This window comes from Crotalus tigris, unplaced genomic scaffold (assembly GCF_016545835.1).
Source record: "Crotalus tigris isolate CLP2741 ecotype Arizona unplaced genomic scaffold, ASM1654583v1 scf7180000019060.718356, whole genome shotgun sequence".
Taxonomy (NCBI): domain Eukaryota; kingdom Metazoa; phylum Chordata; class Lepidosauria; order Squamata; family Viperidae; genus Crotalus; species Crotalus tigris.
Window position 1 is genome coordinate 134128 of NW_024097351.1, and position 142500 is coordinate 276627.

At 42.2% G+C, this 142500-nt stretch overlaps 6 protein-coding genes across 18 annotated transcripts in view; 1 reads left to right on the forward strand and 5 right to left on the reverse strand.

Moving 5' to 3' along the window:
- The first annotated feature begins 7872 nt into the window (after positions 1-7872).
- IFRD2 (interferon related developmental regulator 2) lies at positions 7873-31273 on the forward strand. Of its 3 annotated transcripts, none has more exons than XM_039358662.1 (12): positions 7881-8132; positions 16891-17007; positions 18109-18193; positions 20835-20959; positions 22094-22251; positions 22390-22440; positions 24734-24915; positions 25183-25288; positions 27077-27214; positions 29017-29145; positions 29436-29531; positions 30198-31273. In XM_039358662.1, exons 1-12 carry the CDS (start codon positions 8087-8089, stop codon positions 30276-30278), a joined length of 1314 nt encoding a protein of 437 aa, XP_039214596.1. In that variant the 5' UTR covers positions 7881-8086; the 3' UTR covers positions 30279-31273. The 3 variants fall into 3 exon arrangements, with proteins under 3 accessions (XP_039214598.1, XP_039214596.1, XP_039214597.1); XM_039358663.1 differs by lacking the exon at positions 7881-8132 and adding an exon at positions 15763-15830; XM_039358664.1 differs by lacking the exon at positions 27077-27214 and having other exon boundaries at positions 7873-8132.
- Positions 31274-34764: 3491 nt separating this feature from the next.
- Positions 34765-43405, reverse strand: LSMEM2 (leucine rich single-pass membrane protein 2). Its single transcript, XM_039358665.1, has 4 exons — positions 43124-43405; positions 37737-37880; positions 37305-37544; positions 34765-35434 (listed from the first exon to the last, which is right to left on the reverse strand). The coding sequence occupies exons 1-4, from the start codon at positions 43143-43145 to the stop codon at positions 35301-35303; spliced, it is 540 nt and encodes a 179-aa protein (XP_039214599.1). The 5' UTR covers positions 43146-43405; the 3' UTR covers positions 34765-35300.
- Positions 43406-48587: 5182 nt separating this feature from the next.
- HYAL3 (hyaluronidase 3) lies at positions 48588-78413 on the reverse strand. 3 transcript variants are annotated; one of them, XM_039358690.1, is made up of 4 exons: positions 77881-78413; positions 51350-52333; positions 49877-49966; positions 48588-49070 (listed from the first exon to the last, which is right to left on the reverse strand). In XM_039358690.1, exons 2-4 carry the CDS (start codon positions 52268-52270, stop codon positions 48645-48647), a joined length of 1437 nt encoding a protein of 478 aa, XP_039214624.1. In that variant the 5' UTR covers positions 52271-52333; positions 77881-78413; the 3' UTR covers positions 48588-48644. The 3 variants fall into 3 exon arrangements, with proteins under 3 accessions (XP_039214624.1, XP_039214625.1, XP_039214627.1); XM_039358691.1 differs by lacking the exon at positions 77881-78413 and adding an exon at positions 73178-74673; XM_039358693.1 differs by lacking the exon at positions 77881-78413 and adding an exon at positions 60224-60729.
- On the reverse strand, positions 67260-73147 carry NAA80 (N-alpha-acetyltransferase 80, NatH catalytic subunit). Its single transcript, XM_039358694.1, has 2 exons — positions 69176-73147; positions 67260-68465 (listed from the first exon to the last, which is right to left on the reverse strand). The coding sequence occupies exon 2, from the start codon at positions 68409-68411 to the stop codon at positions 67401-67403; it is 1011 nt and encodes a 336-aa protein (XP_039214628.1). The 5' UTR covers positions 68412-68465; positions 69176-73147; the 3' UTR covers positions 67260-67400.
- Positions 78414-81125: 2712 nt separating the features above from the next.
- On the reverse strand, positions 81126-97283 carry HYAL1 (hyaluronidase 1). 4 transcript variants are annotated; one of them, XM_039358702.1, is made up of 5 exons: positions 96661-97283; positions 95203-95264; positions 92166-93168; positions 90347-90436; positions 81126-82096 (listed from the first exon to the last, which is right to left on the reverse strand). In XM_039358702.1, the coding sequence occupies exons 3-5, from the start codon at positions 93078-93080 to the stop codon at positions 81746-81748; spliced, it is 1356 nt and encodes a 451-aa protein (XP_039214636.1). In that variant the 5' UTR covers positions 93081-93168; positions 95203-95264; positions 96661-97283; the 3' UTR covers positions 81126-81745. The 4 variants fall into 4 exon arrangements, with proteins under 4 accessions (XP_039214636.1, XP_039214634.1, XP_039214633.1 ...); XM_039358700.1 differs by having other exon boundaries at positions 96620-97283; XM_039358699.1 differs by lacking the exon at positions 95203-95264 and having other exon boundaries at positions 96620-97282.
- Positions 97284-115807: 18524 nt separating this feature from the next.
- HYAL2 (hyaluronidase 2) overlaps positions 115808-142500 on the reverse strand; it is a 26984-nt gene continuing 291 nt past the window's right edge. Inside the window, exons 1-5 of one of the 6 annotated variants that reach the window (XM_039358676.1) lie at positions 126817-126948; positions 126376-126615; positions 123666-124638; positions 117826-117915; positions 115808-117065 (exon numbers count right to left, since the gene is read on the reverse strand). In XM_039358676.1, coding sequence (XP_039214610.1) covers positions 116661-117065; positions 117826-117915; positions 123666-124595 — 1425 coding nt within the window. In that variant the 5' untranslated portion in view covers positions 124596-124638; positions 126376-126615; positions 126817-126948 and the 3' untranslated portion in view covers positions 115808-116660. The other 5 variants (XM_039358680.1, XM_039358678.1, XM_039358679.1 and 2 more) reach the window with 5 other exon arrangements.

Genomic DNA, 142500 nt, shown 5'->3' on the forward strand with positions numbered 1-142500 from the left:
ACTGCAGCCGTGCGCATATACGTCTCGTAAATTCACTGAGACAGAGCGCGGATGGGCCATTTGGGAAAAGGAAGCCTATGCGGTCAAATGGGCTTTAATGACCTGGCGACACCTGCTAGAAGGCTCCCCTCACCCATTCGAGGTGTGGACTGATCACCGAAACCTTGAAGCGCTACAGAAACCACGGCGCTTATCGCCAAAACACGTCCGGTGGGCCCAATATTTTACTCGGTTCCGGTTTACTCTGAAATATGTACCGGGAGGAAAAAATTTTCTTGCGGATGCACTATCCCGCCTTCCCCAGTACCATAGTGATTGAGAGGAGGTTGTACAGGCAATGATCCCTACCTGTACTCACATGGTAGCGGGCATAAAGACATCCCGAACAACTACCGTTACACTACCAGAGTTGCGGGAGGCTGTAATGCATGATGAGTGGTTACAGAACCATCCAGGCCTACTAACCCAAAGGGATGGGCTAGCGTGGAAAGCCGACAAACTCTATGTCCCTGAAAAATTACGCTCAGTTGTCCTTAAGAGATGCCACGACGCCAAGCAAGCGGGACATTTCGGCTTCCTGAAAACCCTCCATCACATTCGACGGCAATTTTGGTGGCCCCGCCTAAAACCTGACGTGGAAACGTATGTCAAAGCCTGTCACGTCTGTGCTACCGCGAAGCCTCGAGTGGGAAAGCCAATGGGCCTACTACAGAAAGTAGCAGATCCACGGCAACCCTGGGAAGAGATCGCAATGGACTTTATTGTAGAGTTACCCCCAAGCCGCAACTACACGGTAATATGGACCGTAATCGACCTCTTCTCGAAACAGGCCCATTTCATCCCATGTAAAGGGTTGCCGTCGGCGCAGCGGCTTGCCAGAATGTTCGTACAGCATGTTTACCGACTACACGGCGTGCCACGACGTATCATTTCGGACAGAGGAGTACAGTTTACAGCTCAATTCTGGCGTACATTCCTAACCTTAATTGGAACATCCCAAGGTCTTAGTTCGGCCTACCACCCGTCCACCAACGGTGCCGCGGAAAGGGCGAATGCTATGGTTGAGCGGTACTTACGTAGTTACGTCACCTTCCAGCAAACTGACTGGGCAGATTTACTGCCATTCGCTGAGGTGGCGTACAACAACACCGTACATAGTAGTACCGGGTTCGCTCCATTCCGGGTGGTGAACGGGGTGGAGTTTTTTTTTTTCTTTTTTTTTTTTTTTATTGAAATTTTTCAAAAGTTTTACAAATAAAAATCCACCCCCCCCTCCCCAACCACCCCACCCCCCCCCCGACTTCCCAGAACTGAATATAGGATTATTTAACAAATATTTTAAAAATAACATTTGCAACTTATAAAATAATTAATAATAATAATAAAAATCACAGTAATAATATATATAATAATAATATACATAACATAAACTTTAAAATAAATAATATATACTAAAAAAGAAAAAAAAAAAAAAAGAAGAGAGAGAGAGAAAGAAGAAAGAAGAAAGTAGACGAAGAATAAAGCATATATATATAAAAAAAAAAGAAAAAAAATATATGAATAATAATACGTAAAAAATGTATATATATAAAAAAGAAAAAGAAGGGGTGGAGTTTGTCCCCTTTCCGGAGTGGTCCGACGGGACGGGTAACATGTACACGCCCCAAGCGTGGATGACGCGACTAACAGGACTTTGGGGAGTAATAAAGGACGCTCTACAAAGAGCAGAGGCAACCACCAAAATTCAGGCTGATAAAAAAAGAACTGACCACCCACCCTTTAAAGTGGGGGATTGGGTCTACCTATCGACAAAATATCTTAGGCTGACGGTACCTAATAAGAAATTAGGCCCAAAATACGTAGGTCCCTTTCAAGTGGTCAAAGTAATCAATCCAGTCACAGTACATCTGAGGCTACTCCCCCTCCTAGGAAAGGTGCACCCAGTGTTCCACAGTAGCTTGTTGAAGTTAGTACAAGGAACCGCTGTGGGGGCTAAGGGGCCAGGACCAGTTATTGGGGAAGAGTATGAGGTACAGGAGATAATCGACTCTCGAATGAGACGTGGCCAATTGCAGTACCTTGTCCAATGCAAGGGATATCCCCTGTCGGAAGCATCCTGGGTGAGGGGGGGGAACGTGCATGCCCCACGACTCATATGGGCTTTCCACAAGCGCTGGCCAGAGAAAACGGACCAGGCACATCACAACCAAGGAAACTCACTCTCTTGTCATTTTCTTGCAGGTGAGGACGTGGTAGGAGGAGCCGCATGTCAAGCCCCAAGGGGCTTGCCATTCGGTGGGGGGGAAAGGAGCGAACCACCCCACCCCCGCCAACACGCCGAGCCGGAGCCAGCCCGCCCTGCCGCAACCGCTCGCCGGGAAGAGGGAAACAACCTACTGCCTCCCGGCCAGTCCTCAATGCTGCGACCATAAGACGTCCCGCCGCTCAGCTGGGAGGCGGGGAGGAGCCGGAAGCAGGGAAGCGGCCGGCCGCCTCCCGGCCAGTCCTCGTCACCGGAAAAGGCACCGCGGCTGCAGGGCGTCCTGCCGCCCAGCTGGGAGGCGGGAAGGAACCGACAGCGGCGGGCGGTGTGGGGCTTCTTCCCGGCGCCGCGGAGGGTGCCGGAACCGGACTACAACACCCCACCGACCAGCTGGGAGTGCAGGAATGGCCGACGGCCTCCCAGCCAATGTTGGATACTACCGGCCAGCAGGGAGACGGGGAGCGGTCGGACATGTCGGGCAGCGTGCGGTCCCTCTCCGGAGTAGTGGGGGGTCCCGCAGCCGACCCAGAGCACCCTCCCCAGCAACAAGCCAACCCCGGCGCGGCCCTAGAAGGGAAGGAGGCGCACAGTACTGTCAGTATGGCTGGAAAGGACTGGCCAACAGCTGAGCACATAAACTTACCGTTGCAACTGAAAACAGCAAACATGCGGCAGCAACAGCAGGCGGGCGGACGCTGGACCATAGGGGGTGGAAATGCATGGGGAGGGGGGTTAGGGCACGGGGGTGGGGTTATAAGAATAATTGACCGGATGGTGGTTTGTGGGTGGAGGGTGGGGATGTGGGCGTGGACACAGTATAAAGGGCTCTGGGGAGAAGTTATCCCCAGTGCTGACTTTGTCAGTTAGTAAATAAAAAATTGCTAACGTGCACCAAGTTCCTGCGTTCCTGACCCTTTTTCTAGACGATCTAGGACTGTGGTTTGTCACTAATCATAATAAACCTAGAAAGAGAAATCACTGTTTTATTTATTGCCTCTGTTCAAACACCAAATATTGGAATTCTGTATTAATTAAGACATTAGATTGGTTTTAAAATCCAGTTCAAGTTTTTGAAGTGTTTGTATTTTGACAGGATCTATAAATATCCAGTCCAGATTTTGTAAGAGGCAGTAGAGTTGTACACAGGATTGTAAGAGAATACATTGGGGTCAACCACAAAGTGGTTGTTCTTTTGTTCTGTATTTTTTTAATTGAACTTAAATGAATACTTCTCATAGCTACAAAGTTAACAGGATATATAATTAACATTTGTGAGGTGCATCATCCAGCTTCATTATTTCCTGGAATCTTAATGACCAGTTTTTCCCAGATCAAGTATTGACCACTGACTATTTCTCAGAGGCAGAAGCAGTGGCAATTGCAGTGTGTGTCAAAATCAAAAAGATGTCAGACAGAGCATTGTGATGTAAACCCCCACCCCATTCCAACATATGTAAACATCACACGCTTAGTTCACAATCCTCCATTCACCAGCTTGCTGATCTTGATTACTCCTTGTGGATATAAATAAGAAAGCAACATATATCCCATTACGTATCAAATATAGTATTTCCAACTAGTGCCAAGTCAAGTAGTGCTGTCTGGTTCTCCTGCTGTGCTTCATGTTATGGTAGGCAAATATCCCACTCCAACTGGTTAATAATGTTTGTGGTGCAGCAACATTCTCTTCCCTCTGATCACTGCCTCCATTGCCCTTTTAATAATAATAATAACAACAATAGTATTATTATTATTATGAAGAACAACAACAACCACATCAATGGAATGTGAGCAGCTTTTTGTTATTTTTGTTTAGAAGTTGGTCCAGTGAGCTATGAAGTGGCAGGCTTCCTTCATTTAAGTACCCTATACATATATATATATAACAATTGTTCATGAGACAAAAATGTTTTCATTTTACTGAAACAGGTTAAAAGAGGCTGGACTGACATTCAATTTACAAAGCTAGATTAGCATAGCATGCACCTAATCAATTCACTAATGTACTTCTACACGAAAGCTTAAACACAAATGTTAATTATGTCAAACAGTTATTACAGTATGCCAATTCTTGGATAGATTAATTTAAGTAAAACAGAGAATAAAGTAATGATTGAGCACTACTCACATCATGATCTTTCTTAGCTCACAGTTCATCAACCACTAGATGCCAGCAAAGAAATAAACACTGCTTTATTTGGTCCTTTCATTGCCAGACACCCTTCCAGCCTCAGTGACCTTAATGATTATATGCATTTAATTCACTAATACTCTCTAATGAGATACTTGGTGTTTCCCTCTCATAACTGGCCTGCAACCATCCACCATTTTATTAAACAAGGTGCTTCTTGTTTAGCAACCACAATTAGGACTGGCAACCGGGCTCTTAACTAAAGCAGTCACTAAGTAAAGCATCACAATTTTACATCAGCTTTCCTTTGCTTTGCAGACCTGCAAACATAGACTAGTCATAGAATTACCTTTTCATCAGTGTCCTGTGAACAGTTGCTATCTGACTCAGTCACTAAATGAGGACTGCATCTCTGTGGTTTATATGGAGTTTATATAGAAAATTGTGAGAGGCAGATTTGCTTGAGGCTGGATCTTTGCTTTGCAGCACACTAGGTTATTTTATTATTTTAGTAAAAAAAATAATATTTTAAAAATAACATTAAGTAAGACAGCCAGCTTGGCTAGGCCTCTCAAATTAGGGTTACAAAAAAGTGGGACAACTACTAGATGGCAGCAAAGACTGGAGTATTCTGTATCTTTTTGCTGCCAATCAATATGGTCTGAATTCTGGCAGGCTCAATATAGTAACTCTGATGCAACATTGTGTGGAAAGTATTTTATTTTAATAATCAGTAATAATCATAAGAAATCCTTTATTCTAAATTAACTTTATTTCTCTGACAGTCTCAGCTATTCCTTAAACTTTAACACAAATCCATGATGCACTGAGACTGGAAACTATGGGAGATACATTGTAACAATAGAGTGCTAAACTGCACCTCCACTGAGCTATTAACAGAACCAAATAACTGAGCCAACACTTCCCCAAACCCACAAATAGGTTGCCCAGACACCATCTACACAACAAAGCCAAGTCAACAGCACCAGAAAGAACCATTAAGATTGACCCTTTTGACAGAGTCACACACTGGAACCAGCATGTACACGCACCTATGCTCCCCAAACTCACACTGAGGACCAGTCCCCCTATAAAACAAAGTATCTGTATTCCATTTTCTCTGCAGCTGCCCCCAAGAACAAATCCCTTTGTTATTGGGAAATAAACAGATCACCTCCTTTCCACAGCAGCATGTCTCATGTCTTATTTGCCTGTGTTTTCTTGGTTCAGAGAAAGGGACCCAGGAACATTCTTTTAACAATCTGGCACCTCAGATGGGAGTTCAAGACTTGGGTAAACTTCCCTTGCCAGCATCAGACCATTTTGTCTGGGGGTAGATCTCCCTGGACTTCAGCTATCCAGGCTGAGGCAGTAAAGGGAGTTTTGGGTTTTGAGCCCAACAATTACTTGGAAAGGAGGTAACTACTACCTCTAAATTTCTGGATTTTGTATCCAGGGAATGTGTGTGTGTATGTGTGTGTGTGTGTGTGTGTGTGTGTGTTTTCCATGCCTTTCTCCATGCTTCCCTTATGCTATTCCTAGCCACCACCACCACCCCCCGTCTCTTGTGAGCCCCAATCAGCTGTGAATGAATCTGTAAAGTGAGGGGTTTGACCAGGGTGTAGGGACTTCTGTAAGGTGTGGTGGCACAACATGTGAAAGAAACACAGAAGAAAGAAACTCATATCTGGGCAGTTACTAGCCTGATCCCTGAACAGTTATTGTTTTCTTTAGAAAGTAGAGGTCTTTAGCAAAAAATAGTGTCTTCCCAGACATTGTTAGTCTGAAAACTGCTGGCGGATTGAGGAAATAAAGATAGAGGGCTGCTTACCCCCATTAGGTCTCCTAGGGTGCACCCCAAACGGACAGGGGTGACCCTGGTCAGATAGAAAATATGGGAAATTCCATCTCATGGGAGACATTAAACAAAAGGCCTGGGGCAGTAGGCCTATCCAGTTGGGGAATAAAGGAAACAGACTGCACAGTGATTTTGTGGGGAATGGACCAAGCTTGGAGACAAGGCTGGTGTTGAAGGAAAAATCTTCATTAGGGTCCAGTTCAAGCTGGGAATAAACAACATGGTGACTGCTTTAGAAAGAAGGTTGTAGTTTATTGAAGAGGAGAGCCAGACAGAAAGATGACTCTGGGAAAGCTGATCATATGTATTAGGGAGTGGTTGGTTTTTATACCTTCTTGAGCTTTTGTTTGGAATTGTTCCTGTGGCATCTACTTTGACCTGAGTCTGAGTGTACCTTTCTGGTATTGATAATGGTGGGTTAAACCTATTATGCCCCAAAGGTCATATCCTGCTTCCCTGGGGCTGTGGCTGATGACTGTTGGATTTTTGATATGAGGGATTGTTGATTCTAGGGATCTTTCTTTCTAACCCCAGCTTCTTGACTCCAATCTTTCTGACAAGATTATCACATCTGCATTTCTGTTTGGAGCAGAGAGACTTGGGGGGTGGTTCTGCCTTTAAAATCCTTTGGGGAAATATATTCTGCCTTTTTAATATTTCCCAAAGTATTTCTTTCTCTGGATTCTTCCCACACTGGTAACCTAATTTAGGCAAAGGTTGTAATTGTGATAAAGGGGGGGGGAGGGGGAAAAACCTTAGAAGAACTATTTCGTTGAAAAAGTCAAACTTCCATTGAGTACATAAAAGTTTCTTCAAGTTTAAATTGAAATAAGATGAAAGATGAGACTCCATCTCGTAAGGGAAAGTATAAGCCACGTTGAATTTAGGCGTGAAAGCAATGGACTGTACCATTCCGACTGCAGGTGAATCATTTTTAATGGACTGATCCTGAAGCGATGCCCCGCCCAAAGGAAAAGAGAATAGTCATGCGTAGGAATGAAGTGCTATTCGTAAAAATTGTAAGCCAAGGACAAAAAGTGAGAGGACGACCCCCATCTCTTAGCGCCCAGATCATTTGCAGTCCTCCCGGAGAGTCGTTTTCCTGCGTAAAACTCAAGCAGAGCGTGGCTGCGTGATGATTTCGTCCCACAAGTCTAAATGATCCGAACGGCATTAAAATGCTGTCTTGATTTGCGTTCGACTTATTCAAAATAACGACATAGAATATTGTTTGATTTTTTTTTCACACCCGGCCAAATATATTTCAGTAATTTTTAATAATATTTCTTTAAGGCCTTTACCCCGCTCTCCAGCTGGGGAAGGCAGATTACCTCTCTGGAATTTCCCATTTCTTCAGCAGAGGGCGCGAGAGATAACCTCTATAAACTCGCGGGAATTGTTAGCACGCGGTACCCGAAGTCCGCGGATTCCCTTTTGGTCAAACGAACCTTCCTTTCGGGAGTCGTAGTTTTTTCCCTCCCGCACAATGTTACCAGCGTGCCTTAATCCCGGAAACTCTATTTCCCAGCAGGTTCCTGAAAGGGAGGCGCGCGAAGCATCATGGGGCTCGTAGTTCACTCCTCCGCTGTCACAAAGCACCTTAGCTGGGCAAGCCTGGCTCGCCAGGACTCCAGCTCCCAGAGGGACCGGCGGCGCCAGCGACAGCAGCACTCGCTTGGCGGGGGAAGAGAGCGAGTGATCAATCAAGGAAAGGAAGATGGTGGTGGAGCGAACGGCGTGGTTCCCCTGTGAGGCAGCGACTGTACCCGTCGACCCACAACGTAGAGGCGCCGCTCGGTCAGAAACCGTCTCCTGATAACCGCTCGATTTAGCCATGCCCCGATCACGCCGGGGAGAAGGATCCCGCCGAGGCGGGCGAGGTAAGCGCGGGCGAGAGTGAGCGGCTTTGGGCGACCGATCGCCTGCATCCTCGCCTCCTTGGGGTGGAAAGCCCGGCGGGAGCTCTCGTTCTCTCTCGGAGGAGGAGGAGGGCGAGCCTTAATCGCTCTACCCGCCGGCTCAGCTCCGGTGTGGCCTTGGAGGACCTATAGCAGCTGCCACGGCGGCAAGCCAGGCTGGAATGCCGCGTGTCAAGAGGGACCGGCGCGGCCGGAAAGCGGATCTTCTTCTCGGCTCCCTTGACTCTTACAGGCGCCCAGGGTGGAGAAGCGTGGGTGGAAAGTCTAGTGGTGGTAAATTTGGAAAAAAAAATATTTAAATGGTATGTCCATCGCTTGGCCGGTAAATTCACCTGAAATATTGTTAATCCCCAAATTCGAGCAAATGTCTTTTGAATGAAAGAAGAAAAGCTCACTTTCTGGTTTTCAAGTTCTCGATCCTGATTGAATATCCCTCCCCTCCCCCCCCCCTCCGCCCCATACCCTTTGATCTAATCTTTGCCTGCTTCTTAGGGGAGACAATGGTTTCCGGAATATAAGACCACATAGAGAGAGATCCTTGTTTGGGAAGATAAATTGAATTTCTACTTTCTAGAATACACATTGGTTTGTATGCATTAAAAAGGTGTGTTATGCGGCGGGCTATGCAGGCCACATTCACATATGGTGTGCTGAGTGAGAATGCCTCTAAGATTTGGAAACAAGAAAAGAAGGGTGGACTCTCTGCCATTATGCTCTGACACAAACTAGCTGGATAATGTGACAGGTGGCATAAAGTCTATTGGTGTTCTAAGCTGTGTGAAATAAAGCAGGCTTGATAGAATAAGAGAAACGGGATCTGTTGCCATTGCATAGTTGCCTATGAACAAGCTCTTGTGCTGTTCATGTGCCCATCTAACTTTGCCTTTCTACCAGAAACACACTGCTGGAATTTGTAGTTACAGGCTTAGTTCTAACTGCTGATATTATCTCTATAATCTCTGCTGTGGGTTGCTGGGAACAAATAATTTTCAGGGTTCACTTTTCATCTCACTGATTTACCACTCTATTTTGTACTTTGATTTTTGTAAGTGAGAAAGTAGCTGTATCCATAGTTGTCAAGAAGTAATGTTTGTATTCTTGTTGTATAAAGAGGATTACATTGAGACATGCTGACTTCATAGTTAAATGTTTAACACTTAATTCTCTGTGGCCTAGATGTCTCGGAGAAAGCAATATTTGCCAGCTCTGTATTGTTTCTGCTATGGTCATCAAATGTTTATGTGACCAAATGACCGTTACATTATTTCAAGTAGTTTCTGTGCATTGCTGTGTTCAAAATTGAACAACTTGTACAAGTACAAGCAGTTTTTGTGCATAGAAACCCAGAGTGACAATATGAGTGATGAAACTTTCACCGTGGGGTGAAAAATGAGTGACTAGTTGGCTTCACATATTGCATGAAACCATAATACTCTTTGGTTTTGATTTAGTGTGACATTTCAACACAACCATGGCTTGTTCTAGAAAATATGGTTAAAACAAACCATGGTTTATTCTAAAATGAAAGCCCTTTGAATCAAATGGACTTTGATTCATAACCATAATTCTTTGACTTATAACCACAATTGAGCCCAAAATTTCTCTTGCTAAGCAAGACAGTTATAAGTGACTTTTGCCCCATTTTACGTCACAATTGTTAAGTGAATCACTGCAATTTTAAAATTACACAGTTTGTTAAGTGAATCTGACTTCTCTATGGACTTTGCTTGTCAGATAGTTGTAAAAGGTGATCACATGACCTCAGAACACTGCAACCATCATAAATACGAGGGCAATTTAGAAATAAACCTCTGTTTGGTTATCAATGACAGACACTCGCAGATACAGAACTTTTATTTTACACATTAGAAAACTACAACATTACATTACTTTTTGACGTAATTGCCATTCAAATTGAGGCACTTGTCATAATGTCTTACAAGGTTTGAAATTCCTTAGTAGTAGTCACTCGGTGCCAAATCTGGGCTATGGGGGTATGTGATCAAAAACATCTCAATGGAACTGCTTCTTGGGTGCGTCTAGCGGTGTGCGGGCAAGCATTATTGTGAACCAACACACTGGAAGTGGTGCCATAGAAAATCCTGCCAAATGTGAAAATGCCAAAGGAGTACTGCTAGTGAAGTTCATGGAGCATGGTTCAACCATCAGTTCAGAAGTCTACTATGAAACGCTACGAAAACTCAGACAAGCCATCCATAATAAGCGTCGGGGCATGCTGACTTTTGGTATGGTGTTGGTTGTAGTTTTCTAATGTGTATAATAAAAGTTCTTTATCTGCGAGTGTCTGTCATTGATAACTAAATGGAGGTTTATTTCCGAATTGCCCTCGTACATGCCAGTTGCCAAGCTCAGAATTTTGATTATGTGACTGTGGGCATGCTGCAAGGGTTGTCACTTTCGGAAAAAGTGCTGATATAACTTCAAATGGTCACTAAACAAATGGTTGTAAGTTGAGGTCTACCTGTACCATTATAGAAGATGGGATGGTAGCCTTCCTATTATTCAACACTTAGATGTAACCTAATTGACTACATCTCATTCATCCTTGCTTTCCTTGTTTACTGTACATAAAGTAATATTACTTGCTTTAATTTAGTCCATTAGCTGGATTCATCCAACATCTACAGTATACCTAGATATGACTAGATGCTGCTGAATTGTTTTTTTTTATAAATGCAGCCACGGTGATTGGCTTATTTTTTAGTATGATTAATTTGGTAAACTATGATTCAGCTGACCATGGGTTAGTCTATGCAAACAGAACAAGGATCTTATACTGAATTACGGAATTGTGAAAAACATTCAAATCTAACATGTGTTGTAATTAAGCAGGCCAGGTTACCTTGCAGAAGGCCAGATTCTTATCTAAGAAGTCTCCCATTGTAGAAAAGTGAAATTCTCCACACACTGCAGGTTTTCTGAGGAAATGAAAGCAATGACACTTGTCATGTGTGTGTCTTTTCATTGTGCTAATTGAAAAAGAAAAGAAATGTGGCATGCTGATCTACTATAGAAATGTCACAAAATCCTCCTGGAATGCATGAAAGTAAACATGACGTAGTCAGCTAAACTACATGAATGGAGCTGGTTCCAAGGCCACCCAGCTGCTGGTGCCCCTAACCCTTTGCATGATTTTCCCTGGGAGAAGAACTGAGCTCCTCCTCTATATGTCATGGAACTCTCCAGCTGGACAGCTGAATACTGGCTAGTCCAGGGATAGGCAACCTTGGCTCTTTTATGACTCGTGGCTGGCTCAGGAATTCTGGGAGTTGAAGCCTAGGAGTCATAAAAGAGCCAAAGTTGCTGATCCTTGGGCTAATCAGTCTCCTCCCTCTGCAGCTGCCAGAAAGGCCAACACAGTGCTAGGCTGCATTAACAGAGGGGTAGAATCAAGATCACGTGAAGTATTAATACCACTTTACAATGCCTTGATAAGGCCACACTTGGAATACTGCATCCAGTTTTGGTCACCACGATGTAAAAAAGATGCTGAGACTCTAGAAAGAGTACAGAGAAGAGCAACAAAGATGATTAGGGGACTGGAGGCTAAAGCATATAAGGAAAGGCTGCTGGAATTGGGTATGTCTAGTTTAATGAAGAGAAGGACGGGGGGGCGGCATGATAGGAGTATTCCAATATCTCAAGGGCTGCCATAAAGAAGAGGGAGTCAAGCTATTTTCCAAGGCACCTGAAGGCAGGACAAGAAGCAACGGATGGAAACTAATCAAGGAAAGAAGCAAACTAGAACTAAGGACAAACTTCCTGACAGTTAGAACAATTAACCAGTGGAACAACCTGCCTCCAGAAGCGGTGAATGCTCCAACACTGGAAGTTTTTAAGAAGAGACTGGACAGCCATTTGTCTGAAATGGTATAAGGTTTCCTGCCTGAGCAGGGGGTTGGACTAGATGATCTCCAAGGTCCCTTCCAACTTTATTAGTATTATTATTATTGTTATTATTATTGTTGTTATTATTATTATTGTTATTTTGTAATGTCCTCCATAAAACCTGCAATGCTCTCTTGGCAAAACTTTGCTGAGGGGTGTTCATGGATGCGTTCTGCAGTTAGAAGAAGTGAAGAAGACATGCAGTCTTTGGACCCAGCAGCCCCAGGAATAAAAACAGGAATCATCTACTACAACATTCAGTGTAATGACTGCCCACCAACTAGCAGTCAGAAGGTATGATGATTTCACAACAAATGGACAGACTTAGGCCTATTTTCAATTTGGAAACTGGGACCATCCTAGACCAAGCCAAATCCAAAAATGCTAGGGAATTTCTAGAAGCCTGGCACTCTGACAAATTAACCATCAATAGACACACCAGCTCCCCACCAGCAATCAACACCCAGATGAGCATAGATTAACTCCAAGATTAACGACCAATAATCAAGTAAACAATACCCCAAAAAAGGAACTGCCAGCAAGCTAATAGTTGATAGCCCAACCAAAGAACCTCCAAGACCATCCCACCAACACTGACAGGGCAAACCAAGACTAGAATATAAACTGAGAGAAAACCCCACTCCTTACTAGCACTGATGATGTTTGGGCAAAGAAAGATCTGCAAAAAAAAAAAAAACCAACCAAGGTCAGAGAGCACCAAGGACCCCTCATTTCAACCCTGAGCTACAAATAATTCTCCTTTATTGGTAGAACTTCTTTTGACAAACTGAGTTTTCAACCAGCTGGTTTATTATTTAAAAAACTCCTAAAAAACACTGGAGACCATAATAATCACAGTTCTCTATGCTCTAGTATCAACTAATAATAGCTCCTAATTTTCATTGGGTATATGGCTGCTTTTGAGGACTTGGTTTGATATACAACAGATAGACTGTAAGTCTAAAACGAAGCACATTTGATTAATTGGTTTCCCGTATATTTCCAGGCACAATTCAACATTATCAATGATTGTGCCAAGGGTGCCGCTCCCCTTCAAACCTGTCAGTTCCTTGAAATTACCTGATACCACCCTTGGTTTGCACACTTGATGGAATCAGGTGCATGGGGACTTCTTCTCTGGTGGAATCCTAATTGGAATATCCTCCTTGGAATGGGTGGCTAGCATTTTTAAGTTGGTCTTTTAGGATTTTAGCCAGATCATTGTACATTACAGGTAGTCCTCAACTTACAACAGTTTGTTTAGTGACCGTTCAAAGTTACAACAGCACTGAAAAATGTGACTTATGACAATTTTTCAAAGTTACAACCCTTTGCAACATCCCTGTGGTCATGTGATCAAAATTCAGTTGCTTGGCAACTAGTTTGTATTTATGACCATTGCTGGCTGTGGAATTCTGGGAGTTGAAGTCCACATGCCTTAAAATTGTCAAGGTTGAGAAACACTGCCCTAAGGTCATGTGCTCCCTTTTTGTGACCTCTCACAAGCAAAATCAATGGGGAAGCCAGATTCATTTAACAACCAGGTTGCTAACTTATTGACTGCAGTGATTCACTTAACAATTACGGCAAGAAAGGATCATAAAATGGGGCAAAATTCACTTAACAAATGTCTCACTTAACCATGGATATTTTGAGCTCAATTGTGGTCATAAGTTGAGGACTACCTGTATAGTCTATTGAATTTTCTTCATAGTTCATTTTATTTTCTGCAATTGCTACTTTTAAAACAATGTGTGCACATTCTTTTCTGAATTGCCAGTCTTTTACACTAGCATTGCCTTAAAAACTCTGTTCTGAATGTTCTCCCACTCTCCATCTGTTGTGACTTTTTTTGCAGGGTGTATTATTTTCAACTTCCCTCTCTAAGCTCTGTGTCCTCCCATATATATATATAATAGGCATTTTTGCAGCTGTGTATTAATCTTTATCTCCCCTGATTTCAGCCTTGAGAATCTTAGCAGAGACCACTACAGCAGTGAAGATGCTGTAATGACAATGAAATGATTCTCAATCAGTAGACAAATTTTTTCAATTCCCTACCTAAAAGGTCTTCATGAAGACACTGGGGGAGAACCAAATACATGCTAAAACCACCGTCTATCGGGGATCCACCTTGAAGTGAAATACTGATGTAGGTTTCAGTGAGGGCCAGTCTAATATGCATTAGAGTTAGACAGCCACTGATCCCCACCCCCAGTGGGACCAAACCTGACTTTCCACCGACTTCAAATTTAGGATGCTGGTTTCTTTTGGCATGTGTTGGCAGACTATTTGCAAGTACTCCATTAAATACAGCTTCAATTGCATATGTGCCTCCATTCTTGCTCTTTGTCTGAGTTAGAAATGCCAGGTCACCTCTTGGTGACTGACAGCCCCCCCCCCCCTATAGCATGATGACTCCAGCTTTCCTTTGTCCCAAGGTGGCACCAAACAGCCCTGTTTGCTTTGGGGCCCACCTATGTGTTCAGTCACATCTGGCTTTTGCCACTGGTCAGCTTTCTGGTGTGTCAGCTGGAAAGCTAGAGACCAGTAACCCTTTAGTAGTACTCCCTTCATGCTGACTTCTATGTATGGAGAGGAGTCATTTCGTGTCCCAGCTACACTGTTGCTAGGGATAGGAGTTAAATTACATTTCCTGTTCCCAGTCCTCTAGTCTTTTGAATGCTTTTGGGGCTTTTCTGCTACTTGATCACACTGAAAAATGGAATTTGTGTTGTTTTATCCTGAACTTGTTTGTAAGCTGTGTTCATCTTTTCTGTTTAGTAGAAAAGCCTCTGTCCCCCAAAAATATAAAAAAGAAACTCCACATTTAAATATTTTAATCAAAAGCTATTGTTACACATGTAGCAATATTCTCAGTTTTGGGAACATTTGATCATTGGTCTTCCTTTCTGTGCTTGCTTATGAAGCAGAATGTTGAACCTAAGTATGCTTGTCCTTCACAGTTCATATCCTTTGTTGTTATGATATAGAGTGATAATATCTTAATTATTGCAGGCTAATCACCACCAGTGTGATGGGCCTTGTGTAGCTTGATTTATCCCGGTCTAGGCACGAGAGTTGACTGCCTCCAGCCTTACTTCTCCATGAGGCTATCTAAGGTGAAGTACTCTTTCAAATACAGTAGCCAAGCAGACTGGAGATGCATCAGAGCACATTTCTTGGAACGTAGATGCTATAGCGGTGATAAAGACAGACAACTAATATTAAAATACCTTTGCCATTTTTTAAAAATGAAATAATGCACCACGAGATTAACTGCCCCTGGCTTGAAGCTAAGTCACACATTCCTGATGCTGCACCTGGTTCAAGTGCCCTGCGTATGCTTCTTCTTAATAACCTGTAATAAGTATGCTATGAGCAGGTGCTGTTATTGTTTTTAGCAGTTATTCATGGTAGTCCACTTAGAAAATATTTACCACATAGCTCAGATTCTGAACAAAATTACGGTATTTGTCATCATAAATTTACCTCATGAGGGCTTTTATAGGTATTGAGCAAAGCCTGGTCCCTTAAAGTCAGAGAGAGGTGATTGGGTTTCTCCCTGTTTCTTCCTTATTTTTGCACTTAATGCTAATTATCTCTTAGTCCAGGCCTTCAGAATTTATCAGTAGAGTCTGCCAAAGCTGATAGGGCTAACTTTATTCAAAGGCCACTAACAGGCTTCTTGCTGTCCACTTTACATTCTGAGAATGTAAAGAGATGGGATGGCTTTTCTTCTGACTTTGGGTGAGTAGAAAAAAAACAATTCTCTTTGCCACCATTGCCTTTTTTAACCTTTTCTGATTATAGTCTTTTACACCAGAATGACTGTAGATTGATTGATCGTTAAATGTTCTGCCTTATGTTAACCTTTGGGACAAATATTTTATAAGGTCAATTATAGCTTGGAAGGAGATATTATGGGATATTATTGAAAGAGATACATTATTTGGGTAAATGTACTTTTAAAAAGTTCAAAGCATAGATTCTGCATCCTGATCTAGATCTTAAGTACTTGTGGTTTCAGAACTAGCCCTGGTAGCCTATATTCTGACTTTTAATTTTGCTTGTAATATCATTGACAGTAGGTTTTATGGTTTATTCTTGTGTGTGTGCGTGAAGCGAGTAGCTGTTTTTATTGTCCCGAGGCTTGGAGTTGTCTAGATTGATAATTTGTCTATGTTGTATTTTTGTGTATTCTAAGGTACAGTAATTGCTATTTCTTGATTTAGTTCTGAAGCATAATGTAACTATTAATGTTATTGACAAAAAGAAGAGATGCATTGTAGATAAGAGTGGTAAGAGTAGAAAGGAAACATAAAGCCTGATAGACCTGAAAGGCTGTATACTTCAACCTTCATCAGTCTCCCTTTCAATATGATGGGCACCTTGAGGAACGCTGCTTTATTAAGAATGTGTGTATCTAAATAGCTGCGTTATTTCTGAATTGAGTTATTCCATCCCAAAAACTCCAAAGGATTTTTCAGGTACAAATATATGTTGCAATAGTAATCTTTTAGTTATCTTTTATCAGGTTAGTGAGTTCTCCTATGAAATAGTGAAAAGAATATTACTACTCTCTTTTTTTAGATTTCTGATCAAGGATAGTAATATTTGTGGTGGCATAGTGACCAACTCATTGTGATTATATGTACATCATGACAAATTATTTCTTGGCAAATTGTCTTTCCCCTGGAGTACAGATAATGCACTTCACACTCTTCAGATACAACATTGGCTAGACAAATTCTAAATCCAATGTAGGTGATCAGGAAGCAATTGTGATCTTCTTTATGTTTTCCTTTAGGTGCTCGTAGCAACCCCAAGATGGAGTCTCCAGCAAGTGATGATGAAGCAGCTAGTGAAGTGCTCAGTCATTACAGCAGTGCCAGTGAAAGTGCCAGTATAGCTGAGGAAGTGACTGGTGAGTGGGGGCAAAAAGTGGTTTTCAAAAACCCGATTGTTCTGTATACTAAAAAAACCATAGAGCAGACTTTTCTAATCTGGTATATAGAGATATACAGTATTGGCTTGCAAAAGCTGAATTCTCAATAAAGTTCCGTAATGAAAAAACTTTGATTATATAAATATCTATTTAATCTACAATCCCAACACAATCTATTTTTGCTATTGGCAGCTTCTGCTTATTTTGTTACTATGTTTTGGGGTTCTCTAGTCCAGACATGTCAAACTCGCGACATCACGTGACGTCGCGCGACGTATCGGGACTGTTTTGCCATTGCCGGCAATGGGGTGGGTGCAGGTTCCACGTGACACATCCGGCCTGTGGGCCGGCAGTTTTGACATCCCTGCTCTAGACAGTGAGTTTTATTAAAAGCTACCACTTTTGAAAAAAACACATTACTAAAATAAACAATTGCTAAATAGTAAATAATTACTAAAATATTATCACAAAACAGAATAATTCAGAAAGATGATAAAAAGAAAACCTAGTATGTGACAGTGATAAAGATAATGTTGGAATTAAAAATCAGGGCTCTAAAAATGCCTTACACTAGCAACAAGCTGATGGCCTGAATGGCTTTCAGCTGAGTGGTTAAAAAATTGTAAGAATTTTTAAGCTAGTATTACAACCTCAGCCATTACTAATTTCATCTGAGCTAATTCTTTTAAAACTAGAGCACTGCTAGAACAATGGGTAGTTCAAGAACTGCCAAAAGCTTATTGAACAAATGTGTGGAACAAAAAGCTTGTTGAACTGCTAGGACAGTGTTTCCCAAACTTGACAATTTTAAGGCATGAGGACTTCAACTCCCAGAATTCCACAGCCAGCAACGCTGGCTGTGGAATTCTGGGAGTTGAAGTCCACATGCCTTAAAATTGTCAAGTTTGGGAAACACTGTGCTAGGATAAAGAATCTTTTGCAGTTCTGCCAGTACCATTCAGACCTGATTTCTAACCCTTGTCCTCCTTATTCTAGGAGTGTAGGAAATCCAGGTCCTGAGTCTAGCTGGTCTGATATAGCTTTGATCTTTTTCTTTTCTTCTCCTGCCGCTTTTCTCAGGAGGGGAAGCAGTAGATGAGCAAGCACAGCAAGAGGAAATGGAAGATAAATTAAAAGAATGCATCGACAATGTGATGGACAAAAGGTGAGATAGATGTACTCTTGGGTGCCCAAAACTAGTATTTAATTTTGAAGCCAAAACTTTATAAACTTTGTCCAAAATGTCCAAGCTATTGTATTTTGAAATGAACTTGCTAACCTTTGATGTAAGTAGACATGCACATTACCAGTGACATGTATTATTTTCCAATAGCCTTTTCATTTTTTTATTTGATGTTGTTGCACCACTATAGCCAATTTAATGATGGTTCCACCTTCTGTTCCATCTTTGAGAATGAGGCAGACCGAGCAGCTGGTGGATTGATAAGGTGACATCTGAATTTGACACATCAGTTCTTCTTCCACAGGTTCCTACACCGTCTGCCTGAAGTTCATAACTGGTGGAAAATAAAATTGGACAGAGCAACATCAACCACACATTTTATCAGAAACAAGTGGGCAACTCTGCCCACGATTTGCTTGTACATTTGGAAATTTGAGCTGTGGCATGGATTTTAACCTTGTTCAGCACAAACTGGTTTGGGGCAGGGTCTAAATTGAGAAGAAGTGTCTTGACTGTGTGGAACTCTGTTTCTTGAAAGTCAGAAGTAACATCAGGCTGCATGCTAAGAACAATTCTCTTTGCAATAAGGTGGATGCATAGAAGAAAGAATAGTGGGAACACTTCTTAAATGCAGAATTGAATATATTTTTCAGCCTGTTTACTTACTCATGGGAGATATTAAATACTGTGCATTTGTTTTTCCTTTAGGAAATTCTATTGTCATTTCCAGCTTTGAGAGATTTTTTTAGTAGTTTCGCCTTTGGCAAATGTTTGAAATTAAGACTTGTTCCAATAGAAAATATATGTAACTCAGGATTAAACTATGGGGTCCTTGGTGATCTCAGAGCTTGGTTGTTTGCTTGCAGATGTTTTATTATCTGATTAGGTGACATCATCAGTGCTAGTAAATGTGGTGTTTGTTCCCTTTTTCTATACAATAGTTTACTCAGTTCTTTTCATAAACATTGACCTATTTTGACATGGAAAACTTATAGAGTTTTCTATAACTTATAGTTGGTTCACGAATTTTGGGAGTTGAAGTCCACGAGTCATAAAAGAGCCAAGGTTACCTACCCTGGGCTAATTTATAAAAGCCTTGGCTCTTTTATGACTCGTGGACTTCAACTCCCAAAATTCGTGAACCAACTATAAGTTATAGAAAACTCTATAGGTCAGTGTTAAGCTTAAATAGGTAGACATACTCAAGTCTTTTTATTCCATACTGCTACATGTGCTGGTTATAGGGAATTGGGGGGGGGGGGAACAGCTACAAACAGCAAAGAGGATTTTTGTAACAATCTTTTTTTTATTAATTTTTTTTCCCATCAACATATGTTAATTTTTCCAATCAAATAAGTTGTCTGGTGTTTGCTAAGCTAATACATGTTCACTTCCTAATCCTTCATTCTTTTCTCTAACCAAGAATAGAATAAATTCAAAATTTTATAATAGTCCGTATCTTCTTTGTCTTTCAGCCTCATAGTTAGTCTGTCCATCTCTGCACATTCCAATATTTTCGTGATTATTTCTTCTTCTGATGGCAATCCTTCATTTTTCCAGTACTGTGCAAAAATTATTCTTGCTGCTGTGGTAATATGTAAAATTAAATATAATTTCTGCTCATTATTCTTTTTAGATATAATGCCTAGTAAAAAAAAGTTCAGGTTTAAAATCCACTTGTTCACCCAATATTTTTTCTAACCACATATGTATGCTTTTCCAATAGGCCTTTGCCTTCCCACATGTCTACCAAATATGGTAATATGTGCCTATATTATGTTTACATTTCCAACATCTATCTGACATATTTTTAAACATTTTTGCTAATCTTGCTGGTGGAAAGTGCCATCTATAAAACATTTTATATAAATTTTCTTTGTATGAAGTTGACATTGTTAATTTATAATTTCTCTCCCATAACATTTGCCATTTTTCTTATTCTATATCATAACCAAAAATTTTTGCCCATCTTATCATTGTTTCTTTCACTTGTTCACTTTCCGTATCTAAAATTAACAAAAAATTATACATTTTCTTAATTAATTTCTCATCCAAGGTTAACAAAATCTTAACAAACACATTTTGATCCTCGTAAAATCCATATATTTTTACATCTTTTTGATATCTACTTTGTATCTGCAAATGTGCCCATCAGGACAAATTTATTCCTAAATTTTCCAATTCTTGTTTAGATTTTAAGCAAAGAGGATTTTGCTGGTTTTTAAATTTAGGGTGTTCTCTATTGTTGACTGCTCATTGTGGTACAACAAATCAAGCTGGGAAACAACACCTAAATCCAGAACTCATCTTGGGAAACTTAAAATGGGCAATCTTCACGGTTGCTGGTCTTGTGTATATAAAAGGAATTCTGACTGTAGCTTGATTGGCAGCGAGCTGTTGGGCAAATGTGTCTGAGCATACCCAGAATTTTTTAAGCTGGCAAATTTTTCCCAGTGGTGCTTTTTGAGAAATTGCGGGTTAAATAATTCATTATATTTGAGTATGATGCATCATTGGCATTCATGGTGATTGAGAGAGAGGACATTTCAGGCATGGTTTTGTGCCGTCTCTCATTTTCTTTCTCTATTTCCCCCCTTTCACTCCACTTTTTTTGCCATTCCAGTGCCAAGACCCGGCAGGTTGCCCTAGAGAGCCTGCGGCTAGCATTCTCCTCCAAGACGCTCTTTGACTTCCTGTTGGAACGCAGGCTTACCGTCACGGATTCCTTAGAGAAGTGCCTGAAGAAAGGTGAGCTTCCCAAGATTTTGGCGTTTGGGACTTGAATCACTGCAGTCAAAAGACTTCAGATGCTTTTGTTTAATGGCAGAATTAAGCATCTGCTTCACTTTCTCCCACCAAAATCATTTGGGCTTGAAATAGTGTTAATTGATGGCTTTGCTAGTTCTTCAGTGTTTTAACTTGTACCTTACTGTAACTGGACACTTTGACTAATAAAATGCTTAGCATATCAAATGTGACCTCACCAATCATTGCAAAGATGTTGGTTTCTGAAGCTGAGAGGGGTGGGAGATGAGGAAGATGAGGCTGACGTGTGCACCAGTGAAATGTTCAGCAAGACCCTCCTGTCTTTTGCACATTCATTCTCTTGAGTGCCCCTGCTTACTCCCAGAACTTGGGAGGTGGTATCCTTTGGGGAAGGCTCAGTTTAGCTTTACAATAGCCATGTAAGCAGACAGATATAATTGCCGTTATCAAACTGAAAACAGAAGTTAATAATAACAGAGCAATGGCAAGTCACGCTTTTAACTGCGGAAGAAATCTCTAAGAGGGGAGTGAGGCATCTTTAGAAACAAAAACTATCTTACAAAAATCATAAAACTGCTTTTCTTCCATCGGTGCTGAATTAGTACAGAGGTGTATAGGATCTCTTGTGTTTGATGACCAAGGAATAAAACACATTTCCCATATTAATGTTTGGATTCATTTACATCAGACATGCATGTATCTGTGGCCTTGGTTTAACTTTTGACATTTGCTTTATGTCCTGCAAGTCACTCATTGTCTTAAAATAAAATATAAAAAAGATTTGATTGTAGGCCTATACAGGGGTAGGCAACCTTGGCTCTTTTATGACTCGTGGACTTCAACTCCCAGAATTCCTGAGCCAGCATAGCTCAGCTTGGAAACCTCTCTCTTTCCCCTCAGCACAGCTGACTCAGGAATTCTGGGAGTTGAAGTCCACGAGTCATAAAAGAGCCAAGGTTGCCTACCCCTGGCCTAAGCAGAAAGGAGACCACATTGTGTGTCCTGTGTCCCCACTACATCCAGTCTCCTTTTGCTCCCAGTGTCTGTGATGTTGTCTGCTTTTTCCTCTTCTGGTGTGGAGCCTCCAGATTGTTCTGTATCTATTCCCCCTGCCAGGTAAAGGGGAGGAGCAGGCCCTTGCTGCTACCGTTCTTACACTACTGTGCCTTCAGATGGGCTCAGGGCCAGAAGGGGAAGAGATCTTCCGCAGCCTGAAGCCACTCCTCATCACCATCCTGACTGACTCCTCGGCCAGCCCCGTTGCTCGGCAGAGTGTGAGTATTGTCTCTTCCTCTGGTTTGCAGCAAAGGGTGATGCATCAAAGGGACTCCGGGTGGGAGATGCATCAGAATCCTTGCTCTGAATGATTTTACCTTTTCCTTCCTTCTCTTGTTTTGTCTCCCCACTGACAGTGCGCAACTGCTCTTGGGATGTGCTGCTATATTGCTGCTGCGGATATTGAGGTATGCCAGGGTTTGGGCTCACTGGCTGGAATTAGCAGAGTGTTCGTCTGATAGCTCTCTTGCGCTGCAGCTGGGGAAGACTGCTTTAACTGGAAAGCTGTAGCACTGACAATCTTACCTAGTCTGGCAAACAACTAAGCTCAGAGAGCACTACAAAGCTATAAGTAGCAGACTTTCCCTTGTGGCTGTCTGCATTTCTCTCCTTGTCAGGTGCATTATATGAACATGACGGAGTTATTCTTCGTCCAAGGGTGTCTCTGAAAAAAAAGAATGTTCTGACTCTTTTCATTAACAGCAGAACTCTAAGGGGGTTCTCAAGAAGGATGCATTTCATTTTCTGTTAACTCCTGTCAAACTTCTGGAATAGAATGGGAAATGGTATTCTGTCCACGCAGTAAGCATCATTTTTACGAAGAATTTTAGTCTGAGCACTAAGAAGAAGGTCTATATTTTTTAAATTTATTTATTAAATTATTATGCTGGCCATCTCCCTATTTGGATGACCTATTATACTATATTAGAAGGTTTGTATATATTCGTTTATTGGTTCCTTTTTTTAATCCTGCCTTTATGGAGCTTGCAGTGACTTAATATATTACAGTACTTTTATCCTCAGAACAACTCTTTAGGATAGATTAGATCAATTACCTGATGAAATTCACAGGGCAATGTGAATCAGCTTTTCCCCATTCTGGTCGAACATGTTGTCTATCTATTCATCGTGTACCTGGAGTTTCAAGATGTAGGAGACCACTGTTTTCACCTCTTTAACCCCAGGGCTGTCTGGAAAAATGAAAGTTGAGGTCCACCACATCCGATAGGCGCTAGATTGAGGAAGTGTATGTGTCCGTTATACCACATGGACTATTTGGAATGGCATAGTGGTTGGGATTTAAAATGAGCTTGTTGAATCCCTGTCCCTAAATTTTTGCCAAGTATAAATTAGCTGTTGGACTATTCTAAAGAAAGGCAGACTTCTGTTGTATCATTGAATCACTGAAGTCCAACGTCTTGCTAAACTCTGGCAAGTAATCCAGAGATCTGCAGTCATCCCCAATCTACCTATAACTCGATTATATCTCAGTTGGAAAACGTTTTCAAAGGATACTCATTGATGGGGGATAAAATGATTAATCTTGGATATGAGTCAGTCTTGCGACATGTCACCGAAAGCCGCATATCTATGTCTGCTATTATCTTTTGTAGCTCACCTTATAAAGGGAAGCAGACTTTACTTGGTTCTCTTGTTCTTTTTTGTTTCCTCTTTTTTTTAACTTCTTGTTTTTATTCTTTCCTGTTTTCCGATAACGCTGCTTAACAATTGCCATGCACACACTAGTTGTGTAAAACTAAATTTTTAAAATGCATATATCCAATTGCCAGGAGGTGCAATAAATCTAGCAAAGGAAAAATATGAAGTACTTATTGTTAGCAATGAAGGAGAACATTTGTAGCTCAGGGCTGAAATGAGGGGATCCTTGGTGCTCTCTGAGCTTGCTTGTTTTCTTGCAGACGTAACATCATCAGTTACCAAAGAAACTGATGGCAAAGAGCACTCCTTACTAGCACTGATAATGTTACCTGGTTAGGGTAATGAAACATCTTCAAGAAAACAAGCCCACAGAGCATCAAGGACCCCTCACTTATTGTTAGAATAAAAGAAAAGCAGAGAGCGAGCTCCCAATCTGCTGAGTTTTAGTGCTACCAGTTTCTGAAATGCAATCAGCTAAACTTCCTTGTACTGAACATGTTCAGCAGTAGGAGTTAGCCTGAGTTAAAACTATTCCTCTACCTAACCTTTCTAGTTGAGGCAAAGAAGCTGCTATGAGAAAATTAGCCGTAGAAGTAAAGGCTGTATTTCCCACCCCTCCATTCCTTCTCATAGTATTCCCCTAGTCCAGGGGTAGGCAATCTTGGCTCTTTTATGACTCGTGGACTTCAGCTCCCAGAATTCCTGAGCCAGCTATGCTGGCTCAGGAATTCTGGGAGTTGAAGTCCACGTGTCATAAAAGAGCCAAGGTTGCCTACCCCTGCCCTAGCCCATAGGGTGCTTTAGTTCAAAAGCAAAAATGGGAAAGGTTCCTATAGGACAGCTTTGACTAAACCTATATGAGTAACTCTAGCAAGTGAGCGGTGCTTGAAGCACAGCAGAATTAGATCTAGAACAGTCAAGGGCCTGCAGGTCAATAGTCGTCAGGATCGGGAAGTCATCACACCCTGACCCCTAAAACAGTAACTAGAACTTGTGTAGCTTATTGCGTGAGAACCTACTGGTTGTTCTTCTCTTTTTCAGGACCTGGTATCCTGTCTGGTCTGCCTGGAAGGTATCTTTGGCACTTCATGCAGCAAGGATGCCAGCTTGGCACCCTCCCACCACAGTCCTCTGGTCCAGATCTTGCATTGCAATGCACTTCAGTCTTGGTCGCTGCTCCTCACCATCTGTCCAGGCACCCAGATTAAGAAGATCCTGGATGAGTGAGTTGATTGATCTTATCAGACAGTATTTCTTCTAAGATGTAAGGAAGCCTTCTTCATTCTAATTGACATACAGGAACCAGGATTTAGTGCTTCACTGTAGAGAATCCACAGTTAGTTTTAGCTAGATCTTTTAGATGCAGAGAACAGGATGGTTGTTGCAAAAAAAAAGATACAGCAGCAACCTCTCTGCAAAATAGCTGGATGATTATGATGATTCTCCCCTTCATTGTTTTGTTAGTTATCCTTAACTATCTTCTTCCACAGACATTTACCTAAACTGCCTCTGATGCTCTCCAGTGATAATGTCAACCTGCGGATTGTGGCAGGTGAAACAATTGCACTTCTATTTGAACTGGCCCGAGACATAGAGGTATGAAATTACTCTTCTGACTCTTTCAGCTCTATATGCACACACGCACAAAGACATATAATACTGCATTGAGCATTTTCCAGTCAAGATGTCTTATAAGTCCATTGTGTTTAGAATAATGAAGTATTAAGTATTAGTGGATAGGGAGCAAGTATGGGAGGGGCCCATTACCTTCTCAAGCACATCTTGTTGCCCATTCTGGACTTCCCAGTTATATGTCTTAACTTCAGCAAGGAGATCAACAGTAGGCAGGCAGGTGTGGTGCATGCAACCATGTGCAAGATTTTGGAATCACTAGGGGCCAAACACATGGAGGGAATGAGTGAAGTAGCAAGAGGGAGGCAAGGAAGGGACACAAGGAGAACTTGATTGCAGGACATTTGAAGGGTGTATTTGTGGGTGAGGCTTGAGGGGGTGTTTATTGCTGGGCCCACACCAGGAGAGTGTTGTTAAGAGTAGCAATGGCAGAGAAACAAGGAAGAGGCACAGTGGAAGCAGATGGGGCATGAAAATAGGAGTGGGATTAGGAAGGGGAAACAAAAGGCGTGTGTGTGCTCAATAGGCTCACCAGGGTCTAAGGAGGAGGTGCAAAGCTAGGTCAAACCACTTGTAATCCAAAATATATAATGTCTTGAAAATGATGAGAGAAAAGCCACAGACTTGGTCAGGAACATGCCAAAGTTGAGAACAGAGGAGACGGGAATGAGGAAGCATGGAACCAGACCATGAGGCTACATGCCAAAGTTGCTTCCAGCAACAAAAGGAAGTTTCTATGCGGCTTAAATCCTCTTCCCATTACGATGCACAGACTAAAGTTTTTCCTGCTCAGCAGTTGCTGACAATGAGACACTTGGCTTGCTTAAAGAGTTGATCGGTTACCACTTACTCATGAGGTGCTTTGATTCTGCAAAGCAGAGGGTCTGCCAACCAAGGGGGTCACATTGCACTCAACTTGGCTGGAAGGCTTTGGTGTTAGTAGAGGAAGAGCTGGCCACTGATGAATCTGCAGGCCCAGCACCCAGCAGGGCCTAATCTACCTACACTTGAAATCTGGCCCTTGGACCATGACCCCCAGGATGGCTAGCAGAATTACTGTGGCCCTTGGGCTCATTCTAGTGGCTTGGATGATGAATGAAGATAACTCATACTGTAACTTTGGAATTAATATCATTGAACTCTAACTTACTTAAGCAGAATGATCCCTGGCCAAAGCTGGAGCTTAAACTGCTCACTATTGAATAAAAAGAACCCTCACTCCATATTTGTAAGTCTATTCCCATTAACAGCCCGGGTCAAATCAATAGATACCATTTCCTTTTTGTAACTAAATGTGGGCCTAATCACTTGGTTTGCATATAAGATCCTAAGAGCCAGAACCGAGGCTGGTAATTCTTTATTTTTACCTGATCTTAGAGCAAGGCCCCATCCCCTCCTGCGTGGCTGAAATCTTATGAACAAGCTAAAAGTCATGAGATTTCAGTTATCTCACTTCAAGAGATATGAGATTTTGTGCAAGATTAATAATCTCCCCAGAGGTTGGATATGTTTAATCACATAGTATTAATACCTATTTTAATTAGGGTTGATATAGATGGTATTTTGGGAAAGCGATAACCAACCCAGCACCCTCTGTAGGCTTCTCATTTTTATAGGGAAGAGTAAAATAATAACATTTGAAAGAGATTGACTTATTCCTTGCTTCCCATGCAAGATGGGCTGCCTTTTGCTTAGACTGTGCCCTCTAGAGTTAATCTTTAGGTTTAAGATCTGTCTTCATTTTGGCCCCAGGAGGACTTCTTTTATGAGGATACTGACCTGCTGTGCACCAAACTAAAAGCCTTGGCCACTGACAGCAACAAGTATCGAGCCAAAACAGACCGACGCAAGCAACGCTCCATCTTCCGCGATGTCCTGCATTATATTGAGGTCCTTCTTCCTATCCTTAATGGGCATTGCAAAAGCTGTGCTAGCTGGAATTTTGGAGATTGGATGGGAAACGTGGCTCGGGAGGCCCCCTTCCGTTAAGCAGGGCTTACGGCTGTTTGTTTTTCAAAAGATCCTCGGGCACTTTTATTTCAGATCCTTAACGCTCTCATAATCCCACATGTCAGAAGCATTCAAGTGGAGGCTAGGCCAGGGCTTTTCGACCTTTTCTCCCATTGTACCACTTTTAGGATATGGCAACATCCGAGTACCACCAGTCGCTTAGCAAAAACTTACGACCAAAAAAGGAAAAAAGTGATAAAGTACAGGTAGTCCTCGAATTACAACAGTTCACTTAGTGATTGTTCGAAGTTACAATGCCACTGAAAAAAGTGCCCCCCAAGCCACAGCCGAGCAAGACCCCTGCCTGCCCGCCCAGCGGCGCTCTTCCTCCTGTCCAAGGTTTTCATTATTGTGAGCATTTCTGTTAAGGATTGGCAGCAGGGGTGGGGTGGGGGGATGTTTGGTTTTTATTCCCCCCATCTGCTGGGTGGTTGCAGCAGGTTTTGGTCACTTCACATGACTCTGGGACACTGTGACTGTCATAAATATGAATTAGTTGCCTAGCATCTGAATGTAAATCACAAGACCCTGGAGATGTTGCAACATTCCAGCTGATTGGTGCTTCTTCTGGGCTCAGTAGAAGCACCAGGATCAGCGCTGAGCTCCGGCTGGAGCTCGGTGCTGATCCAGGCGCTTCTGCTGAGTCCTGACAGCCCTGAAAAAGCGCCGATCAGCTGGAAAGCGGCACTGATCCTGGCGCTTCCGCTGAGCCCTGACAGCCCTGCAGGTCCAGCCATCTCTTGCTCAGGCTTGTGCAGTGCTGCCACCGGTTCAGCTCATTCCCCTCCCCCGCTACCACTTCTCTAGGTGCCAATGTACCACAGGTGCCAGCGTACCACAGGTGGTATCCGTACCACTGGTTGAAAAGCCCTGGGCTAGAGAATCATCTGTTAGGAGGAAAGCCTCCATTTGCAGTGAGAAGGAGACCTAATGACTTCAGTGTCTCTTCCAGCTGTAGTCCAGATGGTGACTGTTCACTTTTAAGGAACATGCTGTTTGTGCACGTTGGGAGAAATTCCCTCCTTTTTCATGTTACCTCAATGTTCCATGGCTGAATTTTAATATAGAAAATAGATTCCAGTGTCTACCTTGAAATCCTATTTGTCCTGGAAAGGAGGGACATCTGTTAGAGATTTTCTCCCTTCCCATCCAGAGCTGAGGAAAGGTGTTGGTGCTTGCACACAGCTCCTTGCAATAAAAGAAGCAAAATACAATCACAAAACAGCTTTTATGATAATACTTATCCCAAGTAGATGGCTGTACTCTACTGTTTATAGCAGTGTTTCTCAACCTTGACAATTTTAAGGCATGTGGACTTCAACTCCCAGAATTCCACAGCCAGCAATGCTGGCTGTGGAATTCTGGGAGTTGAAGTCCACATGCCTTAAAATTGTCAAGGTTGAGAAACACTGGTTTATAGGGTATTATCATAAAGCTGTTTTGTGACTGTTCAGAGCCCTCTGTTGGCAGTGCCTTGGTAAGCTCTTGTGTAGCTTTTTAAAAAAATCCTATAATCTTAAGTGGTTTGTCCCAGCACTCAGCATCTAAGAAGCCTCAGGGCATTTCCAAGCATTTGAGGAGGTAACAGAGTCCGAGGGTCACCCTTCGGTAGTGAGGTTGGGAGGGGGGAGTTAATGAAAGCTCTTATTTTGGAATCCCCAAGAACATTTCTTTTTCTCCAGAATGGGGAGTGCCATGAGGAGACCATCAAGTTTGGACTGGAGTGCATGTATGTGGACAGCTGGGCAAGGAGAAGAACATACAATGCCTTCAAAGAGGCTCTTGGTTCTGGTGTCAGACACCACCTGCAGGTAAGCAGATGTGGAATGTGTGTGCTTTTGCTGAGAGATAGTAGCTTGGGACAGTTTTGAGTAATTATGGGAAGCCAATCAAGATGGTAAGCATTGATCCATACAATCATCAGGAACTAATCTTTACTCAGTGGTATCTAATTATTGCTGCTCAGTTTAAATATGAAGCAAACGTAAGATTTCAGCAGTGGACCACCAGAGTGTGATGCAAAAGTGATCTCCTTATGTTAGCAGCCTCTCCCAGTATATCACCTAATGGCCTTCCTTTCTCTTTGCACTTCTCACCCCAGAACAATGAGCTGTTACGGGACACATTTGAGCTGGGACCGCCACTAGTCCTGGATGCAGCCACTGTTAAAGCCAGTAAGATCTCACGCTTTGAGAAGGTAGGCCATCAATGCTGTTGATATTTCTAGAGGTTTCTCCTTTAATTTGTTCAGGCTCTGTGTGGTTTTCTCTGATATCAGGGAATTAAGAAGCCTCAGAGGGAAAGGTGGTAGTGTAAAATAAAGACTTCTCATTTCAAGCAATGCACAGGCTATATTTAAAAACCAGGCATTGGGAGTAAAATGGAGAAGGAACTGTTGCCTTTGTGCCTTGCTTCTGAACATTCCAGAAGCTTCTAGTCCTTTGGAATCGCTTCACCCCAAGATTTGAATCATTCAGTCCTCTTGCCCTTTTGTAAGATTTGGCAATTCTGATTGTTCCCTTGGGCTTTAGGGCAGAGTTTGTCTTTAGGGCACCTAGTAGTACTTTGATTGGTGTCCTCAGCTGCCAACTAGTTTTGAGTGTCTTGATATGCCTTTTTTTTTAATGATTGTTTTTAATTTGTTTGTAAGCCCCCACCACCATCACTAGGCTTCCTGTTCTTTCTCTGGTTCAGAATTAGGTTAATAATGGGGGATATCCTGCAAGATGTAAAGAGGTTCAGTGTCACTACAACAACAGAAATTATTTTGGGCCTGGTAGACTTAGACCATGATTTGTGACCTCTGAGTGTTGTTTTCTGAGCTAGTTGTGACCTATGTCTCTTCTCCCTCTGGCTGCCCCAGCACCTGTATAATTCTGCTGCCTTCAAAGCCCGAACGAAAGCAAGGAGCCGTGTTCGAGATAAGCGAGCTGACGTCCTCTGAGGGCTTGTTTCCTTCTCCCCTTCCTGCCTTCCATAGAAGCCAATGAACTACGACAGACCTGGACCACTGTGAACTTTGCAAGTGTGGAGAGATCCTGAGGCAGAAGCCCCCACATGGCCTCGACCCATTGAAAAATTGGGCTTGGGCTCTGTCCCCCTCAACAACAACCCCCCCCCCCACTTTCTTTGGGGGCTTTTATATATGTACAGAATAATATTTAAATGTCTTGGATGTTTGAATTATGGTGGGATGACAATGGGCAGGCGCCATTTTTATTTTTTTAACCAAAAATTTAAGCGAGGTTAGGTGGTAGGGAGATTCTTCTCTCACCCCTGCTGCTTTTTTTAAGCCAGTAATTTTTTAACCCCCTTTCCCCCTATCTCCATTACTGAATGTATTAATCAAAGACTGAATCTTCTCCCTTTGCCTCCTGCAGTTGTGAATTTTCCCAGTGAGGACTTTGGTGCAGAAGGTAGTTTTATGATAAGGTTATCAACAGCAGCTTCCAAAATGGAGGCTGCAGAAGGATTGGTTTGAGGTTGGGTGCCTTGGGATTTTCCCCTCTGGTGTTGAAGGTATTTTGCTGTGAGAAGGATGAAATGTACTTTAGAGATCAGTGTAGATGATTAAAAGTTAGGCTTGATAGCACATGAAGAAGTTATACCTCTTCTCTATTGACACAGTTGGTTAACATTGTTGGCCAAATTCTTATATCCTATTTATCACCACTTGTCATTTTCTTCCTGCTCTTTGGGAGTCAGCTTTGTTCCTCACTTATTTATTTATTTTTAATGGGGAACTGCTCTATTTCGATGACAAAAGGAGAAGTCAAACAAAGCTGGGCTTCAGGCTGAAAAGAGTCTTTTCCTTGTGTTTGGGGTTTTTGGTAGGCCTGAGCATTCCTCTTTTCTCCACATAGGACGAATCGACCCTGTTGTGAGGAAGTTCTGTGGTTTGTGGTCTGGTAAAAAAAAAATAGGCCTTTGACACCATAATTGATTTAGCTTTGTCTTTATTATTCATTTTGGAGTGGGGGTGGAAAACAATCCATAATGCTGTGGCAGTGGTGCTTCACCTTGTGACTATTCAGGGGTAGTCAACCTTGGCTCTTTTAAGACTCGTGGACTTCAATTCCCAGAATTCCTGAGCCAGCCTGCTGGCTTAGGAATTCTGGGAGTTGAAGTCCACAAGTCATAAAAGAGCCAAGGTTGACTACCCCTGAACTTGTCACTTTGATTTTTGCCATTGAACACAATGTTCAAATATGAGGCTAGGCAACCTTTTTGAGTCAAGGGCACATTTGTAATTTTGAGTGTCTGAAGTACATACTGAAAAAAAACGGTGACCCTAGGACGGGGGTGTCAAACTGCCAGCCCGCGGGCCAGTTGCATCATATGGAGGCCGCACCCACCCCAACTCTGGCAATACAAAAAAAGTCATGATATATCGCAACACGTCTCATGACGCGGCGAGTTTGACACCTGTGCCCTAGGACATTAGTCTGTTTACAAAATGGCTGCATTGGTTAACATGATCAGTCACCCAAAACTTATTTCCTCAAAAGTAAACCTTCTGTCCTCCCCAACCTGTTTTCTCTGACACCCCACTGGGTCATTGTGTAGTTCACAAGTTTTCCTATAAATAAATATGGTGCTAGAACTTTGTTCAACGGCATCCCACTTTCTATTTAATCTTTAAAACATGCATTTAAATAACATAAACTGGAACAGGAAGTTTTATGAGTGCTGAAGGGGATGCCTGAGGCACACTTTAAATCCCCAGGCACCCAGTTCTTTATCCTAGATCATTTCCAGTTTGGTAGCCTATCGCGGTTGAAATCATTGTGTCTAAGGCAAAGCTGACTTAGTAGAGTCGCACTAAGATGTATCTTTTTTTTTTAGAAGCACTGCACAATTTGAATTAGTAGAGAGAAACATATCTTTTTAGGAAGCACTGAGTTTGCACAGAGCATGCATATATATATAGTGTGCTAAACCTCCATGCTTCTCAGAAAACCTCATTGAAAGGAACAGAAACATAGCGCTTATTTAAGAAAACAAAGTTAATAAGCTTTTTTTCAGAAAATCTATTTGGATTTTTGTCTAAAATACTGCTTCGCTTGCCTGTTTTTCTCAGAAGAGAAATCTGTGTTGATCTGCTGGACTTGAGACTATGAGGAGCAATTAGCTATAGGAATAAGTTGTATTTTTCAGGAAGATGGCTGTCAGAAAAATGCCTGTTTATTCTTAATGTATCCTTGATAAATATCAACTTTTATTTTATTTATTTATTTATTAGATATTTTTCCTCCCTTATTATAAGTAACTCAAGGTGGCAAACATACCTAATACTCCTTCTGATTTTCCCCACAGCAATGACCCTGTGAGGTGGTTTGGACTGAGAGAGAGAGATTGATTTTGAAGCAAAATTAACAGTTTAGTCCTGGATAGGCTCAAAAGAAAAAAAAAAACCTTAAAGCAAAGCCTCCCCTGAGCCAAGGCCAGCTCTTGATAATTTCACAGTTATCCCCATGGAATTTTTCCAGCAACATGCAAATGCTTTATGATAGCCTTCCGTGACTTGCTTTTTTCCTGTCCCATGTACAGCCCTGGGATTTCCTGATGGCATCCCATCCAAACTACCAAGATGTAGCCTTTCAAGTTCTGCCAAGGTCATCCAAGTGTTAGCAAGTCCCCTCCTTAACTGGACCTCATCCACTATGGCTTTTACAGCTGGAGGTTCATATTCAACAAGAGTAGAAAGTATCCTCTTTCAAATGCAGGTCATTGCTGGCTGTGCAGTTGCTCGCTTGTTCTAACCAGTTGTCTGCATATTCTTATGTCACAATGCATTTTGAATGGTGGTTACAGAAATAGAGAACTTCCACACAATCTCCTTATCCTAACTTGAAGTCACCTAAATTGTCATTTGCTGAGAACATGACTCCACTGTGGAGTCTCCGTCTTCTTGCCAGACTACCACTGAAGCAGGTTGAAATCAGTCCAAGGTGTTCCCAAAGAAAGGGGATATTTTCCAAGGAGATCTGCCATGGAGCCATTCTAGGTCACATGGGGAAAGAGTCAACAAACTAGAGATCCAATGGTCACTGATTGACCCATTGCAAGACTGCTTGTATAACTGCTGGTCATTGTGTCTCTGTGATCTTTTGTTTATCGAGAGACTGGACATCTCTTTTGTGCTTTTTTTTTCTTAATTTGAGCAGAAGAATATTGAACAAAGCAAAAAAAAAAAAACCTGCTTACCAATGGGAACACTTACTGACAAGCAGAAAGCACAACCACTTGCCCAGTGGGGAAGAATGCCTGGAAGGCTTATCTCTCTTTTGGGTCCTGCAGCAGAAGACAAAGGTATGCCGTAGAGGCTGTACCTATTACAGTGTGGTACTGTCTGTGAGAGCAACAAGCAGCATTTCTGATGAGCCCTCTGTCCCTCACCCACGGCACAAGAACTACAAGTCAGGGAGGCCAGGCTTTGCCTCCACTGCCACTTCCAGCTCTTCACACCTTTACATTCTCTCTTCAGAGGTACAGGTTGAAAAAAGCACAACTACAATACCATGGGTGCTGTAGCCACAGAGAGTTTGGCTGAGAAGCCATCCCCACCAGCAGCCATCAGATGGAAGCCCGCAGCAATTGGGAACCTCCTCATTAATGCCACCACTGGCAGCTTGGGTAGGTGTGTGACTGTGAAGAAAAGAGATTGTGAAAGAGGTCAGCCCTACCCATGGAATGGTTGCAGTTTTGCTGGTGAAAGAATTTGATCCGCATTTCATCCCTAGCCAGCTTGGTCAATGTTACTATTCCATGCGTGCTTTCATCCTTCAGGAGCACAGCAGAAGGACTTTGAAGGAATGGTGTGTGCGCAGAAAAAAATGCTCTTAAGATATGTAGCGTTACTCCATCAACTTCTCTGGTCCTCCCACATCTAGTATCCAATTACATTGTCTGTTGGCATGCTCAGGTGAGCAATTGAGGGAGGGAAAAAAGGAATCTTCCAATCATTATCCTGGAATCCACATTAAACTCTGGCCAACATTGCTGAAGGTAAGCAGTGGAGGGGTGTGATTTTTGCATTGCCATCCCTTCTTTCAGCTTCAAGGACAGCAGGAAAGTGAAGATGTTGCTGTGTGGATCAACCTAGACTAATTTCAGAAAAGGAATAGCTTGCCTCTCACTATCTTCTCTGCTTCCAAACAAAAGTTAGCATTCTTTAACGAAAGGGTGACCACAGGCATTTTACTATTGGGCATTCTCCTATTAAAAAAAACAAGTGGTTTTAAGTCTGGTAGCAGGAAATTTATAATTACACATTCATATTCTTGGTTTGGGCTACAGGATTATCCCTATCCAGTTTTTGTGGAGAACCAGGCATAAATTAGGAAATAGCTTTGCTTGCGTGTCTAATTTCTATTACACTTAACAAAGAACAGGAAATTTTCTGAAGAAAGTTTTCAAGACTGATAGCAAATGCTCTTTTTCTTTTATTAACCCAGGATAATAACTGGATTCTATGCCACAAATCTTGTTCTTTACATACTGATGGTGTCTTTTCTATAGATGGAACCTCCTTTTCAGCAAAACCTGAAGATCAAAGAAGCTTAGGGTATTTTTATTATAATTCTTGAAACACACTCCCATGTGCAACTTTTAAAAAAAAACATCAAATTGAGCAGTGCATTTTGAAAAAGGTGCTCATAGTAGCTCTTAAAATACTACAATCAATGGGAAACAAAGCATGTGTGATGCTGCTGGAAGCCGGCTTAATAGGATTCTTCGTCAGGTATCTGCCTCAGTTTCCTCCCTGGACGATCTGTGTTTGTCCTACAGATTGCAACAGCTGGAAGACCCTTCAGTGCTTCTCTAGGACTCCTTTTGGGTTTAGAGATCAGAGAAACCAAGCCATTGTGCTCTATTTCCTTAGAACTGGTGAAGCAATGAGTTGGCTTCCACAGCCCTGGAGCTGAGCCTCTCCAAAAGAGAGGATGGGATTCTCTGGCTCAGGTCAGGTCTGGACTTCAATCTCACTAGCATTTAGCTGTCTCCAAAGCTGTAAGCTCACAGCTCTCATTTGCCGGATGGTCTCCTCTTGGGACTCCAGCCACTGGGCAAGATTACGGAGTGACTCCCGCTGTAAGACTGTAAAAAGAAAGAGAAACCATATGACTAATATAGGATGTTTATAGAACTTCCCTTTCTGCACCATTTTAATATGGACGCAGGTCACTCTGATATATCCAAGCCTCTCAATCTTTATATTTAGATCCCTATCCCATTTGCAAATTTTGGATTACAACTCCCATCTCTCTGAGCCGGTAAACCCAGTCAGCAGAGATAACAAGCTGAAATCCAAACCTACCTTATATTTTGGGGAGGAAGGTGACGTAGACCCAACTAGGTGTATGAAACGAAATACCCCTTCCCATGTCAGCAAGATATGCGCACTTGAGGGATGGGAGAGTGAAGAGGAATTTGGACTTACTGAGAGGGCTGTGGTGACTATAGAGCAGCCAGCCAGTGGTTCTAATGTCTGCTTGGCTAGTGTTGAGAGGGATTGGGGTCATCCCAGGCTCAGGGAAGCTGATTTATTCAACAGTAAGCTATTTAATGTTCTGGGAAGAAATGCTCCCCTTGTCTTCATGGTTCACATTTTGACTAAGTACAGTGCTCACTTTGCAGAAAGGTTTCCGAAATAAAACCCCAAGAGGTTGGATTGGCAAAGGAAAGCTTTGAACTATGGTTTGGACACTCCATTGGCTATATTAACATGCTAAGGTAAACTTGTGACTGATTATTAGAACTCATGCAAAAAAAAAAAAAATAGTAACGCTCCCTCCCCAGTTAAATTCAGGGAGAGCAAAGGAAGATTTGAGAACCGTAGGTAGAAGGACAGGTCAGATTCCGATCACAGGGAAATCCTCTGTCAAAGCAACAGGGTTAGGAATGGATATTTATTGCGAGGAAAGGATTAGAAGTGTATATTTATTTTGTAATCTTGCTGTGAGAGCTAGAATACCCTGAAGAATTAAACCTGAATTGTAATTTTAAGGGACCTGTTTACAATTCTTTTAAAATTAAATAATAAAAGTTAATTTAATTCTTTGTTCAATTGTTATTTTAAAAAGTGACTGCTGTTCTGTACCTTCCCCACATCCCACAAATTGTGTAACCTCACATCTAGAGAAAGAGACAAGAAAAATTTGGAAAAATTTCCAAATCAGAAAAGGGTTTGGTGGTAGTAATAAAACTAATTGGTCCCTGGGATGATACTTTCATTCAAAAAAAAACCAAAAAGGACCCCACCAGGGAGCACCACACAATCTAAACAAATCACCCTAGGGTTTATTGTGTAGTGTGAACCTGGTTTTGCAGTTTAGACAACAATTATTATTAAAAGCAAGCTGGTAAACTGCTTTAAGTGTTATACAGATATATTCTTATTTAAGATGGCATTCTGAAGCCTTCCTAAATTGATGTAATCCTGAGGGCTGACCCTACTAAGAGACCCAGAACTTCTGGTGTTTGAAGTTTTAATTTCTTTCCTGGTAGCAGAAGGGGGCTTACAAAAGCTTGCCACCATATTATATTTGCAAAGAAGGCACCTGGTTAAACTTCAGCAGGAGCCACCATTTTGTGTTTACAATGAGAAGAGTATTTCATGTGTTTTATGTAACGGGCAAGCCAATGTAAGCTAAAATGCAGCTTTCATGTATTGAATTTGAAAGAATAAACGTTATGACAGCAGCTACATTTTGAAAAAAGAGTTAAACGAGAAGCAAAGTGATTAGAAGTAGTAGGCATTTTAAAACCTATGTTTTTCTCTAACTTATTCAGAAGAACCTTTGTGGCATATAATGAATTTCCATCAAAACTTCGGCTTTGTCAAACTTCAAAGAGGGAATGCTCAGTGAAAATGCTTTCTTCCCTAATGGCAAATACAAATTAGGTACGATCTTGAACTTGTCATTGTCTCCTTAGATATGTGTAGCCCATGAAACTCCAAACTTACCACTCAGGTACACAGCCAGTGTTGCTAAGCCAAGACTAGTCACAACAAGCACTCCGAGGAGAGCAAAGAAGGCAGTGGGGCAACAAGCAGGTCTGAAGCAAGGACAGCAGGTGAAAGCGGGGAGAAGGTGGAAATTCTGGGCTGGGGAAAAGGCTGAGTTATCTTCATTTGGGAAAGAGAAATGCTTGAAGGAAGCCGTATGCGGAGGCCCTGGAGTAGTGGCCTGTGACAGGCTGTTTTCTGCAGAAGAAGGGAAAAGAAAAATGAACAGAAATGGAAGAAGCCGTAATAGATTTTTGATCCTGGGACTATCCCAGGGCTTTTGGACCATCTGCTTCAATCAAAACAAGCTTGCCAGAAACAATTCAAACAACGAAGGGCAAAGAATAACATCAAATCTTCTTGAAAACATTCATGCATGTCCTTAGCTACCTTCAAAAGCCTGGGTGTCCTCACTTCTGATGGAGGAATAGTGCAGATCACTAATAGATTCCACTGTGTGCAAGTTGATGTCTTCCATCTCACTGTGTTCAATGAGCTCCCTGTCAGAAGAAGCAGACTCCTTCACCAGGTTATCTGCATAGAAAAAGGAAAGGAGGCGTTTGGCAACCAGACTTCCAGAACTGGCTGCAAATTCAGTCTCCTTGTGCTCTGAAGTCTGACGGATATTTTTCTACCCTGGGCCCAAAAAAGGTTGTTGCCCTTATCCTTTTTTATTTTCCTACTTGTTTCCTGCAAGCTTCTAACCAACTGAGAGATGGAAAAACCACCAAATGCATCTGTTTATTCAATTATTGCTAATGTTTCTAAAATTATTTCACTTTTAGATAAAAAGAAATAAACTTTCCTGGAATAGAGTATTACTGAGTCAACTGCCAGCATATGCCACCCAACATGCAACATCATAAAGCAAATGCAGCAATACAATTTTATTTGTGTGCCTCTGTGTGGAATGACCTTACTGGCCAATGGCCCTAAATTCTGCATTCTTAGAAGCACTTCAGTCCTAGCCCCTTCTATTGATGCTAACATCTATCATAATCCATATCCTTTACTGTACTGTACCCCGTGTACTGTAGGGTCTCCTTTCACACCAAGGAAAGAGCAACAATCTGGTTCCTGTCATCAGAATCATTAGAATAGTATTTGCCCCTCGTGTTACCTTATGGAACCTCTTGGTACACGCAAAAAATGAATACAATTTTATTGGGTCAAATTCTCTGTGCAAAAGGGCAGGGTGAAGTCTGCAGTGGATTTAGCTCTGAAGGCAGACAGCCAGACAGACAGTGACTTAAATCCTCCGTCTTTTCATTACCACATTATTGTTGGCAGTGATAGCCAGTGATGACAGTGTCCCCCCTTTTCTTCCATGGAGTAATTTGGGGAAAGACTGTCAGACTGCAAAACTGTTGACAGAGATGCAACTGGATGCTACAGCTGAACTTCTGTTTTTCTCTCCTTAGCACAATCCTTGCACTTCGACACATCAAGTTGTGATTGTTGTCACAACAATAAATTTCAGGAGGTGATGTGGGGGTATCTGAATGAAAGCTCTGCCTGCTGAACCTCTGCCAGGGAGACAGTTAATAGAACAAATTGCTGCCAAGCTGGCAACTGATCCCTGGGCGGGACAGTTTCCTGGCAGCTAGATCTTGGTTCCCAATTTGGAGTCATGTTTTTCAAGGGCACAGTGGACATACTGACAGCATAACTGCACCTTAAAGAACAACTTAGAAGGTGAGGGTCCCTTCCTATCTCTTGGGCCTAAAGGATGGGTGGAAACATGATGCTGTCTGCTGCTGTGTCACAAAGAAACATCTTTTGTGAAAGCACCCCTTGAATATTATCACAGCTCTACACAAAGTTAACTTAGCAAGGTATGAGTAGCTTAAGTTGGAATTTACAAAGGGGAACAGAAAATGAGTTTTTTACCATTTTAAAAATTCTTAAATGGTAAAAAAGAATTACAGGACTATATTACCTTAGATTAGAACAATGACAATAAGGAATGTTTGCCCAGTATATGCAGCCAAAAGGGACAAACTACATACAATAAGTGCTAAGCCAGCAGTTCTCAACCTGTGGGTCGGGACCCCATTTGGGGTCGAACAACCATTTCACGGGGGTTGCCAAATAACACAGTCCGCCATTTTTTCCCCCTTTTCCTTAGATGTGCTACTCCCTTTTATTTTATTGGCTTTTGAAAGCTAATAGAATAGACTCTATTGAATAGAGTCTAATTCTATTGGCTTTCAAAAACCAATAGGAATTGTCCAGGCTGTCTCTGCCCTGCTGAGCCCACCAAAAGTCCCATTCTGCAAACGGTGCTGCAAGTTGTCTGCAGCGAAGGCGAGCTGTCTGGAAGTTTCCACCCCTCCCTGCTGAGCAACTACTAAAAATGTAAGTAAAGAAGGGCCAGGGGTATGAGGTTGGAAGCCGGCGGGTGCAGGGAGAGTTGCTGGCACGTGTGGGGCCCGGCAGGTGGCCCAGCCGGTGGTCGGTCTGCGCTGTCTCTGCCGCTTGCCAGCTATGCCTCGGGTGGCGCAGGGGGCGGCACCACGCATGTGCGGCGCTCCCAGGCAGGGAAAGTCCTCAACTTACGACCGGTTGGGTAGTCCTTGACTTACGACCAGTTGGGGGTCACGGCATTAAAAAGGTTGAGAAGCACTGTGCTAAGCAATCAGGTAGTCATGAAGAACAATTTAAAAGAGCAGGAAATGCTCTCACTATAATAACAAAATGTCTTAAAAACACAAAATTATCAGAGAAAAACAACAATTGTAGAACTGTTACAGTTTTGTGAAGTGGAACAGTTCATAAAGCTTGAATTTATTGAGAAAATGCTTCTTTCTGTAGCACACAATCCAACTATGAAATTCACTTCATCAACTTGTGGTCATTTTCATCAACTTGTATGCCTTTAAACAAGGATTAGTCTCACATAAGGCTAATGTCAGATAAGGCTATAAATGAGTACCTGTCATAAGATAAGATAAGATAACCTTTATTGTCATTTTTATACTGTGGGCACAATGGCACACATCAAAAATGAAATTTAGTTGCCCGCTCTCAAAGTGAAACACATACATGACACACACCTAAACATACTATGAACAACATATGTATAGACCCACATCCCTACATATATGTAGCAAATAAATATTAAATATTGTCCATCTTGAATATATAACGGAAGGAGGAAGCTTGAGAGTTCGCAAGGTTAATGCTGTACGGAACGAAACTCTGGCTGAATCTGGATGTTCTGTTTCGGATACTACGAAGCCTCCTCCCAGAAGGTAACAAGGAAAACAGGTTGTGAAGAGGATGTGTAGTGTCCCAGATAATGTTACGGACCCTGGTCAAGCAGTGCTTCCGTGCTATGTCCTGGATGGGAGGGAGGGAACTGCCAATGATCTTTTCAGCCATTCTCAACATTCTCTGCACCGCCTTCCTGTCTAAAGCAGTATGCTCCAACCAGACTGTGATGTTGTATGACAGGATGCTCTCGATTGTGCCCCTGTAGAAAGTGGTCAGGACAGAGGAAGGAAGATGTGCTTTTCTCATGCAGTGGAGAAAATGCAGGCGCTGCTGTGCCCGTTTCGCCAGTTTCTCACTGTTGAGCGACCAAGTCAGCCTACTTGTTAGCTGCACACCCAGGAATTTGATGTTGGTAACCATCTCCACAGGTGAATCATTTATGCACAGAGAAGTGTGGCTGTGCCTGCCTTTTCTGAAATCAACAATGATCTCTTTGGTTTTTCCGGTGTTTAAAATTAGGCTGTTTTCCTTACACCAGTTCACCAACCCTTCAACCTCCTTGCGGTAAGCTTCTACCTTGTCATCCTGAATAAGGCCCACTACTGTTGTATCATCTGCAAACTTCACAATATGGTTGGTGGCAAACCTAGCACAATAGTCATGGGTCAACAGGGTGAACAGCAGCGGACTTAAGGCACAGCCCTGAGGAGAACCTGTGCTCAAGAAAATGGTATTAGAGGTATTTGTTCCAACTCGCACATATTGGGGCCTGTTGGTAAGAAAATCAAGAATCCAGTTGCACAAAGGAGTGTTTAAGCCTAAAAGGCCCAGTTTGTCTACTAGATGCTGGGGAATGATTGTGTTAAACGCCGAACTGAAGTCGACAAACAGCAAACGCACATGAGTATTTCTTTCCTCTAAGTGCTTCAGGCTCAGATGGAGAATGGAAGAAATAGCATCGTCCGTAGAGCGATTTGGTCGGTAGGCAAACTGAAGCGGGTCAAAAGGTTGTATTAATTTTCTTAGATGTTTGAGAAGAGAAGAGAACCAAAAATTATCATAAAGATTGATGAAATAATGTTACTTGGTTTGCAGCAGTAGAATGCTAATATATGACATTTGGCAACAAGAAACAAGACTGTTGAGTAAGTTCATCACATTTTTAACAGTTGTTTTGCTTATGATATAAATTGTCAAAGCAAGAACATCCAATGCTAACATTGCCTCGAAGTTCTTTGAAAACTTTCATCTGTTGGAACCATGACATAAATGTACTGGCAATGTTTAAGAATATATATTGGATTGGATTGTTGGATTCCTTCTGGCATTTAGGTAGCTCCTGTAGAAAAAGAGGATGCTAGACTAGGGAGGACTTCAGTCTAATCCAGCACAGCATATTTTATGTTCTTATGAATAATAAAAAAATATTCACTTGAGGCACAAATTGAATTAAATAGTGGCACAAAAAGTGGGCAGAATCACAGGTAGCCTGTGAATTTTTATGTGATTTATTTATGTATTTATTTCAATGGTGACATGTCTATTTAGGGCACAGGGTATCAGAATCATGAGAAATTCTGTCATTTTCAGTTATCCTAGATAGATGAGGGGGAGGCTGCATGTAGCCCTGAGTCTGGAAATGGTCCTGCAACTAAAAATAATGATAGAGGCCGTGATAGAGGCCAGCATCATTTCACCTTGTAATTTTTTGCATGATAGGCAGAAGCACTAATGGGAAGGGGAAATAATGTAAAAAGCGTTAGCCTGAAACTTTCTCATAATTGTCCCGATTTTTTGAGGGAAAGAGTTTTTTTAAAAAAAAAAAAAAAAAAACACGCTCAGCTTTTTTTTTTTTTTTTTTTTAGGACTTACACAAATATCTATGTACCTTCTATTTCAGAAGGGGAGAATGCTAGCAATGACTGTTGGCAATGACAACTGTAAGGATCCCTGGGGAGCCACAAAGAAAGCAATCAGGATTTTCGATTGCCTGCCACTATTCTATAGAAATTTGCAATAACGCAGGATCTATAATAAAACAGAGCAACATAATGTAACATAACGTAACATACCATAGCACAAAACATGACACATATCAACATAACAAAAAAAGGAAATCAGGATTCTCAGTCGCCCACCGCTATTCCATAGAACTTTATAATAATGCATTATCTATAACCAAGTTGCAGGAACTTTAAACAAATATTTAAGAAATAACTGCCCAGGCAATGTAATAACTATCTATTTGCACAGTGAATCTAAACATTCATCTGAACAAAATTCTATAAATTAGCCCAAGGTCTCTCTCCTTCACATATTTATCTGCATACGTAGGTTTCTGTGCCACTAACAATCAACACAAGATGTTTCACCATTATACTTTGACTGAGGAAAAATATTAAAAGCTACTCCCCTGAACATTTTTTCACCCTTCCTAGGACAACAGGTGAGTGAGCCTTTCTCTTCAAGCTATATAGCTTCACACTCCAACTAGAAAGGCCATCCCCTTGGCATGATAAATATATGTGCGCGCTACAAAAGAGACCGCACACAGACCATACCTTCTCCAATTTCACTGGACATCCTATAGAGGAGACCAACTTCTTTTTCTATGGCTGTCCTGCAGGTAGCTCAAAGTGGGGGCAAGTTTTCAGAAACCGCAGTGCGAGGCCTATCAGGTCCTCTGGGAATAGAGAGGGAAGTAAACATAGGCTTCTGTCTGTCAGGTCAGCTGCTTGGGCTTAAAATAGGAATAAGAGAGCCCAAGGAGGAGCTATTGACAGAGCCAGAAAAGAGACGCTGGGTGGAGAGACCATGAACTATATAAGGCTATAGCAAATATTGGAAATCAGATAGAAAGGAGAAGGAGAAAAGAAGAGGAAGAAAAATAAAATTGTGGATGTGAGAGACAATTCCCCAGGGGCAGAAAATGCTGGGTGGAAAGGGAAAAGGAGAAAACATGGCAACTCTTATGTTAGAGTAATGAGAAAGTTGCAGCTTCCCTCCCTGATGCCTTCTGAGCAAAAATTCTTCAGAAGTAAGCAACAGCAGCATTTCCTAAGTCTCTGGACTCTACACTGCACACCTTAAAACAAGAATTATTGTTGTTGTTGTTAATCTTCAATTCTATTCACAGTCTGGGACTGTACAAACTTAACAGTTCAAGTCCTAACTAAGGACCTAAGAGCTGTTAAGGCAGAGGTCCCCAACCTTTTGGGCACCAGGGACTGGTTCTGTGGAAAAAGGTTTTTCCACGGACCGGAGAGTGTGTGGTTTTGTGTGCTGCCTGCATCCCACGGATGGGGCTTTGCTTGTTTGTGCAGACCGGTTGCTGACATGCCGCAGCCCGGTACCAGTCCATGGGACCCCTGTGTTAAGGTAGCGTCTGAATATATAGGCAGTTCCTAGTAGAGTGGTTTTTTGCAAAGTTAGGATATTCTGGTCTGATGTTCAAAATTTCCATGTATCTAGGCAGCCCTTTGGGTGTTGCTTCAAGGGCTCCTTTTACTATTGGTACAACCATTTATTTCTTCCTTCAATTTTCAAATCACGATATTTTTTATTTTTTCCAACTGTTTCTCTTTAATTCATGCATCACTTGGTATTGCAGTATCAATGAATCAGACTTTTTTCCTTTCCACAATAGTGAGGTCAGGCATGTTGTGGGCCAGATGTCTGTCTGCTTGGATCCGAAAATCCCACAGGATCTTGACTTGCTCATTTTCAAGAACTTTGTCAATTTGGTGTTCCCAGTAATTTTTGTTGCATTCGAACCCAAACTTCTGGCAAAGCTTCCAATGTGTGATTTTGGCAACTCGATCATGATATTGTAGATAATCAGCCTGTGTGATTTTGCTGCAGCCACTTATAAGGTGATCTACTGTTTCATCTTTCTCATTGTATAAGCAATATTTACTGTTGTTATTGACATGTTGAATTTTTGCTTTCATGGAATTGGTCTGCAGGGCTTGTTCTTGGGCAGTCAAAATGAAGCCTTCAGTTTCTTTCTTCAGCACCCCTGATCTCAACCATCTCCATGTTAGCTCTTTGTATCTATCTATCCTTCAATGTCTTTCAGGTATTTACTGTGCATAGGCTTCTTTTTTCAGTTAGAAACTCAATGCTCAATTGTTTCCTTTTGATATTCTGCTTTCAATCTCATTGTTTTCAAGAGGTTTCCCTTGTTCAACTCCTTCAACAAAGGATCTTTTGTCTTTTTTATGTAGTCATTTAAGCCTGTTTTTCCTCTTCCACAGTAAGAGTCCTCTGCCACCCCGAGATCTAGGCAAGTACAATCAATCAATATCACTTTTGGGAGCAGAGCCTGGTGCATTGTCATTAGTTTTCTTGACATGAATCCAGTCAATTATTCCAGCTGAGTTTCATATTACAGGCACTGCCCAAGTGTTAATTGTCTTTAATTTCTTCCACTTAGCTTTGAACTCAAGATTTTCCGGACTCGTTTTATGTATTTTGTTGAAGTAGTTTCCTTGACTTGGTTATGCAACAGGTCAGAGGCTTCCAAAACTCCTGAGTACTTGTGCCCATCTTCTGGGGTTATTGCTTTTATCAACTCTTCATTATCAACTTCGAATCCATCATCTTCAACAATTTTTTTCTGCCTTAACAGCAATTGTTGCACATTTGTCAATGCCAAATTGCATTTAAATATCTCTGCTAAACTCCTAAGTGCTTTTCAGCAGTGAGCTCAATTCAGCTTTTGTTTTCCCAATATTTCAGGGTATTTTTTTTGTTAGGTTTTTCACTTGTGGTAGCACCATGTCCACTTTCAAGGGGATATTGATGATAATGATGATTTAGAAATCACAACTGCCAGTATTTAGCCTGTGTCGGCCTTAATACAGATCGTTATTTCCAGGAATGCCTTAATATATTGGCATAGTATATGTGCAGATCCCAGGACTGTACACTTTTACAATTGACAGATGGAAATTTTGTCAATGCACATTTACTAAATGCCATTCAAGATTTTTTTGCTACGGCACCCAACATGCCAATAGCCACTGGGACCACCACTGACGGTTTATGCCATAATCTTTCAATTTTGATTTTCAGATCTTGATACTTTGTGATCTTCTCCAATTTTTTGTCTTCTATTATCCTCTGATACTGCTATATCAATTATTCATACTTTATTCTTTTCAACCTCAGTTAAATCTGGTGTGTTATGAGCCATGACTTTATCATTTTGTATCTGGTAATTCCCACAATATTTTAGCCTGCTCATTTTTGACTGTTCCCAAATCTGTGTTACCAGCAATTTTTCAATACTCGCCCATGATCATTTTTACAGATGTTCCAGTGAATCAGTTGGCGACTGTGTTATATTGAGTTACCCCAGCCAATCTCTCTCTTACAGTTCTCTCTTTTTCTCACACACACACATAACACACACATCTCTAGACTCTGAGAGAACACCATTTGTAGGAGACTAGTCTCAACTTGTGGTCTTCCGTAGTCTTATTTTTTTAAAAAAAATATTTTTTTCCCACCAGTTTCTCTGTTGCCGTATACTGGGATCTAGGCAGTTCTGCGGTGTTATCTTTTTTCAGTCCCAATGGTGTCAGCCTTGCAAAACAGGAAGCATACCCAGTTGACCTAATCCTACTTTATTGCAAGGTATTAATAGAATCTTTCAAATTTGAAAGTACATTTCTCCCCCATTGCCTTTACAGCCCAAGCAACTAAGGAGGGTCCCTTCTGAGATGTTTGCCACACTCACATTCCTTCTGAAGGCTAAACTGCTTCTTATCTGGCCATTTCCCCTGACTGTGGTTCTTTCTCTGTCTCCCATATACCATTACATCTTCATTTTATGGCCTAGCCGGTATCATTCATAGTAGGTTGGGTGTGGAGTGTGTGGGGGACTACTCTTTTTGAAATATGCCACTGGAATTTTGAGTGTGGCACCAACTGGAACTCCAAGGGTGGTTGTGTAGCTGTTGTCTTCCATGAGTCTCTGGTGGGTGGACATTAATGGCCCTGCCCCAGACATTGAGTATGAATTTTTTTTTTTTTGGTGAGGTTGGTCCATAGGGATCAGTGAGGATTACTATTCATTTACCTTATTCTCTGCAAAGTAGCAGCATCCCTGCCCACATTCTTGGATTCTATGTCTGGGCTAGCAATGGAGTTCCCCAGATGTATGGTTCTGGGGGACTTCTTGAGGAAGTGTGTGCTTGGCCACCTACGTTCTGGACCCAGGCCTCCAAGGAGGTGGCATGTGGTTTCATCCAAGCAATGATTAATGCCCTTTGCAGGAGAAGGAAGCACCACCTGTCCTGAAAGAGGCAGTGGTGCGTCCCCCTTCTCAAGAGGCTATCCTAGGACTCAATAGTATTAGACAAATTTCATCCAGTCTCCAGTCTTCCCTTTTTAGGGAAGATTGTTGAGAAAGTGGTTGGTGCATGACTACAAAGAACCTTGGATGAAGCTGATTACCTGGACCCTTTTCAGTGTGGGTTTGGGCCAAGACACAGCACTGAAACAGCATTTATTGTTCTTATTGATGACATTTGGAAAGCTTGGGATGGGGTGATGAAATCACTCTGGCTTTCCTGCTCTTCTCAGAGGGTTTTGGTACAATTGACTTTGGTATCCTTCGAGACCAGCTTCAGGGATTGGGAGTGTGAGGCACTGGGATATGGTGGTTCTCCTCCTACTTCTGTGACTAGTTCCAGTTGGGTTGATACAAAAAGAGAGATTGACCTCTAGGACCCTACAATGTGGGGTGCTCCAGGGCTCTAACCTTGTGCCTCTTCTTTTTAAAATATATGTGAAACCCCTCAGGGAGGTCATCCCTCAGTAAGGGATTCAGTATCATAAGTATATGAATAGCACCTAATTATACTTAACAGGGACATGAAAGGAGACCCCAACTGGGTGCTCCCCCCACCCTAGGCAATGGGGATGTCACCGTTCAATCAGATAGATAGATAGATAGATAGATAGATAGATAGATAGATAGATAGATAGATAGATAGATAGATAGATAGATAGACCTTTATTGTCATTTTTTACTGTGGGCACATTGGCACACATTAAACATGAAATTTAGTTGCTTGCTTAAGCCCAGAAGTGCTTCAATGCTCTTGACATGACTGTAGTAGTACCTAATTACATATCTCTTGCACCTGTCAAGACAGGTGATGCTGTGGCAGTGCTGGTTGAGTAATCTGGATGGCAAGACGCTGGCTTTGACTCAACCCTGGCAAGATGGAATGGCTCTAGGTTTTGCCCCATTCCCAGGCCCAAATGCTATTTTATCTTTTGACTGTAGGTGGGGAGGCACCCTCCTAGACCTAGTTGGCGCACAATTTCAGGGTCCTCCTATATTCATGGCTTCTACTTGAGCAGATGTAGCTATGCCAAGGGGGAGTTTATTATTTATTTATTGGAACTTGCGCTGAGATGATGTGCTTTCAACCTACTTTGTTTGCATACAACTGTAAGGTGTGCTTTTGTGAAAGAGAGAGAAAAATAATTATGAGAGAGCAGATGTGATACAGAGATCCATCCAGCCATCAACTCTGTGTCATGTATTAAGGGAACAGACAGAATATGAACTGGCTGAATGCCAGTCTTACTGGGCAATTCATTTTCCTCTCTCTGTCATGTTAAGTAATGTCAGAAAAATAGAATTAAGCTACATCCCCTGCTAAATTTATTCTAATACAAGTACAGCAAACAACTTAAGCCTGTCTCCCTTAAGAACTGGATCAAGATTAAGACATTATCATGGGATACAGCTATTGCCAGAACATACTCATGATAAGATTAGATGCAAGTAGGGAGAATGGAGAGAAAATAAGAGGTGGAAGAAAGTAATTATTTAAATATAATTCTGGAATTCTGTCATTTTCTTCAAGTTATCAGGAAACATTCACTCCCTAGAACAGGGGTATGCAACCTTGGCTCTTTTATGACTCGTGGACTTCAACTTCCAGAATTCCTGAGCCAGGAATTCTGGGAGTTGAAGTCCACGAGTCATAAAAGAGCCAAGGTTGCATACCCTTGCCCTAGAACAAAATTTATCAAGATTCTTACTCAATAAAGTGCTGGTTATCTTTCTGTTTCTTTACCATAAATAGAGGTAGGACAGATATTGGATCCCAAGTCAAAGTCACCATCATGCACTGTATCATACACATTGTTATACTGTGAAGCTTGGTTATGTTTTGGTTTCTTAAAAGGCTCGATCATCTGTGGTCTCTCACAGTGGGTGCCAGCCCACTTTGGATAGCAATGACACTGAAAATGATCCTGCGCTGACACATTTTGGTCTTGAGAATCTGTCATCCCAAGGTCCCCTTCCCATAGATGATGATCCAGATGAAGAAAGGCTTCTAATTCATTCAGGTAGTGTCTCACACAACGTCCATTCCCATGACATAGCTGGCGACTACATCTGTGTGCTGCTGTAGTCACATTAGCAACGTAAGGTCCCAGTGTGGTGTTGATATAATGGTGAAGGCTCTTGCATCTGGCCTGGAGAACATAAGATCAGAATTAGAATTTGGATTTTAAAGAACTCAAGAAGCACCAGGCTGGATCAGGCCAAGAGAACCATCCATTCCAGCATTCTGTTCCAAGAGGGACAAATCAGGGACTTCTAATCATAAGCAGAACATGAACCACATTAGCATTTTCCATGCCTGGTTCTCAGCAATTAGCATGGAAAAGTACACTGCCGTCATTACTGGAAGGCAGTACACAGGTGAATACTGTTTAACAGTCTTTTCTTCTTCCATGAATTTGATTTAAAAACATCCAGTTTGGCAATCAACATTATACATTGCAGTAGAAAATTATGGAAAATTCCATAATTTGATTTACGTGATACATAAAATACCGCCTTTTGTTTGTCCTCAACCCCCTATAATTTTTGTTTGCTCTTCGTAGGTTTTAATACTATAATAGAAGAAGGCAATGTTTTCCTTTTTTTCCTCTAAACACAAATCAATTTTATATACTTTATTAGGTCTGCTCAAACATTTTTCAGACTGAAAATGTTACAAGCGTTGGGCTATTTGCACAGAGATAGTAACAATGTCCTCTAAGAAGATTCAACTATAAAAGAATTGTAGATAGAGAATTAGTGAAACTTCACTTTTGGGAAAACAAATTACTTCATGAACCTATAATATCTTGCCTAAGCCAGAGCTTTAAGCTGGATAGAATCTCCCCAATAGCTGTAGGAATGCCATTGGGGCAGAGGTGGTGATATGAGCCTGTTTCTTGCCCAAGGTTCACTTTCACAGTAAGAAGCATAGAAATGTTTCACATATACTCACAAGTGAGCTGGAGTAGGATAAGTCGCCCCAGAGCACGACCCCAGCAGAGCCAAGTGCTGCACTTTCTCCAATAGTATTTATCAGGTCAGTCTGAATAAAAAGAAAAAAGAAAAAATAGAAGCGCTACTAGTGAGTAGCTCAGTATATGTCCACGTTATAATTTTAACGATATAAACTCTCTATTAAGCTGGTTTCAATGGAGCACAAAGATCTATTTTCAGAGACCTAGAGGTATGGCCTGATCTTTTCCCATACCGATTCCCCAAATCGGTACTTATGAATAAGAAGAGTACTAATGAGATGAATTGGGCTTCAGCTAGCATAATTGGGTATTGGAGTCTAAAACAGCTGGAGGATCACCAGCTTGGGAAAAGAGATATACCTACCCAGAAACCTAATTATTCATGAGAGACACTGATGTTCCATTGAATTCACTGGTCAAACAAATCTTGCATGTTTTCTCATGCCTGAAGAGCCTGACAGATTTGTTTGACCATTTAATACAGGGGTCCCCAACCCCCGGTCCATAGACTGGTACCTGACCGTGGCATGCCAGCAACCAGACCACACAAACAAGCAAAGCCCCATCCGTAGGATGCAGGCAGCATACAAAACCACACACTTCAGCCTGGTGCCCCAAAGGTTTGGGGACCTCTGATTTAATAGCTATAATTCAAGAAAAAAAATAATTCTGTGTACATATTTTTGGAACACCAGAATAAATTAAACTAATACTTTGCATAACAGTAATAGTATGGAAAAATATTTTCTGCAAAATTTTCCCAACTTCTATTATGAATATAAAATTCCCCATTATGTATAGTGTTATATGAGATTTTTTTCAATGCAAACTGAACATTTTCTGGTGCAAACAATGGAAATTTTTAGAATTCTTTTTAAAAAAACAATTCCAATTAAAAATTTTCAGGAAAATCTACAACACTGAATAGCACTATAATAAAAATCTAATTACAAGAGCAAACTCCTCTTAATTACTCAGCAGTTTAGCCTGCTCAGAAAAGATGTAATTTATCTCTACAGATGTTCCGTTAATTAATAGCTTTTTCGTTCTATTAAAACAATAACTTCTTATCTGGAAAATTCATGAATGGACCTTACTTACTGCAGTTCCATTTTTAAACATAATATTTTTAATACAATTGATGACTCGGACTCAAATATTGTTTACTGAATGGCCATGAAGCAAGACGTTTCTCCCACATTTAATCTACTCCAAGAGTAATTGAAAGAATATAGTACAGTGCTGACAGTGGAGTGTGTGAATAGGGGAACATTGTATGCCATTCAGAACTACTTTGGAGAAAAAGTGAGATAAATGCAACAAAGGAATGATGTATAACAGAAATGACTACAACTCAAAAAATGTTTTCCAGACAAATAGTAGATGTAACTATTATTTACAACCTCTGGGTCTATTATTACCCCCTTTTCTGAGTGCCCCAAAGTGCTTACCTCAGTTAGATACCTTGAAGAATGCCTGTAGGAAACCCTGGAGTATGGTAACACAGGAAGGGGATGCTCTTTGCCAAACTGTGCTACACGGGATGCCTCTCTGAGACGGTGATGTACATAATGCTGGCGGTACAAAGCTGGTAATTTCAGTGGGAGGTAGATACTGGGATAGAGGGCTGAGGAGATCTCCCACAACCACATGAGCTGATCATTCCATCGGACCTCCTTGGGATTACAATGGCCTGTATAGTTTACCTCTTTCCCCCATTTGCCATTAAAGCAATCGGGAAACCTGTAGAAGCCCCAGAAACCATGTGGCCTCAGCTTCTTTCCCAGAGCTAGCGTAGTCTCCATCAGCAACCGTGCACTCTTTTCAAACTCTGCCTTAGCCAAGTAGGTTTGCTCCTCAGGAGAGAGTCCAGGAAATCTTTTTGTCACCCATTGTTTAGAGGCCTCCTTATAAACCATTTTGGGCATCCAGTTTCGTCTCCAGAGAGGTCGCCACTCCTCCCAGTCTACTACTGCCAGACCTTGGAAGTCATTGTTCAAGAGTTCTGTGATTTCCTTAGTGGCCTTCTCTAGATGTCTCTTCAGATTAACCTTCTGAGGAATACCCCCGTTATGCCAGTCACCTTGTGGAGATATGTAAGGATACAGTCCAAATTTGTTTTTGTAAAAAATAGTCATATTCTGTCCTTGGAACACATTGCCTTTGTTCTCCACAATGCCATAGACATCCAGAGGTAATCTGATCCCAAAATGCTCTTGACATCTGGTTGTGGGTAAATTCCACACCACAACAAATGGCTTATGCTGGATGATAGGACTGGTAGCTGCCTGCTTCCAGCTATTCCCTGCCAGGGGTCTAACAGATGCAGTACAGAAGGTGATGCAGATCCAGATAGTTCTCTCCAGGATCATGGCGGATGGAATAAGCTGGTATCTGTTCTGGAATTCCTCAACCTTTGTTCATAAATGCATCCCCTGACAAAGAGAAAGGGGATGATGGTTTAAATAAAATCTGTCTGCCCATCATTTACAGATCACTTCTAACTCAATAGCATCTAATAAAAAGAAATTTAAAAAAAATAATTAAACCACTAGCTATAGCAGTGGTTCTCAACCTGTGGGTCGGGACCCCATTTGAGGTCGAACGACCATTTCACGGGGGTTGCCAAACCACGCTGTCCGCCATTTTTTTCCCTTTTCCCTAGCTGTCCTACTCCCTCCTATTGGTGGCCACACCCATTTGGGGGTCACCACAACCTGGGGAACTGTATTATGGGGTCACGGCATTAGAAAGGTTGAGAACCACTGAGCTATAGAGAACCTTGTAACTGTAGCAGTTAAAATGTCAGATTGGAATTGGGGACTTGTTTTCCATCAGAATTGTTTTCCCTCAGAAAAACTAATGAGTTGTGCTATGGACAGCAGGGCAGATTTGAAGTCATACTATTCATGAATCACTGTTTTCACCTCAAGATAGTCATTGTTTCTTCAAATTGTCACCCTCTCACAATGGTGAAGGGATGGATGGAGACACTCATAACTATTCTTTGTGGAAAACCAGAATAGAAATATAATCAGTCAATCGATTGATTTAATCAAGTTATCTGATACATTCATTGTACAAGCTATATTTTAATCTGAGAATCTAACTTCATAATAGAAATGCTTTGTTTAATACAGAGTAGGAAGTATGCAGTTTCTGGCCTCAGGTTCTCTTGTTCAGATCTTAGGAAATAGTTTATTTCTTTGGCCTGTGGCTTGCAAAATGTCATTTTATGACAACTAGGAGAGTTTTCTTTGTGGTCGGCATGTCCTGTGTGGACCAACCATCTTCCCTTTGCAACAACCCAGGTCTTACAGTAGGTATGTGTTAAGTATCTTCAAAAATATACCTTTTGCATTGAGCTTCCCCAACCCACTGTTTGTCCCAATCAATCAATCTTTATTCAGTCACAGACCAGCAAATAAAACACAAAAATCACAATTAGACAAAGAGGGAAACATATAATTGTTCTAAAAAGAGTGGTTCTCAACCTGTGGGTCAGGACCCCATTTGGGGTCGAATGACCATTTCACGGGGGTCGCCAAACAACGCAGTCCGCCATTTTTTTTCTTCTTTTCCTTAGCTGTGCTACTCCCTTTTATTCTATTGGCTTTTGAAAGAATAGAATAGACTCTCTTGAATAGAGTTTAATTCTATTGGCTTTCAAAAGCCAATAGGAATTGTCCAGGCTGACTCTGCCCTGCTGAGCCCACCAAAAGTCCCATTCTGCAAACGGTGCTGCGAGTTGTCTGCAGCGAAGGCGAGCTGTCTGGAAGTTTCCACCCCTCCCTGCTAAGCAACTACTAAAAATGTAAGTAAAAGAGGGCCAGGGGTGGGAGATGGAGGCCGGCGGGTGCAGGGAGGGTTGCTGGCGCACATGGGGCCCGGTGGGTGCCTTACTTCCCTGGGGCTGGGTCAGCTGGTGGCCCAGCCGGTGGTCGGCCTGCACCGTCTCTGCCGCTTGCCAGCTACGCCTCGGCCGGCACAGGGGGCGGCACCACGCATGCGCGGCGCTCCCGGGCAGGGAAAGTCCTCGACTTACGATCGGTTGGGTAGTCCTCGATTTACAACCAGTTGGGTAGTCCTCGACTTACGACCAGTTGGGGGTCGTGGCATTAAAAAGGTTGAGAACCACTGTTCTAAAATATCTAAAGAGGATTGCTGTACAAAGTATTGAACAGGACTTACGTGTGGTCAAGGAAACAAAATCAGATTGATCTAATAACAAGTTAAGATAAAACAAGTCAGAAAGACCAGGATAAAGAATGGATATAGCAATTCCTGATGAGCACCTGCCTAGAGGGACATTATAGAATAATATATCCCATCATTTCAGTCATGCCTCCACCTGTTCAAAGGAGATCTCCTTTTAGTAATGGCTGTTGGGAAGGCAATGAATCTGGCCAAGGATAAAGCCCTTCTAAATTTTGCAACTAAGATATCTAGCTAATTGGAAAAATTGTGCAGATTGGCTCAAAAAGGTGCTTCTGGGTAGCACAGGAAAGTCCATTTGCAGCTCTAAGTCAATGACCTGCTGAGATCCACTAGTGTGTGTTCATAGTCCGTCATAGTGATGGCTGGCGATAAAGCAGTAGTTTGGCATGTATCACCCTGGTACCTGGAAGACTGAAAGCTGTCAATCATAATTAAAGGACCCAAGGGTAGTTGAAAAAAAAAGAGAGCTTAAGCCAATAGAAGATGAAAACCCAGGCAATAGTTTACATTTTGAGTAGGCCACCTTCACTGTGGAAGACCATGTTTGAAATGTATTGAGGTGCGCCTGTCCCTAATATTTGTCTTTTTACGTGATGCTTTTTGTGTTTTGTAGCCGCTATAAATAACTTAAGGAGATTGATTATGAGAAGTGGCCTTCCGATTATGGAAACCTGTTTGGATTAGAAAGAAACCCAGAATAAGATATAAATATTAAATCTAATTATAGTAATGTGGTAAAGGTTTTAGAGTGATCTGGATTGATTTGGATTTGGACTTTGTTAAAAGGGCTTTATATGTTTTTAATATTAGAGATGGTATAATAAGAAAAGAATTTAAATATGGGAAAAGATGGAATTAATTATTGGAGATTTGGAGAAACAATGAAAAACAATAGAATGTTGGTGAGAAAGAGAAGAATTTATTTTTGAAGTTAATAATGTTTAAATAAAAAAAAATTTGGGACACTTGAATAGTAAATGAATATGTTAGTTTAAGATTAAGTATTTGCAAAAATTAAGAAAGCATGATACAGGATCTTTGGAATGGATGAGTTGGTAATTTTTTATGATTAGTGAAATTTATATAGAGTGATATATTCAATGAAAATTTGTTTTAGAAATGTTTTAAGGAGCTTATAACAATATAAATAGAGAATGTTAGTTTAGTTTTAATTATATAATTTGGATGAAATGTCATATTAGTGAATGAATTAGTTTTAGAAAGATATTGACTTGATTATAATGTTTTTAAATAAATGGAGAGTTCTTTAAGTTTAAGTTTAAATGTGTGAAGAAATATAGGTTTTTATAGATTAAAAATCTTTTATTGATTAATGCAGTTGATGGTTAGACATAGTAATGAATGAATTCATCTGAAAATGTATTAATTTGATTATAATATTCTATATAGCTAGTGAGGGAAATTTTTAAGAAATATTGTGTATATATATTCACTATGTTATTGTTTGTTTTTAAAAAAATGATCACCATGTTTCCATGTAGGTTCTTAAGCTGTGTTGGTGTAAAATGGAAAACTAATAAAAATTGTTTTGGAAAAAAAAAAGAAGTGGCCTTCAAATCATAAAAAGAATAAAATAGATTGGCTTTGGCAATGCCCACTATTGACATGCAGTTCCTAAGCAAACACAAGGGAGACAAAACAAATTTCTCCACAGCTGACTGAGAACATCCTGGTAGATGAAGAAACTCCTCAGAAGATCAATCCAAGGGCTAAATTTTTAAGGTGGAAGTAGTGAGAATGTTTAAGTGGGAACTGCCCAGCAAAAACTGTTGTTAACTAGGTGACCTAAAATTCAATCCTGGTGAGTAAGAGTTGTTTGGATCAACACAGAAAATGCTGGAAGGAATTACTCTATGGCAGTTATTCATCTGCCCGACCAAGGTGTGCAAGCTCCTGTCTGGGCAGCTTCCACTTGGTGGTTTGGGTTGTCTGCTTTGTTAATATCTAGCTGAAGAAACTGCAGACCAATCTCTTTTTACAGTTTTAATAGCTAGTTTGCATTGACTAGGCTTTTGATTTCTCCCACACTGAAAGAAACCAAGATAAGGTAAAATGCAATCTTCCCATTCTGCTCTCAAATAGATTTCAACTCTCATAAAGCTCAGTCAGGAGAATTTTGGAAACTGATCCCCTCCTTCACTTTGAAGGTACCATATTGGGGCAGAGTTTCTGATTAATCTTAACTAGCTTCAAATAAGAACTACAAACTCCTCAGGTAATTGGTAAGTCAGCATCAAACTCTTTTCCATACTTGTATCCTGGTAAAAGCTACAGGCTTGAAATCCAAACTTCATTGCAGATCAGAAAATTAATTCTCTAATATTTTGCTCACACTTTAGAGGTCAAAATTAGCAACCTGATCAGCATTGGGAATATGCCAACGGTCACTTCACCCTTTTACAATATTTCCTGTTAGTGGTAAGGCAATAAGTCTTTTCTCCTAGCTGCTTTTTCACAAGTTGTGTAATACAACTTCCAAGCCTGTAATACTATAACACTTGTAGATAATGATCTTGCTTTTGTTTTGCTTGATCTGTGTTTTTGTATGAGAAATATGCTAATGGAGATTGTTTTAGTAAAATACACTATACTCTCATTTAACATCTATCCATGATACTATGTGTGAAAGTGAATAGACAAGAAAGTGTGTAGCTTTTATCCTGGGAAAGGTAAAAATAGCTCAAGGAAGGTACTTGAAGACCAGAAACAGAATAGTATTGTACCCTGAATAATAGGGCAATTGAAAAGTCCTCTTAATATCTGAAATGAGAGGCACTGAATGTAATTTTGCTTAGGATAAATTATCTTTGAGAACCGGTTTAATGAAGTGGTTTAAAGCAGTGGTTCTTAACCTTTTTGAACGAATCGCTCCCTTGAGCCAATGAGGAAGTTGTCATCGCCCCCCTCCCCCAACATAACCTCTCAATCACAACATAGGAAATAATTCTTCAATTTATGCAAAGACTTTTTTTGTTTTCTTTAAAATTGTCATCAGGACATATGATGCAAATAATTTATTTCCAGTCTTTTCCCCATATCTCAACTGTGTGAAAAATTTTGGTGCCACCCGTCACTTTATTCCCAAACTTTGTGATACATGTATTTCATTATTATCTTATTTATTCAAGACACTTAAATGTAATGACCATTGAAAACAAAATTCAACTGCAAGAAAGTGAAATGCCCGAAAAGAAAAACAGTAACATTTAATGATTGAATTACAAGTGAAATTTAAGATGCAAAAAGAAATATAAAAAGGGCATAAGAACAAACCGCAATGCAGGAACTAAGAATTTCAAGACGAAAACTCTGAAACTAAATTAAGATTTGAGGAAAGTATATATAGTCACGCACACTGTAAAAAGGATTAAAAAGTCACAAAGAAAATATAATATCGAACTGGAGTGCATGCTAAAAAAGTACAATACAAAGAGACACACAAAACAGCATGCGATGTTTCGAAAGAAGCACTCCCCCCTCCATCACTGCCCATTCTGGCCAATGGTGCGCCACTGTATGGGTAGAGCAGGGGTAAGCAACCCAAAACACTCAAAGAGCCACTTGGACCCGTTTCCCACCGAAAACAAAACACTGGGAGCCACAAAACCCTTTTGACATCTAAAATGAAGATAGCACTGCATATATCCTTTTTTACCTTCATTATATATATATCTTCAGTGTTATCTTCATTTTAGATGTCAAAAGGGTCTCTCTCTCTCTCTCTCCCCCTCTCTCCCTCCCTCCCTCCCTCTTTCTGCCCTTGGTCTGCCAGTCCTCTTCCCCCACTCAGTGTGTGTGTGTGTGAGAGAGGGGGGGGAGAGAGAGGCACTTGCGCTTCCTCTCTCTCTTTCTCTTTTTCTCTTTCCCCTCTCCCTCTCTCTTTCCTCTCCCTCCCTCCCCCTTCTTTCTCCAGGTGAGGAGAGAGAGGGGAGAGAGAGAGGCACTTGCACTTTCTCTCTCTTTCCTCTCTCTCTTTTTCTCTTTCCCCTCTCCCTCTCTCTTTCTCTCTTTCCTCTCCCTCCCTCCCCCCTTCTTTCTCCAGGTGAGGAGAGAGAGGGGGGAGAGAGAGGCACTTGCGCTTCCTCTCTCTCTTTCCTCTCTTTCTCTCTTTTTCTCTTTCCCCTCTCCTCTCTCTTTCTCTCTTTCCTCTCCCTCCCTCCCCCTTTTTTCTCCAGGTGAGGAGAAAGAGAGAGAGAGAGAGAAAAGAAAGAGAGAGAGAGAGGAGAGCAGAAGAGAAGGCAGCAGAGGGCACCGAAGGGGTGGGGAGGGGGGGCAGGAGGCAGCAGAAGACCCCGTCGCTGCTGGAGGCACCCAGCTTCGCTGCCTGCTGGGCCTGCAGGGACGCCCCACCTCACGGTCACATTGGCAGGCCGTCCCATGTGCCGCTGGCGTCCCTGAGCTCAAGTCGGGGCCACGGGGCATCTGCAGAATGCCCCGCCCATCGGCTGCATCGCCAAGCCTCCCCTCGTGCTGCCAGCGTCCCCGGGCTTAACTCGCAGGGCATCTGCAGAACACCCCCATCAGCTGCTGGAGGAGCTGGGGCCGCTCCGCAACGCACGACGCTCCCGGCCATCCGCGACCCACCAGCATCACCCAGGGAGCGATGCCCCCGCCGGCCACCACCCCAGCCAGGACTGCTGCCCGGGGGGCAACAGGAGGAAGAAGGGGAGTAGGAGGAGGGCAAGGAAGCTGGCACCGGACCCCAGGAGGAGGCGCTCCCGCGGGTCTGGTTGGAAAATGCCTCCCCCTCCCTTTCTCTCCCCATCTTCTACTCACCTCTCAAAGCAGCCAGGACTCTGGCGCACCTTCCCGGCCAGCTGGGTCAACAGTCCCATGGCTGGGGATCGCAGGGGAAGCTCTCCCTCACGGCCGCAGCTTGCAGGAAGGCTGGCCCGCTAGGCTGAGGCTCTGGTGGGCTGCGCCCAGCGGGGATCCTGGCGATCCCCTGCGCGGTTCCCCGGCCACGTGCACTTGGTACGGGGCCAGCCAGGGAAATGGACTTCCTGGCTGCGCTTGTCCCAGGAGGCGGGGCACCCGGGCTCAGGGCCAACCAGGAGCCCTGTGAGGGGGCAAATCCACATCAGAGAGAGAGAGAGAGAGAGAGAGAGAGAGAGAGAGAGAGAGAGAAGCACAAGTGCCCCTCTCTCTCTATCTCTCTCTCCAAATGGCGGAGGAGGCTCGGAGCCACAGGGGCAGACTCAAAAATGTCCCAAAAACTTCTTGCTCCATTGTCCCCATATTGCCCCCTTTTCGTTCCTTCGCCCCCACGTCACCCCTTTTCATTCCATCGCCCCCCTGAAAAATGAAATCGCCCCCTGGGGGGCGATATCGCCCAGGTTAAGAACCACTGGTTTAAAGCACCAGGCATGAAACCAGGAGACTGAAAATTCTAGCACAGGGCTAACTGAGTGACCTTTGGCAAGCCATTGTCTCAGCTCTAGGAAGGTAAGGACAAGCCCCTTCCAAAAATCTAGTCAATAAATCTGAAGAGACTTGTCCAAGAATCAGGATAAATTCAAAGCCACCAAATATAAAACTTTATATTTTGAAAAGCACTAAATTGGAAATAGATTGGATTCAGTATTCAGTAATGAGACCAATACTTTTACAAGCTTCAAGAATCCTCCTTTCAATCCCTATGTAGTGGCAACGCAAAAGAGCCATCCTAATCCACCCAATTACTTCTGTCCTTTCTCTCCCACTTCCAATAAATGAATGAAAACACCACATTTGGCAATGAATCTCCAAATTGAGCCAACTCATGCTGCCATGACATAGGTGGGGCAGTTTAATATTTGAGCCACTGGCCCAGACTTTTGTGCTGGGGCAACCAGGAATATAATTCTGGCCACTCTCACCTTGCTTAGCAGATTTTCTTTTTCAGAAGGGCAATGTCATTGGACCATACCTTTGTCGCCAATTATTATTTTGCCAAGTGTTAGGGTAATGATCAGGTGCCCAGGCAATTGGATCTTTTGGATCCAGAGGCAATGAGCAGTAAAAAAAAAAATCAATAAATAAAGGGATTTTAAGGTTTATTATTAGCTTGAGCAGAGTTAAAAGCATAACATAAAAAGCATACATACCAAGCAAGATAATACCCAAATTTCTTAACAACAACAGAGATATTCCAAGGGTAGCCAGTTTCCACAATACTCAGTGCTAGGTTCCATGCAGAATCTCCCAACAAGCAACAGCAATCCTAAGGTTTTTATTAAAACTTGGTACCGTGACTTCATGGCCATGCTATGATAAGACTGCAACTCCTGGTCTTGATTGGCTGGCAAATGACTTTGGCATGGGAGTTGAAAGTCTGGAACTTTCACAGTGAGTAAAAGTTTGAAACTATGTGAAGCTTCGCCACCCACCTTCTCCTTTATTCATTAAACAAGAGTGCAAACCAAGCACGTCATCTCTGGATGAATTCTAAACTTCTAGACTTTTCTTAATGTGAAGGAGAAATCAAAATATGTCACTAAATTCCTCAAAATAACAGTGGCCTTCTGCACTGCTACTACAGGCTGCCCTTGAAAGGGTCTAGTGCAGCGGTTCTCAACCTGTGGGTCGTGACCCTTTTGGGGGTTGAATGACGCTTTCACAGGGGTCACCTAAGACCAACAGAAAACACATATTTCTGATGGTCTTTAGAAACCGAGACACCGCTCCTCTATCTGGCCGCCGCCACCACCCTCCTCCTCCTCCTCAGCTAGCTCCTCCGCCTCCAGGGCGCCCTTCTCCTCCGACAGCGCCTGCTCCTGCCACTGCAGGACCATCACGCGTACCCCTGACACTGCCCTGAGCTGGCTCAGTGGCTGGTCCGAGCCAGGTCTGGGCCACTGTTGGCGCTGCCGCAGGGCTGCTCCACTGCTGCTGCCACTGCCGGTTGAGCTGAGCTGCAGCACCAAGCCGGTTTCCACGCCTCCTGGTTGCCCGGCCGCGCTCCACCTCTGGCCGCCCTCTGCGCCGTGCGGGAGTCTCCCCCGTGCTGCCCGGCCAAGCTCCCTTACCGTCGGAGGCCGCCTCGGCCCTCTGGCGCCCGGCGCAGCTGTGGGGCTGCTGGGGAGGAGTGGGTCCTTCCTGGCTCGCCGGGCTCAGGGCCTCGGAAGCGGCCAGGGGGCAGGGAAGAGGGCGAGGCGGCAGCAATGCCCGCATGTGCGTCAGAGGCCAGCCGGCCGGGCCAGAAGGGGAGCAGCGGCGCCTTCCGAGCCGGAGATGGTGTTCCGGCCACGCCCCTCACATGTGCGATGGGCTGCGCGGTGTGGAAAGGGGCTCCTGCGACCCCGCTGCTGCGATGGCACTCAGGAGGCTGGAGGGGCGAGCAGGTCCCAGGGGGGTGGCTGGGAGAGGGCAAGAGGTGCCGGGATGAGGATGGGGGGCTCCAGGTTGGCGGGTGTGAGAGGGCAGCCAGCGGCTCCGAGGCACGCAGATCCTCCGCGCAGCTTCCGATTCCTGGGATGTGCTGCCACTTGGCTCTCCACCAGGCTCTCCGCCAGAGCCTCCCCCTTCCCTGGGCAATTGTGCAGAGGTGCTTGTGCGTCCTTGGCAGCGCCTCTCCCCTTCAATATCCTTCCTTCTCCATCTCCTTCCTTTCCCCTTCAATCTTCCTTCTTTCCTTCCATCTCCAACTCCATCCCTTCCCCTTCAATGTCCCTCTCCTTCCTTCCTTCCTTCCTTCCTTCCTTCCTTCCTTCCTTCCTTTCCCCTTCAATCTTCTTCCTTCTCCATCTCCTTCCTTTCCCCTTCAATCTTCCTTCCTTCTCCATCTCCTTCTTTTCCCCTTCAATCTTCCTTCCTTCCTTCCATCTCCATCCCTTGGCGGGTGTGAGAGGGGGGCCGGCGGCTCCGAGGTGCGTGGATCATCCGCGCAGCTTCCAAGGCCCCCGGATGTGCCACTGCTTGGCTCTCCACCAGGCTCTCCGCCAGAGCCTTCCCCCCTCCCCGGGCAATTGTGCGGAGCTGCTTGTGCATCCTTGGCAGCGCCTCCCCCCATCAATCTCTCTCTCCTTCCTTCCTTCCTTCCTTCCTTCCTTCCTTCCTTCCTTCCTTCCTTCCTTCCTTCCTTCCTTCCTTCCTTCCTTCCTTCCCCCTTCAATCACCTTCCTTCTCCATCTCCTTCCTTTCCCCTTCATCTTCCTTCCTTCTCCATCTCCTTTCCCCTTCAATCTTCCATCTCCATCCCTTCCCCTTCAATCTCTCCTTCCTTCCTTCCCCCTTCAATCTCCTTTCTTCTCCATCTCCTTCCTTTCCCTTCAATCTTCCTTCCTTCCATCTCAATCTCCATCCCTTCCCCTTCAATCTCTCCTTCCTTCCTTCCTTCCTTCCTTCCTTCCTTCCTTCCTTCCTTCCTTCAATCTCCTTCCTTTCCTTCAATCTTCCTTCCTTCCATCTCCTCCCTTCCCCTTCAATCTCTCTCCTTCCTTCCTTCCTTCCTTCCTTCCTTCCTTCCTTCCTTCCTTCCTTTCCCCTTCCTTCCTTCCTTCCCCTTCCCTCCCTCCCAACATTTTTGAGCAAAGAAGAGTAAGCTTCTCCAGCGAGCATTGCTATATTGTTTTTGTGATTAATCACTATGCTTTAATTATGTTCAATTCGTAACAATGAAAATACACCCTGCATATCAAATATTTACATTACTATTCATAACAGTAGCAAAATTACAGTTATGAAGTAGCAACGTAAATAATTTTATGGTTGGGGGTCACAACATGAGGAACTGTATTAAAGGGTTGCGGCATTAGGAAGGTTGAGAACCACTGGTCTAAACATGAGGAACTGTATTAAAGGGTTGCGGCATTAGGAAGGTTGAGAACCACTGGTCTAGTGGTTAAAGCACCAGGCTAAAAACCAGCAGATCATGAGTTCTAGTCCTGCCTTAGGCATTAAAACCAGCTGGTTGGCTTTTGGACAGTCACTGACTCTCAGCCCAATCCACCTCACAAGCTTGTTGTGGGGAAAATAGGAAGAAGGGGCATTAGTATGTTCACCACCTTGTGTTATTTATAAAAGTAATAAAAAGAGGATACAGATGAATAAAGTAATAAATAAAATCATTCAAAAGCTACAGTTGGTCCACGGTATGTGCGCATGTAACCTTGCTGCAACATGATCCAGCAGGGTGGGCATGTTCTGGTTCCTTTTCATGAACATTATTTAGTGGTACTGAGCAGGTGCATCTTATGATCAGTGACAGCTGCCTTTTGGAACAGTCTCCCCCTTGAGTTTGGGGGGACTCTATTGGTTTTGCACAAAATCTGAAGACCTGCTTTTTTCCTTGGTTTTGAGGCCAGGATGTTAGATTTTGAGCATTTTTAATTATGTGCTGCCTTATGGTTTCTACACTGTGTTATTTAAGTACCAGTTTTGTTAGATGGCCAGAGTTATATGGTTAAGATGAGTGGCCATACTATACCAAACTTGAAGTACTATATGTCGAGAGCAATGACAGCTTTTGTAATGCAGTACTAAGCTTTTTTTTATTAATAAGGACTTCTGTTTCTTTTCAATTGCCTACAAAAACTTAGATAAGCTTACCTTGAAAGCAAGTAAAACACCAGTTCTATATTAATCTGAAAGAAAGCACCAGGAATAATCATAAAGTATCACTGCCTGACTATTCTTTAATAAAATAGTGCAACAATGGGAAATGATTTATTTCCCATGCTGCTATTTCAGGAGTAACCCAGGTATTTTTTACTTCCTGGAGCAACAGTCTATGTCAGTGGTTCTCAACCTTTTTAATGCCGCAACCCCCAACTGGTCGTAAGTCGAGGACTACTCAACTGGTGCAGCACCGTTTGCAGACTGGGGCTTTTGGCGGGCTCAGCAGGACAGAGACAGCCTGGACAATTCTTATTGGCTTTTGAAAGCCAATAGAATTAGACTATTCAAGAGTCTATTCTATTGGCTTTCAAAAGCCAATAGAATAAAAGGGAGTAGCACAGCTAAGGAAAAGGGGGAAAAAAATAGCGGACTGCGTTGTTTGGCGACCCCCGTGAAATGGTCGTTCGACCCCAAATGGAGTCCCGACCCACAGGTTGAGAACCACTGGTCTATGTTGTTCTGAGTTTCTCTTTCAAGTACTATCTATGCTCCAGGGCAGCTGAGTGGAGGACTCCAGGTTCAACTCTATGCTCATATGGAAAAAAACATATTTATGCTCTGTATAAAGGGGGATTACCTGCAATGTGAGGTTTGGACTTAAGGAACTTCAAACAATAACTTATTTTGATAAGAACTTTCCATTTGCTCAAAAAGGAAACAACACAAGATTCAGATAATTCTCCAAGCCACACTTGTTGTGTCTTTTCTCACTTGCAGTTAACCACAGCCATGTTCCTATTATCTTGCTTCCTCTTGTCTCCAACCCATAGCTGAGGCATTTTGAAGTCTTTAGATGTTCCAGTGTCCGTGTTCTCTCCCTTCAGTAGCCACCAAGCGACAGCAGTTTTTCTGAACTTCTGCAACATTTTGTCAATGGCACTGCCAGGTGATCTCTAGGGGATGGTATCAGCCTGGCACTTGCTGGCTGATCATGCTATCCAAGTTAACAGTGCAGCCATGTCATGCCCCTCCTCTTCTGACTCTTGGCCCTCTTCTGCAAGACTTCATTATGCTTAGGTCAGCAAGTCTGATTCTTCACTCATTCCTGACTTAGAGACCTTGGATCAGCCAAATTACAGCTGCCTAACCATGATGGGGATAACTGAAGATACGTGGTGAAGTGGTGAATTATTAAAGATACCGTTCTCTCTTCCACTTCATAGTGCAATATGTACTGCACATGCAGATAAGAGCAACAAAGATGATAAAGGACCTGAGGGCTAAATCATATGATGAACAGTTGAGCGAGCTAGGTATGTCTAGCCCGGGGGTAGGCAACCTTGGCTCTTTTAAGACTTGTGGACTTCGACTCCCAGAATTCCTGAGTCAGCATGGCCGGTTCAGGATTTCTGGGTATTGAAGTCCACAAGTTATAAAACAGCCAGAGTTGCCTACCCCTGGTCTAGCCTATCAAAGAGAAGGATTAGGGGCGACATGTTAATTGTCTTTCATTACTTGAGAGGTTGTCACAGAGAAGAAGGGATTTATTCTCCAAATCACACAACCGTTGCAGCATTCCCGTGGTCACATGATCAAAATTCAGAAGGGTGGCAACTGTTTCAATGTTGGGCTCAAAATTTTGGACTCAGTTGTGGCCATAGGTTGAAAACTATGACCTTCCTCTTGTTTAAAATGAAAACAATATTCTTTAGGCCACTGTTTCTCGGCCTTGGCAATTTTAAGATGCATAGATTTGAGCCCTCAAGATTTTCCTAGCCAGCATTCTGACTGGGGAATTCTGGGAATTGAAAGCCAACACATTTTAAAGTTGGCAAGGATGAGAAATACTGCTTTAGACCAAAGTGTTGCATACAGTTGGTGTCTGCCAATTAAGTGGGAGAGATGGTATTCTGTATTTGCAATGTCACCTGTGCAGCTTTTAATATGAAAAGGGAAATTTTCATTTCAAGGACTTTTAAGCGTTAAGAAATATTAATGTACAACATTCAGTGAAGAAATAATACATTTCCTATACATCCCTCAAAAAATTGCCTGTGCATGCTGTTTTCTTTAATAGTTCCTTTCCAGCTGTGTCAATAACATTGCTGCTTCATGAACAAATTCTGATGGGGCTTGGCCTCTTCCTTTTCACAAAAGCAATTGAAAGAATTTGGAATTGCAAACCTAGTGTTAATTCTAAATACTGTAAAAGAAATATTGCATTGTGTATTTAAATTACTTGAATCCATAAACCAGGGGTCTTCAAACTTGGCCCTTTTATGACTATTCTGGGATCTGAAGTCCACAAGTCATAAAAGGGCCAAGTTTGAAGACCCCTGCCATAAATTGTCTGAATATATTCAACTAGCTTCAAAAGATGCAATGGTTTTGCAGATGGGTTCATCAGGGAGCCAATATTAAACTATCATTTTCAACATGCATGCAGTAGAGGTTAGTTGTCAAGCAATGGAGGCAATAGCTTAGATGGAATATTAATCAATTAGACTAAATAATGCTATGAATCCAGGAACAAAAAGTTACATCTTCAACAGCTGGTCATTCATTTAAAAAGTGTTCAAATCAGCTTTCATAGAACTGTATTTTTTTTTAAGGTCCATGAAAGGGTATTCCGGTAACTTTGCTAGCTTGACCTAAACCTTATTTTGTTAAGTAATCTATACATTAACCTCCTTGGAAGGCACCAAGTTAAAGCTTCCAAAGGGCAAAATTCCAGATTGTGGGGATTAGAAGTCATGGCAGTCAATATAATTAAAAAGCTGTCTTTTCCTCAAACCAAACCTTAAACACAATCATTTTCTAAGTGTACAATGGCTGACAGGAAAGAGCTTTTATTACAGATACCGTTCTTGATGTCCAAATAAGAATGGGACAAACGTATGACGAAGCAGCGTGCTCTACTATTATCCCACCAAAGCAGCACCATCTCAGTTCTATTCAATTCACATGAAGACAATGACTCATCCAAGTCAAATATTAAGATAAATATCTATGTATTTAGGTTTTGTTTTTATGGGTTCTTTGTTCTGGTCTTGTAGACTGCTCAGAGTTCACCGGAGTGGGACAGCTACAATACATGTAAATAAATATAGCTTGAGTTTGAACTGGTGAGTTACGAGTAGCTGACTGCTATGGCGTAAAGCTAGGTTTATCACTTAGCAAGTTTGATAAACCAAACCAACTCACATTTATTCAATACACCACAGTTAAACTATATATGAGTATAATGCATAATTTCAAGCAGAGGGGATAGCAAAGCTATTCTCTTTATGCATCAGCACCACAGACTTGCAAACCAATGCATGCGTTTGTTCGAATGCTCCCTGCAGAGTCAGAAGGGACGACCCAGAGTTTTGAAGGTGCTTTGTTTATTGGGGACATGCAATACAGGAGAAGCACAGGAATCTATAGGGCAGCTCAGAACAGCCCCAACAGCACAACTTTGGCAATAATTACTGAAATTCAACGAGAATCAAGTGCTGGCCTTCAAAGTGTACCTAACGTATATAGTCTTAGCACCATGGACTTTCAAAAAAAAAAATGAATCTGATAAGGAAGAACAACAGAAAACCAAATACATTGTTTTATTCATTTTAAATGGTGATCTTCTGTCTCACAAAGCCAAACTTTCCTTTTAAAACAGGAAAGCTTTCCTTTTTCCTTCTTGTTCACTTATTTCAACTTTACTGCAGTCACAAGATGGGAAAGTTATACATCCTTCTTCATCCAGAATATGGGCTGCCCTTTCAGATCCCGATAAGGTGTTTCTAAAAGTGTCTGTTCTTCAGCTGTATTCTCCAAAACCCTGGAAGAGGCAGGTTTACCAGAGCTTGACTGGGCTAGTAAAAAGGCTCTTGGTGGAGGCACTGGAAGTGGAAGGGGAGGAGGAGGAGGAGGAGAGGGTGGAAATGCTGGGGCTGCAGAGGCAAATGGGGAGGCTGATGGTGAAGAGGGAACCAGACCATTAGTGGACTGGACAGAGGATGGATGGGGACCTGGCAATGGAGGACGGGGAGAAATGGTAGCTGTCCCTGAATGATAAGAACAAGGAGAAGGCAATGAAGGGGGGGTCACTGAGCAAAAAGGAGAAGAGGAAAGAGGTGCAGCACATGGTGAAGGAGGGAGCTTTGTCCCAGATCTGCTTTGGTATGATGCATTTGTATTATGCTTCCCGGATTGTGCAGGAAGTTCTGTCTTCCACTGAGGGGTAGAGAAGTTCTCCAAAAATTCCATAGGTACCAGAGAACTGATGAATCCAGCCCACTGGACAGGCTTGGACAAGCTATAGCCCAAGTGGGCATAAAAATGCTGCTTGTCATGTGTGGTGAGATACAGATGGTGATAGCCATGGGCCTTGGCAAAATTCTCAACAGCTTCCATCAGCTTCCTGCCATAGCCCTTTCCACGGAGGGCCTTGGCAACCACCACAGTCTCCACAAATAAACTGTTAGATTGGCCAACTACACGGGACAACCTGGCATGTCCCAGAAGTTGGCATTGGGTATTGGACGTCTTCCCTTCTCCAGTTTCCTCCATTAGCCTCAAAGTTCTGATCAGTACCAGGCACATGGGAAAGTTGTCACTAGACTTTTGCAGAGAGTGGATACGGGAGGTCCGGCTCCGTCTCCATTCTTCATTGATGAGGTCAGCACAGGCCTCCAGGAGATCAGGCCTCTTGTGAAGGGGGACTGCTGTTAGCATCTCTGAAACCGAACCCATTCTTCTCACCGTGATGAAACTTTACATGCGAGAGAGAGAAAGTTTGGTGCACTCCTGAAAGCACAAACACAATGAAATGTGCTTGCAAGGCATACTTACTTCCCAGAGGGTTAACCTTCTCAGTGACACTACAGGGAAACTTCAGCAGTTCCTAGCTTTGCTTAAGTTAAACCCAAATTAATGTTCTCTGAAATATGCCCAAATAGTAACAAAAAGACTTAATACAGAAATCCATTTAATAACCACATACTGTATATGAAAATAAATATTATATTCACCACCACCATTCTATTATTCCAGCAATTTCCCAAACCTACTGCAGTAGTTTCAAGAGGGATTGTATAGCTTCCATTCATGGGCCTGATAGCTGAAAATGATAGGCATTCAAGTAGAAAACAGACGAATTCCTACAAGCTGCCGCTTTGAAATTTTCTTTTCATTTTCTCTACTGACCAAATTTAAATTACCATATGTTAACCAATAAGCAGAATGTCTGTATGGAACACCACCCTGAATAAGCTATGCAAATGCAATAGATTACATATAGTTGCATGAAATTAAGTGAAAACAGTTGGTAACTCATACTCTCTCCATTGGAAATTATATATAAATTCTATTGGTCTTAAACCTTTAACAAAAAGAGGAACTGATTTTCAGGTTTCTCCTTCGCTCTTTATCCCACAAGCATACAAGATCATTATTTTTCATAAATATGTTCTACTCTCTATAAGTCTGTAATCTAGATACCTGGATCATCTGCTTACCGTATAAGCCACAAAAGGCAATCTACATGTAAAAAGTAATCTTCTCTAAAAGAATATCCAAATCCAGCTTGCTCTTTTATTTTCTCTTAACAGTCTAGGTGGCTCTAGTTAAGTTTTATGTAGGAAGCAGCCTTGCATTTAAGATGCTGTAATATGACATCACTGATGGGTAATGTCATAATGACCTCACATCTCTGCTCCTCACCAGGAGATACCAGCTAAACATGACTCTCATTATGCCTCTCATTTCTGCTTGCCATGACTGTCAGGCCTAAGCCCAGAGATGAGACAATGAAATTCAGTCAAATTCAATCCTTTATTTGCTTGCACCTAATGGACAGAAACTTACCAGGCTAAAACTATAACCTTCTTTCCTACTAGATATATCCTGAGAGATTCTAGAGTGAATTTAGTCCAGCTCAGGACTAAGCAGTCTCTTAATCAAGGCTTCTTTGGGAAGGCTCTAAATTAACAAAATACCCCCCCCCCCATTGCTGTGGGAGTACATTCCATCACAATAGCCTAGATCACAGTCTAGGCAACTAGGGCAGGCAGAGCTGCAAGCAGCTCTCATGTAGTCACAATAGTTTGGAATTAGTGACAGTCTCCTACCATTGTTTGGCAAGAACATGTAGTATTAGTATACTGGAACAATCTTACGTGATGATTTGACTCTGGAAGGAACAGCTCAAGCAAGTTGTGGGACTGTTTGAATGTTTCTCCAGAGCACAACGCAATACTTCCCCCAATGTCTCCCAGAAGCCATGGATGTGGCAAATTGCAAGAAGGAGTATGATGAAACATTCCCATAACCAGTCACAGATGAAGTACTGATGTTTCCAGTTTGACCACAGAGTTACACATATGTGAATCAAATATGAATATCGAGCAAAACACAATTTTGATGAAGGGAGGCATTTTAGCTTGAGGAATTGAAAGAGAGCATCACTTGGTCCACTCACTTGGGTTCCTCCGCATTATACATCAATAACAAAGAAAAAGAGGGCTTATTTAAAAGAACTCAATCTCTCTAACCCATTTATTATATTGAAAACATTTATATAACTGTCCATCTCTCAAGCAACTCTGGGCAGCTCCCAATTAAAAATCAAAAGGCACATAAAATTGTTTTAAAAACTATAACATTCAATCAATGAAAAATAAAATGTTAAATTAACAATGCAGTTGTTAATAACATGGCACCACTCTGTGCTAATGTGCCATTATCTAATCTCCCAATGTCTGAGAGAAATGCCAGGTCTTTAAAGTCTTACAGAAGGCTAAAAGGGGTAAAAGCCCTGCCAAACTTCAGGGGGAAAGAATGTAGCATAGGGCAGGGGCTGCCATGGAAAAGGAACATTTCCTAGCTCTCATCACGACAATTTTAGGGGAAGGGACTAGGAATATGCTCATTCTATCTGACCTGGTAGGACAGGTAGAGATGTCCTTAGGGAAAGGTGGTCCTGCATATCTGTCCCTGTGCTGTCAAGTTCTAAAGGTGAGGACCAGCACTTTGAATTCATCAGAAAGAAACTGGAAGCCAATGCAGTTCGTGCAACAGGTGTTACACAGGCAAATCCAGAGGTCTCATTACTGTGTATAGTGTATATTCTGGACCAGCTGAAGTTTCTGGGTGGTATTCAAGGGCAACACCATGTGGAGTGTACTGCAGTAATCCAAATAGGAGGTGACCAAGACATAAGTGACCATGAGCAAGGCCTCCCAGTCCAGGAAAGGACACAATTGATGTAACAGACAACTCTCTGCAAAGACCCTCCTAACCACAACTGCCACCTTCTCCTTCAGCAGGAGTTGTGAGCCCAGAACCCCAGAATTGTGTACCAGTTCAGTCCAAGGAAGCGTCACCCCATCCAAAATCAAAGATGAATAATTATCTGATCCTGGGGGACCAAAAACCCATAGACACGCCATCTTGCCAGGATTGATTCAAAGTTGGTTCTTCCCCATCCAGACCCTTATAGCCTCCATATACTTAGCCAGCACTGTCACTGATCTGAGATGCCATCTAACTCATCTGAGTTACTCCATGGAATTCTTTCTCCATCTTGCCTAGTCAGGAATGGCCTGAAGGAAATCAGAAAGAGAAGGGATATCTACCATTCACAAATTCTAGATAGGATACTACTTTTCCTCTTTCCTAGATGCCCATGTCCTAAGCAGGGATTAACACCAACCAAGTAGAACCCTAATTAAGGAGCTACCAAGGAGAAAACCACACCCTCACCAACATTGACAGGCAAGCTACTGAATAAAAACAGGGAGCAAGCTGTACACTCCATAGCACAGATGATGTAACCTAGTTGAATAATGAAATGTCTGGAAGCAAACAACCAAGGTCAGAGAATACCAAGAGCTCCAAAGCTTTATAATCTCTTCTTAAAGATGGGTAAAATCTTAAGGCTGAGCCAACAATGTGCTATTTGAGTCTTCAACAGAAACAAAGGTTGATATAAAATACCGAATTACTTCACATGCTGATGTTTATATGCATGATTTGTGTTCTTGCAAGAATACAGTGCAATTTATAAGCCACTTTGGCCATAGAATTTTGTGAGACAATTGTCTACTGTAAGTTAGTTAGCTGTAATTCACTTTCTTAGCTGCACAATATCTTAGTACCCTTAGAACAAGAGATGCCACTATGTCCACAGTCTTGACTTCTCACATTACTATATAAATGGAAGTGGTCATGCTCCAAAGCAAAACACTAATATCACTTTAACGTCCACATTCTGGCCCAAAAATGGCCCATGTGCCTGCTGGGGGTAAGTTCGGGTTTTTATCTGAAAGTATGTTCAACTGATCTGAAAGGACAAAAGTAAGTAGATCTGCTAGGAAGCAAATAACAGATAGCATTTTAATAAAACTGGTAATTGATGGTGTCTCTTTGGCAGACCAAACAGATAAGCCCCTCTATATTAAAATACCACCCAGATATATCAAAAACTCATTTTTAAGTGTCTTCAACAATATATTGTATTAAAAATATATGTTGTTATTATGAGGAGAAATTGAGAATTTGCCAGTTCCCTCACCAACTGATTTACAGTACCGTAAGTATCTTGCAAATGAGTTTGAAGAAAATTATCACTTACCCAAAAACATGCACAAAATACTAAGCCCATTATTCTACTGAAATTGTGCAATGTTATCATAATTGAGCAATGTGTTGTGTTTAGAAATATGTAACTTGCCTTATATACATGTTAAAAAATCCCCCTTGGCAAAAAAATGAGAAATATATCATAATCCTTATGATAATGGCAGAACCCCAAATGTTTTGGAAAATTATCCTAATATAGATTAGAATACTAAGAAGAAAGAATAATACCAGGTAAATTTATTAATTATCCTTTTCTAACTACTACATCAATTCTAATCTATAGTAAATCAGGTGTCCCTTGCTTAAACCCAGAATATTTGGCATATTGCATGGGACTGGTTTTTATCAGAATTCTGGAGCTAGATTAAAAAAAATACAGGTAACACTATGACAATGGTATTGAGAGAAGAGAAAAAGAGAGCAATATTGAGATAGAAGAAAATATCAGGCATAGCAATGGCTTTCTTTTCACTCCTTCCAGTGAGCAACATCTGTAGCTTGGTCTCTTCTTCCTAATTTCAGCCTGGTGTCAATCTCAAATTGCTTTGCAATAAAGCATTCAATTGTGGAAAACAAGTTTGAAAGTTCTAGTCATATTTCTGTTCCTGGGTTCCCTGATTTAACATAATTAGAGAAAGGTACTTCTTCCTCAGTTATACCTCTCAAAAGCAACCAGACTTACATGACAAGGTGACCCCTATAAATCCTGTTCCTTTATATTGTAGGCATCATGAGCATTTAGTTCATAGTCCTCCTTTCCAAAACTTAAGACTGCCTATTCCTCTACTAAAGTGTCTGATCAAGGAAGCCAAGAATATCCTTGTCCAAGAATTATTGCATAAGAAAAGGGCAAATGGAAAAAAAACCCCACCAAATACCTTCAATGAATGGGAGTTGCCTCAAGTAGCACCTTTCTCCTTAGAAATTTCTGCTTGCCAATTAACACCTAGTAGAAACTGTTTAGTTTAAGAGCACGGCAGAAACTAAACATGCTCTTCTTGTCCATTACTTCTTTTAAAGAAAGAAGAAGCTGCTAATTTGAATACTGGTAAAGGGGGAAGTATCTGAAATGTAAATTAAGTGTTGAACTGCCCAGCCCTTACAATCAAAGGTTGACACCTTTCCCCAGTTGAATAAGCAAAAGCAGCCAGCATATTCTATGGGGTTTTCAACTGAATCCTTTAAAACTATTCTGGCTGGCAAGTCCAAATATAGGCAAAAGCATTCTGACAATCTGTTCTCTAATAAATGACCATCCAGTATACATTAGCAACATCCGGTCCTATTATAAGGACAACAATCAGGATTACCCAGGGTGGAACATCTGACAAAATAGGGCAGGTTGAACAGGCAAACTAGACTGACAGCTTACCATGCCCTAATTCCTCCCCAACTTTTCTGCAATCAGTCAGACTAGAGCATTAAAGCGTGGACACAAACAATGCTGACTCTGTAATGAGTCCTTAGCTTGATTTACAGTGCCTTGTCACCTCCATCTCTTTGTTAGTCTATTTAACTCAGTGTTGCATTAGAGGCATGCTCTCAGCTTCAGATATTTATTGACCAATTGAATGAACACTGCAAGAGAGGCATAAAGAACAACTTTTCTCTCAGAAGTCACTGTTTCAATGGTTACCTTTCAAAGTCATCAGAGTTCCATCCGGTATCTCTTAGCCGTTTCTAACAATCTTGAGAATGAAAGATCACTGGGTTGTGATTACCTCAAATTAAACTCACACATCCATTTAAGATCTTCTCTCTGTGTGTCTTTCTTCCCCTCCCTCTCCCTCTCTCTCTCTCTCTCATCTTTCCCCTGTAAGAATTCTATCCACTGGTATTAGCAGGAGAACACATAGTGAAGGAGGAGTGGCAGATAGTAAATATCTATCCTGGTTGCTTTAGCCATTGTGCTCTGAGCTGAGTCCTGACTTCAGGCTGAAACGTATTGGCACTCTTTTTCTCTTTATAATAACTACTGAAAAAGTAAGGAAGATTCCTTGAGGGGACCATAAGCCATCTTGGCCCACATAACAAATATTCAGGAATGTCCATTATCCACAGTGGAGGATCTACCCAGAAAATTGAGCTTAGAAGAAATAATAAAAAGATCCTGGCTCATGGTGTTTTCGTGAACACATCCAGATGGTTTTCAAAGCATTGCTATTGTTGCCATAAACTTCTTTGTAAATTGTTCTTCATCTTCCTAACTTAAACTACAGCCTAATATTTCCTGATGGTTCCCATTCAAATACTTAGCTTTCTGAGCTTAATCAAGCACCTAGATCAGTGATGGCGGACCTTTTAGATAGAGACTGAGTGCCCAAACTGCAACCCAAAACTCACAGTATTTATTGCAAAGTGCCAGGGCTGCATCAGCATTGTGGTGCCCTCGGGGGGAGGCATGGCCCACTGGGTGGGCGTGGCTGCAGTGGTCACGGCAGACTGGGTGAGCATGGCCGGGACCAGTCCCTCGCCATCTCCGGGGCATCCCTGGTGAGCCAATACCACTTGCTCGCTCACTTCCTGCCCTGTCGCTTCCAAATGCCACATGCTCACTACTCTGGCAAACTCTGCTGGGGCAACAGCACGGATGCCTACAGAGAAGGCTCTGAGTACCACCTCTGGCACGCGTGCCATAGGTTCACCACCACTGACCTAGATAATATATTACCTCTGAATTAAACAGTATTTTGCTAGAATACCAAATATAAAAGTGTGGGGGGGAGAGATTTAAAAAAGATGGAGTAGATACTACCATGAAGATATTCCCGTAACAAGAAAATAGTTATTTATATCAGAGCACAAACATGTTTGGAGATTACCACTTGTGCTTTTTCCATATGTCTATATTTGGTAGTAGACATACAGAGAGGAAAAGTACTCTAAGTTGCCATCAGCAAACATTCCCTGATGAGAAGTCACAAACTCTTGCAAACCAGAGACAACAGGACAGAGTGCAATGGCTGTGTTCAAGCAAAGATGGATTTTTTTCCTACCACTTGTGTACACAGCACATTTTTCCTGCTCTGAAATTAAAAATATTACTTAGGCTTGGTTCCTTTCCAGTCTCTGACTCTCTGAAAGGCATAGAAAATGTTGAAGGCATAGAAAATATTCAGATTACAAAATTCTAACCATCTAGAACAGGCATGTCAAACTGCTGGCCCACAGGACGGACAGAACAGTAGTTGCATTTGCTTGATAACCAGAGTGATCACATTTGTATCAAATGCTGACATCCTTTGATGTGTACAAAGCTACTGCATGTTTTTAATTGATCTTGATAAGACATTTTTCCCTTTTGGTATTTTATTATCATCAGTTAGATTTTGCACTCCAATTACTAGATAGTGTAGAAGAAGAACCATTTCTCTGCAACAGTAAAGGATCCAAGTTCTGAAAACAGAAACCAGTTATGTCCAGTAGGCTATAGCTGCTAATCAACATATCCCATCCTGGGGAGGAATCTGCTGTTTCTGGAAGCAAGTTTTCCATCTCCTTCAAGGGATTCTGCCCATGAATCATGCTGCACAAACCAGACTCCAGAGGGGATATGGCCAATAACCCATCTCAGCTAATTTATTGCTGTCCATGGAAACCCTAGAAAAATATGCTAGGCTAAGGTCAAAGGTCTATAAACAGGTGACCTTATAGGTTTCCTGCCTGAGCAGGGGGTTGGACTAGATGACCTCCAAGGTTCCTTCCAACTTTATTATTATTATTAACAGCACAATGCTAAGGAATGACAAGTGTGTTAGTGGTCTTCTCCTCCTGACCATCATAAAAAAGTGCTTGGTCTTTTTAAAAACAATGGCACATTGTACCTGAGCTCATTTTTTAAAAAAGCACATCTTTCATATTCTCTATTTAAGGTCAACAATCATCTACGAAGAAGACAGAACCATCTTATTAAGTATGCAGTATGTACAACTGGACTCCATATATATTGCCTAGTCAGGAGTTAGCTGATTTAGGACTCAACCCAGGCAAAGATATCCAGGATTCCTAACTCAACTTAGCATTTGCCAACAGAGAACTAAACTGCAGAAAAGTCTCAATCTTTTTCCTAAGAAATGCATAGGAACTTTGAATTAAAATGCCAGCTTACCCTGAAGGCAGTTTCACCGCAGAAAAATAAAACATGAAACAAGATCCCTGACCATGTTAAGAGGAGAGTGATAGGATCTTTTTGTGACTAGCAAATGTTATTAAAAGCCAAACACTTATGTTTTTATTTCCATTATTAGAAAAGATGCTACCTGAATTCATTACTGCTGTAGACTAACACTAGTGTCTCCTACATTGTCCATGCATTATCACCCTTCCCCAAAGCAAAATCAAAGTGTTCTGTTACTGTAATATGCTATGAGAATAGCACTGAGATAGTCACAGTCCTAGACAATAGTGTGATAAATGAAATCTGAGCCCAAACCAGAAATTTAATTTTAGGAAGTGTTTCAGAATTGACCCACCCTAATAAAGGCAGGAGAATGGGGAAGCATTTCTAAACCTGTTATGGTAAACTATAATAAAGCTAGTATTCATGAGTTTGATCACCTAATCTGGACTACCTGAAAGGGCCAACAGTACAGAAAGTAACACAGTAACACACTACTCCCCTTATATGTGAGGTTGCAACTAGACTTGACTCAGGAATTCTGGGAGTTGAAGTCCACGAGTCATAAAAGAGCCACGGTTGCCTATCCCTGAACTAGAGCATTACTTTTTTATCAATTCCACGAGGAAAACCACCCCTTAAGCATGTTTTATTTTTCTAGTCCAGGGGCGCTGACTCTGCTATTCAAGGATAAACGTAGAAAGTGCCCGGCGCCACATATCCAAATTCGGGGCTTTCTTCCAATGAATCGCCACTCACTTCTGCCAGCAGTCACCCGGAACTCTTTGGCCTTTCCCCAGAAACCCTAGAAAAAGGCAACTACGAATTTTCCCAGTAAACCACGCGAGGTGTCAGCCAAGGACCAGCCACCAAACCAAGCCCCCTCCAAACAAGGCGATAGAAAGAAATGCGGTTAAAGTTCCCTTTAGTTCTCTGCATGCGTTGCGCTCACTAGAGGCTTCGTTTGGAAGGAGCTATTATTTCTAGGACGTTTCATCTCCCAACCCCGTTCGTTTTGCCTCCTTCCCGGGTGCAAAAAGTAAACGGGTTTAATAACTTTTGAGAATCACTCCTTAAGCGCTTAAACTGGATCAAGGGCACCATTTACCATTGGCGCTTCTCCCCTCTCCCCCCCCCCCGCTTCAGAGGTTCATATCCTTTTATGGGCACAACCACCCACTCTTCTTCTGGAGCAGGAGAGAGAAGAATCGGAAAGCAGGCAGCCAAAGCTATTCGCCTTCCCCCCCCTCCCCGCCATCCCTCTCGATCCCCGGTTTTTTCTCCAAAACGAAGATTCTAATACTCAATGCTCTTCCAATCCCTCGGTCTCGCAAATGAGAGATGATTCCGTTTTTAACTATCCGGCCTCTCCCTGGCGAGAGTTTCAGCTAAGAACGCCTTTTGCAAACCCACATCCCGGCCCAACCAACATTTATGCCGAAAGCGGGTTTAATAAATACTAACATCGTGCTAGCAACCACAGGAACTGCCGCTCGGGCGCTCCGCCTTCTCAGCCGCCTGAGCTCGCCCACTGTCCCCCAACGCCGAAAAGGGGCGAGGGAAGAAAAGTTCCGCTCTTTTCGTCCCGAAGCTACACTGCCATCTAGCGGCTTGGAGGTTTCCTTCTCTAGAGATTGCCGTAGTCCTCTCTCACAAACTTCTGCGAACCGGCTTCCGTTACGGTTCTCCTTTCGAAGTTCCGTTGCAACAAATGAAAGGAAACGGAGCCGTTAATTCATCCTGGGGGGAGGTAACCGTCTGGGCAGAAACATAGGTGTCGACAAAGGAAGCGTAAGATGTGCGTTACTGGGTGCAGAATGGAGAACGTGGGGCTAGAAGGCGACAGATCGGTGCAATGAATGAGAGACGATTACGCGCTCCCCGCGGGCGAAGTGTTGGAGAGTGACGCGCGCGGGGGGGGGGGATTGAAGGAGGAAAAAGGGTCGGATGAAGAACAAAGTGTGGGCCCTTTTCCTGGGCTCAAAAATTGGCAAAAAAAAAAAAAAAATGCTACCAGTTTTAAAATTTTAAAAACACTTTGTGAGAAAGGAGGCGAGCACTTATTTTTGCTTGGAAAGACTAGTTAAATTCAGATTAGTACAGCTGGGCTGTATTATACTAACTCGATTTTTAAAAGTTAGGCGTTACTTTGTTATTAATATGAAAAAGGATCCCATTTTTTTTTCCTTACAATATAATAAAATATCCAGGGTACCTTCCTTTGCACATTTACCAGGAATTAAGCTTCACTAAGCCTACAACATTGACAACACGATGTTTTGAATTATACTGTAATCCTCAATTCGTTGCCAATAGCTTTGCTGCTTGGAGCTATTAACGGTGAAGATTCAAATACGACCGGGAAGGAATGCTTTAATGCTCGGTTTCTCAACCTTGACAACTTTGTGTGGACTGCAACTCCCAGAACTCCTCTCTCCAGCATGATAGCTGGGGAATTCTGGGAGTTGAAGTCCACCAATTTTGAAGTTGCCAAGATTCAGAAACAAAGTTTTAAGGAATTCCCTTAATTCCCTGGGTCTGCTTGACATCAAAAACACTCTTTTCAAAGCATACACAGCTGGAGCACATCATTTTGTTTTTCCCAAATTAAGGCATTTCTGTTTTCTTAGCATAGCGTACAAGGTAGCCTAGGAATATGAAACATAAATATACATACATACATACATACATACATACATACATATATTTAAAGTCTGTCAACCTATCAGTATCAGAAAAAGGGAATGGTTGTTGGCAGAGAGCAATAGTGTTGTCTGTGGACTTCATGCCCTTCTCCCCAGCTCTCATTTTCTCTCTAAAAGCCAGCTCATTGAAAACCAAACTGTCAATATTCAACTTCAGACTCCAAAAACTCCAGGTTCATTTCTTCTCTGAAATTCTTACTGTTTATTGAATCCACTGAATGGTAATGTCAAAGTAAAACTAACTCTGAGGTTCCAACCCCAATTCATAGACTTAATAATTTCCCCAGCCAAATCTTCAAAGTCTTATGTAGTCCATATAAACAAGTTCACTTTGTTATGGGAAATGGCTGCTTCAAATCCACACCAGTTCTGGTATCTTGAAAAGGTTTCAGCTCTCTCGGTCTTCAGTTTCGTTTCTCCATCTAACCCCCTTGGAAGTACACATCCCCCCTTTAATCTAAAGGCAAGTTGAAATGCAGAAGCACACAGCTGCCAAAGTTTCATCCTTTTGGGGGGCTAAAGCAGCATTTAGAGCAGAAAGCATAATCTTGCATTGTGTCAAAATCAAAAAATGAATCCAATTCATGAATGCAAATTAACAGGGATTCAATTGGTCACTAGTCTCCCTCCATGGAATTCATGGTTCTTCAGAGCTCAAGTGTGTTTTATATACTTGCCACTTTTGTGTATTTATCCATTGCTTAACACTACTAAGAACTCATAAATCCCAGCATGAGATTGAGCAGTCATAAACTCATGACTTCTCAAGGTATGCTTTAAAAAAAAGTCAAAATGGCAGCCACGGTGCAATAGCTTTGCCTGTTTTGGGTTTTTTTGCACATATATATATATAATCATGTGTGCACAATGCAGAGCTTCAAACATAGCTGTGGCCATCTTGACTTTTTTTTATCAAATCTTGCAGACTCACCTCCCCAAATATCTTATGCCCAGCATTTTCTATTATATCAAGCCGGCTGCCCTGGTGGCACAGTGGTTAAAATGCAGTATTACAGGCTAACTCTGCCCACAGCCTAGAGTTTGATCCTGACGGAGCTCAAGGTTGACTCAGCCTCCCATCCTTCTGAGGTTGATAAAATGAGGGGGCCAATTTTTAACACTGTAAATCACTCAGAATGCCATAAAGCACTATGGAGTGGTATATAAATCTAGGTGCTATTGCTATATATACCACTCTTCTGCAACTCTGTCTCAAGGACAAGAGAACTCCTTCAGCAGTTGTCACATGCCAAAAAACCCAGCACACCAAACCAGCTGGGGTTGATTCATTTGTGTATTCTCTCACACTCCAAACAAGGCAGTGGAGAGCATCCAGCCCAGGTTCCAGTCTGCTTTTGTGCTGCTCAGACAATTGGCAAACCTCCTCTCTGCTTCTTATCCCATTGAGGTGGAAGAAAACAAAGCAATTTCCCAGGGGTAATTTTTCTTTAAAGAATGACTCTTCCTACCCCTCTCCTAAATAAATAAACTATCTCTTCCTGCTAAGCTGATATATTTGGCAAGTGTGAATTTATACATTTGGGGATACTGGATATCTTGTAGTTCATTATGTAAAATATGTTAGTTAACTCCTGCTTGGCAATAGTGATCTGTTAGCTTTTGGTTTAGCACAAAGTATGCATAATGCTTTAATAATTTAATGTCCTTTAATTATTAATTTAATAATTTAGCACAATAGCAATCTTGTGATTTATTCAATAAACAACTTCCTTTGCTACATCAGCTCAGCCCCATAATAACATGCCAGATATTGCCCTGGCTCCCGCTTCCCAAAGTCAATGTCTAAGCTGTAGCAGAACAATGTAATGCATTAAAAAATTGAGATAGGTTATCTACTTTAACTGGAGGTAGTCTCAGTACATAAACATGCATGCAGTTCAATTACAGAAATCTGATAATTGGTTAGGCCTTTTCCTTGAATCACAAAGTCTCTGCATATAAACAGTCATTCAACAACTTAGAAAAGCACCAGCACAACAACAGTATGCAGACATATTTTCATTTATTTTAAAGGCAATTGATGGGTGACAGTGCCATCTTCCTTCAAAACGCTCATCATACAACTATAAGAATAAACTATGGGTTTCCCAAAGAAATGAAGTGTGTCTTCTCTCCTGAGCATGCATCTCTCTGCGTGTGTCATCATATCATCACAAAGATGTCACTGAACTGATGTTACTTCTTCAGATGGAAATGAAAGCAAATATATTCATAAGAAAAGCACACTTGTTGTCTGTATTCATACCATGATCAAAAGAAAAGGCATGCCAGCTTTTTTATGCTGCAAGGTAAAACTGTATTAAGTACACAAGCAAAAAGACTGCAGACAACCATTTCTAGAAGGATTTCTGCTTGCACTTGACAGAAGAGGGGGGAAAAAACTGCCTTTGACTATCATTGCAAAAAGGTGAAGCCCAATTTTCCGCCACCTCTGCCCTTCATATGCAATGGGACAGCAGCTACCAGAATTCTGAACCAGCTTGGCTGATGGTAATGTAACCTATAATCTCTCAGAGCACCAGTTCAATGTTAATCAGATATTGAGCAGATATTAATTTTATACAGTCTAATTCTGCAGGTTGAGCTTTTCTTGTTGACATGTATTATATATCATGAAACTGAGAACTGAATACCTCATTGTGGATTGACTTCTTCTCACAATGCAATCCTTTCCAGCCATCATAGCATTGACATGTGAATGTTTGGGCCATTTTCATTTGATTTTCCATTGACACCTGGCCAATCAAAATAAAGCCTGGGGCAACATTATGCTTCTTAATAGTGAAGCTGGCAGAACTGAGATGCAGGAAGGCTTCTGGGTGATTCTGCTGCCGCACGCAGCGGCCATTCTTTGAGCAAAGTATTTCACTACAAAGCCTAGTACTGCTGGTCACATTCATAATGTATGGGCCAAGGAGCTTGTCCACATACTCCTTCACTTCAAGGCAGGCTTCCTGTAAGGTACAAAAAAGCAGGCCCAGAAAAAAATGAGTTTAAAAGAGCTGTCTGCAACGATCATATTAGTTTAGAACACATTTCTCACAGGAGTTCCAAACATGTTTTCCCTTAACTTTATGTCATAGTCACCAAGGAAACATAGTAACACATATTGTGTGTGTGTGGGGGGGGAACAGTTAAACGTGTCATTTCCTCAGAGTCCTTACATTGCCACAAATGATTTAAGTCCAGCCCCTCTTAAATTCTGTTGACCCTTATCTGGCACCAATTTAGTATTGAACTTGCTAACTAGATTTTTGCTTGAATAAACCTTCTGTGCTGCAACTTAACGTACAGTCCTGACCCTTTGCATCTGACATTCTAGTCATCACTGGTGTGGTAGACATGATGACACAAGAAGACAAACATTATGCAGGGTTTGTTTATTTACAGGACTTATATGGCCATTATCTCATAGGATAATCCTAGATGCTCACAACAATCCCTTAAATCTAGGCCAAAAATACAAGTATCCTTCCTCCCAGGCCCCAGACTAAACATCCTCCCAGTTCAATTCCCAATGCTTAGGGAAAGAATCAGCTTCTGAGAGGCTAAAACAACAGGACTCCTTGGATTCCAGGTGGGAGACACCTTTGAAGATGGTTTAGAAGTGCAATGGGGCAACTGGACTTTTCTCAAGGAATTTTTTTACTATATAATTATGATGATCTTGAGCCTGTTGTATTAATTATCAGTAAGACTCTAGACTCAATTTCAAATGCTGTTAGTTCCAAAAACCCAAGAAATACACACTGAGATTCTTCTAAGCAATTTCCTTCATTGTCCTTCACCTACAGGCAGAAATCTTACCAAACTAAAGAAGACGATTTGCATATCGTCTTAAACATATCCTGAGAACTTCTGGGGAGGAGCTGTCTTAACTCTTCTTCTCCACACAAACTACATCAGCTTTGCTGACTTTTGCTCCTCCGGAATGCATTCCACAAATGCTATTGTGCCTTGTCTTAATGTAACTGGTTTACACAAATAGCAAACATGGTTATTATGGAATTAAATTATTCCAGTCTGATTCAGATAGGTCTGCAAATGGTGCATCACCTGAAGCCAGTAGAAACACTTCCTGGCCACAATTCCACTTGTCACTCAAGTAGGAGCTGTAAGGATCCAAATTGTGACCGTTCAGAGACAGGAGGGGTCAGTATTATCAGACATCCCTGATGTTTGCAGGCATAGAAGGGGCGTTGTCTTTCCTGAACGCCTTTTCTCAGCAGGATGATGTAGAGTCCAATGGATGGGTTCTATGACAGCCTTCCTGCCCGGCAGACTGGGTAAAAACTTTGGCCACACCCTTCCTTTGGGCGTGACCCCAGTTTTGACTGAGGCGAGAACTGTTTGTTGGATTCGATATGGTAGCTCCTTGTCCAAACCCTGCCTAGACCTAGTACCTGGGAGGGCTTGGACTCTACATCATCCTGCTGAGAAAAGGCGTTCAGGTAAGACAACGCCCCTTCTCCAGCAGGATGGCTGTAGAGTCCAATGGATGGGACATACCAAAGCCCTCATGTCCCCCTGGGAGGGAGTGTCTAGGCCCCTGGGTCCTGAGCAGAGACAACTTGCTGTAGCACTCTTCTACCAAAGGCAGCATCCGCTGCCGCGAAGGAGTCTAAACGGTAATGCCTAATAAATACAGAGGGAGAAGACCAGGTTGCGGCCTTGCAAATCTCTTCCACCGATGCTTGCATGGACCACGCAGCCGATGTGGCTGCGCTGCGCGTCGAGTGGGCAGTCACGTGTGTGGGTACTGGAAGTGCCTGCGAGACGTAGGCTTGGGCTATACAGGCTCTGATCCACCTACCTATGGTAGAAGATGACACCTTCTTTCCCATAGTTGATGGTTGGAAGGAAACAAATAATGCTTCCGTCTTACGGAAGGCCGAAGTGCGCTTCACGTAGAAACACAACGCTCTACGCACGTCCAGCTTGTGCCATCTATGCTCTAGCCTATGTCTGGGTCTTGGGCAGAAATCAGGAAGAATCAGTTCCTGAGATCTGTGGAAGATGTTGTTTACCTTCAGAATGAAAGCAGGGTCTGGTCTAAGAACGACCTTGTCCTTGAAGAAGGTACAAAGGTCCTTCCTCACTGACAGTGCTTCTAGTTCCGAAATTCTCCTTGCTGAAGTAATAGCCACCAGAAAGGCTACCTTCAGCGATAGGTGATGAAGAGAACATGAGTCAAGAGGCTCAAATGGTGCTGATGTCAAGGCCTGAAGAACTTTGGTCAAGTTCCAAGATGGGTATCTATGTATAACAGGAGGTTTGGTGTTGGTCGCCCCCTTTAAAAAGGCGCTAATCGCTGGATGTTGCGCCAGGGAGGCTAAGTTACCACAGGAAAGTACAGTTGAGAGGGCCGATACCTGTCTACGGATAGTGTTGACTGATAGGCCCTTATTAAGTCCCTCCAATAAGTAATCTAGGATATTGGGAATAGATACTGCGGTTGGATCTAGGTGAAGAGGAACGCACCACCTGCAAAAACCTTTCCATGTAGCATCGTAGATCCTGTTTGTGGAAGATCTTCTTGATGCTTGTATGATCGATATCACCCCTGAGGAGTAAGATTGCTTGGCTAGACTTTGCCGCTCAAATGCCAAACGGCTAGTTGTAGCCACTGCGGATCGGGATGCAGCAGCTTGCCCTGACTGAGAATTACTCGGTCCGGGGGAATCCTCTATGGGGGTGATATTGAAAGATCCACAAGGTCGGCAAACCACGGGCGCCGTGGCCAATGTGGAGCAATCAAGATTACCTCCGCGCCTTCCAGGATCAACTTGCGTATGGTTGCCGATATCAACGGTAGCGGTGGAAAGGCGTACAGGAGTTGCCCCGGCCACCGACACCTGAGAGCATCCGTTCCCTCCGATCCAGGAGTCGGGAATCTGGAGAAGAACCTGGGAAGTTGAGTGTTCTTGGGAGTGGCAAATAGGTCCAGATGCGATTGTCCGAACCTCCGGGAGATCTCTTCGAACAGAGACGGATCCAGACGCCATTCCGACTGGTCCACCTTGGCTCTGCTCAGGGAGTCTGCCTGGGTATTTGTTTCCCCTGATATGTGCTCCGCTCTGATGGAGCTCACGTTGGCTTCTGCCCACCGAGCCAGAGCTGATGCCTCCTGCATTAGATCCGAGGATCGTGTTCCCCCTTCCTTGTTGACATGGGCCTTTGCTGCTACGTTGCCTGTTAGAACGAGAACGTGTCTTCTCGTTACTATATGGGAGAATTGACGTAGAGCCAGGTGAATGGCCCGAAGCTCTAGCCAATTGATGTTGTGAGATAGGTCCTTCTGATCCCACTGGCCCTGCGCTATCTGAGTTCCCAGATGTGCTCCCCATCCGAACAGGCTCGCGTCCGTCGTGAGCGTGATCCTGTTCGGCTCCCTGAATATACTCCCCTTGAGTATCATGGGAGATATCCACCACTTCAGTGATCTCAGAACCTGTTTTGGTACCAAGATCTTCCTGTTGGAGGTACTGATGTTCCTCCTCTGGTAGGGTAGAAGGAACCACTGCAATTCCCTCGAGTAGAGCCTTGCCCAGGGGACAATGCCCATGCAAGATATCATCTTTCCCAGGAGCTTCGAGAGCTGTATCAGAGGAACTCTCCTGCTTCTCTGAACTTGGTGAACTAGCTTGGAGATGCTGGTCTGACGCTCCTGGGAAAGGTATACCCTGCACTGTGACGCGTCTATCCCCGCGCCTAGGTGCTGCAGTTTCCTCGAGGGAGTGAGGTGGCTCTTGTCTATATTGACCGAGAATCCGTGCTCTTGTAGGGTTCGGATTGTGGTCTGGAGGTCTATTTTTGCTTGCTCCTGCGAGCTGGACTGAATCAAGATGTCGTCCAGATAAAACTGTATGCGCACCGGCATCAGCCTGAGATGGGCCGCTATTACAGCTAGGATTTTGGTAAATACCTTGGGGCTGAGGATAGACCGAAGGGTAAGGCCCTGTATTGGTAATGCCGGCCCACGTAGGTAAATCTGAGATACTTCCGGTATTTGGAATGGATGGGGATATGCAGGTACGCCTCCGTGAGATCTATTGAAGACAGGAGGTCGCCCTTCCTGACACTGGCTAGGATGGATTTCAAGGACTGCATCTTGAACCTCCTGTAATTCACGTAATAGTTCAGGCCCTTTAGGTCCAATATTGCTCTCCAACCTCCTGACGTCTTTGGGATCACAAAGAGGATGGAATAAAATCCTCTTCCTTCCTCTCCCCTTGGTACCTTCTCTATGGCCTGAATTGACAGGAGGTGTGCTATGGCCGAGGTTACCAACCTTGCCTTGTGTGTCTTTTTGGAGATGGGACATCTGATGAACCGGTTTGGTGGGGGAGAACAAAAGTCTAAGGTCAGGCCATGCCTGATCGTCTCCAAGACCCAGGCGTCGGTAGTGGTCTGCTCCCAGACCTCGATGAAATTGGCTAACTGACCTCCTATGGGAGTATCCTGCCTGGCGTCACTTGGTGCATTTAAAGGGTCGGCTCCCCGATCCTCTGAAGGGACGCCTGGACTGGAATTGGTCTCTGGCTCCCATGTTTGGGCGATCCTGGGAACGATCCTGTCTTGAATAGAAGGATCGTGAGCCTCTAGACCAGTCCCAGGATTGCCCTGATCGAAAGGGCTGTCTCCAGTCCCAGGAGTTGCCTGGGCGGAAACTTTGCCTCCGGAATTCCTGACTGCCCCTCCTGTCTAGTTTCTTTGATGGATGGACTAGAATTTTTCTCTTGTCCCTACTCTCGCTTACATGTGGATCCAGAATGGATCCAAACAAATATGACCCACTGTACTTGGACGTTGAAAGACGCCACTTGGCCTTCAGATCTGTCTTCCAATTTTTGAGCCACAGCAATCTGCGAGAGGCCACTGTGGCCGCAATCGATCGTGCCGCATACTTAGTTGCGTGAAGTGAGGCGTCCGCCATAAATTGTGAGGCAGCCAGTATCTTGGCCAAAGTTTGGTGAGCTCTGACCTGATCTGGAGGTACAGTGGTTTGTAGCTCGCGCAGCCACATGATACACGCCCTGGCGAAGAATGATGATGATGTTGCCGCCTTGGCTGCCCAGGCTGCGGCCATGTGGGAACGACGGAGGGAGTGCTCAAATTTCTTTTCCTCTGGTTTCAAGGCCTCTGCCATGTCCCCTGGAATCGCAGAAGTAGAGAATAATGAGATCAAGGGGCTATCTATTGCGGGGACATCTAGCATGCCCGAAAAGGAAGGAGAAACATTGAATAGCTTCCTTTCCACGCTGTTAGGTGCTGGTGGTGTTGCTAGGGAAACCCATTGCTCCTCTACCGTGGTGCGGAAAACCTCAGGACAAGGGATGTACTTGTCCTGCGGAACTTTCTTGGCAAAGAGAGGGTTTGCCTCCTTGCTGGTAGAAGGACTTTCCTCCTGGACTGAGGTCAAATTGACCGTAGAGACTGCCTTTATTAAAAGTGATTTTAGAAGAGCTGGATCAAAGAGGCCAGAGCTTGTTGCCTGCTCAGGAGCAGTTCCCTCATCCTCCGAGAGGGGCATATCAGACATGTCTAGGTCTAGTAATTCTCCCTCTCCTATTTGCGAAGAAGTTTCAGAAATGTTTGTAGCCGGAGCCTTGCTTCGTCCCCTAAGGGATGGTTGAAAGGCTACTTGGCCCTTAGAAGCCATAAACTGGGAAAAGGCATCCTGCATGAATGCCTGAAATTGGGCAGACCATATGTCCTCCTGAGCTCTGTCTGTGGACGCAGCCACGGTGGGAGTATGGTCTGGTGAAGAGTCAGGTGAAGAGGAGTGGGAGGAGTCCAACTGTTCAGTTTCCCCCAGAGGAGACCAAGTTCTGAGAACTTCCTGGGGAGTAGGTTCTGTATTGGGGCCCACCAATGGGACAGGGGAAACCATGCTTGTCCCATTGGAACTGGATTTCTGGGCCCTGGCAAATTGTCTTTCTAGAGCCAAATGTCTCCTCGAGGCCTCTCGCTCAGCTGTTTTGGATGGGCCCCTTTGAACCAGGTGCTTTGTCTTAGCCTTCTTCTTCCCCCCCACCTCAGGTTCTGAGGATCTGCGTTTTTGTTGTTGTGGAGGGGGCAATTGGGGACCCTGCATAGCTGAATGCGAGGTATTGTCTGCCATTGTGACCAGGTATCCCGAGTAGGCAATACCTGGGGTGGGGAAACAATTCTACGCAGATCAGTTGCAGGAGTTAAAGCCTAACGGCTTATTCCGCACAGAGGAAACGAACAATGGCCGGACAGACAGGTCCCTGCAAAGAGGATCCTGTGGAGCAGTGACTAAAGGTCACCCTGAGGAACAGTAGAACAAATCAATTTATTTCCTCCCTCTCCTTCACCAGGGGCAATTGTGATGGCCCAGGGTTGTTGCAAGTATTGCTTGTTGGTGTAGTGAATATTTATTCCCCAATGTGTGGCTGTTAAAACAGACCACTGGGTGTAAGCATAAGCTAACCTTCACTCTTCCTTATTACCCCCCCCTCTCTCTATCTTGGATTATTTGTTTATTTATTATTATTCCTCCTTTTTTTATATATATATAAGCTTTATAAGCTGTGATGATACTTCCGAGTGAGTGACACACCTAAAATGGCGGCTATAAGTAGTACACCCAAAATGGAGTTTAGACTGAAGGCCACGCCTTCCCACTAAACTGTCAAAGAAGAACCACGCGGTTCAAAATGGCGATCTTCGCCAACGGTTGCTCTGCCGGCTGAGGTAAATTGGAGCTCCCTGAGAGGCACGGATCTCGCTGTGCCTTTCAGGAAAAAACGCCGCGGTTTTTATCAGCGATCCTGGCGTGCCTGGGGCTAAAGAGGAAAAACTTTAGAAAAGCGGAGAACGTGTCTCGTCAACTGGCGATTTTTCGCCTCCCTGTGAAGCGTCAGTAGCGCCGCGGCTCTAATATCCCCTGGGGCTCGGAGCTTCGCGCGCCCCAGCTGATCGGGAAAGGACAGCGAGTGCTCCCAAAGGCTTCCGCTGCTTCTCGCAACTCAGGCTTTTTTTTTTTTTTGATACTCTCACCACTCCTTGGCGCGATGGTGATCTGTCGGCTGCTGAGAGCTCCGAGCCTAAGCTGGGAGGAAAACGACTCCCTGTGAGTTTTCTAACTAGATAGTAATTTTAACAGAGAGAGAAGAGGTTTTAGGTCTAAGGGAAATCTTTCTTTGTCAGGAGCTAAGAATCTAGCTGCTAACGGGCTTCGAGACTGAGTCAAAACTGGGGTCACGCCCAAAGGAAGGGTGTGGCCAAAGTTTTTACCCAGTCTGCCGGGCAGGAAGGCTGTCATAGAACCCATCCATTGGACTCTACAGCCATCCTGCTGGAGAATAACTCCATTTTGCTAGACTTTAGTCTCACCTCCTCTCTGCCTATCCAGATCCTAATAGCCTGCAAACAGCAGCTCAAATACAATTTATAGCATCTCCAATACAGCCTGACGTGACAATGCACAGCTGGATGTCATTTTAATTTTGATGACATCTCATCCAAACCAACATATAAACTTTTCCAGTGATTTCATATATATGTTGAATAATGGGTTTGTGTGTGGGCAGGAGAGTTAGAAAGACTGATCCCAGAAGCATCTCTCCCTGGAGTAGACAAGGGCCCGATCATCCTTTTGTTCCCCCAATTATCCTGCCAAGGTAATCACAACTCATAAGGATACCTTAGTTCAGTGGTTCTCAACCTTTTTAATGCCGCGACCCCCAACCGGTCGTAAGTCGAGGACTACTCAACCGGTCGTAAATCGAGGACTACTCAACTGGTGCAGCACCATTTGCAGAATGGGACTTTTGGCAGGCTCAGTAGGGCAGAGACAGCCTGGACAATTCCTATTGGCTTTTGAAAGCCAATAGAATTAGACTCTATTTCAAAAGCCAATAGAATAAAAGCGAGTAGCACAGCTAAGGAAAAGGGGGGAAAAAATGGCGGACTGCGTTGTTTGGCGACCCCCGTGAAATGGTCCGACCCCAAATGGGGTCCCGACCCACAGGTTGAGAACCACTGTAGTAAAGCAACCACACCTTTTTTATCCCATAACTGAATATATTATAAATCCAAAATGTATGGATTGAAAAAAATATGTTGGAAAGGCCTTCACCCAAACAATATATCTTACTAGAATTCGAACCTTTGAAATTCCCCTATCTAGCCTCACATGGCCCTCTGATCAGTCCTGACTTCTTTGCCATACTTACCCGAGATTTACTGAAATTTGTACTACCCCACAAGATAACCCCAGCAGCACCTTGAGAAGCACTCTCACCAATGGTGTGGACCAGGTCTTCCTGCAAAACAAGAATATTAAGGTAGTTTCATGTTTAGGATCTGAATCTTAGCACCTCTTCTCTGGTCACAATAGACCCTTTAATTCCTACTTCTAAATAGCAGTGTTTGAGAATTTTGCATAATAATATTATGTGTCAGGATTATGTATAAGTAATTGATTAAATAATTTGATTGACATTTTCCCTGATTGCCTTATTAAACAGGAGAGTCTATTTTCCAATGAACAAAAGTGGTAAATAATGACTACATGTTACAAGCAGTCCTCTTTTTAACAACCCTGGGTTACATCAAGGTGATTCTAAAGAGTAACAACATTATCTGTTTGCTTCAGAAGAAGGAGCAAAAATAGGTTCATTAAAAATTGAACACACCTATTTTACCTCTTAAACAACCCAACAAAATTGACTTGGATCCATCCATGTTATCATATCACTGCTATACTCCCTGTAGTGTTCAGCTGATTAAAAACAAGTGGTCTCCTGCATCAAAATGCCCAACCTTGAGCTCAGGTATGAATGGAAAGATAGATTTCACTCTTGTTTTTCACTCAATTTTCCTTTTGAAATACTTTTATCTGGACTGTACTCTTTTTTTTTCTACTGATGTTCTCCGACTCTCTTGCATCATCTAATGTATCTTCCAATATGATTTCCTACCCCTTTTAAAAGTATGGCCTGGTTTGAGAGATTTTTAAGAGTTCTTTCTCCCAAAATAATCTGTGGCCAAATGCAGACATCTTTTCCTCTGCCACTTTTTTAGAAACTGCCTTTTGTCTTATCCTACCTACTTCATCTAGTATGTCCCTTCCTGCCCATCTCAATCTCCTGTGGTCTCTCCGCTTTCAGCGACTTTTCATCAAAAAGTCTCTCTAAAGTCTCCTCTTTCTAGGAAGCAACTTTTTTTTATCACAGCCTCTGTTCGTATCTATTTTTAGCTTGTCCCTATATACTTCTCCCTAATTAATGGAAGAATCTCTTCATCTTATTTGTGATGGCAAAACCTCAGTTAAATAAGTTATTTTCATGAGGTTTCTCCTAGACTACTACAATTTTCTATTGTCTGAACCAACTGCTACTTCTTAATTCCTCTAAACCACTTTTCTTGAATAATCTTGTTTTTCTCTTCATCTTTATTTTACTTGTTACTGATGTACAGCAATTCGGTGAATAACAACTGTATTGGTTCTATACACTAACAGGACAACATCTGTGTTATTGATGGAAAATTAAATATTATGGCACTTAGGCTTTAAGTCTACTTCCTCTGCCCCAAGGGATGGGAGAAAAGAGAAAATCACTCATAAAAAATTTGTTTACCCCAAAACAAAAGCAAAACAGCAATAAAAAGCCCTACTTATTTTCAATAAGTCACATCTGACCTACATTAATTTTTAATCCCGTCTCATCCAAACGTGAAACACTGTTAAAAATGAAATCTAACATAAAACTAAACTGCCAAAAACAAAGATGTTGATTTTTCACATTGATATGTTGGAAGTATTTATCAGGGCAAGTGGGGAGGGAAAAGGCTTGCTCTGTCTAATTTTCAGTGAAAATTACAACAACCGATATTTAATTGTGATGCCACATTGAGTCCAAAAATTTTAAAGATATTGATAAGGATATTCTATTAAAGTCTACGATTATTTCCATGCCATGTTTTTCAGCTAATTTCCACTGGACAAGGCTTATCAAATCCTCCACTGGGACAGACACAAGAATTGCTTACCTGTGTGATGAAGTTATGAGTAAAGTCATATACAGTGGTAGTATAAGGTAAGACAGGGATGTCATTCTGTGTCCACTTCAAAACCCTGAAGGCCTCCTCGATTCGATGACGAACATATTCAAGTGTTTTGTGAGTCAGTCTGAGACTGTTGGGGAGGTAAATGCTGGGATAGAGAGCCCGGCTTTGCTTCCAGAGCCAGTACAATTCGTTGTTCCTCTGTTTCTCAATCTCTGGGCATTCTCCAGTATAATTGACAGATTGGTACTCATCGTTATAGCAATTGGGGAAACCATAAAAGCCCCAGAAGCCTTTTGGTCTGAGGGTTTCACTAAGGGCCAATGTCTGCTCCATGAATGCCCGAGCAGATTGTTGAAATTCTAACTGGGCCGCTTTGATCACTTTGTCAGCAGGCCAATCAGGATGCTGCTCCTTAACTAACTGTATAGATTTATACTGGTAGATTTTCATAGAACTCCAGTTCCGAATCCATAAGGGACGCCAGTGTTCCCAGTCCACAACTGCCAGACCTTTGAAGCCAACATCCAAAATGGTATTTTTAATATCTTGTCCAGTCTTCTGGAGATGAGCTTTTAGACTAGCATTTTGAGGGAGACCGCCATAGATGGCAACTCCATCCTTGGTGTAATGTGGATACTTTCCGAATTTATTACTATAGAAGAGGGTAATGTCCTTCCCTATAAATGAGTCATTCGGGTTGACAATCACATCAAAAATTCTCAAGTCAAGGGATATTCCGTATCTTTCTTGGCATATTTGAGTTGGTGCATTCCAGACTGAGATGAATGGATGGCCCAATATTGCTTGGGATCCTTCAGTCATGTTATGGTTCCAAACCATTAGGAAAACATTTAGTAAGCCAAAACACAAAGTCAAGTATTTCATGCGCATCTCCATTTTGCAACCTATTTTCCAGCAAAATGCTCAAGTCTTTTCTGCTTTTCTGGTAGAATTGTGCAAAAGAATGACTGTACTGTAGTTCTTTCTGGTAAATGGAGAAATTAATATTAGCAACAATAGAAGTAGGTAGCTCTCAGAGGAAACAATAGCAGAAGAAACCATAAATTCCTACCTGTCCTTTTATTTTCTATCTACCCTTCAAGGTTCATGCAGAGCAAAATCAAGTGGCAAAGAAAGTCCTTCTGGGATTTTGAATGTTGCTGGGATTCAATGTTACTTTTTAATCTTTGCTTTTCCAGTAACCTTGGTTAACAGTTCAGTTACAGGTAGTCCTTGACTTATGACAATTTTTCTGTTGTTAAATGAGACATTTGTTAAGTGAATTTTGCCCCATTTTACAACCTTTCTTGCCACAGTTGTTAAGTGAATCACTGCTGTTGATAGTAACCCGGTTATTAAGTAAATCTAGCTTCCCCATTGACTTTGCTTGTGAGAAGGTCGTAAAAGGGACTCACATGACCCTGGGAGACAGCAAAGATCATAAAAGTGAGTCAGTTCCCAAGCATCTAAATTTTGATCATGGTGATGCTGCAAAGGTCATTAACTGTGAAAAATGGTCATAAGTTACATTTTTCAATGCTGTTGTAACTTTGAACCATCACTAAACAAACTGTTGTAAAAAAACTACCTGTACTGCTTACTATTCTTAAAATAATAAATAATATCCCTCTTTGCTTTTATATTCTCTCCCAAATGAAGGTTCATTAATGACTTCTTCTCATCTTATGAAAGTTCACCAGTAGGAAGAGGTCATAATAGCGAGCGGTCAGTTCAAAGAAATGGTTATATCAGCTGAATATGCATCAAAATCTGTCTCCTATGGAGAAAATAGAAAAGAGCTAAAATAAAAGCATAGAACAGGAGAAGAATTAGATTATTTCAATTACTATTTTGTCACAGCATGCTTTATAACTGGCTGGGAACTATCAGAGTTGTGGTAGAAAATAATTGGAGGGCATCCAAATTGGAGAAGATACAGCAAATGTTCCAAGAATGTACCTGACACACCTTGGCAAATCTTACAATATCTCCTTAAGGATATTTCTATTTCCATAGTGGGAAAGGAGACTTCGTTCAAATTATTTCCCCGTTTGTGACCTAACTCAAATTTGAATAAATTATACCCTCTTTCATAATTCAATCTTTTAAAGCCATTTTGCTAAATCAGCAGAACCAATGCCCCAAATATAAGATGGGATGGAATATCTAGCTGAATCCAGTTACAAGAATTGCATAAAATAAATTCCAGCTGCTGCTTTTTAATTACCCCAAATTTCCACATCTTCTTACAAACTTATACCACTAAAGTTTTGCCAAACCAAAATCTTTACATAACCCTTAGCTAAGCCTGATGTTCCTAAGTGATCAATTAATCAGACCTACACTTTCTCAATTTTCTATTGTTCCTTAGGCTTAGTAGTCACAATTTAGTTACAGTAGTTACTTTGAAAGTACTATAACTCTGATTTTGCCAGCATGTGTAAGGTTCAAGAGGGAAGAGATTTGCCCTAAAAAATACATATTAACATAAAGATAACACTGCTGTGAACAAACACAAGATACTAAGCAGTGGCTGGCATTAGGAGATATTGTAATTAATTATTAGAGAAACATAGGTACTGTAGGCAAATAGTAAATCTGGCTGGATCTGCAAGTGGCCAAAGGCAACACAACACACCTTGGTTTCAGATATTATCCTTATAACACAACACCACTTCTATCTGACTTTATTAAGTAGCTATGAAAGACCAGGCATTTCACATTAAGATTCAGCAGAACAAATCAGAGCAAAGCTTTTCTGAAAGACATTTGTTCTATTAAAATAAATGGCTAAGAGATGGAAAGAATCAAAATTATTCTTGCAGACTAGCCAATTTAAAAAAACAACAATCCAATACTATGACTCTTCTTTAAACGTTGGTACAAATACAGAGAACCAGTTTGGTCTAGTAGCTAAGTCAACAGGCTAGAAACCAGGAGACTGAGTTCTAGTCCCACCTTAGCCGTGAAAGCCAGCTGGGTGACCTGGGGCCATTTATTCTTTTTCAGCCCAACTCACCTCTCAGAGTTGTTGTTGCAGAGAAAATAAGAAGAGGACAGTGTCTTGGATATGTTTGCCATCTTGAGATATTTATAAAAAAATAATAAAAGTGGGATGTAAATAAATAAGGGAAAATCTATTGTATAGCATTTCCCACCAGCTATGGACATTTCCCTCCCACCCCCTCTATTCGAGAAGTATAGTGCCAAGGGAGAATCTAACACAGGAAAACTAGAGCCACTTGAGAAATAAAATGTTAAACAAGTAATAGAAAAAATGAGTTGCCTAAGTGTTCTCAGCATCTGATCTTTTAGTACTAAAAGATCCAATTACTAAATCCAATCATCCATAAAAAATATAAATTAGCTGACCATTTTGTTTTTCATATGTTTCATTTACATTAAAGTCTATCCTACAGATATTATAGGACTACAATTTCCATAATTCAAAACGAGCTGATCGGTGTTGGAGTTCAAAAGCTTCTGTGGGCAACAAACTTTCCTCCTAATTTAATCCACTTTTTCTTCCTTGGCGCTTGCAAGCTGTTCACATATTTAAATAATATTTAAACTCATTTGCCCATATTAATAATCTTGCGGGATTTCCCAATTTACAGGAAACCATTGGATTATTTTCCTGAGAGTCACATAATGAGTCATTTGCATCTTATTAGAACGAAAGGAAGTGCTCATCAGGATAACCCAGAAAGCAAGAGCAAAAAGGTTTAGGAAGTATTGGTTTTAATTTTCAGTCTTACTAAACCTTGTAAAATATTTTGGAACAGGGTAGCAAAATCACCTAGAACCTCATGCACCTTTAATCAGAGCCCTTTTCCTAAAGACACCTATGGAAACAAGACTATTAAGCCTTTTGACCTGGATCTCAGTACTGATGTAACCATCATTGCTGTGGCCATGGTTATCATGTATATTAACACCCACATTCTGAAAGACCCTAAATTATGAAATAAGTTTAAATATTTAAATTATATGCCAAGTCTCGTTTTTATATACAGTATCACTAAATATATACAGCATGACTGAAGTACCTGAGGATTTACACAGCACGAGAGGTCCCTGCCTTACAAGAGCTACGAAAGGATGCTATACTTAGAGCGTATCTCTAAAGCTCTAGTTAGTAACGGAGAAGTTTAGCTCCGACAAGCGGTAATTACTTCCTAAGGTTCTCAGGTTCGGCTCCTGCAGCCGTGGTTTGGGAACCCAAACATTTATACATCAGTTTAAAGATGGAATGGGGTGTAGGTACGCGCAATAAATTATCCCCCTCTCGAACTGCCTCGTAGAATTCCGAAATTCTTAGTAATCGCTCGGCCCCATTCAGAATAACCTGGTCTTGGTTTTCTCTGCCGTCGGGGGGGGGGTGCGGACAAGGGGGGGGGGCTCCCGGGCGGGAGAAGGAGGGAAGCAAAGCTCACCTCCAGCTAGCAAATGCCTCGAGTGCACGCGAGCCGCTCACCCGCCCCTGCAGCCGAGGAATCAATAACGCGCAACCCTCCTAGCTTGCCAAATTTATAAGGGCTAAGAGGGGACGTCCCTTCCAACACGAGTAGATGAGGCACATGAATGCAGGCTGGTCTGGCGTCTCAAAGAAAAGGGGTGTGTGTGAAAGGGCGCCTTTTGTTTTTGTTTTTTTTGAAGGAGGAGGCCGCTGGAAAAGGTCCCAGGTTAATCCAATCGGCTCTATCGTGGTTTGTCGGAGAGCAGGCCCGCAAGGTCGTTCGAGGCGCTTCAAATCCCATGCCTGCTTAGGGCAGGGCGCGAGAGCGAGGGCGCGGGCCTGCAGTCACTGCTGCTGACGGTCAGCCTTCGGTTCAGTTTCCCCCAGGGCGGAATCGAGATCTCGACCCCAACGGGAAGGATCCGCATTCTGCATCAAGTAAACTTTTAAGAAAGTTATACAGTATGGCAGGGAAAATCCGGCAGCGGGGGACTGTGGGTGGACGACCGGTCTCACATACGGGGAAATTTGCCCCGCCCGCTTCTCCGGCCTGGGCAAGAGAAAGCGAGCTCGCCTTTCCAGGACATTGATCGGTAGAGGGCAGCACAAAGCTCTCCCCCTCCGCTCCCCGCAGCCTGAGGAAAAACAGCTGGCCAAGCACTTCGAGGGGGAGGGGGAAAGTTGGCGATGGCGGGGAAGAAATCTCGCTCTCCTTAGGAGTCTGGTTTCTATTAGGCACCGACCCCCCCCCCACCGCTTTGGCGGAGAGGAGGGGGCAGAAGAGATTCTGCGCAAGGAAACAATTACGTTCCCCGGCTTCTGGAGACAGATGGGGGTGGGGGTCAACTACAGATGGGGAAGCTGAGTTTAACTCTTCCTTCCCTGGAACGGAGTCAGCCTTGGGAGGACATTGGCTCCCGCGGACTGGGGGACGTTCCCCGTTGTCCCGCCCCCGGGTCTAATGGGCCTGTTGCTTTTTAAACTTGATCATAATTTATGAACAAGTTTTTCAGAAAGAAATAGGAAAAAAAAACTATAAAAAGCGGAAAAGCGGAAACACATCATTAAATGTCACTTTTAAACAAATGTCAGACGCCTACATCTATCTTAGGGTATAATAATGGTCTAACATTACAAAATAGCATAAAATGTATACCACAAATATGTAAATCATTTTTGAATAATAGATAAACTTGCCTTGCTGAGAAGGATGCAGATCTCTTGAATCCAGTCCTTATTAGAAGAATATTATAACTTGTGCAATTTGTCAAAATAATAAAAGGTTCCAATGGTCTTTTGGAAAAATTACTCTTGATAGTTGGATTTTATAGCACTGAAAGAAGCAAGGTGGGGTGAACATTCAGAGGCATAAAAATTTCAATATTTTACTTCTTCAAAAACAGCAATGGACAGAATTCCTGTGACAGTGATTATGTTGCATTTGAAATTACAAGTTGATACAACATGCTAACCTCTATAAAATGCTTTATTTGGGTTTAACTTAGCATCAAATACTAAACATGATTGGCCTCATTGGTTGAGGGTTACAACAATCAGTTTAAAAATAATTTTGCAGAATGTGCCTCTACAATCTTATTCTCAAGTTCCACTTATATTTGGCTTCATGTTTTTTTTGGGGGGGGGTTCCTGTGATGCTTTTAAGAGCACATTACAGCCAAAGTTCAAGAGAAACAACAACTTGCACACCACTTTGTGAATCTGCATTGAAAAAGAAATCCATTAGCTCTTCCATTTCTTGTGCAAATAGCCAAAGTGACATGAGTCCAGGATTTGAGATATGGTTTTTGTCGGCCATATTTTCAGCAACAGAGTTAAATTTCAATAACACAGAGGAAATTCAGGACCTGAATCTCCATTCTAAAGATGGACTTTTTAGGACAGATGATTTAAGCACAGTCCCATCAACTTCTTTTTTAAAAAGAAACTGGTTGCCTTCAGAATAAAATCAACTCTACTCCCGCTGGGATACTTCTCGGGCCTTCCAAAGGAAAAACACTCTGCTGAGCAGGCTAGATCTCCTCCATAACAATCATCATCTATCTGGCTACCCCTCGAGTTACAAAAGTCATCCAGACTAGGAATGTGAGGATTGTAATCCAACACATCTAGAGGGCACCGGGTTGGGGAAGGCTCTTAAGTCTTGCTAATGAGAAACTGAAACAGAGAAGCAGGCAAAGGCGAATAGCTGATTCAAGCCAGCTAGCTAGCATTCAGTTGGATCAACTATACTGTGCACAGCTGCCCTCAATTACCACAATTACTGCAGTTACAAATGGGATTCTTTTCTGTTCAGCTCTCCAAAAGCTCACCAGATTAAATTTGCAGTATGCCACTCTAGCTGGGTGGCTGTTAAGTAGCCAAGTTCAAGCTGCCCACTTTGGTATTCTAGTTCTAAAGATTCCAATTTTAAAGTTTCTAGCACCGTGGTGGCGAACATATGGCACATGTGCCACAAGCGGTACGCAGAGCCGTCCCTGTGGGCGCACGTGCCATTGCCATAGACAGGGACGCAGGGCCGGGCTCCTCCCCTCCCCCTCTCCATGAATGCGGAGTCCGGGAACAGCTGCGAGAGCTGGGCAGAGTGAGGGAACCAATAAAAGGAGCAGTTTTGGTGGGAGAGTGAATGAGCGGCCTTTGGAAGCTACCAGTGGTGGGTTTCAAATCATGTAACAACCAGCAGATCTGGAGGTGAAGCTGGCCTCTGTGTGCAGGGGCCGATGGTGTCAGGTAGCAGATCTGGAAGTGAAGCTGTGCCAACCACCCTTGTGCTGGTGGGGGCAGCGGCAGCGGGGAAAGGCGGGATCTGGCATGCATCCATCCTTTGCCGCTGCTGCCCCACATTATCCCACGTGCCCCTCTGGGACATGCATGTGGGACAATGTGGGGTGGCAGCGGGGAGGGGTGGGCATGCGCCACAGCTCACGTTCCCCCACCGCTGCCTCCACCAGCATGAGGATGGGTGGCACAGCTTTGCTTCCAGATCTGTTGCCAGCCGGGCTTGGAGATGCAGGGATCACCGCCACCGTCTCCTGCTTCCCTGTGTGTTGGCTGGTCAAGGGGCTTGGAGCAGCAGGAGGAGCAGCAGCAGCTGCCGCCCCCGTCACAACCATCGTGTAGACAGGGCCCGCACCAGGTAAGGGCTCCTTTCCGGCCATCTCGGGGCCGTCTCCACCCACTCCATGGGGCTGCACTCCGCCCACACCGATGGGGCTGCCATGATGCAGGACAGCCAGCAGACATGCACTTGCTGGGCTCTGTGTGTGGGGGCCGGTCAGGCAGCAGCTGCTCCAGCCCCTCCCTTGCCTTGCCCCGCAACAATGGGCACACCCATCCTGCCTCACCTTGCCTCACCACACAGGACGAGCCTCCGGTCCACCGCCCCACTCTCCAGAGACCACCTGGATCTCCCCCAACCCTTCTCGGCCCCCACAGGCGTCCCTCTCCATGAGCATCATCAAGGTGGCCTCACCCACCACGGCCACACCCACCCAGTCGGCCGTGACCACTATGGTCACGCCTACCCAGCAATAAATAAATGGGTTTTGGGTTGCAGTTTGGGCACTTGGTCTCTAAAAGGTTTGCCATCACTGTTCTAGCATCTTCCCTTCCTGTCCCCCAAAGAGATGCCTGTAAATTTTGTCCCTTAATTCTCCTGAATGGCTTCTTCTCTGCCTCTGTGAGCTGCCAAATAGGAAGAAATCAGTTGATGAAGTGTTTCCCAGCCGGTATTTGGCTGCAGAAAAAAAATCCTACCATCTCTAAATCCAACTGCCCTATCATTCTTTTTAAACACCCAGGAATAATATTTTGATCTATGTTCTACACTTTAATGAGAGACAAGAGAATTTGTAAACCCTTTATTAGATTATTTTCCTTGGCAAGAAATATGACTGAAAATTAAATAAAAACTGTTTGTAGTAGAATGCCTGAGACTATATGGGTTTTTTTCAGAAATGGCAACGTTAAGATTCCAGTTCCCAGAATTCTCCAACGAGCAAGCTGTCTACACATCTTAAAGCTGCCAAGTTTGAAAAGCACTGCTATTCTGGTGGTGGCACAGTGATTAGAATGCAGTATTGCAGGCTAACTCTGCCCACAGCCAGGAGTTCAATCCTCACTGGTTCAAGTTTGACTCAGCCTTCCATCATTCTGAGGTCGGTAAAATGAAGACCCAGATTGTTGTAACTGTTCACAGAGTGCTGTAAAGCTCTATGGAACTGTATATAGGCCTAAGTCCTATTGCTATTGCTATTCTAAGACTGAACGCCTCAATTTCCAGGAGCCTTTGGTCTTCATACCCTGCCCCCCTGACTTCTGTGTGGGTTCTCTCCCTGCGTTGCCTTTCCTGAAGAACAAAGGGTAAAAATACAAAAAGAAAGAGCAGTATTCCAGTATTTGAGGGGCTGCCTCAAAGAAGAGAGAGTCACATTATTCACCAAAGCACCAGATGAAGGACAAGAAACAATGGTTGGAAACTGATCAAAGAGAGAAGCAACCTGAAATTAAGGAGAAACTGCCTGACAGTGAGGACAATTAACCAGTGGAACAGCTTGCCTCCAGAAATCGTGGGCGCTCCATCACTGGAGATTTTTAAGAAGAGACTAGACAGTCACTTGTCTGAGATGGTACAGGTTCTCCTGCTTGAGCAGGGGGCTGGACTAGAAGACCTCCAAGGTCCCTTCCAGCTCTATTCTATATTCTACATCCTCTTGGCCACATGGCATAGAGACAAGTGAGTAGATCAGGGGTACCAAACTGCTGGCCAGTGGCCGGATGTGTCATGGTGAAACTGCATCTAACCCATTGCTGGCAATGGAAAAAAAGTCACAACACGTTGCGACACGTCACTTGATATTGCAAGTTTGACACCCCTGGAGTAGATTATTCAGCTCCTCCCTCTTTGGCAGACAGACCAGTCTCAGGAGAGATAAACAAATCAAACTTCATTTAAATAGATAAAATAGAAATGTCATTAACTTTAAAAATTAAACTCAAATTGGGAAAGATAACTGTTCAATTCTCAATGATGCAGTTGGCAAGTGAAAAGGAAATCAAAAAGGGAAATACAGGATTCCTGGAAGATTCCTGATCTGCTTACATATGTCATGTTTTCCTATAGTTGGAAGATGTTGTAATTTAATATTGGAGACCATAAAAAGATTATAAATAAAAATTGGTATAATCATGCTCAGGCTGAAGGATGTATAAGAGCTGAACTGCACAAAACTCACTGCTTTACTCAGAGAAAAGACAATTTAGGCAGCACCACATAAAAAATCTGGTACTAATTCCTGGCTTGACTGGTAAACTATTTGTATCAAAGTAGCTATTTTTAAAGCAAAAGTTCTCCTGGTTAATTTACCCAGGCATCCTCTAGATTTGGGGGAAGATTTCACTTTAACGAGTTGCTTCTGAGGAGATGGTAAACCCTACTGTTTTTCAGCCCCAATTAGCATGCTATTCCCTTAAAGCTGCCCTATTTTTAAAATAAATAAATAAATAAAAACCACAGTGGATGCTTTTCTGCACTTCCAGCAGAGGGCTCTGCATATGATCCAGATGGCACGGGACTGGGGGAATAGGGATTCAGTGACCAAGTGTATCTGGCAAGCATTCAGAATATTGTTGTGATAATAGGAACAGAAAGAGGGTTGAGGGTTGAGTTAGTACTGGAGAGTCTCCCTGGGTGACTTTGGGTCCCTTTCTTCTCTCCTCCCCCCAACCTACTTTGCAGGGTTGTTGGGATAAATGGGAAGGGGGAAAACTGTATACAGTGCATCAAGGAAAGCAACCCTTTATATCTCATATATTATTTTTTTTAATGGGTGTTTGGTTTTTTTTCAAGGCAACTGAGCAACAGCTGAGCTATTCCAAAAAATAGGCAACAAGAGGATGATGAATTGGCCCAAGGTAAGATAGTTGAATAAGGAAAGAAGTATTCCAGTTAAACAGATTACATTAGATAATTCATTGTGGTTGCTTCCAAAACAGTTTTCCCCCTTTTTTGCATATTAAAAATTGTAATTTGATGGCAGTTTGGAAAGAGTCAAGATTGTTTTGGGACAGTGGGGGAGGACAAAAGAAATCTAAGGCAGCATTATGCACCCCCAATATAACTTGAGCCCATCAATCTATTCTCCTTCTGGCCATTTTTATAATAACCTTTCAATACATGTGAATGGGAGGAAAACTGCTCTCCCCAAAAAATGGCATCTTGCCATTTTTCTGAGTTTTCTATTGGAATTCTCCCTATAAATGTAGGCAGGTGGGTGTAACCCATTCCTGGAACTTGGACAAATTTGGGCAAATGCTTTAGCTGAATATCTTATTGTTTGCCTTTGCCTCACCCATTGTTTCTGTTTTGCTTGCTGTTTAAGAACTAGCTGCAGGATATTTCTTATTGCTCTTAAATGACCTCTCCCTTCCCAGTGAGGGAAGTTAGCCCAGAGAAGGAAATATTAAAATGGGCAGAAAAATATATTTTTCCTCAAAAGGATTTTTTTTAAAAAAAACACCAAACCTGGCCCCAAATCTATCTCTGCCCCAAGCAAGAGCTAGCCCCATACAAATGCAGATGTAAAACCATCACAGTTGAAGCCAGAGCAATCAAGAAGACAAAGAGAAAATCTGCATGCCCCACCCAAACTCTAGGAGTCATAAGCCCCATCACCTGGGAAGCAGGATATGATAATAGGATTAAACCACAGATATCAGTGCCTAGAAAGACACTCAGAAAAAGCCTCAAGGTTCATGCCCCAGGAACAGGAAACCATTCCAAACAAGGCTAGAGGGGGTATAAAACCTACTGCCCATGTGCTCAATCTCTCTCTTTCCTCTCTGCTCCTTGCAAGGACCATCCTTCTGCTTCTTCAATAAACTGTAACCTTCTTCCCAAAGCAGTCGCCATTTTGCTTATTTATTCCCGGCTTGGATGAACCAGAATGAAGACTTACTTCTGACACCAGTCTACCAAAACAGGTTCCAAGGAGAGTTATGCTTTAGAAACCAAAAGGCTCCCAGTCCTTCCCAGCAGGGGACTGTGAGTATCAGAAGTATACTCTTTACTAGGTCAATATTTAAAGTCCCTAGATCTTAGGGTGCCTGTCAGACCGAAGATAAAAGGGGGGCTATTAGATTTACTCTTTTGTTGATTGGCTGGGACTTCAAATAATTTAAATCAGTGTTTTTCAAACTTGGCAAACCTAGTATGTGGGGACTTCAAATTCTGAAAGTTGAAGTTTACGTATCTTAAGTTACTATGTTTGAAGCACTGATATAAATTATACTGTGTCTGTGGTTCATTGGATAAACCACAATTGCTTAATCCATGCATCATCCTAAAATTCCTATCCTGGAATCTATGGCTTTTCAACCCACAAAGGCTCTCCGATAACCATGAAATTTGAACCCAACTTTTGGGCATATATTCTACACTTGAGATAATTATTTTCTTTCAAAGCAGCTCACACCGGTTTTTTTTTTTTTAAGAGAGTACTGATCTATTTGCAGCCAATTTATTCAAATTATAGAAGAAGCCTTTAGGACACTCCCATGTAGGATTGCAAATAATACATCTGCACAGTTTTCTATTAAGTAAAATAGCTGTTGTCTGCATTTTCTATTTAATCACTGATAGACTACCATGGTTTGATTAATTCTCTTTACAAACTATCATGTGTAGCTGCATTCCATAATGGCTATTGGAACTAAATTGTAAAGACATAGATGACCACTAGGTGGCAGCAAACAGGTAAAGAAAATATTAACTCTGCTACCATCTAGTTTAATTGTTCGGTTGCTTCTGACTCCTTGTGATCCAATGGACATCAGTTTCCTAGGATTGTATGGCAGTAATGGCTTCTTTTGAGTATTGGTAATTTTGCAGTCCAGATTTGGTAGTTCTAGAATTCAATAATGTGTACAAGGATTATATATTTTTTGGGCTGCATCTACTACCCACATATAGTGACTCTCAATGGTAATAGCAGGAGAAAAGAAAAAATACGGATTCTGTTAATATTTTTTCAGTGCATATATCATTCAGGTAGCCCTTGATTTAAAACAGTTTGTTTGGTGACTTCGCAGTTACAACACTTAACGTTGCAGCATCCCCATGACCAAATTCAGATGCTTGGCAACTGACTCATATTTGTGACGGTTGTAGTGTCCTGTAGCCATGTAATCATCTTTTGTGACTTTTTGATAAGCAAAGCCAATAGGCAAGCCAGCTTCGCTTAACAACTGTGTTATAACTTAACAGCTGCAATGATTCACTTAACAGCTATGGTAAGAAAGGTTGTAAAATGGGGCAAAACTCGCTAAACAAATGTCTCACATAACGTGTTTTCCTGAAAGTAAGCCCCCCTAGAAAGTAAGCCCCAGCTTGATTTTTGAGGGTGGGCCTAATATAAGCTCCGTCCTGAAAGTAAGCCCTAGTTTGTGGGCAGGGGTAGGGAGGCAAAGTTGCCCTACATGCCCCACAGCTGCTTACCTTACCGGTAGGACTGCTACAACCAAACCTCCCACGTCCTGACACTTGGCGCTTCAGGGCATTTCCGCCGCTCAGCTGAGCGATTCTTTGGGCTATTGCTGTCGCTTGCGGCAGGACGCCACATGGTGCTTTGGACCATTTTCACTGCTCAGCTGAGCGACACTTCATGCAAGTGGCGGCAAGCAGCCACTGAAGAAATCAAGCAGCAGCGCAACGGGTCGGTGTGGGAAGCCTGGCTGTGGTGGTCTTAAGGTAAGACACCCCACAAAAATAAGACACAGTGCCTCTTTTGGAGGAAAAAAATATAGAATAGACTAGAATTGGAAGGGACCTTTGAGGTCTTCTAGTCCAGGCCCCTGTTCACGCAGGAGAATCTATACCACCTCAGATAAGTGACTGTCTAGTCCAGGGATAGGCAATCTTAGCTCTTTTATGACTCATGGACTTTAACTCCCAGAATTCCTAAGCCAGCATGGCTGGCTCAGGACTTCTGGGAGTTGAAGTCCACGAGTCATAAAAGAGCCAAGGTTGCCTACCCCTGGTCTAGTCTCTTCTTAAAAATCTCCAGTGATGGAGTGCCCACGATTTCTAGAGGCAAGCTGTTCCACTGATTAATTGTCCTCACTGTGAGGAAGTTTCTCCTTAATTCCAGGTTGCTTCTCTTTTTGGTCAGTTTCCAACCGTTGTTTGTTGTCCTTCCCTCTGGCGCTTTGGAGAATAACATGACCCCTTCTTCTTTGTGGCAGCCCCCCAAATACTGGAATACTGCTATCACGTTTCCCCTATTTCTTCTTTTTTTAGACTAGCCAAACCCAAGCCCTGCAGCCTATAAGACCGGGTTTTATTTTCGGGGAAACACAGTAGCAACAAAAATGTTGGGCTCAATTGTGGTCGTAAGTCGAGGACTACCTGTATTATGTTTGTTAGAAGTAAAGTCTTCATCCTGGTTCATCCAAGCCGGGAATAAATAAGCAAACATGGCAACTGCTTTGGGAAGAAAGTTACAGTTTATTGCAGAGAGATGGTTCTTCAGGAAAGTGCAGAGGAGAGAAGGGCTGAGCACATGGGGTAGTAGGTTTTTATACTCCCTCTAGCCTTTTGTCTGGAATAGTTTCCTGTTCCTGTGGCATGAACCTTGAGGCTGTTTCTGAGTGTTTGTCTAGGCCTTGATATCTGTGGTTTAATTCTATTATCATATCCTGCTTCCCAGGTGATGGGGCTAATGACTCCTAGAGTTTGGGTGGGGTATGCAGATCTTCTCTTTTGTCTTCTTGATTGCTCTGTCTCCAACTTTCTGATGGTTTTACATCTGCATTTGTATGGGCCTAGCTCTTACTTGGGGCAGAGAGATAGATTTGGGGCCAGGTTTGGTTTTAAAAAGTCCTTTTGAGGAAAAAAATATATTTTTCTGCCCTTTTTAATATTTCTTTCTCTGGGCTAACTTCCCTCATGTTCTATCTAAGCATGGGCCAGAATAGGATAAAACATAGATTCATGATGAAATGTAAAACTGCAAACCGTGTGGAAGAAATGATCGTGTTATTTCTTAACATCTTGTGCCATTTTTTTTCCCTAGGTGGTTTTATAGGTTTGGGGCAGAAGGCCAGTTCCTGGTCCTGGAAAATTGAATTGGCCTTGGACATAGAGCGTTAGAGATTTGCTTCCAGCTTGGTGCTGTTGTGCGGCTGGATGATTCCAAGGAACAACTGAAGTAGTGGGTATTTCAGAAAAGTCAGGGTCACACAGATTTTGAGTCTGTCTCCTGAGATGACATGGCTTATATACACAGTGATGTAAAAGAAAGGAAACTTCAGAAACTTGGATTTCTGCCAAGTCAGAGACAATGCAAATGTTATTTGAGGATCTAGACAAATTAATAGCATTGTTCTCATCTGTGGCAAAAGCTCCCGATGTTGAAATAAGAGACAGGGTATCCATTAGGCCATGAATGCTGGCCCTAATTTCTGTAGTTATTAGGATTAGTCACCCGTGGCCCCTTTTTCTGTGCTAGAATCACAACCCTGGCAGACTTAGACAATCAATGGTAAGCTGGCAGATATGTGACTGTATTAACATAATAAAAGGAAATGGAAGAAGAGGAGGAATTTCAATCCTCCCCCCCCCCCAAAAAAAAACCTATTAAAGCCCCATTCTTCTTTGTGGGGCCTCTGGAAGCAGGGGCTTAAAAGCAGACAATGCCGTTTCTCACCATCTTGAGGTGGGAAACTTACAAAATAAAATGTAAAGTCCTGAAAGAGGCCTATGACATCCCCACCCCCACCTCAAAGCAATAAAGGCTCTTTTAAATCCATCCCAACCACATATGTGGTGTTTCTCCATCCTCTTGGCCACTCTCATCTCTTTAAAAAGAAGTGAAGTGAGGCTCTTGGCTACAAAAAGCTTGCCCATCTCTAAGCCTTCTCCTGATTATGAAGTCTGGCTGAAGAGATGAGATTGGGAGTGGGGGGGGGGAGAGAGAGAGAGATGCAAGCATATACATTTCTTTTTCTGATTGTGCTCAGTGTGTATTATTTTTGTTTCCCTTGGTTAGGACAAGGAGAATGAATAAAGCAAAGACATTATATACCACGCCTTGGACTCCCAGTTATCAGCCTAACTTTATTATCAAATCTAACCCAATCTGTATTCAGGTGAGTTAACAGTCAGATACCTTTGCGCTAGGTTGCAGAATGCAGGACAAGAGAGCAAAGGCAATTCTGATGTCTCCCGTACCATGGAATGAAAAGGTAGCAATGTGAGGCCATCAAGGGAGGACAGAAACAAGGACAAAGCAAGCCTTGGAAAAAGAAACTCTGAAAGAGAATAAAACCCTAGACCTTCTACCTTCTACAGAGCGTATCTTCTGATTGCCTGCTTGTCCTTCAGACGGAGCCTTGCAGAAGGCAAGGGGAATGAATAGCCTTGGAGTACAGGAGGAACAGCTGCTACCAAGGCAATGGTCAAATATGAGGGATTTGATCCTGGACTAAGAAAAGATCCCAGGTAAACCTCTTCCTAGTTCACATGAAGCAGCACATTCACACTTGCAAGCTTCTGTTACTACAGCTGTTACAAGAACGGTAGTCCTGACTATATGACATTAATTTGTTTGTCTGGTTTATCTCATTGGGCTGACATGTCTCCATTTATTGCCCACTTTTAAAAAACCCTCTCCTCAGGGTTGTGGTTTACATTTTACAGCAGGAAGGGGAAGAGAGTGGCAGGCTCAGCTCAGCTCAATTGCACACCTCATGCTGTGTTCAAGGGCGATACCATCTCTCTCTCTCTCTCTCCCTCCCTCCCTCCCTCCCTCCCTCCCTCCCTCCACTGGGAAGTGATCATATGGTTCCTGTCACCTGAAGGGGATTCTCCTACTGTTTCTGTCATAGAAACCACTAATTTCATCCCCTTCCTCTCTCAGTTTCCAACACTCTCCTTCCTCACTGTGTCCAGCACCGTCTGCATAATTGGCCTTCATTCTTCAAGTAGAAGGGAAATAGTCAATGCTCCCAGAAGTTGACTTGCCCCAATTTCTACCCCCAAGGCCTGATTTCAGGGTAATGATTACTTGTGGGAGAAGCTTTAGCAACTCGCCTTCTTCTTCATGGCTTAGGCCGGCAAGTGTACTTTCTTGAGTCTCTCTTCTTTAAAATTACCTCTTTGGAGCCCTTTCTTGTAGCTACAGAAAATTTGATCTCTCTAACGTAAACAGTCTTGTAGCTCACCCAGCCATCTTTGGCATCTTAGTTGGGAAAGCCCAAAAGTGCTTTACACTTTGTTCCGGTCTGTCTATCTGCATACAGGCTGGAGTACTTAGCTTGATTATCAGCAAGAAATAGCCAGAGTTGGGCTGAAAATAAGGTTTCTGGCCCCTTTCAAATGGAGGGACTCGGAATGATTTATATGACTCATGTCTGGAGAGATTTAGACTGAACTAGAAGAAATCTTCAGGGTTTGCTTTCTGCCAGATCCATCAGAGGAGGTAAGATTAGTGAATTCCTGATTGTTTGCAGAACCGTATCAAGGCAACATACCACCTTCTGCCCCACAGAGCCCCGTACATTTTCTTCTGCAGCCTGGCTCGGCAATAGGCAACAACTGTTTTCCCCTGTTCCCTGCAGCTGGAAAATTGGGATCTGGAGCAGAATTCCTGAACAAAGAAAAGACCCCACCCGCCCCGCTTGGCCTTGTGCTCCAGTGAAGAACAGGAACCAGTGTGCTCTACCTCCAAAAGTGTACAGCACATGGTTGCCTGTAGTGGAAGTCTTTATCTCTCTTTGTATATTTAAATGTGACAAGAAATGTTATTTCTTCGATATTTGAAAGCTGGATTGCCCAGAAACAACATTTAAGGTTTTTAAAATATCTCTTTACAGAACTCTCTTCATCTCATTACATTGGCCCATCCCACCTGATAGGCAGGGTAGGTATGCTGCAGACCCTGTCCTTTAAAGAACCCCTAGGGTGGGGTCCAGGAAGAGAGCTTTCTCTGCCAAATATTATGGAATATTCTCCCCTCCTCCAAATTGAGACAGGCCTCCACTCTCCTGGCCTTCCCAAGAGGAGTTAAAACATAGCTCTGCAGCCTTGTGTGGGGAGCCCAGAGGAGTACGCAGCTGTGGGCTGGTTGGTGCCCTGAGACCCCCTCTGTTCAGCTTTTTAAAACTATTTTTTAACAGTTTAATCATCCTTGCCTCCTTCTAAATGTTCAATTTTTATATTCTGTTTTTATATTTTAATATTTTATTGTACACTGCCCAGGGTCCCTCTCCGAGGGAGATGGGTGGGTCATAAATAAATAAATAATATCTTGCAGGGCTAGTGCCTAACTGTTTTATCCACCAACAATGCAAAAATTGACACCTATGACACGTCTCGTTGGCAAGGGTTGATTGTCATTAAAACAGTATAATGATGACATCAATTTATCCCTTTCCGTTGATAGATATTATAAGTGCTGCTGAATGAGATGTTCCTTTTTTCCTTCTCTGTCAAATTAGAACTGGACTAGGTGTGTAGCTTAAACATATTGCTGCACCAAAAAGACCAAAATAATATAAAGCTAATGTTTAAAAATCTACTGAATATAGTTCCTCTTGACATCATTGTTATGATTAAGGCTTTACTCTTATCTATCTTTGTGAGCTGCCATGTTTCACTTAGCACAAGTTGACATCTCCCCAACTTTATCATATTACCCAAAGTAGCCTATCAAATTTTATGGCTGAGTAAGAATTGATACTGAGTCCCTCAAAGCTTTAATTAAACCATGCTAACTAACCATTACACCTCACCACCTTATGTTTTGGGTTTGGTTAATAGTCCTATCTGATTTTGTGCCCTCTATTCTAATGGATGGCTATGCTCTTGGTCTGTCTCTCTCTGACTTTCTGAGCCTTATTGGAGGCCCCTATTACAGGCGGTAACAGAATATTTTTTTAAAAAAAACCACCTTTTTTCTATGTTCTCCTACTGAGCAATGATTTCTCAACATTCCCTGTGCAAAATTGGTCTGAGGTTGCTGTACATCTGCCTCAGGCAATCTACAATAACGTAGTCCAGACACAATGAATTTCAATATCCTAAGTCCATGCTGGAGAGATCAGTCTTGGAGAACGCTGCAGTATATGGAACTGGTTTACACACCCTGCGCTAAGTGATTTACTTGGTTTTGGCTTTGTGTGTTGTATGGATCCCACCAATTGTGAGATATTCAGAAATCATTATTTGTTAATATGTCTGAATGATCCCATCTGCAATACAGCTGCAGAAGACATAATTATAATTGTGATATCAGTAATAACGTTCTCAGAAAACAAATTCATATTTTAAGTTTAAATTATCATGGGTTTGCATGAGATATGTGTGTGTTCTGTAAAACTGAGCATGTATGTTCTAATTCTAGAATACTGATTTATCAAATTTGTGAAATAAGTTTTAGGCTATAGTTAATTTTCTTTACTCACTTCATGTCCTTATTCTAACTCATGTTTAGTGATTAAATATTACATGAGAATTTACGCTTAATTTCAAGAATCCAGAGACTAATAAATGGTGGCAGCTTTTAATAAGATGCTTAAGCAACTTCTACTACAAATCCAAGCATTACACATAGCTGGTAAGAATTTTTCTTAAATGTACTATTTTTGAAGTGATTTTCTTATTGAATTTGGAATGTACTTAAACCAAGGACAACGGCTGAACCACAGTGACAAAATAGATAAGGAATCTGAGGGTACTCAGCGTATTCCAGATCTCAAGGGAACCATGCAATCTGTATGATGAAATAGGGTGAAATAATAAAATATGGAAAATACGTAAGTCCTCGACTTACGACCTCGAACTGGTCATAAGTCGAGGACTACTAAACCGGTCGTAAATCGAGGACTACTCAACTGGTGCAGTACCGTTTGCAGAATGGGACTTTTGGCGAACTCAGCAGGGCAGAGACAGCCTGGACAATTCCTATTGGCTTTTGAAAGCCAATAGGATTGGACTCTATTCAAGAGAGTCTATTCTATTGGCTTTCAAAGGTCAATAGAATAAAAGGGAGTAGCACAGCTAAGGAAAAGAGGAAAAAAATGGCGGACTGCGTTGTTTGGCGACCCCCGTGAAATGGTCGTTCGACCCCAAATGGGGTCCCGACCTACAGGTTGAGAACCACTGTACTAGATGGAGAAATACAGTAGGCTGTACCCCTTCCCAAGGTCAACAATTACCAACTGCAATAGATTTTTTTTTTTAAGGGAGGTGAGGATAACAAAGTTGTTTAAAGAAGTCAATAGCCAATGAGTATCCTTATGGAGCATTAAGGAGAATGGATCTGCTACCAGAATTAGAAAGCAGGGACAAGCGTATGGGACCAAATCATTACAGTAGCTGCATTTCATCCATTGGTTTAATTGAAAGTGTCCTTGCATGCAGCTACTATTAGCGGTCTTTTTTATCCTTCCTAATCAAACAGTTTTTTACTAGTTAATCCATGTATTCAAACTTTATTTGAGCTTTTAATAAATGCTGGAATTGTGAGGACAAATAGTAAAATCATGACATGTTTAAGCAGACTCCAGATGTCAATAGGACTTGCATCTCAAAGAGCAAAAGTATAGAAGCAAAAAAAAAAAAAAAAAAGCATTTTTCACCTCTCACTAGTGTAGATCCCTTGATTCAGGATCAACCAATCACGGTCATCTTTGAACTTCACTGACGGACGAATTCCAACAGAACAGCTACATGAACAGTCCTTTTGTTCTGGCTTAAGTCTCCTTATGTTCTTCCCACTGTTTTTCTTAATTATCCAGCCAACTACAATGTGCAGTAGCAACTATATTCTCTCTAGTGGCAGCTGTGTTTCTTTAAATTTGGGGTGTAAAAAGTTTTGTGCAGCAGACCTTGCAGAAGGGAGCATAAGTAGTGGTGGGGGGTTGAACCCACCTTTTAGAATTAGAACAAAGGGCTACAAACAAACACTGAATTTTAGCCATGTTCTCTAATAAGGAGGTTGAGAGATTTTGCTTTTGTGAACAGGTGACATCATTTATGATTCAATGGCCTTGAGATTTTCACTTGTTAGCACTTTTCCTAGTGCTCTTATGAGAACAATTTAGAAATGTGCAATGGATTAGTATCACAGTAGTAAGTCCCTGAGCAATGATTTAAACCACCTTGATCACTGTCACACTAGGCTAGGGCCATGCCTAGAAGATATATTTTCAAGGTTATATACTAGAAAGAATCATTCTGGGGGAGTAGCAAGGATTGGTATAAGCAACATCCCATTTCAGCAGCAGAATGGCAGCTCCCCACCCTGAAAAACAATTGTATTTGTCCTTTGTAGAGTTACATGCAGTCTAACCTCATGAAACAAATGGCCATATGTATGCAAGGCTTCAAATTCCCAATGTGATCATCTCCAGTTGAAAGGTTAAAAATGGTTTTGATAAAAACAAAACAAAAAAGGTTACCCGTGCCAAGAATTTGACAAAGGAGTTGCGTGTGGTTTTATTTTGTCCTGCAAAATCAGTGGAAGGGGGGGGGGAGGAGAGTTAACTTTTTATATGTCTGCCTTTTTGTTGATCAAGTTAAGCATTTTAAATTTCTAGTATATCTACTTTCCACTCTGGTAAAATTCCCATTAAGGCTGAATTTTGTGAAGTATCAGAATTTCCTCGAGCATGATCCAAGAAGCCTTTTTATAATACTGAGATGTGTTTTACCAATAAAGTATGCACAAAATTAAAAAAAAAAGTTTTTTCCAAACCCAACTCATAATGTTTCATTGGAAACATTTTTCAATGGGTTTGTTCCCCCAGACAAAAAGAATTCAAAGTATTTGAAGTGTTCACCATAAAGAACTTTAAATATCCTCACTCACTAGTTGTTTATCTGAGTTACCAAATAGATGTGGAACTAGTCCATGTTGTTATATGACATCCAACCTGCAGAAAGGTTGGCCAGGGTGATTATTATAATCTGTAAAAGTCTCTTTGCAAAGTGTTATGCAAGTTTTTTATTTTGAATTCTCCCTATTATCTATAGTGAAAAATAGAAATATTATGGAATAAAATGGCCATGTTGCTTTAAATGTTTCAAGCTTGGAACATTTACTATAGCCCTATTTATCATTGTGAGAGATAAATAATGCAGAATCAACAAAAAAAAAAAAAACACCTTACAGCCAAAGATCAAGAGATGTGAGAACCATTATTAGGTTAAGATGTTGTTCTTCCAGAAGGAAATGTCCTCATCGCCACCTACCTCATCTCATCCCATCTGTGGTCCAGCTGAAGTAGCAGCACCTTGCTGTGGCTGATCTCAGACACAGTAAATAGGATTGGACCTTGTTAATATATGAATAAAAAAACCACAGGGAAATCCCAAGGCTATAAACCAGGAGTCTTCAAACTTGGCCCTTTTATGACTTGTGGACTTCAACTCCCAGAATTCCTCAGCCAGCATGCCTGGCTGAGGAATTCTGGAGTTGAAGTCCACAAGTCATAAAAGGGCCAAATTTGAAGACCCCTGCTGTAATTTAAGCTGGCAAATTGAAAATATAACCTGGAAGAAGACAATGGCAAAGTAATTCTGAATTGCTGCAACACTACGTTGGCATCAAGAGGAGCCAACCCCAATTTGAAAGCATTTTCATCTTTGTTCCATGAATACAAGCCAATAGACTGGCATGTATCTCATGGCCCAACCACACTGTATATCAAATATCCAGTTGCCCTACTGTAATTTTTGGTAGATTAGGTATTTAAAAGACCAGCATGACTTATATCAGGATAAGAGACCTTCAATCCACTTTATCTAGAAAAACTCACTTATAACCAATGAGAATTTTTAAATTTTCATTGTTAAGATTTCTTTTTGTCTCCCTGTCTCCCCAAGGGAGAGATACCTGTTCTAAATAAAGAAGTGAAGAGAGGCTGCTTTATCCTATTTTACATGAGATGATCATGACCCAGATTAGATTAAAACACATTAAAAAATTGACTACTTTTGTTACTTCTTCTTCTGGTGCCATGTCCATTATCGGACATTGGCGATTATGTTGGCGATCTTGTTTTTATCAGCAGCCGCACAAAAAAGTGCTACTGAGTTGTGTCCAAATCAGTCCCTTAGATTTTGAAGCCACAATGTTCTTCTTCTGCCTGGACCTCGTTTGCCTTCAATCTTTCCCCGGAGGATTAAATGGAGTATGCCATATTTTTCTGGGTGTCGCATCACATGTCCGAAATATTCTAATTTTCGTTTTTTAATTGTTTTGATGATTTCCCTTGGCTTTCCCAGGCAGCTTATTTACTTTGTTACTATGCTTATTATTTTGGGGGTTGATCGCTTAATGTTGTAAGAATTTGCAGTTTAATTTGCATAATAAAATTATTTAAAGAGTAACACAGAATGGAAGGAGAACTGCACAAAAATGCATTTTGGGATAATTTAGAAACTTATTTCAGAGCTGCACTGGGGAATAGCAGGCTATCTTCAAGCAGAAGGCAGATTATGTTGTGTCTTCACATATCCTCTAGTCTGAAAAAAATCTCTTGGGAGGTCTTGGTTTGTTCCTCCTTATGGTCTGGTTAAGGGAGTTTCTATATTGTCAAATGGTAGGCCCAACTTTGGAGCTGATTTAAAAGACAACAGTGACAAAATGCCAGCTATTCTTCCTTCACCAGGAAGAAATGAGTTGGGATTGCGGTTGAAAGGAAAAAAAAAAGGAAATCTAACAAGTCCCCTCTCCTGTTTTTCCTGCATGAGACCCACAGACCCATGAGAGTAGCCTAGCCTTGTTAAAGAGAATGTACGGATTTCATGGCAAGGAACAGGAAGAACTGGGCAAAGGGATTGTTAGCTCCAGAAGAGGGCAGGTGAGGGCCTCCTTCTCACTCTTTATCCCTTTGGTCACAGCAGAGACCAGGACCTTCTCTGCATGGTATTCTCCCTAACTTGAAATCAGCACCATTGAGGGACCATGTTCTGTGACAAAGCCAAATTTTGTCCTGGAGAAATCATGCAAAGAACAGGCCAAATCCATTATTGCATACTAGAGGTTGCTTCCAGCTGGAATTTCCTTCTTGGCAAAGAGCAAAGGGAAGAAAGAATGCCAGGGCAAACAGCAAGATTTCTTCACACAGTACAAAACACACATGATTTTCTCTGTGTCTCTTTAATTCTGAGGTAAAACTTTTTGGTTTTCCTGTAAGAGGTGCAGGCTTCCAGGTTGATAGTGGCCACAGACAAACCAGGCATGTTTTTCCCTGTCAATGGCCTTATTTGGGCCATTAAAAACTGCGTTGCCCACCCCACAGTCAGCAAAGAATGTTTCCAAGTTACTCTCCAAGGTAATCCCCCTGGACTCAGCTCTTTCTCTACTCCCTATCTAAAGAGATGGGTAACAGCAGCAATTTTCTTCATTACAGCAGTTCCATGAAACCTCCCACACCTGCGCTTCAAGGCCCTGCTGCTTGTGGCACCCTTCCCTAAAACAGAAGAGTCAAGCATCCCCTTCCCAGTCCTTATCCAGAGCAAGGACAAAGGACTGGATGTAGGCATTCAGACCCTGTGCTCTGGTCCCAGGTCCCTTGTGTGAGCCTCTCTTTTGGGTAGCTGACCTACAGCATTGTTATGGTTCCCATGATAAAGAAGCTACCAGACAGACCAAGGCAAGGGCCACAGTGGAGGTCATGTCTCGTGAAGCATCTTTCCTTTGCCAGTCTCTAAAGCACTCTTTCTTCCAGTTGTCCAGCTCTCTGAACAGAAGCACGCTCAGTGGTTAGAAGGATCCTTTTTCTTTTGCCTCATGAAGGGCTGGGAGAGCTGAGGGGAGAGGTAGAGCCATCTCTTAAAGAGGAGGTCTGCTACATTACTGCTAAATAAAGATATAAGGGGAGAGGCCCCTACTTCTTCTTGGCTGTCTACCTTCCTTGCCTATTGCACTGCCTCTCCCATTGCTCCAAGCACCATGGACTCCCTTGCACCCCACAGATTCCACTGGAGAGGTGGCCTAGTGCAAACAGACCAGAAGGAAGACAGTCATCAGCAACTGGAGTCCAAGTGTGTAGGAAGTAGAGGGGCCACCCCCTGGTGGATTCAGCTGCTTCTCACACCCTTTTCCATGCCACCCCTGGTAACAATGGCATTGGAAGTGGGTTTGTAGGAAGGAAATGTCTGCCTGAGAGAGCTTCCCTTTGGCTCCCAGGAGTGGCTTTGGATGCTTGGATTCATTCCGGTAGATCTGGAAGCTATTTGGATTGAGATGCAGGAAGATGCTGGCATCACTTTCTTGACGCCGGCACCGGCCATGGCCCTTGCAAAGAGTCTGGCTACAGAGCTCGGCTGCGGTTGTCACATTGATGATGTAACGGCCAAGGGGCTCTTCTATGTATGTTTTCATCAGTTGGCAATTTTCCTGCAGAAAAAAAAAATCCGAAATAATAAGATAGGAGAAGGCAGGAAACAGGTTCAACTGATAAAGGATTTGTTTCACAAATAATACATCATATAATGTATACATCCATATAATACATCATATAGCAAGGCAGGCTTGGGCATTTGGAATAAGGTTTTCAAGGAGAATTCAGTTAAAATATTAGATGAAATTATACAAATAAATAATAAGCAACAATCTTCAATATTCCAAATAAAGTATCAATACTTAAATAGAGATTAATGGTTAGGGATATGAAAGGGAAAGAAAAAAAATCAGTAACTGAAAGTTTATCCTCATGATGTTTTTTGTATTACTTTTTAAACTCTCTTTTTTGTATCTTTATTTATTAACAACTTGAAGAATGCAAATTAGCTCTAGGCTCATAAAAAGTTACATATTTAAAAAAATTAAAATATTGTTTTACTGTAACTCAAAATACCTATTATAATTCCTTTCTTACATTTACATTCTTCCAGAAATGTGCAAAGCCCACCTCTTAGTAGGCTCACTTACAACTTGTCCAAACAGCTCTGCCTAAGAGCAATTAGACTGAGAACAGTTAGGGAGGCATTGTTGGGGTAGCCGTTTGATGAAGTGAACAGGACCTGACATGCTCCTAACAGAAAAGAGATCAAAAGGTTTGTTCAAGAGATCCATGGGAAAATTACTGTGTGTATTAGGCTTAGCATGAGCTCATATAAAGTAGGAATGAGGGAGAGGGAGGGAAAATAACACATACCTTACTTCTAGTGTTTTCAGCATCTCCCCAGAAGATAGCACCAGCTGCCCCCAAAGCAGCACTCTCACCTATGGTAGAGATCAGATCTGTCTGAAAAGAAATGGCCAAAAAGAGTTTTACAGGTAGTCCTCAGCTTATGACTACAATTGAGCCCAACATTTCCATTGCTAAGCAAGAGAGTTGTGAAGTGGGTTTTGCCCCATTTGTGGCCTTTCTTGTCACAGTTGCTAAGTGAATCACCACAGTTGTTAAGTGAATCTAGCTTTCCCATTGATTTTGCTTAAGATAAGTAAAGCTGATCACATGACACACACCCTCAGGACACTGTAACTATCATAAATATGTGTCGGTTGCCAAGTGTCTTGAGTTTTGATCATGTGACCGTGGGATGCTGCAACAATCATAGTGAGAAAAATGGTCGTAAGTCATTTTTTCAGTGCTGTTGTGACTTTGAACAGTCGCTAAATGAAGGTTTATAAATTGATGACAAGCTGTACAGTATATAAGTACTAAAATTGGACATTAGATGATTAGTAAAATGTTTTCTCTTAGAATGGATACAGATAAGTTACTAAAAATTACTATTATATAAAAACAAATACTGTAAACATAGATCTAAATTTTTAGCAAATTAAACAGGTCATTTTATTGTTCAAAACCTTTGGGTATTGAAATAATATGTTTCTGGCAAAATCATAGCAGATGAATTATTTCCTGAGCAGGAAATAGAAAAAAATGTGCCTTTTCCCTTCATAAAGTCACTGGTCAAATGGCTTTACTAGACCTTAGTGCTACTCCATATTTTTGTCTGTCATCCTGTATTTTCAAATAATACATTTTGGTGTAGTGATTAAGGTGCTGGCCTAGAAACCAAGAGACTATGAGTGGTAGTCATGTCTTAGGTATGAAGCCAGCTTGGTAACTTTAGGCTAGTCACTTTTTCTCAGCCCAACCCATCACATAGGGCTGTTGTTGTGAGGAAAATAGGGGGAAGGGGTATTGTGAATGTTTGCCACCATGAGCTACTTATAAAGAAATAAAAGTGAGGGGGGAAAATCTAATAAATAATAATCTAGCAAGTAGCTTTCTACATTAGCTGTGGTAAGCAACTTGTTTTATTTTGTATTCTGACACAACTGCCAGGGACCCTCAATCATTAACTTCAACAGAACATTACAAATATCAATATTAAACTCATAAGTAATATTTTATAGCCCTGAATAGCATCAACCCAGCATCCCTCAGCACACTGGAAATGTTCAGTTTGCTTCAGCATCCAGAAAAGATGAGCTTTGATTGGCTTCCTTAAAATAGGGGGCTCTACTGAGAAATACTGTTTACTATCCCACCCCATGTCTCCCATGTCTTCACTTCGTGAAGCACAACTATCTCTCCCACGGACTGGTAAATCCTTGGTGAACTTCATGGTACCCTCCCCCCAAGCAGAAATTCACTGCCAGGGCATTTGATCTAATAGCAGCACTCTGGGCCCATTGGGTTTGCCAAGCTAGAGTGACAAGATCTTGAGTGGCTGCAAAACAGGCTCTAGTTAGATCCTGATGCCTGCACTCTGCAAAGGCTCACCGTTTTAGCCTGACAACTTAGGGTAGATCAAAGAAGCCCAGCAGCAGCTTAATGGCAGGAGGGGGTCAGAAGCAAAGGCAAACAAAGAGAACTTCTTCGCCCAGATGAAAGTAACGTTTTTCCAGTCTTATGCCAATGAATACATTAACCAGACACCCTTTCAACCTTTTGCTTTCCTCCTTATTTCCAGGTCATAACTTATCCTTCTATTAAGCCAGATAATCAAGTTACTTTTCAAGGGGCTGAGCTAAGTACCCTGATCCTTTCATTGGTACAGGAAATCAGTTTTATTCCCAAGAAGGAAGTGATCATACTAGATTTGTCAAACTCAACTTTTTAATATTAGGTGTGCTCATATTGGTTCAGAAGCCAAAGGATAATTCTACAGTATGATTATCCTTCAGGCTCAACATTTCACTTATTAACAACAGAACTCATCAACTTTTTGAGGGAACGGTCAGCTACAATTGGAAATTAGAGGATCAATATCTATAGATCTGTCCACTTCCATATTTGCAGAGGTGTTGATCTAAATGTGAACAGTTAATAATTATCCAGTCACTGAAAACTGGAAAGTAATATGTGCTACTTTGCCGTGACAGTTTATTACTTATGCAGATCAATCCACAGAAAATGAGGTGGAGCAGAGAGCATGGATGCATCTAATAGCTTACAGCAAAAAAATTTATTTTGCTGTTACAATGGCCACACAATATTCTTGAATGAATGAATGCAGTTTGGGACATAACTTGGAAACTGAAAAGAAGCCACTGCTCAAAAGTAGAAGCAATAATCAATAATTCAACCATGCATTTGAATTTCAACACTGGTTACCTGCTGATGCAGGTTTCAAACTGTATCTATACGTCCAGTATTTTGTTAGAAGTGTAAAAGAAAAGATTCTAGGTTATGGATAGGGATAGTGAATAAAAAGTCCTTTCTGTACTAACCCTTTAGCCCCAAAATGCTTAAATCCCCAGTTTTATCACAAACATCCCTTCTAATTAGATCTTAGATCAGACTAGTTCAGCCTGACCGCACTCAACATACTGAAACTGCACCTCTCAGAATTCAATGGATTCATATTTCTAATTGTTGTTATTCTAACTGAAAAGGAAGCAAATTGGGAAAAACTGACTGAGCTGATAGTTATGCCTTTGTCTAGGCATATCTATTCATTTTGATGCTTCACAGCTTATCTTCAGAGCACTCTTAGTACATCTCAATGACTTTCTAGTTACAGGGATTAAAACAAGCTTTTACATCATAGAAGCAGCAGCAGTGATGTTTTGAGACCCCAGTGCAGGCTTCAGCGCAAAATAGAACTGTTGCTAAGCATGAGAGAAATATGAATTATAATAATAAAAAAGTGCATTGAGGTTACGGTTACCTATATCTCTTATTTTAAAATAACCACCAGCACTTTGCAAATGCAAGCCACTTACAGAGGAAATCACAGCTCTTCTAAATCTATTAAGCTGCACTTTGTTTCAGCACCTTCTGCCACAAACTTCATACATGCAAACACGTATTCATACAAACTTCATACATTCATACTTTTTGAAAGGCTGGAAGGAAAGCATCCCCTGCTTTCCATTACCCCAGATTCCATTACTCATAATCACAAGGGACAGGAGTCGATTATTGCACTTCTAGATTTTCCCCAACCCCTGATTATCTCCAGAAATAACCACTTCCTCCTTCAGATTTGGAAATCCTTAAACAAACTTAATGGGGTTCAAGAGGAGAAACAAAGTAATTCTCAAACTGTCCCAAAGACCCTAAGAGGGAGAGAAAGAAAAGAAAATCCTCTCCACCCCCTCAACAGTTTCTGGCCATTAAAAGGTTCTTTATTTCAGTTGCAAATTTCAATGTGGAACAAAACCCAAAAGAATCCGAATTAAAAGACCATGATAGCTGCTTTTTGCAGTGCTGTTTGAATTAGTCAGATATGAATCCAACTCAATGTTTCCTTCTCTTTAGGAAAGTGTTTTACACTTTACAGGGCTTCAGTTTTGAAGGCAAAAATGTGCTTGAGAGCATGTGCAGCAGGCATCTCTGTAACTCCTGATGCATAAATGTGTGGCTTTCCCAGGAATAACATGGTAATATAGAGATCAGTTTGAAGATTTTAGAAATCACCTTTTTATCTTTCAATCTGGAGCGCTGCATAGCTGAATTGCTTAACATATGCATAAGTGAAATGTGTGTGTGTGTATTACATACAGAGAACTATATATAAATATATAAAAATGAGACCTCATCCCTCCAGGCACTAGCAGAAGACAATATAGGAAAATTCTTCTCCGCTCCTTGGGAATTGGCCAGTTGTTGGGGAAGAGGGCTCTAAGAACCATCCTATTTTGATGAACCTGAGAGTTCACTATATTTTGACTCATTCTGAGAGATGGGTAATACCTAAATTTGATAAATAAATACACAAAGCTTCTCGGAAGCATAATGTGGTAACAGCCAACTACATTTCTTCCTTGCAAACTCACAATAGAAAATCTCCATGTCTCCAAGCCATAAAGGATTGGGTACAGAAAAGATGAAATTTGGACAAGACAGGGTTGTTGCCAATTTTAGGGTTTGGATTTGACATATGCGTACTTTGGGCAGAGTTATCATATCCTTGAAGGACCAGATTTGTAATTAGGTGTTGGCTCCAGAATTGATCCACATTATTTGCAGGACTTCGTAGGCCTGTACCTCCCACCCCACAATCTTAGAATTTCTATTGGAGATCGTTTGCAGGTGTGCAATACTCTACTATTAATATCAACAGCCAATTCTGCTGTCTCCTGAAGTGGTATAGAGTAAGACTATGGAACAAATTGCTGTTGCAGTTGGCTCCCCTAAATTTTGGGAAGAAATGTAAGCTATTCTTTTAGATGTTTAATTAAACCTCAATTATACCTACTGCATATGAATATTTGTAACCCCATTTGGAGCCACAAATTAGAATGAATGCTCCCTCCCTAGGTATTTTATCTTGAATTGATTACACAATTCTTCTAAATAAGTTCAGTGCAGTTACAATGAGGTCCAACTAATAGACCAAAGTAGCTGTTCTTTTCACATTGCTCTACAAACTTTTTAGTATTTGATTAGGCTAATTTATTTCCAAAATAGTGCTTTTAAGTGCTGATGTGCTTTATTTTTCATAAGGCAGTAAAACATCAGGAGGTATATTACCTCCTGATCTTACTGAGCTGTGGTATTACACCTCCCAATAAAGTAACTTCTGAAATGTTAACTTTTCAAGAATTGCAAAGTTTAAAAAGAACTTAAGGCTTCCCAAGGTACTAAAAATGGGTGTTGTACAAAGCACATGGGTATGAACGTATTAAAATATCTACATCCTCTAGAAAGCTTAATCCACTTGCTTTGAAAGATTATTTCAATTATGTATGTGCATGTGTATGTATGCACAGCATCTTGGCGATTGTCCTAGAGTTAGACCATATATATAGAGAGAGAACCAGGGACAATCTTCAAAGCAAATGCTTGGAGTCTCCTAGAGAATGTGGCTGTTTTAATGCCTTCCTCATACTAACACACTTTGCAAATTACCATTTCTAGTGTTGTTTATGAAACTAGTTTTCAATTATTAGAACTAGGTTCTGCACAAAGACTGGGTTTATACATCGCACTAAACCATAATGTGATTTGCTGATTTTTTTAAATTTAGCATACTTAGTTTATATTGTGGTTTATATATAGCAATAGTAAATCTCTGAGTGATTTACAATGTCAGCATATTGTCACCAACAAACTGGGTCCTCATGTTACCGGACCTTGGAAATATGGATGGCTAAGTCAACTTTGAGCGCATCAGGATCAAACTCCAGGATGTGGGCAGATTTAGCCTGCAATAATGCATTCTAATCACTGCACCACCAAGGCTCTTATAATTTAGAATGATGTAGGAATGAATTAGAACTTATTCGACAAGCAATAGTTAAGCAAATTAATCAACTGAGAGTGATGCAGCAACCTAGTCACAGTGTAATTTATCAAATCAAAAGCAGCCTACTAGCTAGATTTTGTGCCAGGCCAGGTGCTAGACCCAGTCCTCATTTTTGTGCAGAATGGCACTAAAAGAGGCAGTACAGTGCATGGGGGTTCATTCTATACCAAGTGGGTAACCTTCCAGTTGCATCAGGATTTGATTAGCTCTGAACAGAAACTGCTGCTCAAGATCCCAATTTCTTGAATAATGTTTCTCAGTTCCAGGAAGAAAGCATTCTTACCTCTTTTAAGAAAATATCCTTCCCATTGCTATAAGTGGGCCTTGTGTAGACAAAGACAGGTAGAGCATAGTTATCATGATGTTTTTGAGAAATACGAAGGCCTTCTTTTACTCGAGACCTCACAAACTTGCGGCCATTCATGGTGTTGGCCAATTCGTGTTCCAGATAAATGGAAGGAAAAAGAGCAGTGCTCTCTTTCCAGAGCCAGGCCAGGTGATCGTTCCGAGTCTTCTCTACATCAGGACAATGACCAGTGTAACTATCCTGGTTGTTGCGATAATCATGGTTATAGCAGTTTGGGAAGAGGTAGTAACCCCAGAGCTGTCGTGGACGAAAGTTTTTGGCGTATCGCAGAGTCTCCCTCATAAAATCACAAGCTGATGATTCAAATTCATACTGGGCCTGCTTCTTCAACTGATCTTCTTCCAATTTAGGACGCCTAGACAGCACAAGCTTACGAGAGGCATTCCGGTAAATGTCTTTGGGCTGCCAGTTTCGGATCCAGATGGGTCTCCACTCTTCCCAGTCAATGACTGCCAATCCCTCCTTTGAACTGGAGCGGATGTATTTTTGAATGCTCTCTGTTAACCGGATTAGATGCTTCTCCAAACTGCTGTTTTGTGGGACACCCCCATTAATAGCCACATTGTTTGCATCATAATAGGGATAAAAGCCCAAGCGTTCTTTATAAAAAATGGTCAGGTTCTGGTCCACAAAGCCCTCATTAGGCGAGGCCTGAACATCAAAAACAGAAAAGTCAAATTGAACCTTGAAGCGAGGCTCACAGTCCTGGGTTGGTGCATTCCAAGCCACAATGAAGGGCCTGCGGGTGAAGATGGGGGTGAAAGCAGGTTTCTCATACTGCTCAGGAGCACCAGCCACAGCTAGGAACATGAGCCATGGCACTGCCAGCGCATTGCCTCCCTGCATTCTCTCCAAGTCACTTAAAAACAGAACGATGGCAGATTAAAGCCTGCAAAGAAAAAAAGAATTGAGAGAAAGAGAAGATGTGTTATTACAAGCCTTTCTGAACATGAAGTATGAGAATAGCATTCTTAAAACATCTGGAGAGCTCAAGAGTGGGCAAGATACTGGAGTTCTGGAATAAAGTAAAAACTCCCATCCCTTTCGAGTTATGGAATGTCTAGTCTGTGCTACTAACCAGGCAATGTTTATTATTTCTTTTTTGAAGAATTTCTCAAATTTAACTTGAATCTCTTCTGCCAACAATAACTTTTTATTGTATTCAACCAGTACTTCTTAATTTGGGATGTAAAATGGAGACTTGAAATACCCTTATCGGGATGCACCTACCTAGTACTCTGATTTACAAAGTTTATAGTAGAGCTGGAAAATGATTATTTATTCTTAGAATTCCTACTACAAAGTCTAATGTTGCAGGACTGCATCTATCCAACAGCCAATGTTCTTTTACTTTTTCAGCAATGCCAACAATTCAAACAGCTGCTATAATTCTTGTATGACCTGTCAAAATCTATTTGCTCTTCACCGGAGATTGGAGCAATTCCCACATAGCCTACAGAAATGAACAAAAGCAAATAATCAACAGTAATACTACAGTCGTATTCATTTTTCTTCCTCGAAGCCTTAAGACTCAAAAGTATATGACGTGTGTAATATATCTCCTGAATAATTTCAGATCCACCAATAATGCAACTATACTTCTCAGGGCATATTCTTATTTTGCCTGTCCCAAAGGGACCTTCCCTAACTCAGGGTCATTATATGAACATCAATTGTATCGGAAGCACCACGGACTCTAAAGTATCAGAGTGCAAAGAAACAAGTTAATCGATTTGACTCTGGTATAGGAAATGCTCCCTTCAGTGTGCTAGGGCTATCAGAAGTCTCCCAAAATTCTATTTCAATAGAATCTGGACAGAGGGGTTTAAAGTATTCTGTGGAATCTCTCCCAAAATAGGGATAGTTTCTCTGAAGCAACAGTTTTCAAACTTTTTCAGGAGCCTTTTAGGTTTCAAAAAAATCTAAAACCTCAATCAAGAGGCAAAAAAACCTCTGGTGACAGAAAATTTGCTGAATTTCGCAAACTTCCCCACCCCCACCCCATCTCTCAAGGAACTTTGGGGGTTCTGTGAAACAGTTTGAAAAACCATACTTTACATTGACTACAAGTCCCCCTCAAATTTCTATAATGTTAAAGATGCTTTAACTTCAATTTGAAAAAGTGAACTTGATAGAACCCCCCTCTCAAGCTGCTTCCACAACTTGTACTAGAAGTCTTTCCCGTTGTGAGAAGTTCAGCTCCTACCCTGCTGCTTAGTCAATGGGAGTAGAAGCTTTAAAGTTTTCAAGCAAAAAGGAGCTCTGAAAGTTGCTTTCTTTGGTTAAAAAGAAAGAAAGAAACCCCTATCAAATAACAGGCCAGAGGAAGGCGCAGGGGGAAAATGTGGATGTCAGCAACTGTTGAACTAACAAAGCCACAGAAGAATGCTGGCCTTCAGGAACCCTCTTGAAGCAACCAGACAAGAGGCAGAAGAAGCCCCAGCAGAGTGTGGAAAATCGCAGCTGAAAGGAAATAGACCGCGGCGTGAACAGGACCAGAGAAAGCGCATCCCCACGTGTTACAACCACTAAAAGGGCTACGCTCTAAATTCCCAGCGAACGAAAGCGATCCAACTCGCCCCTGAATTCAGGAGTTTGAAACTGGTAGTTTAGCCAAGATACAAACCAGATTCCTGACCCCACGAGATTCAATCCGGACGCATAGGAAGGTGGGGGGGGGGGGCTGGAGAAAGGTTCACGGAGAAGTTATTTTTCCATTCACTGGCTCGGCTTTCTCGGAACGAGCAGGCATTTCACCAACTGGGCTAGGAGATTTGCCAAGCCAAGCGGAGAAAGGGATCCGCAGCCTCGCAAGAAACTGAGCCTTCCGCAGACGAGCCGAAGGGTTTCCGAATCAGGATCGGTTCTGCATAAACAAACACCATAAAAGTGATTTCGGACAACCCGCATTAAACACCCACACACACCTCTTTCTTCCCAGCTTCAGCCATTCTTTGCCAATCAAATTATCAGCCAGCTCTGGGATTCTGCTTCCAAGTAGCTCCTCCATAAGTTGCCTTCCTAATTTCACCCCACCCACCTCCGGCTTTTCCTTGTAAGAACTCACCTGGATACTTAACTCATCAACCCCCTTGCCAGCTTAAGTACAAGATCCTCGCGGGCACCGAGCGCTCGGCTCTTAAAGGAACCATGAGCCCGGTACCACCCACTCTCTTCCCCGGCGCCTCCACTTTTCCTTTAAAAGATGGGGTTGGGGGGACGGAACGATGCTGAGTTAAAGACAGGGGAGTCCCCCCCATATCGACGAAAAAGTTCATTCCAGCAAACTGCTCTTGGAGAATTATTGGAACCGAGAGAGAAAAAGGAGACCTAACACCTTTCAGAATCTTGATTTTTCACTGTCAGCAATAAATACAATATATACGCATGCATATATGACTGTTGGATCTGAATACTTCCCCACCTACGGCTGTCACTTGGTATAATCCAGCTACTTCTTGTGCGCCAAGTGTGGCTCGCCTCTTAAAGAAACAAGAATATTTTTTCCTAGACCGGGTAAATTGTCGGTGAGGCGAGCCACACTTGAGGCACGCCACACTTGAGGCACAAGAAGTAGCTGGATTATTTTGTAGTCACATATAGCCTTAAGCAACTCATGAGAAGAGCAACTGTAGTACTTTAGGTCTTACTATTGATTTTTTTCCCCTATAGAATCGGGGAAGTCATTGTTATGATAAGGCAGCTGACAATGACTCTTCCATGTGCAAAGTACACTTCCAAAAAGAATGATCAGAGTGGTCTTTATTCATATTTGCAACTAGAAAAGTGGCTTCTAGATCACAGGATATCATATAGGGCTTAATGAATCTCTGTTGGCATTTAAGATTTAGAATGATGTCCATTTAGCAATCCTATAAAGTTACTTTTCCCAAAAGTTCTTGGGTGGAAACTGCTGTCCTTCCCATTCACAGTTAAGAAAGTAGCTAGAACTGGAAGATAATGGTTTGGTCTGCAATACTTTCTCTCATCTGACTAAAACTACCTTCTGGTATAGTAACCTATGCAAACACAATTAATGAGACAGTCCTGATCAGGTTGTGGATTTATGGTAAAGGAGAAGTTTGGTTCTCAGACTGGCTGATTCATAATTACAGGTAGTCCTCAACTTACATCCACAATTGAGCCCACCATTTCTGTTGCTAAATGAGACAGTTATTAAGTGAGTTTTGCCCATTTTATCACCTTTCTTGCCACAGTTGTTAAAGTGAATCACTGCAGCTAAGCAGGGTTGTTAAGTGAATCTGGCTTCCCCATTGACTTTGCTTGTCAGAAGGTCGCAAAAGGGGATCCTCGTGATCCTGGGACACTACAACTGTCATAAATATGTGTCAGTTGCCAAGCATATGAATTTTGATCAGGTGACAGTGAGGATGTTGCAACTGTATTAAGTGTGAAACATGGTCATAAGTCATTTTTTTCACTGCCATTGTAACTTTGAACGGTCACTAAATGAATGGTTGTAAATCAAGGACTACCTGTATTATTTGTTCCTAACCTGGCATCTGCTTGGTATATTGTACTAACCCAAAGGTGCTTTTTCAAAAGACAACTGGATTTTGTTTTTCCTTGAAAATGTTTCACTTCTCATCCAGGAAGTTTCTTCAGTTCTCTTTTTGGATGAGAAGAGAAAGGTCTTCAAGGAAAAACAAAGTCCAGTTGCCTCTTGGAAAAAGCACCTTTGAGACAACCATGACCTGGATGACCGAAAATCTTCATAGACATATTGCACTATCATCCCTTCCCCCCTTCTCTTTGTCAGAGCTAAAAGTTGTAGGCCAACTCATTGATAAAATGCTTGCACCCAGGAGAGTAAACAGACAAGAGTCTGTTTTGAAAAGCCTACTAAACTGAAGGAGTGGGTAGGTCTTGGTTTTGGGAAGGAAGAGAGGCTAACTAAAGCATTTAGCTGTTTCTGCTTCGACCCGTTTTCCTGAGCCACCTGTAGCAAGAAGAGCTATGACAGCCTGGAAGAAGGACCATTGGCTGGCCACCCTCCTTTCCAACTGCCTCTCTCGGTAGCAATTGGTATAAGGATGACCTTGGGAGCACTGACTCTATTATTAAGGCACAAAGCGGTTGCTATGTCCAGAGGCTGGAGTCCCTCAGAGTATTCATTGATTATAGACTGCAGATAAATGGCTGCCACAGGAGCAGTGCAGTTTTGACTGAATGGCCATTGTCTGGCAAAGGAGAGTCTTTTTCCCAGCAATGCGCCAGCCGCCTGACTGGGTGGGTTTTGGTTGAGCTCTCCCATGTCCTGGCAACGGGAAGATTCTGCTCTTGAAACAATTGACACATTCTACCCAACCAGCAAGCTGGAGGTTTTCCAAAGTGCCACTAGAAATCAGAAAGAAAAATAGCTTCTGACAGCCAAGATGCCCAGTGCTTGAATAGGGTTCAGGACTGTTGTTTGCTTCTCTTTTACACATGGATCCTGCTGTATAAACATACATCACTAAGTAGCTTGTCTGGAAGTTGATGGGAACTTGAGAAATTGACATATCCCTGGCTTTGATTAATGTCAGCTGCATTATAGAGCATCCTAGGCATCCAAAATGCTACTTGCAATTTCTGTCTTTTAATCTAACATAGAAAAACAGGTGGAAGCTGTACATCAATCTCAGGTGTGCCATTATCTTCTCGACATGAATAGAGAGGACCAAACTAGTTTGGACATCATTTCCAGAGCAACTCAATCAGTGTTTCCTTATCCCCCAAGTTTTCCCAAGTTGGTGTCTTCCAGCTGGGAAGCATGGGAACATGATTATGAGCAGACTAGAGATTATGGTAGTTGATCAAAGACAACTGGAGGCACCAGGTTGGGAAATCCCTAAGGTGCTCTTTCCAAGAGACAACTGGATTTTGTTTTTTCTTGAAGATGTTTCACTTCTCATCCAAAAATCTTCTTCAGTTCTGACTGTGGAACTGAAAAAGCTTTTTGGATGAGAAGCGAAACATCTTCAAGGAAAAACAAAGAAAGTCTTTGAAAAGTCTCAAAGGTGCTTGAAAAAAAGCACATTTGGGACAGCCATGACCTAGATGACTGAAAATCTTCTATTGTGAAGGGTTTTTTTTAAAATTAATTAACTTTTGAGATTCTCTTTGGCATTTGATTGGCTGAGGCACTGGCCATATTCCATGGGAGGAACATGACTGGCATTCAGTCAAGTTTATTTTAGTGTTTTTGTGTGCATGAGAGAGAATGTGGGTGGGTAGGGAAGTGTAGCATTTCCGAAAACCAAAGTTTTTTTCCTCTCCCCCTTTTGGCATTTTCTAGGCTTCATACAATTGCAAAGAGTTTAAACATCTTACTTTGAGCAATTAACCGGTCAGAGGACTTTCCTTTCCTTCCTGTATAGGAAATTATTCTGCCTAGGCATCGTATTTTAAAGGATCCACCCAAGATTTACCTCTGAATGAATCAATTTATACGTCAAAAGTTCTAGCTTTAGTGGAAATCTGCCTCAGCAGTATTGCTGATAACATGCAGGACAGGAGAATGACATAAAAATCACCAGATCTCTCCCAGAAAGGAAAATGTACCTGCCCAGAAGCACAGCGTGTTCAGGAATCTGTTAGAGCAGCTGTCAGGAGGGCTTCCGGAAGGGCATTCTTGTTTCACCATGAACCATCGCTCTTGTCCTGCCTACTCCTAATTGCTTCTTGGTGAGCCACAGTTAGCCAGCTTCAAGTTTCTTACAAGAATCCAGCCTGGATATTTCAGTGGTTTGTAATTGCCTCCTCCCTAATGCTGACAGAGAGTGGCCCAAAATCACACAGCTGGCTTCATGCCTAAAGAGGGACTAGAACTCACCATATCCTGGTTTTCTAGTCTGATGTCCTAACCATTACACTAAATTGGCTCTCTTAAGGCAGAACAAGGGTTTCCTGAATAAACCCTTATAGCTAACTTATGCAAGGATAGATATTTTATAGAGAGAGGGCCTAAAGCAGACATGTCAAACACAAGGCCCGGGGGCCAGATGCGGCCCGTGAAGTGGTTTCATGTAGCCCATGAAGCCATCCTGGAAACAGTGAGGGAATGGCCCCCTCTGCCTTGGCCCTCACCCAGGCCGGCTGGGAGCCAATGTATAATTTTGTGGTGGCCATCTATGCTGAAACGCATTCAGTCTTAGCTCCATAAGCCCCCCCCCCCCGCATGGTCTGAGAGGAACAGTGAGGCTCCTCCAGTGGACCATGTCTTGGCACTTGCCCTGGTCCCATCCCCTTCTGCCAGATACCCTCAGATCTACCCTACTCCTGCCCAGGCCCCCACAGACACCCTTGACGGGAACGATGTAGAGCTGGCCATGCCCACCCAGTAGGCCACACCCACTCCATGCCCACCCAGTAGGCCGCATCCACCCTAGCCACACCCACCTGGCCCCCTGAGGGCAACCGCAATGCTGATGCGGCCCTCAATGAAATTGAGTTTGACACCCCTGGCCTAAAGGATTATTTGTTCTTATTGCTTCCTTAACATTCCTCAATTTTTTAAAGCATTCCTCAAAGTCAGATTAAAGAAGTGAACTGTAAGCCATAAAATATTGCATTTCTCCTATGCCCTTTCTACTAGTCCCTCAAGACCATACCTAACCCCCAGTTCAAGGGGAGCAATCACAATTTACAACATAATCGATAGAATCATTGACAATTTAAGTAACGTTTAAATTTGCTGTGTTGAGCTTTTTATTTATTCCAAAAGATTATTTGTATCAGTAAAGTATGAATAGTGATTTTTGGGGAGGGATGTATGTCAAATTTTGGATTTCTCTGAAAAAAAATTATTTGATGACTACAGTCAAAATCAGAATTTGAATTTGAGGAATTTTATTCCAGCTCCAGAAAATCTGGCCATCATAATCTAAAAATTTCCTGTGTCAGGCTTCTCCAACTTTTGGTACACTGCAAAAATGTTGAGACTGCAACACTTTTGGAATTATTTTAGTCTACTAGCTGAGTACTCTTGTTCTGCAGTGCCAATAGTTCTAGGGATAGCATGGCTGTTTATGGCTAGCCTATTTCTGCCTAAAGGAAGTATGTTCAGTGGATAGACTGTATTCACATCTATCTGTCCAGATTTGAAACAAAAATTATCAAAACATGTAGTCCGAAGGCACAAAATGATTCAGTGGGAGATGCATAGCCCACCGAGTTGAGAGGAAGGTAAATGGATAGTGGAGCCATAATGAAGGCATCCATCTTGAAAACTTAATCTCAGTTATACTCTGAGCAAGAACTTTATTCTTTTTCAAATAGCAAAGCTATACTTTGGGAAGAAATAGGCTAGAAGTCGTTATGGCTTGGTTGGAAAAGTTTCTAGTGGTGTTGAAAACTTCTAAAGCAAGAACTACTGCTCCCCATTGGCAAAATTGCAGTGGATATTAGAGCAGAAGTGTTCTTTAGATGCCCTCAGAATGGTTGCAAGAGGCCTGATCAGCAAAATAGCAGAAAAGGGAGAACAAAGGATTCTGTTCTCCCCTCCTCCCTTCCTTCCCCCCCCAAGATCAAGCCTTACCAAAGGTCTCCTCAAAAGCCTGACTCTTTCCACTTAATCAAAGGATCAGCTCCCAGTGGGAGGGGTGGCAGGGAATGAATGCACTTGAGTAAGGCTGCAAATCTCTGGGGATAAAGGCATTGCCACAGCTGCTCACAATGGAACTCTCAAAGGGGCTGGCTAGACTGGGAAGGAGCACAGAGCTTGATCCCACACAAAGGGACTGGGAAGCTTCCAAATCCCAGCAGATAAATCCAGATAAGGAGATGGCAGAGATCTCTACAGATCTTAGATTTAGAAAAGATATAAAAGGTGATTTCCCATGTCATTGTTTGAATGTAAACACTGTCTTCTGCTTTCATTAAGGATATTCTTTCCTGGCCCATTCTTGCCTCTGATAAGGCCAGTATAAAAGCATTATCCAAGGATTTTGAAAGAGAGAGTGAAAAGGTCCCATCCAATGTAAGCTCAGAGTTTGAAATGATCAGAGAGTTAGATACTTCTTATTCAATGTAATTCAACTATTGTTAAAATATGATCAGAAACAGAGAGTGGGATAGCCACCGGCCAATAATACTTTAGTAAATTCCTGCTCGGGGCATGGGGTTGGGTTAAATAAGTTCTTCCATCTTATTTCCAGCCCTTAAATTCTTTGATTCTAAATTATAGCATCCAAACCAGATATCTCAGATGGCACTTTGGCTACCAAAACAGAGTGGCATTAACTATATTTTTCCAGATAACGTACAGATTTTTGAAAATTTGCATATCACCAGTATAGGACTGATCATATTCAGAATTCAGCAGCTGGAACAAAAAGTTTAATCCTTTCCTTACTCACCATGCTCCTGTTCAAAATCCTTTAGCTCCATCTAACACATAGCTGATACATAGTGTCATTGAACTCAGCTGGGGGGGGGGTTGCATTGGAGATCAGCCAGGGATTTTCTCCCAAAATAAATAATTCCCTGAAGGAAGGATTTTCTTTGGGACTAACTCAGGAGAAAATCTCCAATCCACAATTCGCATCTCAATAATTATTAATTTCACCCCTTCCCACATTTTAATCTGCAAATGAGAGCAAATACAAATTTGCCAGGTTTTAAAGTTTAGAGTGCTTTAAGTCCGAAGCCCTGGCTCAGTCTAGATAATTAATTTGTACTGCTAGTCAGATAGCTAAAATATGTCCCAGATTTTGCCTGATTTTTATAAAATAAAATATTGTGATGACTTACTAAAGTTAGGTGTAGAAATTTGGCTGTCAGTGGAAGGTGTGGCTGCTATTCATTTCATTTAAAACAGTCTGAGCAGATGCACATTCTTCTTCAAGAGGTGAAGAAAGATCGGATAGCCCCTACAGAATGAAAGTAAAAGCCTTCCACAAAAGGGTCATAGGGTGGATAATTAGCATGTTTGTACATGTGTATGTGTGGGAGGGGGGGTGTATAGCTTAGCTTTGCTGACCACATTCTATTCTCAGGCAGCAGCTGTTCAATGCATCCAGCCTCCAAAACCTTCAAACTGAAACATAAATGCCCCAGTGGTATATACTGTGGCCTGCAGACACAGTCATACAACCGGTTGCTAGAGTCTGTAACCATACAATCTGAGAAAAAAAGACTGCATTTCTGTAATAGAAACTTTGTAGGATAGGTACTGGTTGAATGATACTATAATATCCTTTCAAGAGAAACTTTACTTTTGGTAAAATGCTGTGTGTGAGCTTTGTACACAGAGTCCTTGACATTAAGCTCCATCTCTGGAGAATATATGTAGACTTTGGGCATCAAGTATGAAAGCAATTGGTTACTACTACGTTATGTATTTATTAGAAAACAAAGACAATTCTAGGTCTTAAGTGTTGCTACATTTTGGTATACTGTCTGAAAACTTCACCCTACTGTGAACTGCAATTGGTAATGATTACCAACAGAGGGGTGCTTGGTGCTCTCTGAGCTTGATGGTTTTCTTGCAAACGTTTCATTACCCAAACTAGGTAACATCATCAGTGCTAGTCCAAGGACCCTTCCAAGGATCCCCCATTTCAACCCTGAACTACAAATATTCCCCTTTATTGATTACCAATTGCAATTTATAGTAGGGTGAAGATTTCTGAGAACGTAATAAAATGTAGCAACACTTACGGACCTAGAATGACCTTTTCCCTTTTTTTTCCTTTTTGTCTTTTTCCTCTTGATCTATGACCATAATTATATTCACCTATCTAAATGAACTCAAATGCAATCATTGAATTGAATTCTTGAACTAAATTAAATTAAGCAATAGTCTTCTACCTACTAATCCATCTATGGCTAAACCTGAGACCAGAGCCTTTAGGGTGTTCTAACAACCCCTATTCAACAAAGGTTGGCTCTATATACCTAGCTCTGTCTTTTGAATGACCAGAAGCAACTCTATTTTTTCAGGATTAAATTTCAGATACTTTACCTGGTGGAATCATAGAGAATTTGAAATTAGAGGGAATCATTTAAGGCAGTGGTTCTTAACCTTTTTGAACGAATCGCCCCCTTGAGCCAATGAGGAAGTTGTCATCGCCCCCCTCTCCCAAAATAATCTCTCAATCACAACGTAGGAAATAATTCTTCAATTTATGCAAACACTTTTTTTGTTTTCTTTAAAATTGTCATCAGGACATATGATGCAAATAATTTATTTCCAGTCTTTTTCCCATATCTCAGCTGTGTGAAAAATTTTGGTGCAACCCGTCATTTTATTCCCAAACTTCGTGATACATGTATTTCATTATTATCTTATTTATTCAAGACACTTAAATGTAATGACCATTGAAAACAAAATTCAATTGCAAGAAAGTGAAATGCCCGAAAAGAAAAACAGTAACATTTAATGACTGAATTATAAGTGAAATTTAAGATGCAAAAAGAAATATAAAAAGGGCATAAGAACAAACCGCAATGCAGGAACTAAGAATTTCAAGACGAAAACTCTGAAACTAAATTAAGATTCGAGGAAAGTATATATAGTCACACACACTGTAAAAAGGATTAAAAAGACACAAAGAAAATATAATATTGATCTGGAGTGCATGCTAAAAAAGTACACTACAAAGAGACACACAAAACAGCATGCGATGTTTCGAAAGAAGCACTCCTCCCTCCATCACTGCCCATTCTGGCCAATGGCGGGCCACTGTATGGGTAGAGCAGGGGTAAGCAACCCAAAACACTCAAACAGCCACTTGGACCCGTTTCCCACCAAAAACAAAACACTGGGGGCCACAAAACCCTTTTGACATCTAAAATGAAGATAACACTTCATATATCCTTTTTTACCTTTATTATATATATATCTTCAGTGTTATCTTCATTTTAGATATCAAAAGTGTCTCTCTCTCTCTCTTTCTCTTTCTCTCTCTCTCCCTCCCTCCCTCTTTCTGCACTTGGTCTGCCAGTCCTCTTTCCCCACTCAGTGTGTATGTGTGTGTGTGTGAGAGAGAGGGGGGGGGAGAGAGAGGCAGTTGCACTTCCTCTCTCTCTCTTTCCTCTCTCTTTCTCTCTCTCTTTCTCTCTTTCCCCTCTCCCTCTCTCTTTCTCTCTTTCCTCTCCCTCCCTCCCCCTTCTTTCTCCAGGTGAGGAGAGAGAGAGAGGGGGAGAGAGAGAGGCACTTGCGCTTCCTCTCTCTCTTTCTCTTTTTCTCTTTCCCCTCTCCTTCTCTCTTTCTCTCTTTCCTCTCCCTCCCTCCCCCCTTCTTTCTCCAGGTGAAGAGAGGGGGGGGAGAGAGGCACTTGCACTTCCTCTCTCTCTCTCTCTCTTTTTTCTTTCCCCTCTCCCTCTCTCTTTCTCTCTTTCCTCTCCCTCCCTCCCCCTTCTTTCTCCAGGTGAGGAGAGAGAGAGAGAGAGAGAGAGAGAGAGAGAGAGAGAGAGAGAGAATGAAAGGCAGAGGACACTGAAGGGGCGGCGGGGGGGGCAGGAGGCAGCAGAAGACCCTGTCGCCGCTGGAGGCACCCAGCTCCACTGCCCGCCGGGCCTGCAGGGGCGCCCCAGCTCACAGTCACATTGGTAGGCCGTCCCACGTGCCGCTGGCATCCCTGAGCTCAAGTCGGGGCCACGGGGTATCTGCGGAATGCTCCGCCCGTTGGCTGCATCGCCAAGCCTCCCTTCGCGCCACCAGCGTCCCCGGGCTTAACTCGCAGGGCATCTGTAGAACATCCCCATCAGCTGCTGGAGGAGCTGGGGCCGCTCCGCAATGCACAACGCTCCCGGCCATCTGCGACCCACCAGCATCACCCAGGGAGCGATGCCCCCACCGGCCGCCACTCCAGCCAGGACTGCCACCTGGGGGGCAACAGGAGGAAGAAGGGGAGGAGGAGGAGGACAAGGAAGCTAGTGCCGGACCCCAGGAGGAGGCGCTCCCGTGGGTCTGGTTGGAAAATGCCTCCCCCTCCCTTTCTCTACCCCCCATCTTCTACTCACCTCTCAAAACAGCCAGGACTCCAGCACGCCTTCCTGGACAGCTGGGCCAACAGTCCCACGGCTGGGGATCGCAGAGGCAGTTCTCACTCAGGGCCGCGGCTTGCAGGAAGGCTGACCCGCTAGGCTGAGGCTCTGGTGGGCTGCTCCCAGTAGGGATCCCGGGGATCCCCTGCACGGTTCCCGGCCACGTGCACCTGGGACGGGGCCAGCCAGGGAAATGGACTTCCTGGCTGCGCTTATCCCAGGAGGCGGGGCACCCGGGCACAAGTGTCTCTCTCTCTCTCTCTCTGTCTCTCTGTCTCTCTCTCTCTTTCTCCCTCCAAATGGCAGAGGAGGCTCGGAGCCACAGAGGCTGGCTCAAAAATGTCCCCAAAACTTCTTGCTCCATTGCCCCCATATCGCCCCCTTTTTGTTCCTTCACCCCCACGTCGCCTCTTTTCATTCCATCCCCCCCCCGAAAAACGAAATCGCCCCCTGGGGGGCAATATCGCCCAGGTTAAGAACCACTGATTTAAGGCACCCCCTGATTACCATCTGAGTAGTGATGGGGACTCCATTATTTCTCTGGAGTAACTGGTTCCACAGTCAAACTGCTCTTATTAGGAAGTTTCAGTCATGATCTGCCTTCCTATAAATTAAATCCATTATTTTGCATCCCTTATCCTGTCCATCTTTTACACCAGGTTAACCATACCTACATACAATCCATCAGGATTCCCAGTACCCTAGCCCAAGGGCTGAGATCATAATCTTTCCACAATGCCAGTAGGGTGGGAGGCACATAGATATCATTTTGAATTTTCTTTTTTACCTCTAGGGCAGCGGTGCCTGACCTTTGTGGCTTAGCGGCCTGGCTGGGGGGGGGAGAGGAACAGGGCCATGCACACCACTCAACTTGTGCATTTGGTGGGCCAGTATGCACATACACACATAGTTCAACATGCGCAAATTGATCTGCGCACACACACATGTGCCCCGGGCTGCTGCTCACGCAATCCAATTCCAAATAAGACACAGTCCCATAATGGGCTGTGGCCCAGGGGTTGGGGATCCCTGTTCTAGGACATTAGCTCTCACATCTAATTTTGCATTGCCTGCAAATGTATTAAGCCTTCTCCCACCGTAGAGGAATATAATAAATAATAATATAATAAATAAATATTTTCAGTCCAGGGTTCAGAATGAACTTAGGTAGTTCATTCTAGTTGAGAAACCATAGATGAATACTCTTGAATATGATTTTAAGTCAGCTATATACCTAGTCCAAACTTTGTTCATAACAAAATGAGATTTTTTTTGTCAAGACTTTTTGGTTAATATATCTTGACTGTAATCGAAATATATTTCACAGAATTCCACAGTATATTAAGGAAGCTACTCAGTCAAAGGTGAGAAAGTGTCAATCTGCATGATTAGTTTTGGACATCTTCATGCGGAGTTGTAATCATTCTGAGATTGTTTTAGATCAATTTTATTTTGATCCGTTGTGGAATCTTTCCAAGTATTAATGTCAGACCAATTGATCTGAGGTTTCCTAGATCCCCCATTTCTTCCCCTTAGAAGGCAGGAATAATACTCACTCTTCCTCTGTCTGGAATATTACCCATTTTCCAGGATGTCTCACAAAATAACACATAAACGTTCAGTTAGGTCACCTGCAAGTTCCTTTAGAATACAATAACTGTTGGATCCACAGTTGTCTGAAGAAACACATTCTATTCTTGGAGGAGACAGAGCCAAATAAGAGTTGAATAGCTCTTTTTTCCCCCTTTGTTACTTATTAGAATTTTGCCATCTTCCCTGAGCAGCTGTTGAGGTGATTCTTTCTCTTCCTTGTTTTCAGAAGCCTTTGGCATTGTTCACCAACCTCAATTTAGTCTGAGCTTCAACTTTCCTGACATTATCCCTATAGTTCTGTCCAATTCTTTTGTTTCAGGCCTTTACTCAGCTTTTTGTATAGCTATATTGGCTTTTTTCTGATGTCTACCATTTCCCCCTGGAATTGCACTGTTTGCTCAGGTGCTCCTTTCTGAGCAACATCTACCCATCTTGAGCTGTTATTTCCATTTGCTTTTCCTGCCATGAAATCTTGCCTGTCATCATTTTAACATTTTCAATAAAGCAAAAAAAATAAATAAATGTTTTTGACTGGTCTCAGTTATAGCTTTCTTTAAAAAAACAACAACTCAGCATTACCCAATCGCTTTCAGTTCAGGGGCTTTTCTCAATAGTGAGTTAAATTACTGTCAGTCCATCCTTGAGATGGCAAGAAATGCTACTATAAATTTGCTGTTCCCGTTGCCCATCCTATCCTGCCTCTGTTCTGTTCTGAATCCCTGCAAGCTGGTATTGTCCTAATTTGTGAGCGTGCACCTCTGTCTAGGCAAGTGAATAATTCTTCTCCCTTGACTTTCCTGTTTAGGAACGTCACTTAGCAGCAGAGAAAAAACATCCACCAATCAGAGCACTGCATCAGTCTGACTTCAGGACTTTGCCGTTCCTCTCCTCTGCCTCCTCCCATACTCCAATTTGAGCAATTCTCAAGTTTAAAATAATGTGAAATATTGTTTCAAATTATTTTAATGAGTCTCAGACTGAGAGTAATTCTGGAATACGGGGAATATGTATTTATTTATTATTGATTTTATTTTTTAATTTTATAGCTTGTCTTTTATTATTTTTATAAATAACTCCAAATGGTAAACGTACCTAATACTCCTTCCTCCTCCTATTTTGTTTCCATAACAACAATCCTGTGAGGTGAGTTGGGCTGAGAGAGATGCTGGCCCAAGGTCACCTAGTCATCTTTCATGCCTAAAGAGTAGAACTTAGAGCCTCCCAGTTTCTAGCCTGGTGCCTTAGCTATCAAACCAAAATATGTAAAGATAAAATATGCTTCAGGAGATATATCTGTGCACTCTATTAGGAAGGTGACAGACAATCAAGTTATACAATAATACTTCAACACCAGGTTAATTTGCCCAAAGAAAACATCTGCATGAAGATTGCCTAGGCCAGGGGTAGGCAGCCGTGGCTCTTTTATGACTCGTGGACTTCAACTCCCAGAATTCCTGAGCCAGCATGGCTGGCTCAGGAATTCTGGGAGTTGAAGTCTACGAGTCATAAAAGAGCTAAGGTTGCCTACCCCTGGCCTAGGAAATAACACAAAGTAAACTTGTTTGATCAGGGGTAAAATAATAAATATTTTCATAAAAGACTGAAAACCTTTTATGGACTTTTTTTGCTGAAAATGGTTAAAAATGAACTGGGTGATTCTGTTTTTTTGTTAATTAAATAGTGTTGAGCATGGAAAGAGGGAAAATATGTATGAAATTTTAAAAGATCAGGAAAGAGAGAAAAAATGTCTTTGTGAATTAGGAGTTGCTTATATTTTCTGTTTTTTCTCTTTTTCCTTTTATGTACTTTTTCTTTTTTATTCTTTTTTTTTAAAAATGTTTGCATGTTTCTTTCATTTATTTATTTATTTTTCAATAAAAATTATCCAAAAGACAATACAAAATAAAGAAATACATGGAAAGGCACCAGGGGACATTTATTCCCAAAGAGAAGGCAATCCTCACCATAATTCTGCAACCTCCTAGATCTTGTTGAGTGGCGGAACTGAAACTAGAAATTGAATCACAATTAGCTACTGAGGAACCACCTGCCCTCTTAATAGAAATTCCAAGGAAGCGCTTCAAACTGATAAATACAGGGAAAATGGCAAAGAGCAGACTAATGTTTGGCCCTTCTTCCCCAAACATTGAGGTCTACTTGCCTTCTCTCTACCTTGGAAGCCTGGAGATGAGGTGGTGTCAAAAGCAAAGGGGGTGAGTTATAGTGAGAGAGCCAATTGAAGTAAGGAGAGCCAACTGGACATAATGTTTAAGGCAACAGTCTAGAAACCTGGAGAGTGTAAGTTCTAGTTCTGCCTTAGGCACAAAGCCAGCTAGGTGACCTTGTGCCAGTCACTCTCATCCATGGGAGGGAGACAATGGCAAACTATTTCCAAAAAAAACTTGCCAAGAAATCTGCAGGGACTAGTCTAGGCAGTTGCCAAGAATAAAAAATTAAATCAAATACACAATATATAATGAGTAATAACATACCACATTGCCAGGCACTCCCAAAACATTCCTCTGATCACACCCTGAACTCCTTATCTGACAGTTTCCAAGGGAGTAGGTGGTGAAGAACAATAGATTTTACACAATACTGTAGTAAGAGAGAAAATGCTACTTGTATAAGGTCCAGTTAATGCCTGCGATTCAGTCCCAACGAGGACAGGTATATCTATAAACCTTCATTATTAGTATTAAGTTAAGGATACATAATCATGTTGCACTTCCTTTACCCTCTGAAGGAGAAAGTTGTCAGGAATTTCCTGGTAAGACTGCTTGGCACAGATATCAGGATAATTTCTGATTCATGCATCTTTGATCTGTACTTTATTTTTGAAGATCTATTTCAGCTCCTATCCTTGGTTGGGTTTTGATATTAGCCTCCAAAAACAGTGTTACTTTTATTGTTCCTATATTTATTTTTTCTGCATATTGCCAAGCCACTTATTTAAATTTTTCAGCAAATGTGGGTACTTTTAACATATACTTCAGCTCATTCTCCTTTTTCCCCCCATTCAATCTATTACTATAACAGGCATTTTTTTTTCAGTGAAAAGGAGACATAGCACTGAACTCCCAAATTCCAGAAGTCTTTCCCAACAGCTTCACATAAGTGTTAAAGCACAAAATGCAACTCTTCGAGAAGCACGTGCCACAAACTATTACCCTGAATTTTGCCCCTTAGCATCGCTTTCTGAAATCAAAATAAATTAAAGCCTCTGTAGAACAATACATCAAATCCCATTTCAGCCAGGAGGAGATTATAGTTGATGGTATTGAAATCCATTGAAATGGCTAGAACAACTAGTGACCACATATTCCTCCTGTTCAGTTTTCATCTTAGATCAGCGATAACAGACAACAAACCATTCCTGGCCCCATAACTAGGCCTGAGAACAATTTGAAATAAATCATGATAATCAAAAGGATCAGAGTGAATGATTTCTTCTTGAAATATATTAACACTTTGATTGTCTGAAAAAAAAACTCTGTTTGGCTATGCGTGTTGTGTCCTGAGCCTGCAAATGCTGGCTCAGGATGTTGCAATGGTCCCAGGCTTTGCAAAAGCTGCCCGGGACCAGATTGAGTGGTGCCGGCTTTGCGCGCATGCGCAAGGCGCGAAAAATGCCTGACTAGGTAGCCATGTTGTCTGGGGATTGGGGCATATAAAAGGAGGCCTGCGTGCCTTTGCTCGTTGTTGGAGTTTTGACGGAAACACAATAAAGAGTTGTTCTACAGAGATGTGTCCTCTTTCTTCGCCTTCACTTCAAGGACATAATACTGGCGACGAGGGTGGAATACTTCACAAAATAATTAAAAGAAAGCTATAAGACTCACCCAAAAGAAGTCCTGCAGAGGAAAAACGGTGTTAATGTCAGCATCCATCCTGTCAGTACAGCGTCGCTGGAGGGTGAGTTTGGCTGAAAGACTCTTTTCCTGAAGAAGCGAGTGGTGAAGCGCAGGCTACGATGGCAAAAATCGGCCACTTATCAGAGTTCGACGTCTCACACCCGGAAAGATGGGAGTCATATGTTGCGAGGGTGGAGAACTACTTCAGAGTCAACCAAATTTGGGAAGATGGGCTCAAGGCTGCCACCTTGTTGTGTGTATCAATTTTACTCTGTAAAAATCTTAATGGTGGAGAAGAATGATTTCTTGAC

Excerpts from the sequence above, each read along its gene's own strand:
- HYAL1 (XM_039358702.1), bottom strand. The coding sequence starts at position 93,080 with ATGGAGATGCGCATGAAATACTTGACTTTGTGTTTTGGCTTACTAAAT. Across the intron at positions 90,437-92,165 it reads CTCATAACTTCATCACACAG|GAAGACCTGGTCCACACCAT; the intron begins GTAAGCAATTCT and ends CTTGTTTTGCAG. Across the intron at positions 82,097-90,346 it reads CAAATTTCAGTAAATCTCGG|GAAGCCTGCCTTGAAGTGAA; the intron begins GTAAGTATGGCA and ends TGTACCTTACAG.
- LSMEM2 (XM_039358665.1), bottom strand. The coding sequence starts at position 43,145 with ATGTCCAGTGAAATTGGAGAAG. Across the intron at positions 37,881-43,123 it reads GTCCAGTGAAATTGGAGAAG|ATAACCTGGTGAAGGAGTCT; the intron begins GTATGGTCTGTG and ends TTTTCTATGCAG. Across the intron at positions 35,435-37,304 it reads ACTGGCTGTGTACCTGAGTG|TCTTACAGCGGGAGTCACTC; the intron begins GTAAGTTTGGAG and ends TTCTTTTTACAG.
- IFRD2 (XM_039358662.1), top strand. The coding sequence starts at position 8,087 with ATGCCCCGATCACGCCGGGGAGAAGGATCCCGCCGAGGCGGGCGAG. Across the intron at positions 8,133-16,890 it reads ATCCCGCCGAGGCGGGCGAG|GTGCTCGTAGCAACCCCAAG; the intron begins GTAAGCGCGGGC and ends GTTTTCCTTTAG. Across the intron at positions 22,441-24,733 it reads TTGCTGCTGCGGATATTGAG|GACCTGGTATCCTGTCTGGT; the intron begins GTATGCCAGGGT and ends TCTCTTTTTCAG.
- NAA80 (XM_039358694.1), bottom strand. The coding sequence starts at position 68,411 with ATGGGTTCGGTTTCAGAGATGCTAACAGCAGTCCCCCTTCACAAGAGG.
- HYAL3 (XM_039358690.1), bottom strand. The coding sequence starts at position 52,270 with ATGATCCTGGAGAGAACTATCTGGATCTGCATCACCTTCTGTACTGCA. Across the intron at positions 49,967-51,349 it reads CTTCAAGGTATCTAACTGAG|ACTGACCTGATAAATACTAT; the intron begins GTAAGCACTTTG and ends CTTTTTATTCAG. Across the intron at positions 49,071-49,876 it reads TATCCTACTCCAGCTCACTT|GCCAGATGCAAGAGCCTTCA; the intron begins GTGAGTATATGT and ends TATGTTCTCCAG.